Source organism: Crinia signifera, chromosome 4 (genome assembly GCF_055691185.1).
Source record: "Crinia signifera chromosome 4, ASM5569118v1, whole genome shotgun sequence".
In the NCBI taxonomy this organism is placed as follows: Eukaryota; Metazoa; Chordata; class Amphibia; order Anura; family Myobatrachidae; genus Crinia; species Crinia signifera.
Genome location: NC_139220.1, coordinates 296,075,830 through 296,202,149, shown reverse-complemented (window position 1 = coordinate 296,202,149; position 126,320 = coordinate 296,075,830). Strand labels below are relative to the sequence as shown.

General features: G+C 46.8%; 1 protein-coding gene and 1 long non-coding RNA gene across 2 annotated transcripts in view; both read right to left on the bottom strand.

The window, feature by feature from the left end:
• Positions 1–7,718: 7,718 nt before the first annotated feature.
• LOC146075653 (intercellular adhesion molecule 5-like) lies at positions 7,719–67,821 on the bottom strand. The gene is made up of 7 exons (XM_083185083.1): positions 67,665–67,821; positions 61,037–61,256; positions 47,774–48,043; positions 25,471–25,704; positions 15,897–16,154; positions 14,226–14,483; positions 7,719–8,923 (listed from the first exon to the last, which is right to left on the bottom strand). Exons 2-7 carry the CDS (start codon positions 61,098–61,100, stop codon positions 8,835–8,837), a joined length of 1,173 nt encoding a protein of 390 aa, XP_083041209.1. The 5' UTR covers positions 61,101–61,256; positions 67,665–67,821; the 3' UTR covers positions 7,719–8,834.
• A 54,441-nt stretch (positions 67,822–122,262) lies between these two features.
• The window catches only part of LOC146075652 (uncharacterized), a 10,472-nt gene continuing 6,414 nt past the window's right edge, over positions 122,263–126,320 (bottom strand). The window contains exon 3 of the long non-coding RNA XR_014473608.1: positions 122,263–125,725. This is a non-coding gene — a long non-coding RNA (uncharacterized LOC146075652). The remainder of the gene's footprint in view (positions 125,726–126,320) is intronic.

The window sequence follows — 126,320 nt, the reverse complement described above, 5'->3', positions numbered from 1 at the left end:
TTGATACACTTAATTCAGCAAGTTTTCGCTCTACTTTTATGTGCAGATCAAAGGCAGAAGCAGAATGTTTGGCAGCACGTTGCTTGTTATTTTTCCATTAAGGCTTAGCATACTTTCTTTTTTTAATATCTCCTCCCCTTTATTTGTTACTGTTTTGTAACATCACATACTGTGGGTACTCTTGGACACAGAGCTATTTGAGGATTTTTAGCAACATCTACTTACACTAGTTACAAAGTGCACGTGATTTATCACATGTAAAACATGGCACATCAAGCTCGCAAATCGTATGTCGCCGTCCCGGGAAGCTGCCAGAGAAATAGATGGGAAATCAGATCCAACTTGTGCCTCCAACAAATCAGACCTGCGTATGGGGGACATAAGGCACCATGACACCTTATTGCAGTGGCACATCAGCCACCATAGGGTACCTTACTCCCAGCCACACCTGTACATCCTGTTTGTGATTTTTTCCAGCACATTCTATTTCCCACCAGCCCACTCTTTCTACACATTGCCATCCTGACTGTGAACCTAATTGCTAGCCTCCTTGTCTTCTTCCACCGTTCATTTATAAGACATTATGGGGTCACACATAACCCCTGAACTGGGCTGACTCCGTTCTATCATAGACCCTATCGACACTCATCTCCCAATGGCAGCCTCCTCTGCTGTCCCAATTCTGGCTGAAAGGGACCAGTAATATGTCTCTGCCATTGTTTGGGAATGGGTGTGAACTGCCTTTGTGACCTAACACTTCCATCCCTGCGCTGTATCAGCAGACCCAATCTCTCTTGGCACAGACATACAGAGATGTGTTCTTTCCAAGGTTCCTCTAGGCACACGTCTTACATCCTGTTATTGCAATGGGTAAATCCAGCGCCAGCCGTTACTCCCGCGTTCTGTTTTGGATACCTTTTAATAACAGGTGAAACCGCTCTTCACATTGCTGTGGATCACTGCACACCAGGCTACTAGAACCCACACACACAACAGATCACCAATCTTTATTGCCCTGGAAAAGGACAATGTAGAAGCCAACTTCAGCTAAGGGGGTCACTCGAATGGGTACGGAGGCTGCTATTGCAAACGTGAAATAATCGCGGCTGCAGAGGCGGCTGCACTTTACACCTGCATGAATTCACCTTGTAGCCCCATAGAGCTCTGAGTAATGTTGTGTGAACTAGGGCTGATTTCAGCCTACGCATGGTGCAAGTCCAGGTGCCGTTGAACCTTTCATGGCTAGATTTATAAAAACAAAAATAGTTTGTGATGGTGTGAATTAATGTACCATGTGCCTAACACTTGTCACTCTGGGGTAAACTGGATATTTGTACGCAAACTTGTTGGTTTATGTACAAATCTGGTGATTGGTGATCTGCACATGTGCGGAATGATTATTCTCTCTTTGCCTGACAGCCACAGCCTGATTGGCAAGCTGTGGATGTTTAAGTTGAAAGGGGCGTGGCACTTGCCAACCAGAGGTGTACATCTGGAAGGCAATGGAGTCATCTGACGCTGGGCTCCTGCTTCCAAGAGGGCACCTCTCCTCCCTTGCGAGTTTGAATCAGTTAATTCAGGGGTCCTCAAACTATTTTGCTCTGGGACCCCATCAGAGAATAAAAACAATGACAGGACCCCAGCAAGTTACTGCAGAAGGCCATCACATCACATCATGTAATCAGCAGACAGCACAGACATGACAGAATTGTGGAGACAGAGTGATGGGAGGAGACTAAAATAACAGACAATTCAACAGATCTTTCAGACTCTTTGAATCACTGACTGAGATTAGAAAAGTAATCAGCCTGATGGTCAGTAACATGGACTTATGACCCATTGCTGAGAAGGTCGGGACCCACTTGTGGTCAGTTTGAGAGCCACTGAGTTAATTTGAAGCCATCAATATCGCTTCTGTGGCTGACTCCCCTTCCTAACAGCATTTTTGAAAGTGTCACAACCTGTATCAGAACCCATGACTTGTCTTATTGGAGACAGACACCTTACTGACTGAGCCATTTTGGGGGCACCAATATTTATCTTGCCTCCGGGCAACTGGGAAGAACTTATGCCACTGCTGCCGACATTCCATAAAACATGGATATGTTTTTCTGGGAGTGCTGAGGTCACGGTCTGTATCTTCTAGTGCAGATTTCCTGGCCTAGTATATGGAGCTGTGATGGTCAATGTGACTAACCTGATGGACACTCAGATGGCTGATGGTGCCGCAGAGTGATCCAATGCTGCATCCTCTGACACAGCAGCGGATCACACGTGCATGAAGGAGGTGTCTATTTACACCAAATGCCTCCTGTGGCATTACTATATCTTGGCATCGCTGCTGTATCCTTGGATGCAGCAGCGATGCTAACAGGATCCACATCTGCATAAGACCAATAGACATGCACTGCAGAATGCATATAATGATGTGCACAGTGACGCTTCCCTGCAAAGTCTTCTTCTGCCATGTTTGTAGCTCTGTGATTTTCTGTCACTGTATTCTGCATGTTTTTCCCATCAGTAAGTAAGGGAAAGAGGAACATGGACTCTGGCCAGAGAGGACATTCCAACGCGAGGAGTCACTGCTCCTGCCCAGTAATGTTTCTGCACATTGTGAGTACCAAGCCCAGACCTGGGAGCACCCTCATCTGAAATGATTCCAGACTTCTCAGTACAGAGAGCAACTTGTGGAAAATGATTTGTAGTTTGTAGGAAAGATTCACTTTCAGGTTTCTACGCTCCCAGTTGAGGTCTTATGTCCTTTGTGGCCAATGGCTATGCAACATCATTCCAGATGATTTGCCACTTAATCGGGAGTTTCATCAGCTGCCGTATCATCGATGGCAAGAAACCCCCATCAATGGTAAAAGTAGTCATCATTGGTCAAGGATTTTAAGTCATCAATGGTCAATAGCCATCCCTTGCCTCATGCAATACATGTTGCCCATACAGTGGGTAGTTACTGAAGGGCAAACCTTTTTTTCCCTTGCATCTCAATAGGTTGCAAACAAAAATGTTTTTTCCCTTTTGGGGTGGGTTATCTAACATGGGATATCCTGGGCAGATAACTCAGGTTAGAGGAACACTCAAGGATCTAACGTAACTCTGCAGGTTAGTAAAGCATCACAGAATACCCTGTATGTGCTATACAGATAATGGTGGTTTCACACCGCAAAACCTGCTTAGAGCCGGTATTTAAAACATTTCTTAAAATGGGTCAGAGCAAGTTAAAACCCCTTTCACACCGCACGTAAATACCGGGTCTCAAGCAGGTTTGCAATGTGAAAGCAGCTGGAGAACAGGACACACAGTAGCTATGAGACAGGCTGCTGGCGTTACCACGGTCAGGCTGAGAGGAGCGCCATAGAATACAGCAGACCGGAAGCAGCATCCCTGGCATGGCTACTGGCAGGTGGTAAGTATCCTGCTCCGTGCATATGTAATGATATCGGCAAAACACAGCTTAATAGCTGCGGTGTGAATGGGGTATAACTGGTAATCCTATATAATGAAAGGCTAATGATACGCCTCACCTTTATGGGAGGAATTAAAGTGTTTTGTGTGCTGGCAGCCACTAGTTGTCACCCGATGGAGCAATTGAAGTGTTGCTTGGTTCGTCTGCACCAGAGCTTACATTACTGTTTATGTTGTTCCATCATTTTGACAGGCTGGAAATAATTGAATTTCTCCTATTACAGTACTGAGAATCCTTCACAATACCAGCTACAGATGAAAGGTGGCAGTGCTTAGTCACGCACTCCTGCTAAATATCAAAGCAATCAAAACTGTGTTGTTAAGGCCCCCATCCACTACTGCAACTTCTCCGAAGGGAGTAGTCGCAGCTGGACGCCGGATCTTTTGGCATGCGATATATCGCATGTGATCCCATTGCTTGCTGTGGGATCTGATAGATCCTTTGTGCAGCAGTGACGATCCCCGGCTTTGATCCGATGCGAAGGGGACAGCGCATTGGATTGAAATCAAAAATTAAACACATGGGATTTGTGCCCTTTCCATCCGATACCTTGGCCCGATGCCTCGAAATTGGATGAAAAGGGCCCAAATTGCACTAGTAGATGGGGGCCGTTACTCTATAAATATGAGTAAACCCAAAAAACCGCCTCTTGAGTGTGGGATTATTTTTTACCCCAATCCTGACAATGAAGGTATCTGCTCTTTTAGTAAGGGAAAAAAAGTTAGTAGAGGTGCCTACTCCATTTTACATAATTTACAGAAAGTTCATGAACTTTATTTTACAAATTTATAATAATTTGAAATGAACACAATCACAATCAGTCTCCTCATTAGTGATATGAGGCAATCCTCCCAAATAATTGGTTTGTGGGGCATCAAACAAACCAAGCACATCAGCCATAGAAGTGGAGTCCTTGACGCTGAAGTCAGAAATGATTATCAATCACTGCGTCTGGGGTGAAAGTATACATTTATTTTTATTTAGATTTAGTCGTCTGTTGATCAAAACAAAGACAAACTGCCAAGTACAATAGGTTAAATGTCACAATACAAACACAAAAGGTAACAATGTGAATAGTTTAGCTCTGTAGTGCAACAATATATCAGGGCCCAGATGTTCTTTTAAAAATAATTTTGCAATTAAATAAAATAGTTAAAATAAAATAAACCAGTATTGTATAAACAACAATTCTTGAGGGAGTCCGCAGGGTATATAATATAATTTGACAGTTTACACTGGTGTCCCGGTGTTAGATAGCTGTCACCTAATTTTTGTATAGTTGGGTTAGTTCACAGGAATATGTGCTGTTAGTTCTATTGTTATCCCTTTTTTAAACTCTGTGAGAGTAAGGGCAGGATGCACTATCACAAAAATGCAGGGTTTTTACCTCATTTTTACATGTAGGTAAATCCGCCGCTGCCCTGCGCGAACCCTGTGGCTCCCCCCTCACCAGGGTCTGGGCAGCCTCCTGCTGTGCTGCCCAGACCAGTGACCTTCTCCTCCCTAGCCCTGTACTTCCCTTTCTGGGTGCACGGAGAAGGGACCCACTCAGCCCCCACCGGCTGCTTCGCTGTATCGCTGTGGTAGCCGGCGGGAGGTGGCAGTAAGGGGTGGCGGATGATAGTGCACCCCGTCCTAAGTGCTGACATAAAGTTAGGGGTCCCGTATGTACAGTACCTTGGGGGGCGCATTGGTACAGGGCATCAGGGGGTCAATGTTGGGCAGCAGGGGTCACAATAAGAAGCCCATAGGCTTCTATGGGGTATCGCTAGGTTTTGCTGGCCCCCATCGCAGTAACCCAGCGATCGGGTTTTAGTGCATTTTTGCTTTAGTGCATCCCACCCTAAGGCAAATAGGGGGAAAGCGATGGTCAGCAAACATGGCAGAGCTGGGATGAAGGTAACTGTGGCACAGTAGGAGCTTTGGGACAATGCGCTTAGTCCCTTTAGCAGTGGGACTTTTTCAAGACGCACATTCTGCTCTCCAACCACTTGCCTAGCTCCAGTTCATCTGCCTCCTCACACACAGACAGCAACGCCGAGTGAAGCACCCACTGAGCCAAACTGCGTCTGTGTACCTTCTCTAATAACCACAGCCATGTCTGGAGATCAGGCTGCACGCCACCCCAGAGATACACATCTCCTCACTGAAGTGATGAAAAAAAAAATAGAACTAACAGCACATATACCTGTGAACTAACCCATCTTTACAAAAATTAGGTGACAGCTAAATAACACCGGGACGCCAGTGTAAACTGTCAAATTATTTTATATTCCCTTTGGACTCCATTAATATTTGTTGTTTATACAATACTGGTTTATTTTATTTTACCTGTTCTATTTTTTTGCTAAATTCTTTTTAAAATAACATCTGGGCCCTGATATGGAGCTAAACTATTTACATTGTTACTTTTTGTGTGCATATTGTGACATTCTTGGATTAAATAACCGATTGTACTTGAAAGTTTCTCTTTGTTTGGATCGACTACCCCAGACGCAGTGACTATCCTTCCTGTTTTCTTGTACCAGGGACCAGACTCTTTAATCACTAGTAGCAGGGGTAATTACATTTGAATTCAGAGTGCAGGCATACCAACCAACCTATACATTTTTCTATTCTCTAGTGCCAGGTGAGGCGGTGCAAGTACACCACCAGAATTCTTTTTGTTTGGTTTGTTAAAATATTTTTATGACTATTTTGCAGCAACGGAAAAGAGAAAAGGCCATAAAAGAATAAAATAATTGTCAACCATTGATACCAATGCCCCATTTATAAATACATTTTTAGACATCAAACAATTAAATTAACTAATAAAGCAATCTTTCCTTTGTTTACCTGCCTTCTATTCATGAAATCAAACATTCTTGGTTATGTTCTATGGGGTCTTATAGTTTATTAAGTTGCCATCCTGTCTATTATTGCAGTGCCACTCTGTTTCCTAGATGTTCCATGTTTGACGTTGAACTACCATGGGTGAAATTTAATAGGATGAGAGATTCAGAAAGTGAGAGATTTGGTAAGAAATCGCCAGTTTTTTAAAAGCGGCAATCATTCACACTTCAAAATCAAACTGGTTTTGCAGTGTGAATGATTGCCGCTTTAAAAAATCTGGAGATTTTTTACCAAATCTCTCACTTTCTAAACCTCTCACCCTATTAAATTTCCCCCCATGTGCCGCCCAATGCAGTCTCTTGGTTTACTCAGCCACCTAGCTCAGTGCAACAGTATTGCAAGTTGTGAGATGGTACGAATTGAACTGAAATAGATGAAAATATGGTGTTTGAGGTCAATAATACTGTAGGAACAAAAACAGGACAAAATGACATCATTTTAGCAGTTTTTATTATTTTTGAATAAAAAAAATACAAATAAAAAACCATACCCAAAATACACGAGGCCAGTTTGATCAAATTAGAGCCAAAACCAAAACACGAGGGTCAACACATATCTATAAAACTTTGGAAACCAGCCTCTATTATTGTTTTGTCATATACTTTTTATTTATTTTCTAATTACATTTTTTTTTGTTAAATGGAAAACACAAAACAATGTATTTTTCATGTGCCTTACTTATGTGCAATACTTTAATTCAAAATGTACAAACTTCTGTCCCTCAATTCCTCATCCCCCATCACCGGGGGAGGATTCTAAATCATCCATTTCCACATAAAGAGATTACATAAAATGTTTGGATGAGACTCCCTTATTTATTGGAGAAGATGTCGTAAATTGGGTCGCTATATTCAAATTCGGTGGAAGGTGCCCCAAGATCACAAGATAGCGGCTTTCTGGGATGAGATTGCAGATCTTATTAGTAAAGTCATATAACCATTACTATGTATCCATGGGGCTAATGCTCAAGGCTCTAGACAGTGTTGCTGATAGCCTGTCAGTTTATATATTCCGCTCATCCTGATGTTTGAATGGTTCCCATTAGAATCATCCATATGCCCCTTTCCTAAAGTTGATTTAAGGTAAAGTTTGGTACCACAGTGCCATAGAAAGTCCCATTCTACCTCCACAACAGGTACCACAAATTTACTCAGACGTGGGGCCAAATGTAAAAGGGTGAGAGTTTCAGAAAGTGAGATTTTTTGGGAGAGTTTTCCCATGTTTTTTAAAGCAGCAATCATTTACATGGCAAAATCAACCTGGTTTTGCCATGTAAATGATTGCTGCTTTAAAAAACATGGGAAAACTCTCCCAAAATCTCTCACTTTCTGAAACTCTCACCCTATTACATTTGGCCCATGGTGTCTATGGTTCAACTATAAACCCCCCCCCCCCCACATCCTGTTCTCTTTTGCTCTAATATAACTGTTTCCTGGCTTGCTACCAATTGAATTGTGTCACTGCATTAACTTTCTTTTGGACATGAGGGGTGAAATTTAAGAGGGTGTGATTTTTAGGCATGTTTCAAAATCGCACAAAATCGCACTTTTTAAAATCGCACTTTTTAAAATCGCATTTTTGTCCCTATTTTCACATATTTAATTAGATGCAAATTCACGGCAAAAACGTGCACAAAATGGCACTTTTCGCACCCTATTAAGTATGCGAATTCGCACAAAAATGTGAAAACGCAATTTTCTTGTCTCAAAATCGCAAAATTCGCATCCCATTACGAATACGAATTGCCGTATTTTCGGGATAGTAAATGTCAAAAATAAGTATATTTCTGGATACAAATACACCTATTTTTTTACAAATTTCCTTTAGTAAATTTCCCCCTAAATGTCACCCGAGGAGTCTCTCATTATTATTTAGCTGCTTCATAAATCATCCCCAAAATGGTCTTTCCTTGTTCCACATTACAGATTAGTCTTCTTACTTTATGTAATTCACACCTTAGAGTGTACGCTCCACTTTGTTTATTTTGTACCAATGTTTTGTCTTTGTGTATTTTGACCTCAGCCGTCTATACTGCCTGCTGTGGTGTTGTATCTCTGTTTACCTGCATTTGGTGATGTACTGTATAAAAAAGAAACTATAGACTAAGAGGGTATTGCTAATTGCCGACTGAAAACCCCAAGGCATGGGAAAAGGATATTCAATTTAATAGTCTTTTTACTGCTCTTAAAAATTGGGATATCATGAGCGGAAACCCAATGATTCTGTATAAACTATGGAATTAATGGGATTTTCCCGCATGTGAAACTATGACTTTTAAGTGGACTTTTTAACTTTCTGCTCATGGAGCTGTACAGTTCTATCCGAAATTGGGCATTCACATGCGGGGTCATCCCCACTGTCTGGATTGTTTCGGCATGGCAATTAGCTGTGAGCCTAAGGCTAATTGAAAACAATAACCTAAAGGAAACGTTCTAGTCTCTTGGAATGTGTGATACTGATACTGATATTAACACCATTGGGAAATCAAACTCATTGATGTCAGAACGGCCAATGTCATCACTGCGAGTTCTGTCCGTTCTCCTCTGCTGTTGTCTTCTGGAACAGAAAATGATAACAATAAAGATTATGGTTATTGAAATCTATATATGATATATTATATGTTCTCTAACCCTATTCATAGTCTAACGCCACCGCCATGGACCTGTGAATACTAGGAAACATAAAAATGTCACTTTGAAGTCTCATTATTGTTGAAGCCACCATACATTGATTGCAACCTTTACATTTCACCCCTCATTTATTTGTATGTGTCCTACATCTGTAGATCCTGAGCAAAGCAGCTATGAGGACTAAGTTCAGCCAAAATGAAACATACTGTTTTAGAAGGGATAAAGAGTTACCAACAATATAATGAGTATCAGCTGTCCTACTTTGTGGGACAAATCTAATCTCTCTACCGCATGTAGTGGTTATGTTTTGGTTATCAGAGTCCCTGCCAACCTGTCCCTATGGAAAGGTTCATTCCATCTCCATACCTTCACTGTTTATCTTAACTTCATGAAAGCATCTCTTTACTCTATGGGAGAAATGTAGAAGACCTTCTAAAAAGTGGAGAAGTTCAGTTGCCTTTAGCAGATTTGATACATCTTCCCCAATATCTCTTTTCAACTACTGTCCCATTTCTTTCAACCTTTCTACTTCCAGTATGTGAGTGACTGGTACACAATGACCCACTGTTTCACCACTCACAATTTTTCTTGACATTATGCAACTGGGAATACGCTCCACCAAATTGACTCATGGTTAAGCTAAAGGGTCAATTCTCTCTACTGATGCTCCTTGAATTCTCTTCTGCTTTCAATGTAGTCAACCACCATCTACTTAGTCCCGACAACCTACACTCATTTGGCCTCACAGCGCTGTTCTCCCTTAGTTCGCCTCCTACCTTTCAGGACACCCCTTCCCCTTCTCTACTTCTGAGTCATATTCTTCTTCACTGCCACCTTTTATTGCATTCTGTTCTTGGCCCTCAGCTTGTCTCATTTCATGCCTCTTCTCTCTGTGAACTTGTACACTCCATTACCTTCCACTACTACCTCTATGCTGATGTACCAGAAATCTACCTCTTCTGCCTTAACCTCTCTTCTTCTGTCCTATTCAATGTATCCAATGGATTCTCTGCCATCTCTGGAGCAAGCGAAGTAAAGTTCTAGATGCACCAAGTCTTCACAATATTTATTTTTAGTATTGAGTGGAATTAGTTTTTAAAGAACAGTAACAATTTTATGAAAACAAAGATGGTATAATGGGTACAGATATACATATATTATATTAATGAAAAATATTTTAGATGTATTAAATATCTCGGGTATTATTCCACATTGAACTGCCCCCATTGACACCATATTTTGCTGCACAGCATAGAATACTACCAAGGAACTTAGAATTACTATGGTACAGATCAAGTTGGGAACTGTAAATAGTGATGACAGGTGTGGTGACATCACAATCTTGCTACAGTACATCACATGATCTCTTCATGCAACAGTTTAATTAAAAATCCAGAAGTGAGTAGCTAATGCTCCCTGCTGCTCTGCAGTCCCTCCTCTATCAGCCTAGGTACACTGTCAAGAGATGGCTTGGGAAGAGCATACTTGCTGAGTCTCCATGAATGTCAGGGAGATTCCCTCATGTAGTGGTGATCTCCCAGACTCCCTGAAGAGTCTAGCAATCTATCTGAGGCCATGCTGGGTGGCTGCAACACAATGATGATGTCATCATTCATCCCCCACCACGGAGGAAACACTGGGGAGGAAAATAATGAGGATGTGTGCTACAAGAAAATGGATGTATGATTCATTATAGGAAATTGCGAGCAGCTGGTGGAAGGGATAGATGTGGGTGGAGCGTTTAATATGCAAGAGACAATAGCAGAATGCAACATGTTTTTATTACACAGTCAAGCCTTTGGGAAAACATCTCTCATAATGGAGTTTATTGGTTACAGAGCAGACTTAAAGGTTCTTTCTGTGACCATTACAGATAGTATGGGCACCATCTACAGCAGTGGCAGATGGGGGGGTTTCTTTCTCTGACTATTACAGATGCTATGGGCACCATCTTCAGCAGCGGCAGATGCAGAGAGGGGGGGGGGGGGCAACTGCCAGTGAGTTCCTGTTGGTAAATTTTGCCAGCGATTGGGTGAGGGGGCAGTTGCTGGCTCCACTATTTGAATTTTGGACTGTGCCACTACTGCTCTTCGTTGCCGCACAAATACTGTAGGTGTTGCTTACATCTCCCAGAACTGCCTTTTCAAAAGTAGGCAGCATGTTATTATGCCTCCGTCCCCCTCCCCCACCCCTGCTGTTGGACCGCTTGTTGTCCACTGATTGTGTTCTTCTGTGATCACTTCCTGCTGAAACAGTCACCGGCCTTTGCACAATAACCCGTATCCTTGCCAGCATCTTCACAAATCCATTTTTCTTATCAAGCATTTCCAGAATAGCAGGAGCGATATAATTCCTGCTCTCTATGTTTTCATTACTTTTTGTTTCCTATTCTTTTCTAAGCTCTCAGTAAAAGCAGCATTAGTGCTGGAGTATGTCAGATTCCGAATGCCGACATGGTGCTGGAGTATGTCAGATTCCGAATGCCGACATGTTGCTGGAGTATGTCAGATCCAGAATGCCGACATGTTGCTGGAGTAAGTCAGATCCAGAATGCGGACCATAACATTTTCTGCAGGAGTGAGGCAGGGAATGTGTTTATGTTATATAATTACAATCCAGTTCTGTAACTGATGTGTCTGTGTTTACTTCTAATGTCTTCGCTTAGGTCTAATGGACCATTGTGCCAACATTAACATGTAATCCCATTATAGAGGGAACACTGAGCTGTATAAAGGGGATCTCACATCGCTCATGTCCCTGCAATATTGGGGTATGGATCATTAGGTCACCAGCATTATGGTAGAAAAGCATTAGGTCGACACCATTAGGTTGACATGCATTTAGGACGACATGAGTTAAGGTCGACATGCAGGAAGGTAGACATGACATTAGGTCGACAGTGTCATTAGGTCAACATGGGTAAGGTCAAAATTTAAAAAGTCGACATGTTTTTTTGTTTTTTAACGGAATGTCAACACAGTCAACATAAACACTAAAGCGTAGCACCGCGTCCCCTCGCATGGCTCGCTGCCCTCGCTACGTGCTGGTGACCCAATGACCGAATCCCCTATATTGATACTGAGCACAGGCTGGGTAGCTCTGCAGTTAGCAAGGAGTAGCACTGAGTCTGTGACTACTAGTAATTGTGTGGAAATAGCGGGAGTTCCACCCTAATAACCAGCCTATTGTTCACAGCCGACATCTGCAGCACAGCTATAACCAAAAGCAAACACCAAAGCCTCTTATTCTCATTGTTTTACAGCAGCCTCTAAAGTGGGTGATTTCCCCAGGAAATCAGGCAGTGACTGACAATACAAGAGGAGAGATAAGGGGCATAACCAGCTATTACGTAGGAAGATCTATACAGTGAATCCACGTATCCAGTGGTGAATTTCCCATAAGGCACGTGAGCAGTGCCAGATTAAGCCTTGGGGGGGCCCGGGACACTTTAGACAGGGGGGCCTTGCACTTGTCATTACTGGCCGCAAACTGCATGGGAGAATATTACACTGTCAAAACACAGTGTAAACTTAGTCAATGGGTAACATATATATATATATATATATATATATATATATATATATATATATATATATATATATATATATATATATATAGGTTTGTAACCTGATGAAAATTTAGTATATAAATTGAAACGTTGTTACATATGGCGACTTTCTTGCTTTATTGAACCTTGGCTAAGAGTTGCTGCACCACCATGTTGCTGAATTGTGTTCCTGTGAAGGCACCGGCCCCTTGCTTTCTGTTACAGGGAGTGCATAACCATTGCTATCTCTATATATATATTGATATAACCACATGAAAAGCCTGTGTTTGTCCCTCTGCACCTTACTCTGTAGGAGACCTCACAGTCCCAGTGCTGCCTCTGATTACAAACCCTACCATGACTAGGCTGCTGCTGCTGCTGTTCTCCATGGGCATGAGAAGCATGTAATGAGCTCCAGCAATCAGAGCTCAGCACAAACGTCTCAGCCTCTACCCTCTGGTGCAAAGTATCATGGGACAACTATCAACTCCCAGTAATGCACTGCACACTTGTGCAATCAGTGTGCCTTGGCTCCCGATGCTCAGCACCATTAATCATTGTCACATTGGCAGATAGGTGAAGCTGCAGCACTACCCCACTCCCATGCACAAAACCTTTAGCTATAAAAAGGGGGCCCCTAGCTAGAGGGGGGCCCAGGGGTACTGACACCTTGTGCTCCCATTATAATCCGGCCCTGCACGTGAGGGATGTAACAAGGGGCGGCACTTGTTTGGGGGCCGGCACATGTGGATGCTTGTGTTGGTACTGTCAGTCAGAAATGTACCATATGCCATCTTACATGGAGTGTAAACGGGTAAAACAGTCACATACTGTCCCTGTAAACCAGGGGTGTCCAAACGTTTTGCGACGAGGGCCAGATTTGGTGTGGTGAAAATGTGTGGGGGCCGACCATTCAGCCTGACATTCTATGAATCATTAATCACATCAGAATGGTCCCCCAGCCTGCCCCCATTCACTGTATGTCCCCTAGCCTGCCCCTTCACTGTATTTCCCCCAGCCTGCCCCCTTCACATTATATTCCCTTGCCTGACCATCCATCTCTGTATGTCCCCCAGCCTGCCCCTCCTTCACTGTATGCCTCCCATTCACTGTATGTTCCCCACTTTGCACCCATTCACTCTGAATGTCCAGGGGTTGGACGCACACTCACCCGAAAGCTGCCAAACACATCTCACTGTGGCGGCCGGCACCTCCTCACTGCTGCAGACAGCAAGGTAAAGGCACGCTCACCGGGACCCCACCTTTAGTGTCATGTGCTGTGCATCCTGCATCTGATGCTCCACCCACTTCTGGCTGGAGGCTGCGGGCCACTTGAAATGATGGCACGGGCCGCAATTGGCCCCCGGGCCGGACTTTGGACATGCCTGCTGTAAACTGTCCTGCTTACTTAGTTAATATGTGCACATAATATAACAAATAAATACATTTCTGTATTTTTTTCCAATGTCGACTTTTTAACCCTGTCGACCTACTGCATGTTGGCCTTTTGGGGTAGATCTTTTGACTGTCTATCTAGACACTGTAGATCTAATCACACCAAATAATTTTAGTCAAGGGGCGGCCATTACTGTTGTGCCCTCACCCCTTAATCTGCCCCTGCATGTATCTCTTCTGCAATAACTATTACGTTATAAGAATTGATTAAGAGGCATCACGTTACCTTCTACAGTGATCCTTCGCGCCATTGCATCCGACCCGTGCTTATTTGTAGCCGTGCAGGTATAACTCCCATCATGCTCCTTGTCTGCCTTCGGGATAGTAATGTTACGCTTATCCTTGGACAACACCACATTGGGAGTCGGCATGTGCCAGCTGTAGGTGGGAGGGGGGAATCCTGCGGCCTCGCAGGTCAGCGTCACATTCTGTCCTTGTAGCACTCTGGATGGCTTGACTGTAATGTTTGATATACTTGGCTTGGCTAAAAAAACAACAACAACAACAAAACACTTAATAACACAAAACCCGTCACGCTGGAAATAGACTGTCTTAGATTACATGTATGCTCATTGGGATAACCCTAAGGTTCTGATGGGAAGTATACTTCAAATCAACACCCATCTAATGTCTGATCTATTTACTAAGCAGCCAAATTCGCTACCCCGTCCGATGTTTGGGGTTTGCGCATGTATGAATATGGGCATGTGCCTGTTTGGCGTGGCGTTGTTCACCTGTTTGCTAGGCAGCAAGTTTACGCTTCCTAGCAAACCGCTCTGAATCAGGCCCGTTGCCTGGCTTCCATGTTCTTTTCATAGGGGAAGTCTACCATTATCTGACAACGCCTATTTCGTTCCAGACTTCTTGGGGGGTAAAAAAAAAGTGTAAAAGAAAATAAAACCGCTACAATACAACAGTTTGGCACACAAAGGAAGCGAGGCGTGGCTTTACTGGGCTCAGCAAATGTTATTGTACATGAAATGGGTGATACAGTTTCCTGCTTCAAGTTGTGGCCTAGCCTCCAGTCTCTCACCTGTGGTTTAGTATCCTAGCGCCACCCCCTGTGAGGAAGAAGTACTGTAGTCCAGTGGTGAGAGGTACATACTACTGTCCAGTGACTAGCTGGAGAAACTGAGGTTTATTTACCAAGTTGAGAGTTCTGTTGAGAATGGGATGTTGCTTTGGGCAACCAATTCGATTCTATCTATTATCTTTTAGAAGGTGCTAAATAAGAAGTAGATTCTGATTGGTTGCTCATCAAAACATCCCATCTTTAACTGAACCCTGATTAAATCAATGGCCACATCCGTCCCAGAGGCATCCATCACAGGCTCAGGTGAGACAAATGGCAGCGTCTTCATGAATCATAATAGCAGCACATAAGTACAGCGGGATGCAGTCAAAATCCTGATGGTCATAATACGGACAAGGACAAAATCCCGACATTGAAAATACCGACAAGGTCAAAATACCGACATATAGAATATACAGGTGAAACTGTCAACATGACTTTGGGTCAACAGGTCGCGAGGTCGACATGGGTATTTTCACTGTGTCCATATAGTGTGGCAAACTCCATGCCGACGTGGATAGTGGGGGTATGAACAGGTCGGGAGGACGCGTACCGCGTCCGCACACCACGCTTCGGGCTGACTTGGATAGTGCAAGGATGGAATAGCATGCAAATCGTCAGGAAATCGCAGAAAATCAGCCGCGAATCGGCCGCAAAATCGTATACGATATCGTATACGAATTAGCTAAAATCGGGCGCCGTGATAATACACAAGTACTGAAATTTTTACATATGACCCCCAAAGGATTTTTTCCCCATACAAACGGGCCTTGGCACAAAAAAGGTTCCCCACCCCTGCCGTAAAGAGGAAGATAAATCATGTACCTTCTAGTGCTAGGTCCCCTTTCACAGTCGCTGTCCCATGCTCGTTCTGCGCTGTGCAGGTGTATTTTCCAAGGTGGCTCTTTCTCATGTTCCTGACAGTAATCATTTTATTGTCAGGAGAGAATATTACATTGGGTGATGGGGTGGTCCAGCTGTATGTTGGAGGGGGGATACCATCTGCCTCGCAACTAATCGTCACATTGTCACCTTCCTGATGCAAAGTAGGGTCTATGACAATTTTTACTTTTCCAGGCTTGTCTGAAATAAATTCATAGAAAATGTTTATAAAATGTACAGTCCTGTTATGGTGACAATAATTATCCAACATCACACATGTGTACGATGACTGCACACTGCGCAATCACTGTCACTGTCCTCACCACTATCCAACATCCCGCATTCATACACTTCACAGTCACTGTTACTGTCCTCATCATGACCCAGCATTCCACATTCCTATACTGCAAAGTCACTTCTACTACCCCCTCATTACCAAACATCTCGCATACATACACTGCACAGTCACTGTCCCCACCACTATCCAACATACAGCATTTGTACACTTCACAGTCACTGTTACTGTCCCCATCATTACCCAACAGTGACTTCACACATACAGATACATACACTGCACAGTCACTGTCCCCACCACTATCCAACATACAGCATTCATAAACTTGACAGTCACTGTTACTGTCCCCATCATTACTCAACAGTGACTTCACACATACAGATACATACACTGCACAGTCAATGCTACTGCCCCCATCCCTACCCAATATCCCGCATACATACACTGCACAGTCACTGCTACTGCCCCCATCCTTACCCAACATCCCGCAAACATACACTGCATAGTCACTGCTACTGCCCCCATCATTACCCATCATCCCGCATACATACACTGCACAGTCACTGCTACTGCCCCCTCATTACCCAACATCCAGCATAGATACACTGCAGTGGCGTAAGTTCGCTCCAGTTGCCAGGAGGCAAGATATATATTGGTGTCCCCCCCCCCACACACACACACACACACAACCCTATATAACCTTATATAAAATACATATTTCTGTTCAGAAATATAGAAATATAGAAAGATAGATAGATAGAACACATATATTTCAGAACTCAGCCACAGAAGCAATATCGTTGGCTTTTAAATAATTGATTTAAACTTCCAGGGGCAGGAGAGGTGCCCCCTTGGGAGCAGGAGCCCGGCGGCAGATGACTCCATTGCCTCCCAGAGTTCTGCCTCTGATACACTGCATAGTCACTGCAACTGCCCCCATCATTACCCAACAGTGACTTTACACATACAGATCCTTACATTGCAGTCACTGCTACTGCCGCCTCATTACTCAACATACAGCATTCATACACTTCACAGTCACTGTTACTGTCCCCATCATTACCCAACAGTGACTTCACACATACAGATACATACACTGCACAGTCAATGCTACTGCCCCCATCCTTACCCAACATCCTGCATACATACACTGCACAGTCACTGCTACTGCCCCCATCCTTACCCAACATCCCGCATACATACACTGCACAGTCACTGCTACTGCCCCCATCCTTACCCAACATCCCGCAAACATACACTGCATAGTCACTGCTACTGCCCCCATCATTACCCATCATCCCGCATACATACACTGCACAGTCACTGCTACTGCCCCCATCATTACCCAACATCCCGCATACATACACTGCACAGTCACTGCTACTGCCCCCTCATTACCCAACATCCAGCATAGATACACTCACTGCATAGTCACTGCAACTGCCCCCATCCTTACCCAACAGTGACTTTACACATACAGATCCTTACATTGCAGTCACTGCTACTGCCGCCTCATTACTCAACATCCCACATTCATACACTGCACAGTCACTGCTACTGTCCCCATCATTACCCAACATCCCGCATATACACACTGCACAGTCACTGCTGCTGCCCCCATCATTACCCATCATCCCGCATACATACACTGCTCCTGTCCCCATCATTAGCCAACATCCCTCCCATAGATACTGACAGTGCATACTAGGGATGTGCACCGGCCACTTTTCGTGTTTGTGTTGTGGGTTTTGGGTTCTGATAACCTTCAGGTTTTGGGTTCTACTGGGTTTTGCCAAAACACCCACTAAACGTTTTGTGTTTGGATTTTTGGGTTTTGGATTCTGATTTTTTTTTTAAAAAGCATAAAAACGGCTAAAATCGCAGAATTTGGGTTTTCTTTTGCTCCTACGCTATTATTATCCTCAATAACATTCATTTCCACTCATTTCCAGACTATTCTGAACACCTCACACCTCACAATATTGTTTTTAGGGCAAAAGGTTGCACCGAGGTAGCTGGATAACTATGCACAAGACAGGTAGATACGTCAGCAATACTAGTATACAGTATGTGCACCAGCAGAATTTATAATAATTAATTTTATTATTAGGTACTGCTTGGCAGTGGCACTCAGTGGCACATGTCAGTGCACCAGCAGCATGGAATTATTTTTTACAGTCCCACGCAGCACAGGTATTATTTTTTAATTAAATTATATATAGCAGCCTAGTATGTACTAGGTAGGTACACTTAGGCAGTAGCACTGCCAGTGGCAACAGTGGACTGAGTAAATAATACTGGCAGATTCAGTGCAGGCAGCACCAGTGGACTATAATATATAATATAATTAATTATTAATATAATATATATAATATTACAGCACAGCACCAGACATAGGCGCCAGCACAGAGGAGACAGTAGGACTACAAGTACACACAGTTAGACTGTCCTCCTTGCTAGGGTGATTCCACCCAAAGCAGAGAGTAGAACAGCATACACAGCAGCACTGAGGGAGACAGCCCCAGCGAATAAAATAATTACAGCACAGCACACCAGAGGTAGACCGCACAGAGGAGACAGTAGTACTACAAGTACACAGTTAGACTGTCCTCCTTGCTAGGGTGATCCCACCCTAATAGAGAGGAGAACAGAGTACACAGCAGCACTGAGAGAGACAGCCCCAGCGAATAAAATATTGTGTTCAAGGTCAAGCTCAAGTTTAAGCCCCAGAAGCAGCACCAACACACCCTCTCCCAACCCACTACTAGCCTGGAGTGAAGATGGCGGGCGCGGCATCTGCTATTTAAAGCCTCACGAAATCCGAAAAAAACGGACGGACCCGAGTCAGGCGGGAATCTCAGAGCGCTGCTCGGAACCGGGCTCGGAATGATGACGTCCGTGGGGACTCGGATCTCTGGAATCCGAGTCTGCACATCTCTAGTGCATAGTCATTGCTACTGCCCCCATCATCCCGCATACATTCACTGCACAGTCACTGCTGCTGTCCCCATCATTACCCAACATCCCGGATACATACACTGCACAGTCACTGCTACTGCCCCCATCATTACCTGACATCCCACATACATACACTGCACAGTCACTGCTCATGTCCCCATCATTAGCCAGCATCCCTCCCATGGGGACATGAGCAGTGACTGTGCAGTGTATGTATGTGGGATGTCAGGTAATGATGGGGGCAGTAGCAGTGACTGTGCAGTGTATGTATCCGGGATGTTGGGTAATGATGGGGACACTGACAGTGCATAGTCACTGCTACTGTCCCCATCATTACCCATCATCCCGCAGACATACATTGCACAGCCACGGCTACTGTCCCCATCATTACCCAACATCCCGCATACATAGACTGCACAGTCACTGCTACTCTCCCCATCATTAGACAACATCCCCCCCATAGATACTGATAGTGCATAGTCTCTGCTACTGCCCCCATCATTACCCATTATCACGCATACATACACTGCGCAGTCACTGGTACTGTCCCCATCATTACCCATCATCCTGCATACATTCACTGCACAGTCACTGCTGCTGTCCCCATAATCACCCAACATCCCGCAAACATACACTGCATAGTCACTGCTACTGCCCCCATCATTACCCATCATCCCGCATACATACACTGCACAGTCACTGCTACTGCCCCCATCATTACTCATCATCCCCCCCATAGATACTGACAATGAATAGTCACTGCTATAGCCCCCATCATTACCCATCATCCCGCATACATTCATTGCACAGTCACTGCTACTGCCCCCATCATTACCCATCATCTCGCATACATACACTGCACAGTCACTGCTACTGCCCCCATTATCCCGCATACATACACTGCACAGTCCAGGCTACTGTCTGTTACAGTTAGGCAAGGTTTACACCTGGGGCATGGCTACTCACCTGTTCAGGCTCATTGGTGCCTGCATCTGATTGATGTATGGCTTATGAGGTCCAGCAGGAGGGCCGGTGTCGCAGGTACTGGTTTGTTTTCCAGCAGGTCCAGCAGGGAATTCTCTGCCAGCTCCTGGTAACAGATGTAGCCATCTTAGTTTGGTCACATGATGCTCCATGACCAGGGCGACTTCTAACCTCCTGTCCAATGACAACCCTCCCAGGGGTATAGGATCCTTTGACTGGATTTCCTCCTCGCTGGAACACCTACCTCCTTAGAATGCCATAGGAGTCTGCTGTACATCTACTGCCCAGTTGCCACCCACCACCCAGTGTTTTTTGCTGTCCAGTCTCTATCGGTATGTAGCCGCTATCCTGTATCCGGTGGCACTTGCCATCTAGCCGCTATCAGCTACCCAGTCGCTATCCAGTATCTGGTGACATTTGCCATCCTGTTGCTATGGCTATCCAGTTTCTATTCAGTGGTAACAGCCATTCAGTCACTATCCAGTGACAACTATCAAGTCACAGCTTGCCAGTGTATTCCCGCGTCCCTGGATCCAGTTATCTTCGCCAAGCCAGGCTTGTTTAAGTTTCTCTGGTGTCCCCAGTTCCAGTTACCTGCGAAGAAGGCATTCCTTAGTATTCCGGTGTTCTAGACTCTGCAATTGCCAATAAGGTGAATCTGATTATTCTGTCATCCCCGACCGATTCACAATCCAGTAGTATTTTGGTGCTCCCGGATCCAGATACACCAGTTACATCAGCAATCCTGTATTATCCCGGCATCCCCGGATTCAGTTCCTGTCAGATCCTCATCTAACAGTACGACTGCCATACTCCTGTCTACAGCTGGCTACTCCCAGCAGGGACCGCAACCTGCCGGCCAGACGCAGCTAAGTCCAAAGCTACTTGCGTGGTTCCCTGGTGAATTCCACTGGGCAGCTACACTCCGTGCCCCTGCTAGGGAGTTTTGTCATCTCCCACATTAGCAGTTTATCCATAGCCATTATATTCATCCAGCTAAGTGCTCTGTATCATAGACCCAAGTTCATTACCAGAGGTAGATCCAGAAGAATCACCTAGAACCCATCATTACCCAACATCACACATAAAGATATATACACCACACAATCTCTGTTACTGCTCCCATCATTACCCAACATCACACATAAAGATATATACACCACACAATCTCTGTTACTGCCCCCATCATTACCCAACATCACACATAAAGATATATACACCACACAATCTCTGTTACTGCCCTCATCATTACCCAACATCACACATAAAGATATATACACCACACAATCTCTGTTACTGCCCCCATCATTACCCAACATCACACATAAAGATATATACACCACACAATCTCTGTTACTGCTCCCATCATTACCCAACATCACACATAAAGATATATACACCACACAATCTCTGTTACTGCTCCCATCATTACCCAACATCGCACATAAAGATATACACACCACACAATCTCTGTTACTGCCCCCATCCTTACCCAACATCGCACATAAAGATATATACACCACACAATCTCTGTTACTGCCCCCATCATTACCCAACATCGCACATAAAGATATATACACCACACAATCTCTGTTACTGCCCCCATCCTTACCCAACATCGCACATAAAGATATATACACCACACAATCTCTGTTACTGCCCCCATCATTACCCAACATCGCACATAAAGATATATACACCACACAATCTCTGTTACTGCCCCCATCATTACCCAACATCGCACATAAAGATATATACACCACACAATCTCTGTTACAGTCCCCATCATTACCCAACATCGCACATAAAGATATATACACCACACAATCTCTGTTACTGCCCACATCATTACCAAACATCGCACATAAAGATATATACACCACACAATCTCTGTTACTGCCCCCATCATTACCCAACATCGCACATAAAGATATATACACCACACAATCTCTGTTACTGCCCACATCATTACCCAACATCGCACATAAAGATATATACACTACACAATCTCTGTTACTGCCCCCATCATTACCCAACATCGCACATAAAGATATATACACCACACAATCTCTGTTACTGCCCCCATCATTAACCAACTTCCATACAGGTACTTCCACTGCACAGTCACTTCGACTGCCCCCCATCATTAACAACATCCCCCATACAGACACTTACACTGCACAGTCACTGCTACTGCCCCATCATTAACAACATCCCCCATACAGACACTTACACTGCACAGTCACTGCTACTGCCCCATCATTAACAACATCCCCCATACAGATATTTACACTGCACAGTCACTGCTACTGCCCCCATCATTACCCAACATCACCCATACAGATAATTCCACTGCACAGTCACTGCTACTGCCCCATCATTACCCATCTTCCATAGAGGTACTTACACTGCACAGTCACTGCTACTGCCCCATCATTAACAACATCCCCTATACAGATATTTACACTGCACAGTCACTGCTACTGCCCCCATCATTACCCAACATCCCCCATACAGATAATTCCACTGCACAGTCACTACTACTGCCCCATCATTACCCATCTTCCATACAGGTACTTACACTGCACAGTCACTCTGACTGCCCCCATCAGTACCCAACATCCCCCATACAGACTCTTACACTGCAAAGTCACTGCTACTGTCCCCATCATTACCCAACATGCCCCATACAGGTACTTACACTGCACAGTCACTGCTACTGTCCCCATCATTACCCAACATCCCCCATACAGGTACTTACACTGCACAGTCACTGCTACTGGTACCATGATTACCCAACATCCCCCATACAGATATTTACACTGCACAGTCACTGCTACTTCCCCCATCATTACCCAACATCCCCCATACAGATAATTCCACTGCACAGTCACTGCTACTGCCCCATCATTACCCATTTTCCATACAGGTACTTACACTGCACAGTCACTCCGACTGCCCCATCAGTACCCAACATCCCCCATACAGGTACTTACCACAGTCACTGCTACTGCCCCATCATTACCCAACATCCCCCATACAGGTACTTACACTGCACAGTCACTGCTACTGTCCCCATCCCTACCGAACATCCCCATACAGGAACTTACACTGCACAGTCACTGCTACTGTCCCCATCATTACCCAACATCCCCCCATACAGACCCTTACACTGCACAGTCTCTGCTGCTGCCCCTATAATTACCCAACATCCCACCTAGAGATACATACACCGCACAGTCACTGCTACCGTCTGCCTCCCATCATTACCCAACATCCCACCTAGAGATACTTACACTGCACAGTCACTGCTACTGCCCCATCCCTACCCAACATCCCCTATACAGGTACTTACACTGCACAGTCACTGCTACTGTCCCCATCATTACCCAACATCCCCCCATACAGACCCTTACACTGCACAGTCTCTGCTGCTGCCCCTATAATTACCCAACATCCCACCTAGAGATACATACACCGCACAGTCACTGCTACCGTCTGCCTACCATCATTACCCAACATCCCACCTAGAGATACTTACACTGCACAGTCACTGCTACTGCCCCCATCCCTACCCAACATCCCCCATACAGGTACTTACACTGCACAGTCACTGCTACTGTCCCCATCATTACCCAACATCCCCCATACAGGTACTTACACTGCGCAGTCACTGCTACTGTCCCCATCATTACCCAACATCCCCCATACAGGTACTTACACTGCACAGTCACTGCTACTGGTACCATGATTACCCAACATCCCCCATACAGATATTTACACTGCACAGTCACTGCTACTTCCCCCATCATTACCCAACATCCCCCATACAGATAATTCCACTGCACAGTCACTGCTACTGCCCCATCATTACCCATTTTCCATACAGGTACTTACACTGCTCAGTCATTCCGACTGCCCCATCAGTACCCAACATCCCCCATACAGACTCTTACACTGCACAGTCACTGCTACTGTCCCCATCATTACCCAACATCCCCCATACAGACTCTTACACTGTACAGTCACTGCTACTGTCCTCATCATTACACAACATCCCCCCATACAGGTACTTACACTGCACAGTCACTGCTACTGTCCCCATCATTACCCAACATCCCCCATACAGGTACTTACCACAGTCACTGCTACTGCCCCATCATTACCCAACATCCCCCATACAGGTACTTACACTGCACAGTCACTGCTACTGTCCCCATCCCTACCCAACATCCCCATACAGGTACTTACACTGCACAGTCACTGCTACTGTCCCCATCATTACCCAACATCCCCCCATACAGACCCTTACACTGCACAGTCTCTGCTGCTGCCCCTATAATTACCCAACATCCCACCTAGAGATACATACACCGCACAGTCACTGCTACCGTCTGCCTCCCATCATTACCCAACATCCCACCTAGAGATACTTACACTGCACAGTCACTGCTACTGCCCCCATCCCTACCCAACATCCCCCATACAGGTACTTACACTGCACAGTCACTGCTACTGTCCCCATCATTACCCAACATCCCCCCATACAGACCCTTACACTGCACAGTCTCTGCTGCTGCCCCTATAATTACCCAACATCCCACCTAGAGATACATACACCGCACAGTCACTGCTACCGTCTGCCTCCCATCATTACCCAACATCCCACCTAGAGATACTTACACTGCACAGTCACTGCTACTGCCCCCATCCCTACCCAACATCCCCCATACAGGTACTTACACTGCACAGTCACTGCTACTGTCCCCATCATTACCCAACATCCCCCATACAGGTACTTACACTGCGCAGTCACTGCTACTGTCCCCATCATTACCCAACATCCCCCATACAGGTACTTACACTGCGCAGTCACTGCTACTGTCCCCATCATTACCCAACATCCCCGATACAGGTACTTACACTGCACAGTCACTGCTACTGTCCCCATCATTACCCAACATCCCCCCATACAGGTACTTACACTGCACAGTCACTGCTACTGTCCCCATCATTACCCAACATCCCCCATACAGGTACTTACACTGCACAGTCACTGCTACTGCCCCATCATTACCCAACATCCCCCATACGGGTACTTACACTGCACAGTCACTGCTACTGTCCCCATCATTACCCAACATCCCCCATACAGGTACTTACACTGCACAGTCATTGCTACTGCCCCATCATTACCCAACATCCCCATACAGGTACTTACACTGCACAGTCACTGCTACTGCCCCATCATTACCCAACATCCCCCATACAGGTACTTACACTGCACAGTCACTGTTACAGTCCTTGAAGTCTTATCAAAATTTTCTGCTCTGCAGATGTAATTTCCAGCCATATTTTTGGATGCTGTGAATTTCTGCCATGCTTTATACTTGGTATCCTGTTTACTGCAGGTCACTGTGGGTAGTGGGTATCCTGTAGCATTACAGTGGAAACTGCTTATCTGTCCCTCAATCCAAATCTGGTTATTAGGACATTCTGTGAAGGACGGCTCAGCTGCAGAAAAGGGAAAAGAAATGAAGTAAGTAAATAGGAAGAGAGTAAATCATACTTGCCTACACTCTCGGAATGGCCCCCCGAAAAGGAGGGAAAGTCTTTCGCATCACCGTCGATGCCCTCGTTCCCCTTTCCCCGCTGTATAAAATACTGAATTTTGTGGGTCCGCAGGCTAAAATTACACAAATCGCTCCATTTGACCCCTTTCCCCAATCCATAGGCCCGCAAACTAATGCGGCAGAGTGTCATGGGGGTGGGGCTTAATGACATCATCCTAGCCCTGCCCCCGACACGTAGCCTTGTCCTGCCCCCCTTTAACTCCTCTCCGGGCTTCTCCTGGAGATTAAGCAAAGCTGCGAACCAATTAAACGCCACCTGCCTGCACGAATGCCCACCCCCCCTCGCAAGGCGAATATCTCCACATGCATGCGAATATATGTTTTGCATAAACATACATTCGCAGCCTTGTGTACAATGGGTAAAATCATTCGATGGTCGCTGTACTATACCAGGCTATTGAGGACGAAGGGGCATTCCGAATATACAAAGAAAAACAAAGCTTTTTAAAGGGAAATCAGATTAGCTAAAAGGGAAAACTAAAAGAAAATAGCCTTAGAACAAATCCCAAAAATGTTTCAAAATACATCAACAGTAAAAGGTTAAAAAAAATAACGTAGGCCTCATAACAAATGTTAACGGTGAAAGCATTACTGAGGAACCGGCTAAGGCAGAAGCATTAACCCCTTCCCGCCGCAGCCTGTTTTTGCCTTCCTGACAGAGCCCTTTTTTTCAAATCTGACATGTATCACTTAAGTGGGGATAACTTTTTTTTGCTTTTACTTATCCCAGTGATTTTGAGATTGTTTTCTCGTGACACATTGTACTTCAAGTTAGTGGTAAATTTGGGTCGATACAGTCTGTGTTTTTTTGTGAAAAATACCAAAATGTCGTAAAAAAATGGAAAATTTAGAAATTTTCAAAATGTTAAATTTTCTGCTTGTGAGACAAATAATCATACCACTCAAAATAGTTAATAACTAACAAAGACCATATGTCTACTTTATGTTGCCATCATTATTTCAACCTCCTTTTAATTTTTTTGGACACTAGGAGGCTTAAAATATGAATAGCAAATTCTCAAATTTTCAAGAAAATTTCAAACACTGATTTTTTTAGGGACCAGTTCAGTTCTGATGTGACTTTGAGGGACTTGTATGTGAGACACCCCCATAAATGATGCCATTTCAAAAACTGCACCCCTCACAGTATTCAAAACAGCATTTTGGAAGTTTGTTAACCCTTTAGGTGTTTCACAGGAATTAAAACAAAGTGTAGGTGAAATTTCAAAATTTCATTTTTTTTGCAGATTTTCAATTTTAATACATTTTTCTAAGGAACACAGTAGATTTTACTAGAGAAATGTGACTAAAAATTGATTCCCCCAATTCTTTTGGCCCTAGTGTGCACGTTGACCAAACCACAGGCTTCATAATAGAAGGAGCACCTACTTGATTTTGGAGCCTCCTTTTTATGAGATTATTTTTTAGGCACCATGTAGGTTTCTAGGCACCATAAGATGCTAAAAGTTAGGAACCCCCCCACAAGTGACCCCATTTTGCAAACTACACCCCTCAGGGAATTCATCTAGGGGTATAGTGTACATTTCAAACCCCCAGGGGTTTCACCAATTGTGGTACAACTGGGCTATGAAAATGAAAAATTACATTTTTTACACAAAAATGCAGTTCTGGCTCAAAATTTTTCATTTTCACAAGGAATGAAGGAGACAAAGCACCCCAAAATCTGTGCCCCAATTTCTCCCGAGTACGGCAATGCCTCACATGTGACCAAAAAATACCATTTGGGTGCATGGCAGGACTCAGAAGGGAAGGAGTGATATTTGGATTTTGCAGCACAGATTCTGGTGGAATGTTGGTGGGTGCTATGTCGCATTAGCAAGACCCCCGAAGCACCAATACAGTGGAACCCCCCACAAGTGACCCCATTTTGCAAACTACACCCCTCAGGGAATTCAACTAGGGGTATAGTGTACATTTCAAACCCCCAGGGGTTTCACCAATTGTGGTACAACTGGGCAGTGAAAATGAAAAATTAAATTTTTTACACAAAATGCAGTTCTGGCTCAAAATTTTTCATTTTCACAAGGAATGAAGGAGACAAAGCACCCCAAAATCTGTGCCCCAATTTCTCCCGAGTACGGCAATGCCTCACATGTGACCAAAAAATACCATTTGGGTGCATGGCAGGACTCAGAAGGGAAGGAGTGATATTTGGATTTTGCAGCACAGATTCTGGTGGAATGTTGGTGGGTGCTATGTCGCATTAGCAAGACCCCCGAAGCACCAATACAGTGGAACCCCCCCACAAGTGACCCCATTTTGCAAACTACAATTCAACTAGGGGTATAGTGTACATTTCAAACCCCCAGGGGTTTCACCAATTGTGGTACAACTGGGCAGTGAAAATGAAAAATTAAATTTTTTACACAAAAATGCAGTTCTGGCTCAAAATTTTTCATTTTCACAAGGAATGAAGGAGACAAAGCACCCCAAAATCTGTGCCCCAATTTCTCCCGAGTACGGCAATGCCTCACATGTGACCAAAAAATACCATTTGGGTGCATGGCAGGACTCAGAAGGGAAGGAGTGATATTTGGATTTTGCAGCACAGATTCTGGTGGAATGTTGGTGGGTGCTATGTCGCATTAGCAAGACCCCCGAAGCACCAATACAGTGGAACCCCCCACAAGTGACCCCATTTTGCAAACTACACCCCTCAGGGAATTCAACTAGGGGTATAGTGTACATTTCAAACCCCCAGGGGTTTCACCAATTGTGGTACAACTGGGCAGTGAAAATGAAAAATTAAATTTTTTACACAAAAATGCAGTTCTGGCTCAAAATGTTTCATTTTCACAAGGAATGAAGGAGACAAAGCACCCCAAAATCTGTGCCCCAATTTCTCCCGAGTACGGCAATGCCTCACATGTGACCAAAAAATACCATTTGGGTGCATGGCAGGACTCAGAAGGGAAGGAGTGATATTTGGATTTTGCAGCACAGATTCTGGTGGAATGTTGGTGGGTGCTATGTCGCATTAGCAAGACCCCCGAAGCACCAATACAGTGGAACCCCCCCACAAGTGACCCAATTTTGCAAACTACACCCCTCAGGGAATTCAACTAGGGGTATAGTGTACATTTCAAACCCCCAGGGGTTTCACCAATTGTGGTACAACTGGGCAGTGAAAATGAAAAATTACATTTTTTACACAAAAATGCAGTTCTGGCTCAAAATTTTTCATTTTCACAAGGAATGAAGGAGACAAAGCACCCCAAAATCTGTGCCCCAATTTCTCCCGAGTACGGCAATGCCTCACATGTGACCAAAAAATACCATTTGGGTGCATGGCAGGACTCAGAAGGGAAGGAGTGATATTTGGATTTTGCAGCACAGATTCTGGTGGAATGTTGGTGGGTGCTATGTCGCATTAGCAAGACCCCCGAAGCACCAATACAGTGGAACCCCCCCACAAGTGACCCCATTTTGCAAACTACAATTCAACTAGGGGTATAGTGTACATTTCAAACCCCCAGGGGTTTCACCAATTGTGGTACAACTGGGCAGTGAAAATGAAAAATTAAATTTTTTACACAAAAATGCAGTTCTGGCTCAAAATTTTTCATTTTCACAAGGAATGAAGGAGACAAAGCACCCCAAAATCTGTGCCCCAATTTCTCCCGAGTACGGCAATGCCTCACATGTGACCAAAAAATACCATTTGGGTGCATGGCAGGACTCAGAAGGGAAGGAGTGATATTTGGATTTTGCAGCACAGATTCTGGTGGAATGTTGGTGGGTGCTATGTCGCATTAGCAAGACCCCCGAAGCACCAATACAGTGGAACCCCCCACAAGTGACCCCATTTTGCAAACTACACCCCTCAGGGAATTCAACTAGGGGTATAGTGTACATTTCAAACCCCCAGGGGTTTCACCAATTGTGGTACAACTGGGCAGTGAAAATGAAAAATTAAATTTTTTACACAAAAATGCAGTTCTGGCTCAAAATTTTTCATTTTCACAAGGAATGAAGGAGACAAAGCACCCCAAAATCTGTGCCCCAATTTCTCCCGAGTACGGCAATGCCTCACATGTGACCAAAAAATACCATTTGGGTGCATGGCAGGACTCAGAAGGGAAGGAGTGATATTTGGATTTTGCAGCACAGATTCTGGTGGAATGTTGGTGGGTGCTATGTCGCATTAGCAAGACCCCCGAAGCACCAATACAGTGGAACCCCCCACAAGTGACCCCATTTTGCAAACTACACCCCTCAGGGAATTCAACTAGGGGTATAGTGTACATTTCAAACCCCCAGGGGTTTCACCAATTGTGGTACAACTGGGCAGTGAAAATGAAAAATTAAATTTTTTACACAAAAATGCAGTTCTGGCTCAAAATGTTTCATTTTCACAAGGAATGAAGGAGACAAAGCACCCCAAAATCTGTGCCCCAATTTCTCCCGAGTACGGCAATGCCTCACATGTGACCAAAAAATACCATTTGGGTGCATGGCAGGACTCAGAAGGGAAGGAGTGATATTTGGATTTTGCAGCACAGATTCTGGTGGAATGTTGGTGGGTGCTATGTCGCATTAGCAAGACCCCCGAAGCACCAATACAGTGGAACCCCCCCACAAGTGACCCCATTTTGCAAACTACACCCCTCAGGGAATTCAACTAGGGGTATAGTGTACATTTCAAACCCCCAGGGGTTTCACCAATTGTGGTACAACTGGGCAGTGAAAATGAAAAATTAAATTTTTTACACAAAAATGCAGTTCTGGCTCAAAATTTTTCATTTTCACAAGGAATGAAGGAGACAAAGCACCCCAAAATCTGTGCCCCAATTTCTCCCGAGTACGGCAATGCCTCACATGTGACCAAAAAATACCATTTGGGTGCATGGCAGGACTCAGAAGGGAAGGAGTGATATTTGGATTTTGCAGCACAGATTCTGGTGGAATGTTGGTGGGTGCTATGTCGCATTAGCAAGACCCCCGAAGCACCAATACAGTGGAACCCCCCCACAAGTGACCCCATTTTGCAAACTACAATTCAACTAGGGGTATACTGTACATTTCAAACTCCCAGGGGTTTCACCAATTGTGGTACAACTGGGCAGTGAAAATGAAAAATTAAATTTTTTACACAAAAATGCAGTTCTGGCTCAAAATTTTTCATTTTCACAAGGAACGAAGGAGACAAAGCACCCCAAAATCTGTGCCCCAATTTCTCCAGAGTACGGCAATGCCTCACATGTGACCAAAAAATACCATTTGGGTGCATGGCAGGACTCAGAAGGGAAGGAGTGATATTTGGATTTTGCAGCACAGATTCTGGTGGAATGTTGGTGGGTGCTATGTCGCATTAGCAAGACCCCCGAAGCACCAATACAGTGGAACCCCCCCACAAGTGACCCCATTTTGCAAACTACAATTCAACTAGGGGTATAGTGTACATTTCAAACCCCCAGGGGTTTCACCAATTGTGGTACAACTGGGCAGTGAAAATGAAAAATTAAATTTTTTACACAAAAATGCAGTTCTGGCTCAAAATTTTTCATTTTCACAAGGAATGAAGGAGACAAAGCACCCCAAAATCTGTGCCCCAATTTCTCCCGAGTACGGCAATGCCTCACATGTGACCAAAAAATACCATTTGGGTGCATGGCAGGACTCAGAAGGGAAGGAGTGATATTTGGATTTTGCAGCACAGATTCTGGTGGAATGTTGGTGGGTGCTATGTCGCATTAGCAAGACCCCCGAAGCACCAATACAGTGGAACCCCCCACAAGTGACCCCATTTTGCAAACTACACCCCTCAGGGAATTCAACTAGGGGTATAGTGTACATTTCAAACCCCCAGGGGTTTCACCAATTGTGGTACAACTGGGCAGTGAAAATGAAAAATTAAATTTTTTACACAAAAATGCAGTTCTGGCTCAAAATTTTTCATTTTCACAAGGAATGAAGGAGACAAAGCACCCCAAAATCTGTGCCCCAATTTCTCCCGAGTACGGCAATGCCTCACATGTGACCAAAAAATACCATTTGGGTGCATGGCAGGACTCAGAAGGGAAGGAGTGATATTTGGATTTTGCAGCACAGATTCTGGTGGAATGTTGGTGGGTGCTATGTCGCATTAGCAAGACCCCCGAAGCACCAATACAGTGGAACCCCCCACAAGTGACCCCATTTTGCAAACTACACCCCTCAGGGAATTCAACTAGGGGTATAGTGTACATTTCAAACCCCCAGGGGTTTCACCAATTGTGGTACAACTGGGCAGTGAAAATGAAAAATTAAATTTTTTACACAAAAATGCAGTTCTGGCTCAAAATGTTTCATTTTCACAAGGAATGAAGGAGACAAAGCACCCCAAAATCTGTGCCCCAATTTCTCCCGAGTACGGCAATGCCTCACATGTGACCAAAAAATACCATTTGGGTGCATGGCAGGACTCAGAAGGGAAGGAGTGATATTTGGATTTTGCAGCACAGATTCTGGTGGAATGTTGGTGGGTGCTATGTCGCATTAGCAAGACCCCCGAAGCACCAATACAGTGGAACCCCCCCACAAGTGACCCCATTTTGCAAACTACACCCCTCAGGGAATTCAACTAGGGGTATAGTGTACATTTCAAACCCCCAGGGGTTTCACCAATTGTGGTACAACTGGGCAGTGAAAATGAAAAATTAAATTTTTTACACAAAAATGCAGTTCTGGCTCAAAATTTTTCATTTTCACAAGGAATGAAGGAGACAAAGCACCCCAAAATCTGTGCCCCAATTTCTCCCGAGTACGGCAATGCCTCACATGTGACCAAAAAATACCATTTGGGTGCATGGCAGGACTCAGAAGGGAAGGAGTGATATTTGGATTTTGCAGCACAGATTCTGGTGGAATGTTGGTGGGTGCTATGTCGCATTAGCAAGACCCCCGAAGCACCAATACAGTGGAACCCCCCCACAAGTGACCCCATTTTGCAAACTACAATTCAACTAGGGGTATAGTGTACATTTCAAACTCCCAGGGGTTTCACCAATTGTGGTACAACTGGGCAGTGAAAATGAAAAATTAAATTTTTTACACAAAAATGCAGTTCTGGCTCAAAATTTTTCATTTTCACAAGGAATGAAGGAGACAAAGCACCCCAAAATCTGTGCCCCAATTTCTCCAGAGTACGGCAATGCCTCACATGTGACCAAAAAATACCATTTGGGTGCATGGCAGGACTCAGAAGGGAAGGAGTGATATTTGGATTTTGCAGCACAGATTCTGGTGGAATGTTGGTGGGTGCTATGTCGCATTAGCAAGACCCCCGAAGCACCAATACAGTGGAACCCCCCACAAGTGACCCCATTTTGCAAACTACACCCCTCAGGGAATTCAACTAGGGGTATAGTGTACATTTCAAACCCCCAGGGGTTTCACCAATTGTGGTACAACTGGGCAGTGAAAATGAAAAATTAAATTTTTTACACAAAAATGCAGTTCTGGCTCAAAATGTTTCATTTTCACAAGGAATGAAGGAGACAAAGCACCCCAAAATCTGTGCCCCAATTTCTCCCGAGTACGGCAATGCCTCACATGTGACCAAAAAATACCATTTGGGTGCATGGCAGGACTCAGAAGGGATGGAGTGATATTTGGATTTTGCAGCACAGATTCTGGTGGAATGTTGGTGGGTGCTATGTCGCATTAGCAAGACCCCCGAAGCACCAATACAGTGGAACCCCCCCCACAAGTGACCCCATTTTGCAAACTACACCCCTCAGGGAATTCAACTAGGGGTATAGTGTACATTTCAAACCCCCAGGGGTTTCACCAATTGTGGTACAACTGGGCAGTGAAAATGAAAAATTAAATTTTTTACACAAAAATGCAGTTCTGGCTCAAAATTTTTCATTTTCACAAGGAATGAAGGAGACAAAGCACCCCAAAATCTGTGCCCCAATTTCTCCCGAGTACGGCAATGCCTCATGTGTGTCCAAAAAATGGCAAGACTCAGAAGGGAAGGAGTGATATTTGGATTTTGCAGCACAGATTCTGGTGGAATGTTGGTGGGTGCTATGTCGCCTTAGCAAGACCCCCAAAGCACCAATACAGTGGAACCCCCCCACAAGTGACCCCATTTTGCAAACTACACCCCTCAGGGAATTCATCTAGGGGTATAGTGTACATTTCAAACCCCTAGGGGTTTCACCAATTTTCATACAACTGGGCTGTGCAAATGAAAAATTACATTTTTTTACACAAAAATGCAGTTCTGGCTCAAAATTTTTCATTTTCATAAGGTATGAAGGAGAAAAAGCACCCCAAAATCTGTGCCCCAATTTCTTCCGAGTATGGCAATGCCTCATATGTGACCAAAAAATACCAGTTGGGTGCATGGCAGGACTCAGAAGGGAAGGAGAGATTTTTGGATTTTGCAGCTCAGATTCTGGTGGAATGAATGGTGGGTGCTATGTGGCATTAGCAAGACCCCCGAAGCACGGTGAAATGATGAACCTAATAATCCATAGATGTGTGGTATATTTTAAAACACTCCTTTATACATAGGCCGGGTTTGTCGGGGCAAGTTTCACAGTGGAAAATAGTATCCTTTCTTATTCCCTTTTTATAGCAAACTTTGCACCTTTTTTGTGTCCTGCCCTTTTTTATAGTGGAGAGGATTTCGTTAGGAAAATGCTGCCCTGGTACAATACGGGGGCCAGTACTAGAAGTACTGGGGCCCTCTGCCTGCTGGTTCCCAAATATTAGGCCCTTTATGACTTCCTCCTGAAAGTGCATAAATGTCCCCCTCTGGCTGGTAGAACGGAATAGCACGTAAGCGTTATACAGTGCCATCTGGATGATATACACGGCCAGCTTCTTGTACCAGATTTTTGTTTTCCGCAGGGCACTGTACGGCTTCAGTACCTGATCTGAAAGATCCACTCCGCCCATGTACTTATTGTAATCTAGGATACAATTAGGTTTTGAGGTGTGGGTACTGGTACCTCGTACAGGGACGGAGGTGGTACTGCCTCCATGAATTGTTGTCAGTATAAGGACATCCCTCTTGTCCTTATATTTGACCAACAACATATTTTCGGTGCATATTCCCCTGCTTTCACCCCTTCTCAGTAATTGGGCAACGTGCGTTTTTGGGAGGCCTCTTTGGTTCTTGCGCACAGTACCGCAAGCTGCTGTACCTCTTGAACCAAGGGCCTTAAACAGGGGGATGCTAGTGTAAAAGTTATCCACATAGAGGTGATAACCTTTATCCAGGAAGGGGTGCACTAAATCCCAGACAATTTTTCCACTAACACCTACGAGGGAGGGGGGCATTCTGGCGGTTCAATTCTTGAATCCTTCCCTTCATATACCCTAAACCTGTGGGTGTACCCTGAGGTGCTTTCACACAGTTTATACATTTTTATGCCATACCTTGCCCTCTTACTGGGAAGGTACTGGCGGAATTTAACCCTTCCTTTAAAATGTATAAGGGACTCGTCGATACAAATAAATTTTTCAGGGATGTACATCTCTGCAAATTTGGCACTGAAATGATCAATGACCGGCCTGACTTTGAATAGCCGGTCAAAGGTGGGATCATCTCTGGGTGGGCACTGTGCATTATCGGTGTAATGTAAAAATTTAAGGATTGTCTCAAAACGAGTCCGAGCCATGGCCATACGGTAAAGTGGGGTGCTGTACAGAACATCTGTACTCCAATATTGCCTAATTTCTGGCTTTTTTACTATGCCCATATGTAACACCAGACCCCAAAACGTCATCATCTCTACTGCATCTACAGGGGTCCACCTAGCAAATGATGACGTGGGGTTTTGAGCAATAAACTGCTGGGCATATAAATTACTTTGGTCCACCATTAAATTTATAAAATCATCAGAGAAAAATAATTTGAAAAAGTCAATTTCTCTGAGACCTGTTGAATCAAATTGGATTCCTGGGATGGCCAAAAACTCAGGAACCTGGGGCTCAAAATTGTCTGGTGGTGGGGTCCATACGGGATCAATCATTTGGGGGGAGGGTCTCAGCTGCTCTACGGGGGCGTCTTTGAGGGGGTCCCTGATCACTAGAGGAGGAAGATGAGGTTAAGACGAATCCTTCAAATTCCCCGCTTGCATCACTGGCTGTGTCAGAGTCAGAGGCAAGCATGGCATATGCCTCCTCCACTGAATACATTCTTATGGATGACTGGGATGACATTTGGGATGACATTTGGGATGCCATTTTTATTTTTGTGTTTCTGTAAGTAATGTTTCAACACGTGTATAGTGTAGGGGGGGTACAAACTTTATTTCAACACGGGGGTATGTAGTGTGTAGTGTGTATGTAGTGCAGAAAAAAAAATACTTTATACAGGAATTTGATCCCAATAAAAAAAAAAAATGATATCAACCCTGTGCCAAAAATGCTGTTCAGTGATGTACGTCACTGATCAGCGCTCAGCGGCCACAGGACACCCACAAAAGCAACGTGGGTGTAAAAACAATTTAAAAAAAAATAAACCACAGCACTCTCCAAAAAAAAACAATTTAAAAAAACTGCTGAAAAAAAATTATATCAACCCTGTGCCAAAATGCTGTTCAGTGATGTACGTCACTGATCAGCGCTCAGCGGCCACAGGACATCCACAAAAGCAACGTGGGTGTAAAAACAATTTAAAAAAAATAAACCACAGCACTCTCTAAAAAAAAAAACAATTTAAAAAAACTGCAGAAAAAAAATTATATCAACCCTGTGCCAAAAATGCTGTTCAGTGATGTACATCACTGATCAGCGCTCAGCGGCCACAGGACACCCACAAAAGCAACGTGGGTGTAAAAACAATTTAAAAAAAATAAACCACAGCACTCTCCAAAAAAAAAAAACAATTTAAAAAAACTGCAGAAAAAAAATAATATCAACCCTGTGCCAAAAATGCTGTTCAGTGATGTACGTCACTGATCAGCGCTCAGCGGCCACAGGACACCCACAAAAGCAACGTGGGTGTAAAAACAAAACCCCACTGCACTCTCCAAAAAAAACAACTGCAGATCAGTGATGCAGTGATGCAACACTGATTAGCAGTGAGGGGCAGCAGGCACACAACTGTGGGTGCAACCTGACAGGGTATATAAAAAAAAAACCTGCACCCCCAAAAAGTTGCTGATCAGTTAATTTATACTGATCAGCACAAAAGGGGGGGCAGCAGGGGGGCAGCAGTCAGTTGCACAGGCAGCACAACCTTTGGTGCAACTGACAGGTATATATAAAAAAAAACCCTGCACCCCCAAAAAGTTGCTGATCAGCACAGATATACTGATCAGCACAAAAGGGGGGGCAGCAGACACAAAATATAGCACTCTCTATCACTATCTCTCACTATCTCTCACTATCTCTCACTATCTCTCACTATCTCTCACTCTATGACACTGCAGCAGCAGCACACAGAAAGTCACAAGATCGAGGAAGCATCCAGCTGCTGGCAGCACGCTACCAGCGGTGATCAGGTAAGTATCAGGCAAGGATCAGGTCAGTATATCACGACAGATTGGCACGGTGACCGCTCTGCACGCAATTCCAGACCGGAATGGCGTCTGCAGCGCAGTCACCGTTAGTTTAAATCACGCGCCATGGCTGTGATTGGTCCGTCGGTCCGACGGACCAATCACAGCCTTGGGCGCAGGTGGGGTGAGGTGGGGTGAGGTGTGGTCATCACCGGTGACCCCCTCACGCCACCTCACACCCGGCGGTGATTGATCCCTGTGTTACTGAGCGTCTGATTCGCCGGTAACACAGGAAAACGCTGCGATTGGCTGTTCACAGTGAACAGCCAATCGCAGCGATCGCCGACGGGGGGAGGCATCGCCGCCCCCCCCGGGCATGCTGGGACATGTCTGCTGTCAGGGACAGCAGACATCGTCCCTCTGTCACCGCGTCCCTAGACGCGGTGACAGTTTAAAGTCATGACGTATATATACGTCATGTGTCGGGAAGTACATCCCGGCCATGACGTATATATACGTCAAATGTCGGGAAGGGGTTAAACACCTTTTTTTTCATCAGTTTTTACTAGAGAGGAGCAAACGGGACCATCAGTCTCCGGTAAATTTGAGAAAGACTAATTAGTAAATATAGAATTTATTGCAGATGATTTCCGTTAGTGACTGCAAAATAAAAATAAATAAATTACCAGGACCAGATTGGATTCATCCTAGGGTTCTGATAGAGGGAGGAGTTATCAAATTATTTGTATTCAATTTGTGATAAGTACATTTCACAGAAAGAGAAATGAACCAGCAAATTATAGACCTAAGGCCTAACATCGGTTAGAAAGGAAATTATTTGAGGGTATCCAAGATTATTTAGTGGTCAATAAGAAAATGAGTGCAACCGGTTTGTAGAGGACAGTTTGTGCCAAACTAATTTTATTAGTTTCTACAAGGAAGTTAGCTAGATAAAGGTGATGCAGTTGACGTGGTCTACCTCACTTTTGCAAAGGCCTTTGACACCATGCCCCATAAGAGGTTGATCAATAAATTAATTTGGCCGCGGCAGGGGAAGGCATGATGTAGTTAGCAATCTCATCTCAGACGGATAACTACATCTTCATTAAGGACTCAGCTTAGTGAAAAGCGCCAAGCCAGTAGCGCACGCAGGGGGGGTTTCTGATTTTAAAAAACGGCCCTGGGGAACCGGAGATATCTGACTTCAAAGCAGTGGTCCCCATCCAAGCCTGTTAATTACTCTCCCCAGTCAGATATTTCAGTTTCTTTCTAATTTAGAGTTTTTCTGAGGGTATATTCCAAAAGCTGGGACTCTCCCCCTTTGATGGACACTAGTAGCTTGTCTCTACTGTGCCCAGAACCAGAGATATCAGCCTTCAAGCAGCTGGTTACTGCTCCAGCTCCACACACCTGGCATGTAGTTTTATATACTCGTTGGCGGATTGCTCTGCCTCCTGAAATCTGATCCCCTAGTCCCCAGTACCATTTGGTAGGTGCGATTCTCTAGTTTTTATATCCATTAAATCTATTTCCGGGAACTGGAGATATCTGCAGTCAAGCAAGCTGTCCTCCCACCAGAAAATTATGAATAATAAGCCCACTCCACTATACACCCCTCCTCTGCGTATTAAACATCCTCTACCACCCTGGAAGTTATGTATCAGGGCCCCTTCATTCAGCCCAATGCCCCCTTCTCCCACCTCATCTCCCACCATCTGTGCAGTAAAGGGGTAATTAGTGGAAATTACTGAACCCTACCTGCTGAGCGGTTGATATAATACCCCCTACCACCCACAGGACATCAAAGCTTCCGCTCATAACACCCCCCCACCCCTACCGCTGGAGGATAGGTAGGGGCCCCAATACATTGCTATGCCCAGGGGTCTACACTGCTGTTATGTACATATATTTATATATATAGATATATTTATTATTAATATACATTTGGTCTATCTATAATACGTTAACTGACCCGGCATATACTGGGTCACCTAAGTGTCCATCTCCATGCTTTGCTCCGCCCCTCTGGAAACCCTTTCCTGAAAATCTTGCGTTTGCCCTGTCCTGTGTGTACACCCTTTAAAAGAAGTGCATTCACAGGAGGTGAAAGATACCAGTGGAGTACCCCAGGGATCAGTACTTGGACCAGTGCTTTTCAATATCTTTATTGCTGACATTGCAAATGGTATTGAAGGGAAAGTATACCTTTTTGCAGATGACACAAAGGTATGCAACAGGGTAGACACACCAGGAGGGGTAAAACATATGGTTGATGACCTAGGTAGAATAGAGGAATGGTCAAGAGCATGGCAACTACAATGCCCAAATCATGCACTTGGGTCTCAAAACTCCAAAGGCTAAATATAGTATTAATGCCACTATATTGGAAACTACTGAGGAGGAAATGGATATAGGAGTTACTAATTCAGGTGACTTTAAGGCAGGTAGGCAATGTAACAAAGCAATGAGGAAGGCAAGTCAGATGTTTGGTTGTATAGGGAGAGGAATCAAAAGCAGAAAGAAAGAAGTAATAATACCACTGTATAGGTCAATAGTTCAACCTCATATAGATTACACAGTTCTGGCTATATATCCAGAATTATATAAATACAAAGAAGGTGCAACTAAAATGGTGCATGGCCTACATCACAAAAAGACATACAAACAAATGTCAATATGTATAGTTTGTATCAGAGAAGGTAAATGGGGGCCATGATAGAATCTTTCAAATATATCAAGGGTTTTAACAAGGTACAGTTCAGGAGGGTGACATTCTTAAAATGGAGTATTAGAAAACAAGGACATGCACTGACGCTGGGGGAGGAAAAATGTGAGGAAAAAATTACTTCACACAAAGAGTAGTGGACAAGAGGAATAGCCTCCCATCAGAGGTGGCAGAGGCTAAGATCATAGAACAATTTAAACATGCATAAGATAGACATAAGGATATCCTTACAAACAAATAAGGATCAAATAAGGTTTGGGGTAACAATATGGTTGAAAAAGGGGCAGACTGGATGGGCCCAATGGATCTGCCATCATATTCTATGAGTCTGGAGTCTATTTACTAAGCCCTTGAGAAAAATAACGTATGTAGAGATAAACTACCAACCAAAAAGTTTCTAACTGCCATTATTCAAACAATGGGGCAGATGTATTAAGCCTGGTAAAGTGATAAAGTGGTGATAAAGTGGAAGGAGATAACGCACCAGCCAATCAGCTGTTCACCTTCCACTTTATGATCACTTGATCACCACTTATTCACTTTACCAGGCTTAATACATCTGTCCCAGTGCCTGCAACATAACAGCTGGAAGCTGATTGGTTGGAACTTTTACTCTCTTCATTTTACCTCTGTCTAAGTAAATAGACACCATTAGAGATGATTGACTGGCACGTTGTCACTCTTCGCTTTATCACTTCATTCAAGGCTTAGTACATCTTTCCCTAATAGTGCCTAAAAAGCTTAATAATCATAATTATTCTTAGCTGCTGGTTTCCTCCCACATTCCAAAAATATACTGGAAGGTTAAATGGTTCCTGACATAAATGAACACTGATGTTATACCCATTCACACCAGATGCAAATTACTGGCTTAAAGCTTTTCAACCCGTGAATTTACTGAAAAACCCGTGTTTTTCTTTGGTGTGAATGGGTCAACCCGGGTCTGCTGGTGTTTTCAGTAAAAATTATTTTTAAACACAATTTGATTTCTTAAAACGTACTTTTTCTTAAATTTTCTGATTTTAGATATTTCACCTTTAATTGAGGTTTCCTAAGTTCTAAATGTTTTAAATTTAAAATAAGAAAGATGCATTAAAAATGTAAAATATGCACAAAGAACAACATCACATAATGATCTCAGTAGATCATCACTTTGTGTTCTTTGTGTGTACTTCTTCCAAGTAAAATAATGTTATTTGCAATTCCCAAGAGAATACTGTGTGTTTATTTCATTTTATGACTGCAATAAATAAGGAAAAATAAAAAATAACAGCATATAAAGGCCGCCATACATTAGGGTGACTTCTCCCCTTGGAGAAGTCGCCAGCAAACCCCCCTTGAGCCACCCAGGAAGGTCCCAAGTGGCAGGGTCACAACTGATATATTGTATATATCGCTCTCTCCGCTCTGCACAAGATCTGTGTCTCTGTTCTGCACGGATCACTAGCTCCCACTCACTGGCCCTTATTCTGATTGAGTCGGACGGCCTATGTACTGTGTTTGCGCATGTGTAGAGGCGTTTCTGCGCATGTGCGAATGCCTCGCACGTCCGAACACGGCGTGAATTACGTGCAGGCAAGGATCGTACAGATCCATCCGAGCAGGGGGTGGAGAGGGGCGTGAAGGGCTGTTTGGGCTCATTACCATATGCGTACGCCCCGTGTTTCATGGGCGTTCCCTTTAAAACGCTGGGCGTACGTATGGTAATCCAGCCGTGACGCACGGGTGGGGGGCGGACAGCTGACATAGTTGGATGTCAGCTGCCCGCCCATATCCCTGCTTTCATACGAAAAAATGTCCGAGTGGTCTGGAGCACTTGGGGCTGCCTGAATGCTCGGTTCATCATTCGATGGTTGGTGACCATCGGAGGATGGGGGAGGTTCCCACAGATGGGGGAGGTGTTCACATGAAACATCCACTCACGGTCTGTCCGCTCATCATCTTACCGCATTTGGACAGTGTGAGCGATCCGTACGGTAGGCGGGGCTAAGAACACTCGGTGGCCGTCCGAAATACGCATCCGTCCGAGTCAACTAGAATAAGGGCCACTATTACAGGACTTTCATGGGCCGCTCCCACCCTATGGAATGCCCTTCCACGCACAATAAGACTCTCCGCTAGCCTCCAAACTTTCAAGCGTTCCCTAAAAACTCACCTCTTCAGGCAAGCCTATCATATTTAAGTTCCATATGCATAACCCTCTGAGGCACTTATGTATTATATAGCTTCCCTTCTGGACTTGTAACTTGGTGGGACTGCTATGCTATTACTGGTACCTGTCCTTGTTTTTCCCTCCTATGTCCCTATAGATTGTAAGCTTGCAGCAGGGCTCTCCTACCTCTATGTCTGTCTGATTTACCTAGTTTGTTCTTTCAGTGTTATCAGCATTTGTATAGTGTAACCATGGGCGCCGGAACGGGGGGGGGGGGGGGGGGGCGAGGGGGCAGCTTGCCCCCCCCTAAAATTACTGAGGCGCTAAAGTACCGTTGTCTGGGGGCGCTGTCAGGGCCGGCGACAGGGGGGGGTCAAGGGGGACATGTGTGACGGGCCCCGGCGATCTGAAGGGCCCCAGAGCCCGGCCGGGGCCCGTCTGTGTCTTGATGTATGTGTGAGGTCTTTTCTACACTCACATATCCTGCAGTGCTATGCGCGCTGGCGCCGCTGCGCCGGGTCTCTCCATCCGTCCTCCCTGTCAGACTCAGTCCCCTCCCTGCCGGCCGCCCTGCCCAGCGGTGTTTGATTGACACTTACAGTGTCCGACGCCGCGGCCGCCCGCCCCCTGCTGCTTCAGCGATGAGCGTCGCATGGGCATGGCATCCAGCATCCAGGTCCCCAGCGCGCTCCAACCCCATCCTGCTGCGGCCAGCGTGTCTGCCCTGCTGTGTATGGGAGGGATCCAGGCAGCAAAACAAAAAAAAGTAAGTTGAGGAGATCTCTAAACTTGCTCACAATTTGAGTTAATGTACATTGGGGATGTATTAAGTTATGGGGAGTGTGTGAACAATTGATGTTCTGGGCATATGAGTGGTGTGGGGACATGTTCTGGGCAAATGAGGGTTATAGCATACCTCCCAACTTACCCCCCCGAAAAGGGGGCGTGGTGTATGCAAATGAGGGCGCGGCTTATGCTAATTAGCCGCAGCCTCATTTTCATACGAGAATAGACGCTGTGCGCATGCGCACAGCGTCTATTCTACTAGATTGGGGGGTCTCCCAACTGCCACCCCCCGCAGCGGGACAATGCCTGCCGCGGGTGGGACAGCGGGACAGGACCCGAAAATCGGGACTGTCCCTCTAAAATCGTGACAGTTGGGAGGTATGGTTATAGGGACATGTGCTGGACATATGAGGGATGTAGGGGCATGTGCTGGGCATATGAGGGATGTAGGGGCATGTGCTGGACATATGAGGGATGTGGGGGCATGTGCTGGACATATGAGGGTTATAGGAACATGTGCTGGACATATGAGGGATGTGGGGGCATGTGCTGGACATATGAGGGTTATAGGGACATGTGCTGGACATATGAGGGATGTGGGGACATGTGCTGGACAAATGTTATTTTGTTACTAATAAAACTATAGTGTTTTTCTGTTACTCTATTACTATTGATGAAAACATATTTCATTAACTATCAGGGGGTAACATATAGCAATTTAGGGGGCGCCAAAATGAGATTATATCTTGCCCCCCCCAACCTAAAAACGTTCCAGCGCCACTGAGTGTAACGGAATCTGCTGCGCTATATACGAAACTGTAAATACATAAATAAATAATTGTATGCGGTCCTTTTGCATGCAATAAATCACATGCGAAGCGTGCCCAACTGCAGAAGCAATCCAAGAGATTGCCTGTGCAGCTGGTGCGATTCGCGGGCTCCGGTGCGATACATATGTGACCACTCATCGCATCGGACCGTCTGTCATTCACCTGCTATTTGGGCAGTATTTTTGGGGGGATTGATTGCGGAAAAGACAGGAAAAGAGCCCAAATTTCAGGTACATTGCATAGTATATGTGGGCCTTAAGTACACAGCTGCCCATTTTAAAGTTCCACAAAACACTGCCAGTAGGGCACATACTGTACACAACTAGCAGATTACTTAACTGCATAGACCAGCAGTTCCCACACTAAGTACCACTGAGAAATTGCAGGGGTAACACGGGATGGTGGTTCAGGACCAAATGTAATTATTTATAGTTTATGCGATAGTGGCTGCCAGTCATACAGTATGTTCACAAACACAAGCAACACCAAGGACTTCGCTTCTTAATTTCTCGCTAAGAAACTTTTGGCCTAGTGGTGCCATGAAACAAAGATGTTGATACTATCTGGCACGTGATTCAAGAAAATGTCACTCTCTATGCACATGTTACATCTGGCCCACCTGCAGTGCAGCCTGGTTTTATCCATTTGCTAAAAAAATGTGCTTTGCAATATATTTTGAATTAGGCCTGTATACCCTGTACTTGTCCTACATTGGGCAGTATTCAATGAGAATACTGACGACGTGCAGCGAATCCTGTTTAGGATTTGCTGCACATTCGCCACTGCTCGCTGTGTTCCGGAGCCTCGCCGGCTCCAGTATTCAACGAGTCAGGGGCTCGCTGCCCCTGACAGGCGAATATGAGCTCCTGCGGCAAACGCCGCAGGGAGCCTGAGGACGGTGGCAGGCAGGGAGATGGAAGTCTCCCTGCCTGCCCCAGAACGTTTGTGAGGGGGAGGTGGGCTCCCTGGGTGCCAGGCAGCACAGGCTGCCCCCCGGGGGTGCCAGCAGGGGACCGGGTATATTCACTACACCCGATCATGCATATGTAATGATCGGGTGAAGTGAATATATGAATATGTAATGAGCGGCTCGGCTCCGGCCCCCTGCTGGCTGGTCTGTGTAAAAAAAAAATATATATATATTTTTTTAAATTAAAAATTACAGCACATGAATAAAAATAGCATGCCCCTCCTCAGAATAAAATTCCTGATTTTTTGACACCAAATGTAAAAAAACAAAACACTTTATTTTAAAAGTTCACATTCCACTTCACCATAAAAAGATAGCGATTGCTACTCGGTGAATCATGGCGAAAATAACCTTGAAAAGTATTCGCCATCTGGTCATTGAATAGGGTGATTCACCGTTTTAGTCAAAAATTCGCCTTACAGCACAAAATCGCCATAAAAACCTGGCGAATCAGCCTCATTGAATACCATCCATTAATGTAAGTCCCTATTTTTTTTGTTTTGCTCATTTGTTTATGTTACATAGTTACATAGTAGATAAGGCTGGATAAAGTGTCCATCTAGTTCAACCTAGGTATTATGATTCTTATTAGTACCCATGGTTGTTTCTAACCAATAAATGTTTATCCAACCTTATTTTAAACGTATTTATTGTGTCTGTCGACACCACTTCTGCAGGAAGAGAGTTCCAAAGTTTGACTGCTCTGACCGTAAATAATTTTTTTTCTTCTAAGGAAACAAAATCCCTCACAGGTGGAAAAGTAGAGAGTGCCTTTTCCACCTGTGTTAGCCTTGAGGCAGACCTATCTGCTCGAAACGTGTTGGCTACTGCAGTGTAATTTTGGACCCAGGCACCTTCCCAGCCTCTATCCTTTGGCGCCTAGAAGGGTGCATCCAGAGGCACTCTGCACTTTTCCACCTGTGGCTCCATCTTCTGGCTTGGGTAAGAGGCACCCCTGGTCCACCCACGCATTGACTATACTCTGTCATTTTATACATGTCATTTTCATATGTTTAATCCTCCACATGTTTTATTATCCTTTGTCTTTCATTGTCAGTTTAAATAAACTTGTCTTGTGATATTGCAAAGTGCCTGTGGTACCTACAGATGTAGCAGGCCTTGTTGTTGCTGGCGATCTGCCAGCAACACGGCGCCTCTATCTGACTGAGACGCACGCGCGTCTCAGTATCCGGGCGGCGGGCGGACGCAATACTGTCCGCCTCCCGCTCCAGGGGGCAGGGGGGGACCCGAGGAGGCTGCGGGGGGGGGGGGGGGGGGGTGTGCGGTTGCCCTGTGTGGGCACCGAGCGACCGAGGGCAGCACCGTCGGAAGGGGACGCGCGCGCACCTCGTGCGCGCGCGTCCTCTTCCGGCATACAGATGGCGGTGGGGCCGGGGATGGCGACGCCATCGCCATCACCTGCAAAGATGAATCCCGCTACATCTGTACCACCTATCCCTCCTCATTCAGATGCAATCCACCACGGCAAAAAAGATTGCGCCTGACCGAGAAGTCCGCCCAAATCCCTCCTTCCTACACCAGTCCTTATGTGCTTTGTTAGGTGCTGTGAAAGCGTTGTGGAGCCATATAAATAAAAGTTCATAGTAATAATAATAATACTAAATGCATGTGATAAAAATCCTCATAGTGCTACAATCTTTTCAATGTAATAATAATAATAATAATAATAATAATGATATTTATATAGCACTTTTCTCCCAATAGGACTCAAAGTGCTTTACCATTGTCTTTACAGCTCGAAATACAAAACAAGGAATCAGCAGCTGCTGCAGGTACCTTGGACCCTGGTCATGTTGGGCCTTGAAAGTGAGTAAGCCAATCTTGAAAACGATTCGCCATTTTACAGGTAGCCAGTGAAGGGTGTAGAGAAGGGGAGTTATGTGGCTGGAGCGGGGCTGGTTAGTTAATAGTCTGGAGGCTGCATTTTGTACCAGCTGCAAGCGGTGCAATTCTTTTGGAAGACCCAGGTAGAGAGCATTGCAGTAGTCTAGTCGTGATGATATAAATGCATGTATGACTGTAGGCAATGTAAATGAAAAGCTAAGCTTGGTACAAACAAATTAATTTTTTTTAATATATATTAACCTACTATGGACTATATTTACGAAGCAGTTTATTGTCATTGCCTCCAAATTTTCAGCGGTTTTGCCTGTGGGATTTCCAATGGTAATAATATTGAAAGCAAAACAATTTCATTTAGTATTATTGTCATTATTAATCCTGCAGGAAAATCAACTGAAAATCTGTAGCTTTGAAAAGCTGCCCCCTAGAGATACAGCCCTATGGGGCCCATTTACTATAGGATCGCATATGCAATGCGATGTGGGCGGGATCTACCACCCAGGATTGCATTGTACTATCGCTTGTCCAGATGCAGGGGCAGGGACTCCGAAAGGAGCTCATCCCTGCGATCTGTTTCGACGTGTGCCGGTGGCCTGCGCATGCATGGTTATCGATGACCTAGCTGACCACACTGCCCCGCTGGCGGTGTGGCAAGTAGTCCAAAGGCTACTATGGGCTACGGCGATCTCAAGTAGCATTACAAGCCCCCTATAAACCTATGAGAGATGTGGCTAGCAGGCAGTCAGGATATTCCTGCTGCAGTCCCTCTGTGATACATGCGGTGGGTTTTGAATATTTACCGCAAATATTCATTAGTAAGTGGGCGGCTATGTCTCATAGGCAGTGGTGTCAGAAGGGTGGTGCGGGCCGCACCCAAGTGTCAGCCTCATAGGGGGAAACACAAGATGCCGGCTGCTCCACAGTGACAGGAGCCAAGTGCTGCAATATGACATTATCCTGCAGCACTCAGCTCCTGTCCTGGGCTGCCCCGGAGTGATGTCATCGACTCTCCTTTAACTTTGGCCACACCCTCTTTTTGGCCTGCTTGAGCCAGAGGAGCACAAGGGGGATACAGAGTACACATTGGGTGTCCCCAGACCCAGTAACGCCTCTGCTCACAATGAACTACTGGCTGTTGTAATATTGCACTTATACTTACTTTGTATATACATCTTTTGTGGCTGGCTTTGGGTTTTAAACAGCGCTTCACATGTAAACTCCATCTCATGCATGTCCTTAGTGACCTCCAGAATGCATGACACCTTAGAGTAGTTTCCCTTAATTGTCGCACATTTTGTGAATTTTACATTGCCCTTTATTTCCAGATGCACGTCCATATGGGCCGTATATGGTAAGGTGCACGTGATGTTGGTGTCATCTTCCTCAATTATCTTGTTCTCAAAATGCAGCGTGGGAATTGGCAGAAAAGCTGGGGAGAGGCAGATCAGCATTAAAAAACCTGAGATAGGATTCAATCATTTATCACTGGATTTCAGTGCATGTCATTGTATCACTGCATCTCTGCCTCACTGTGACTTCCGCAATATCTTTGCCATTGCCAAACCTCATACAGAGGCCGAGGTATTAAGCATTGAAAAGTTGAATAATGGTTAAACCAGTCTGAGGCACTTTCTCTATCAGGAAGTATACATTGTCTTTAAATGCCTGTGTATAATGCATTTTATAGTGTATATGAGCAAAGCATCATTGTAATAGTATTTCTCTATCAGTAATACAGCATACCTCCCAACTGTCCCGATTCCGTCGGGACAGTCCCGATTTTCGGGTCCTGTCCCGACGTCCCACCCGCGGCAGGCATTGTCCCGCTGCGGGGGGTGGCAGTTGGGAGACCCCCCAATCTAGTAGAATAGACGCTGTGCGCATGCGCACAGCGTCTATTCTCGTATGAAAATGAGGTCGCGGCAAATTAGCATAAGCCGCGCCCTCATTTGCATACGCCCCGCCCCCTTTTCGGACGCTCGCGCGGCTTCGCCGCGCGAGTGTCCCTTTTTCTTACGGCCAGAAGTTGGGAGGTATGATACAGTTCCCCTCCACACTGCTCCCTGTAGGGGGTTGGTATGATCATTGTGATATAGCTCACAGACAATGTCTAGGACAGTCAATAATATTCACAGAGCAGCAGGTGACAGGGGGGTCTCCAACTGCCCCTACCCCGCACAGGACACTGCCAGTCCCGGGTGGGATGTGGGACAGTCCCCACAAAATGGGACTGTACCACAAAAATTGGGACTGTTCGGAGGTATGAGCATATCAATGCATGCATCCATAACACTGCATGCATTACATAGCAATGTATGCATACCATATCTCTACATACATATCATAACACTACATGCATACCATAACACTACATGCATACCATATCATTACATGCATACTATAACACTACATGCATACCATATCATTACGTGCATACTATAACACTACATGCATACCATAACACTACATGCATACCATAACACTACATGCATACCATATCACTACGTGCATACCATAACACTACATGCATACCATAACACTACATGCATACCATAACACTACATGCATATCATATCATTACATGCATACCATATCTCTACGTACATACCATAACACTACATGCATATCATATCATTACATGCATACCATATCTCTGCGTACATATATGGCTAGTACCAGAGCCAGATATGCACACAATATATGAACCCAAGTGTTTATGTGGACATTAAACAAAGGTGCAACAGTACTACTGGAAATATAGTGGTTTCAGATCAGAAATGTGCATTAAACCAAGGCGGGAGGGCACTGCCTCACCTGTCATGGACTTTTACACCAGAGATTTGACTATAAAAATGGTTAGAATAAAACAAATAAGATATTTGCAGTACAATGGCCCTTATTCAGATCTGATTGCAGTACAAAATTGTTTGGAAAATGGGCAAAACCATGTGCACTGCAGGTGGGGCAGATGTAAGATGTATAGAGAGAGTTACATTTGGGTGAGTTATTTTGTTTCTGTGCAGGGCAAATACTGTCGATGTGGTACACCGGAAAAGACGGCCAGTAACCCTTTACCTTGACCTTGGGAGTCTTGAGCGCGACGTGTCCTTTCGGCCTGAGCCTCAGCCAAGACAGAAATGAGACTAAAATAGCGGTTCAAAGGTATTTATTAACAACAACGATAATACCTGAGTGGATAACCAGCGGGTTCACCCACAATAGTAATCAGAGTGGCAAAGTACAATTTTTGTCAGAGGCGAGGTTATAGAACCAGGCACAAATAACGATCTAATCAGTTCCCTAGTCAATTAACACATCTAAGGCAGGTAATGCTAGATCAATACATTACTGTGACGGCAAAATATGACAATAACAGGTTATAACAAATTACTGCAGCACATCAATCAAAATAACATTTAGGATTACACATTAAGACTATACTGTAAACACGGTCACGTGACTGGGTACCCAGATACTTATACTGAACTGTCTTGGCGACAGCACCTATGCATAGGGGTTTAAGGTCCGTTGGAGGCCTCGGGTAATCCTGTGCAAGGTTTAAGACACGTGAGGTAACAGTCCTTCAAGGGGGCGAAGGGGACAACCTTAAAGGGGCAGAATTCCGGAACAGAGGGAATAATTCCTATGGCAAGGCAGTTCCTAGTTGTGCCACAAGATGGCGCTGTAAGCTTAATAGTCTCCTGAGCTGGAACCACAACCAACTTTCTAGCAAGTTTACTCCACAGTGCAGGGGCTGTCAACAAAGGTGCATTGGGGTCTCACTGTAGGGTCGGCTTGTCCACAAGTTTATCAAGAGAGTCTCTCCTGGTACCCCAATGGACTATGGGGATACGCTCAGTGAGTTCTTTGCATAAGGCTGTGACCTGAAGGGAGCAATCCTTTGCCTCCTGGGGCTTTTACTATCTCGGGGTTCCCAAGGGCCTGGTAGAGGGGGTCCTTTGGGGGGCCCTCAGTGGAGTGCTGGCTGCAGGGGAGGGTCAGGATGCAGGTGTATGGCACTTACAATTCTGGTGCGGCGCCTGCCGTTCCCGATCACTGCTGGGCTCTTGTGGGTGAAAGGGGGTTCCCCCTGGGGCCTCCTGCACAATCGGTGCTGCTGTACAGGGCCCCGGGGCGTCCCGCCAGTTACTGCAGCTGCTGCGGTGGGATCAGCGCCGGGCCTCGGGTGACTGTGCGGCTGGGCTTGGGCGGCAGTGACTCTCTCCTTCGGCGGCTGCTGGTGCTCTGTGCCGGGTCTCCCTGTCTCTCCCCGCTGGCTGGTCTCCGTCGGCGGTGCAGGAGACGCTGCCTGATGACGCGGCGGGTGCTGCTGCGGCTGGTCACTAGTGCTGCTGCCGCTCACCTCGCCGGGGATCTTCTCCTTCACGCGCCTGGTCTCTCTCGCTGCGACGCTGGGATCCTTCTCAGTTGGGGTCTTCTTCCACGCCACACGCTGCTGGATCTCCTTCCGTCCCAGGTACCAGCCGCGCAACGCTCTCTCCTCCGTTGCCAGCCTACACTCCTCCTCCCTCTCTTCGCGCTCAAAACGTTCCACCAATCACAGGGCATCTCTGTTCGCGCTCTCCTCGCCCTGCAGGGTTAACCCCTTCCAGGTCCAGTTTCACGTGGGCTGCACAGCTTGGTTGCCTAGCAACCCTTTGGTGGGGCATGGTATGTTTACTGGGCAAATGGGAAATGGCACCCTCAGTCCTGGTACTAGCAGGGGCACCCTCCAGAGTCTGGGGTGTCACATGTCCCCCTGCTGGAATGATGCCAGTCCCCGGGCATCAATTTACGGATAAGCAGAAGTCCTGAATAAAGTCCCGAACTTAAATACAAGAAGATGAGGCCCTGAAATGTCCTTTCAAAGGGCCACAGTAACTATCAAATGTTGGACAAATCTTAACACTCTACGCAATTTTTATATACATATGTACAAAAGAGATTTGGTAATACAGTGCTGTTTACATTCGGTAGCGGAGTGGTAACACTCCTTTTGTGCACCGCTCAGATCTTCGGACTTCCCTGACGGGAGTACGGTGGACAACAGGGATATCGGCAGGATCCGCTTGATCTTCAGTTACTGGCCGTGTAGGGCTCTCGTGGCGTACCGTCTGTACTGGTGATCTCGGCATAGGCCCGCTCATGAATAGCAACAGTTCCATTGGGTCATGGAGAGGAATGGGTTCAGCGAGTTCGATGAGTTCTTGGTCAGAGGAGTCTTCTTCTGATGGGGGTCCCTCGATGCACAACTTTAGTTGATTTCTCGATACGGTGAGGACAGGCCCACCAAGGTTGCGTTGGATTTGGTAAGTGTAGACGTCACCATCCGGGATGCGGAGCACGGTGTATGGGGCGGTCTCCCACATTGTATCGAGTTTGCTTGACCGATGGTGCTTCCTCTTCCAGACCCTGTCGCCTATCTGGAGTGGCGTGGGACGAGCATTAGCGTTGTAGTCGGTCTCTTGTCTGACGTGCGCTGCTTCCATCCTCTTCTCTACGATCTCCCGAGCATTCTCCATTCTTTGCTGGTGTTATTGCACCCAACTTTGTTGTAAGCGGGGCTGGTTGTCTAGGCCGGGTGACAGCTCCAGGTCCTTTGGCAGCTTTCCCCGTCGGCCAAACAGGAGGTAGTAGGGGGTAAACCCCGTGGAGCAATGTTCCACATTGTTGTATACGTAGGTAAGCTCGGGGAGTAGGGTCGGCCAGCGATTGCGTTGTTCGGTGGATAGGCTCCGAAGCATACCCAAGATGGTCCTATTGGCCCGCTCGCACTGTCCGTTGCCCTGGGGTGGTATGCCGTGGTCTGGACCTTCTTACAGCCGTAGGTGGAGCACAACTCATGGAACAGCTGAGAGTTGAAAGCGGGCCCTTGGTCGGTCAACACTCTGTCTGGATACCCGTACGGCTTCACAAAGTGCTTCCAGAACAGTTCGGCCGTTGTCTTGGCTGTCAGGTCGCGAACTGGTACCACCACCAGGAATTTGGTATAGTGATCAGTCATTGTCAAGGCATAAGTGTGTCCACTTGAGCTGGGCTCCAGTTTTATGTGGTCAAGGGCCACCAATTCGAGGGGATAGGTGCTCTTGATGGGGTGTAAGGGGTCCTTTTCGCTGGCCTCTGGATGTCGTTTGAGACTACAAGGCACACACTTCTGGCACCACCGCTCGATGTCTTCCCGCATGCCGATCCAGAAGAACCTGGTCCTTAAGACTGCTTCGGTCTTTTGCGTGCCGAAGTGGCCGGAGGCATCGTGGTATGCTTTGAGTAATCTACTGGCCTGTTGCCGTGGGACGATCACTTGCGTGGTGGTCTGGTGAGTTCCTGGGTGGAGACTAACTCGTACAAGTAGGCCCTGCCGTTTCTGTAGCCGGCCTCGGTGTCTTAATAGCTTCACCAGTTCAGGGTCTGCTGCCTGTCTCTGTTCTTTAGTCAGGCCACAGCGTCGTCGAAGGAGACGGGAGAGGTCTTGAAGCACCGGGCTCTTCTGCTGAACTTCAACCCAGTCTACCTCAGGCGTCCCAAAGGTGGGGGCGGTATCGGTTTGATTGGCGGCAACCAGCAAGGGTTCGGAATAGACCATAGTTCTCCTCTCGGCCTGGAAGAGCGGAGCTTCCAGTTCTTCGGCAACTTCTCCACTCTCTTCGGCTACGTCTTCCACAGGGAGGCGGGATAGGGCGTCTGCGTTCCCGTTTTCTTTGCCACTTCGGTAGGACACTGTATATCGAAAGTTGGCGAGGCGTGAGACCCAGCGTTGCTCCATGGCCCCTAGCTGAGCGGTGGTCAGATGAGCCAGAGGGTTATTGTCCGTCATGATGACGAAGGGTGTTGCGGCGAGGTAATTCTTAAACTTTTCAGTGACGGCCCAGATCAGGGCAAGCAACTCGAGTCTGAAGGTGCTGTAATTCTCGCAGTTGCGCTCGGTCTTGCGGAGTCCCCTGCTGGCATACGCGATCACCCTTTCCTTCCCGTCCTGTATCTGGGACAGGACCGCTCCCAGTCCTCTGTGGCTCGCGTCTGTGTATACTTGAAAAGGCTTCTCGTAGTCGGGATAAGCCAACAAAGGGGTATTCGTCAACGAGGCTTTTAACTGCTCAAATGCCTGCTGTTGCTCGGGCCCCCAATCGACCGGGGCAGACCCCTTTCTCTCTTGCCCAGACTTTCCTCTCAACAGTTCGTGGAGTGGAGCGGAGATGCCGGCGAAGCCCTCTACGAATCGGCGGTAGTAGCCGGCGAAGCCGAGGAAGCTCCTCACCTCCCTCACTGAGCGGGGTACTGGCCAGTCTTGGACGACCTGGATCTTATCGGGGTCTGGTCTCACGCCCTCTGCACCGACGATATGTCCCAGGTAGGCTACTTCAGGCTTGAGAAGGTGACACTTTGCGGGTTTTAGCTTCAACCCAGACTTGGCTAGCAGCCGGAATACCTCTTCTAGGTGCTGGAGATGCTCTTCGTAGGTCCTTGAGAATATGATAAAATCGTCTAGGTACAACAATATCATTTCGAAGTTGTGGTGGCCCAGACAATGCTCCATCAGCCGTTGGAACGTGGCGGGCGCATTGCACAATCCGAAGGGCATCCTCTCGAATTCGAAGAGTCCCATCGGCGTCGTGAACGCGGTCTTCTGCATATCTTCGGGGGCCATCGGGACTACCAGTACCCACTCATGAGGTCCAACGTGGAGAAGAAGGCCGCGGTCTTCAACGCTGTTAGCGACTACTCTATGCGGGGCAGTGGATAGGCGTCTTTATGGGTCACCGCGTTGAGCTTGCGATAGTCAACGCAAAACCGTAGACTGCCGTCTTTCTTTTTCACGATGACTATCGGAGAGGCCCACGGGCTATGGCTTTCTCTTACGACTCCCGCTTCCTTCATCTCGTCAATCATCTTCCTCACCGGCTGGTACATTGCGGGAGGGATAGGCCGATGCCTCTCCTTGATGGGAGGGTTGGTCCCTGTCGAGATGTAGTGGCACACATCCTTCGCTCTTCCAAAATTGGACGGGCTTTGGCTAAACGCCACCGCATTCCTCCTGACGATCTCGAGGACGCCTTGGCGTTCTGGGTCGGTGGTGTCGGGGCCTCCTATTTTGATGTCTTCCCACCACACTTCCTCACCACACCCAGCTGGTGGGCTCTCCTCGTTTCCCTCGCCGTCCGTCACAGAGGTCACGTTATGCCCAACCACGTCCTGGAAGTCGACCTGGAAGATTCGGGCGACTGGGCAATGTTGATGGAGCTTGATCGGGTAATTGTGAGGATTGACAATTCGGACCGGTACCCTACCGTCCTGGACTCGAGCCAACGTTCTGGCCACAGCAAACGGTGGGTGGCCGTCATGTTCATAAGGTTCCAGGATGGCATCGTATGCTCCTCCTCCTGGGCCAATCCTGGCCTTACACCAGATGATGTGTTCCGAATTAGGCAGGAGCAGGATCGGTCGTCGGTCTGCGACCCGAGCTTTGCCGACTTCGCCTCGGTCGTCTGTGAACCTCCGTTGTCCTTCAAGAACCCGCATCGTCCGCTGCATCGTCTTCTTCTCTCTAGGGCCAGCTGTCCTCATCCCTTTCTTCAGGGCCTCGACCATCTCTTCTGGACAGTGTTTGAGGATATTCATCCCCAGGATCATCGGGGGCAGGTGTCCACAATGGGCGGTCGTGACTAGGCAGCCTTGTCTCTGTAGGGTGGTTTTGCCTATCTTGACATCTGTCTCCCAGTAGCCTTGATAGTCGATGGGTTGACCATTACTTGCCAACAGGTGGAGCCACGTGGTGGGGGGTGCGACAATGTTCTCTCTGGGCCAGTGGCGGTCAAATTCCTCCAGCTTGATAGTTGAAACTTGAGAGCCAGTGTCCAGTAGCGCCTCCATTGTCACCCCATCGATCTCAACACTGATGTGGGGGCACTTCCCTACGAAGCGAGGCCACCAGTCTTCTTTCGGGGGACCTAGTAGCGGGTCTCCTCCCGAGGGTCGGTCCTCCTCCTCGGGGTCTCCCCGTTTAAATCGCCCTGAGGGCAGTTTCTCTCAACGTGGCCGCTTTGGTTACATCTCCGGCAGATTGGTCTGCCTTCGTCGTCGAACCGGTCGGTCGATCGTCTTCCCGATTCTCTGGGCGTACTCCACCGCGGTCTTCCTCCTCCTCTTTCTCTTCGCGGGCGCCACTCATTTTGTCTAGCTTCGCTCTGCTCCAGCCTTTGCCCCATTCTGGCCATGTTTAGAGTCAATTCTGTGAGCTTGCTATTTATAGCGGACAATGGATCTGGGCCTGCCGGCGATTGTGCTTCCTGAAGTACTGTTCTCTTCTTCGCACTACCAGGTCCCTGGTGTCTGGCTTCCCAGTGGTCCTCCGCCTCTTCTTCTCCCCCCGTAGCTCCTTCTTCCGGCTCTTCATTCTGGTTTTTTTCTAACACCTGTAGTGCTGATTCTTTGAGTTCCTCGAAGGTGCAGCCTTGTTCTTGTCGCTTTATCATTCGGAGTTGGGCGCGGGTGGTCTCTTCTCTCGCCCCTTCTACGAAGAGGTCTATCAGCATTTCGTCCGCCAGTTGCACTTCTCTTGGGTCTGCGGCTTGGACTGCCTTCATGGCTTCGTATAATGCCAGTGCGAAATCACGCAGTGATTCTCCTTGTTTCTGCTTCCTGGCATATAACCTGCTCTTCAGCATTGGCACGGTTTTGGCATCGAAGATCTTTGCCAGTTTTTTCAAGATCTTGTCCGCCGTCTCTCTGTCGCCTTTTGACCATGATTTTACTTCTCTCAGGGCGGACCCTCTCAGTTGTGCCATCAGTATCTCTTTGCTTTGTTCTTCGTTCAGTTGGTATAGGTTGAACGTCGAGTTCATGCGGTCCTTGAATGCCTTGAAAGTGCTTGTGCCTTTCGTCCGCGTGTCTCCCGAGAATGTGAGGAGCCACGTGGCCCCGAAGTAGTAGGGCATCATGATCTGTGCCGCCGCTGCTTTTGGCGGTTCTTTGTCTTCCGGTAGTGGTGGGAGACGTCTGCGGGGTGATGGTATTGGGGTTCCGTCTTCCGACATTTTCCGGTCCTGTTCGTGGACGCCAAACTTAGATGTGGTACACCGGAAAAGACGGCCAGTAACCCTTTACCTTGACCTTGGGAGTCTTGAGCGCGACGTGTCCTTTCGGCCTGAGCCTCAGCCAAGACAGAAATGAGACTAAAATAGCGGTTCAAAGGTATTTATTAACAACAACGATAATACCTGAGTGGATAACCAGCGGGTTCACCCACAATAGTAATCAGAGTGGCAAAGTACAATTTTTGTCAGAGGCGAGGTTATAGAACCAGGCACAAATAACGATCTAATCAGTTCCCTAGTCAATTAACACATCTAAGGCAGGTAATGCTAGATCAATACATTACTGTGATGGCAAAATATGACAATAACAGGTTATAACAAATTACTGCAGCACATCAATCAAAATAACATTTAGGATTACACATTAAGACTATACTGTAAACACGGTCACGTGACTGGGTACCCAGATACTTATACTAAACTGTCTTGGCGACAGCACCTATGCATAGGGGTTTAAGGTCCGTTGGAGGCCTCGGGTAATCCTGTGCAAGGTTTAAGACACGTGAGGTAACAGTCCTTCAAGGGGGCGAAGGGGACAACCTTAAAGGGGCAGAATTCCGGAACAGAGGGAATAATTCCTATGGCAAGGCAGTTCCTAGTTGTGCCACAAGATGGCGCTGTAAGCTTAATAGTCTCCTGAGCTGGAACCACAACCAACTTTCTAGCAAGTTTACTCCACAGTGCAGGGGCTGTCAACAAAGGTGCATTGGGGTCTCACTGTAGGGTCGGCTTGTCCACAAGTTTATCAAGAGAGTCTCTCCTGGTACCCCAATGGACTATGGGGATACGCTCAGTGAGCTCTTTGCATAAGGCTGTGACCTGAAGGGAGCAATCCTTTGCCTCCTGGGGCTTTTACTATCTCGGGGTTCCCAAGGGCCTGGTAGAGGGGGTCCTTTGGGGGGCCCTCAGTGGAGTGCTGGCTGCAGGGGAGGGTCAGGATGCAGGTGTATGGCACTTACAATTCTGGTGCGGCGCCTGCCGTTCCCGATCACTGCTGGGCTCTTGTGGGTGCAAGGGGGTTCCCCCTGGGGCCTCCTGCACAATCGGTGCTGCTGTACAGGGCCCCGGGGCGTCCCGCCAGTTACTGCAGCTGCTGCGGTGGGATCAGCGCCGGGCCTCGGGTGACTGTGCGGCTGGGCTTGGGCGGCAGTGACTCTCTCCTTCGGCGGCTGCTGGTGCTCTGTGCCGGGTCTCCCTGTCTCTCCCCGCTGGCTGGTCTCCGTCGGCGGTGCAGGAGACGCTGCCTGATGACGCGGCGGGTGCTGCTGCGGCTGGTCACTAGTGCTGCTGCCGCTCACCTCGCCGGGGATCTTCTCCTTCACGCGCCTGGTCTCTCTCGCTGCGACGCTGGGATCCTTCTCAGTTGGGGTCTTCTTCCACGCCACACGCTGCTGGATCTCCTTCCGTCCCAGGTACCAGCCGCGCAACGCTCTCTCCTCCGTTGCCAGCCTACACTCCTCCTCCCTCTCTTCGCGCTCAAAACGTTCCACCAATCACAGGGCATCTCTGTTCGCGCTCTCCTCGCCCTGCAGGGTTAACCCCTTCCAGGTCCAGTTTCACGTGGGCTGCACAGCTTGGTTGCCTAGCAACCCTTTGGTGGGGCATGGTATGTTTACTGGGCAAATGGGAAATGGCACCCTCAGTCCTGGTACTAGCAGGGGCACCCTCCAGAGTCTGGGGTGTCACATCTGCATTATTTTTACACTGCAATTTAGATTTCAGTTTCAACACACCCCACCCAAATGTTACTCTCTCTGCACATGTCACATCTGCCACACCTGCAGTGCACATGGTTTTGCCCATTTTCCAAACAAATTTGTACTGCAATCAGATCTGAATAAGGGCCAATATCTTCTTTGTACTTTTCATATAATATTTGTTATCAAAACTCTGTTTTATACTAGAGTATGACAGAAAAGGCTCTGCCTCACCTCACTGCACATCACTGTGGCTGCTGTGGCACCTCCATGTTGCACTTTGTCAGATAATTCATGTGGTGTGTGTTGTTTTTCAAACTGCAACTCATGAGATGAACGGGCCATCTGGCAAAAGGGCCGATAACTGGATGGGCCAGTCTGACCACACATAGAGGCAATGTTGGCAGATCATCGCAAGATTCTGACTCTCCTCTCGGCTGCCCACCTGCCCTCTCTTCATCCAACCCACGCGCAATATACAGGTCATACCATGAGGCAAGATTCCCTAGACTCGTGGCACACCTGCATTCTCCCCTTGTTGTGCAGGCACCAGTGGTGGAACTTGTACATACGTACATATCATAACACTACATGCATACCATATCACTACGTGCATACCATATCACTACGTGCATACCATATCACTACGTGCATACCATAACACTACATGCATACCATATCACTACGTGCATACCATAACACTACATGCATACCATATAACTACGTGCATACCATAACACTACATGCATACCATATAACTACATGCATACCATAACACTACATGCATATCATATCATTACATGCATACCATATCTCTACGTGCATATCATAACACTACATGCATACCATATCACTACATGCATACCATATCACTACATGCATACCACAACACTACATGCATACCATATCACTACGTGCATACCATAACACTACATGCATACCATATCTCTACGTGCATTCCATAACACTACATGCATACCATATAACTACATGCATACCATATCACTATATGCATACCATAACACTACATGCATACCATATCACTACGTGCATACCATATCACTACGTGCATACCATAACACTACATGCATACCATATAACTACGTACATATCATAACACTACATGCATACCATATCACTACGTGCATACCATATCACTACGTGCATACCATATCACTACGTGCATACCATAACACTACATGCATACCATATCACTACGTGCATACCATATCACTACGTGCATACCATAACACTACATGCATACCATATCACTACGTGCATACCATAACACTACATGCATACCATATAACTACGTGCATACCATAACACTACATGCATACCATATAACTACATGCATACCATAACACTACATGCATATCATATCATTACATGCATACCATATCTCTACGTGCATATCATAACACTACATGCATACCATATCACTACATGCATACTATATCACTACATGCATACCACAACACTACATGCATACCATATCACTACGTGCATACCATAACACTACATGCATACCATATCACTACGTGCATTCCATAACACTACATGCATACCATATAACTACATGCATACCATAACACTGCATGCATATCATATCATTACATGCATACCATATCTCTATGTCCATATCATAACACTACATGCATACCATATGAGGCGTACCTACATATTCATGGGCCCCATAGCAAAAGTTTGTATGGGCCCCCTATTTAGTAGCTGATGGTGATAAATGTATGTAAAACATATTACTTAGACTGCAAAGATGGGCCCCCTTCAGCTCTGGGCCCCATAGCAGCTGCACCCGTCCCCTTGCACCTATGGTAGTTACGCCCTTGCATATCACCACGTGCATACCATAACACTACATGCATATCATATCATTTCATGCATACCATATCTCTACGTGCATATCATGACACTACATGCATACCATATCTCTACGTGCATATCATGACACTACATGCATACGTTAATACTACATGCATACCATATAGCTACGTGCATATCATAACACTACATGCATACCATAACACTACATGCATACGGTAACACTACATGCATACGGTAACTTATCACTACGTGCATATACTAACACTACATGCATACCATAACACTACATGCATACCATAACACTACATGCATACCATAACACTACATGCATACCCTAACACTACATATATACCTTATCACGACATGCATATCCTAACAATACATGCATACCATATCACTATGTGCATAACATATGACTAGCTACAGTACATCCATGCCTTATCAATACATGCATACCATAACAATACATGCATACATACCATAACAATACATGCATAACAAAACACTACATACTTATGCAGAAATGGAACAGTACTCACTGAATAGTATACTGTAGTCAGCAGTAAGTCATAATAATGCATATGTCGCAGTACTTCAGTGTTGAAGAACACACGTTATCATGTTAATGCTTTTTTAACAAATGTATTTTTTACACTGAAACATAACGTATCCCACAGAACTGCCTTCCTTGCCCTGTCTAGTTACGGCAGCACACAAGATAATCATTTTCCACTTTCACACTGGAATCTGTTATTAAAAACAAAGCTATCACATTAAAATTACACTTACCGTGAACTTTAAAAGCCTGTAATATACAAACGCCAATGGCAGCCCAGAGAACGAAGAACTCCATTGGAGAGCAGCTACATATATATCAGTGCAGCTAGATGGTTGTCAAATAAAGTGTGAAGCTCTCTCTTATTGCAAACTTTGTCCAAACAATAGCGGGAAGGAAGTCGGTGGGTAGAAGATGCACTTTTTTTTCCCTGAGAGTTATCAGATTCGTTCACTGCAGGACAGGATGGGAGACAGACTTAGCAACGTAAAAAGCTACTTAATAATATGACATAAGTCAAGTGCTGGGATTTTTAAGTGCAACACTTTCACTGAAGGAGGAGGTAGTTGGAGGTGTTATGGTATATTAAGCAGTTATAGAAATAATTCTGAAAAGTTGCATTTAATGATGCATGCACATAGGTTTATTTCACATTTCTTTGTGGGGAGGGATCAAATCGGATCCCTCCCAGCATCCTTCAAAGAGGGTGCTTCACTAGACTTATGCGCAGTTAGGACCATGGGTCATACACCCAGAAGATTCACAGTGGATATGGTGTCTTTCGGTTTCAAATTTTCATATATGGATAATGGCAGTAATATTTCCACACAGCTGGTACCATATAGCATTGGCGAACACAGGGAGGAGCATCCAGTTGCCCAGAAACCTCCCTCTTCTCAAGCTCTGCATGGGCTTAATCATGAAAAAATAGCAGTAGATGCAATATATGGCCCAAAACAGATTTTGGGCATACCAATTTCAGTCAGTTCCTACTGTCATCTAATGGGTCACACAGGGCCTTATTCTATTTCACTCTTTCTGACAAAATCCTTCTTAAGGAGCCCATACACGGTCCGTTGTGTATGGCTCCGTTCTGTACTATGCGATGCGCGCTCCCGCGCATCACATAGTACGGTACAAAGAGTATGTGCTGCACATACTTTTTGTACTAGGTACACATCGGATCTGATCGCAGTGCATGCACATTGCATGCACTAGGGATGCGATCAGATCCGATGTGTACTTTTAAAGTACAGAACGGACCGAAAAAACGGACCGTGTATGGGGGGCATTAGATGGACTAAACAATGTGCACTGCAGGGGGGCAGATGTAAAATGTGCAGAGATAATTAGATTTAGGTGAGTTATTTTGTTTCTGTGCAGGGAAAATACTGACTGCTTTATTTTTACACTGCAATATAGATCTCACTTTGAAGTAAAACCCCACCCAAATCTAATTCTCTCTGCACAAGTAACATCTGCCCCACCTGCAGTGCACATGGTTTTGTCCATCTAAGAAGGATTTTGTCAGAAAGAGTGAACTAAAATAACCCCCTGTGAGCCCAAATGAGTTCCTCCACCTCTCCAGGACCACTATAAGATTCTCGGGTTCCGTTTAATCCGGAGTTACTCAGTTCTCAAAGCAGGATCTTATTGGCTATCCAAAACATGTGATAGCCGATAGCCAATAAGATCCCGCTTTGAGAATCGGGTAAAACTGAACCCGCACATCTCTACTTTAAGCACTGATTACATGTCATTTTTGGGGTGAAAAAATGCTTTGTAATTAAATCACATTTTGTAAGTTTTCTACATTATATAACTTAAAAAAAAAATACTAAAATCATATATTTGACACCTTTGAAAAGGTACTTTCCTTATACTCACTAACCGCCTTCTATATGATTCTGCTAACGAAGATGTCCCTTTTTGGGGTCTAGGAAGATCACTTTCCCAGTTCATTTTTTAGACAAAATTTGCAAGAGTAGTGCAAATTGTAATTCAAAGTTTAACTCCTTTTGCAAACTCTAACTTAATTGAATTCCCTTATTAGTGTGCACATTGGCTACTTGATACAATAACGGTCTCCACTAGAATTAATTTATGAGTTAATTCACTGTATAATGCAAAAGTAAGATAGATCTCGGTGAGTTTCTCGATTTCCTGAAATCACCATGAATTTACTTCAATTTGAGAGTGCATTTTTAGGGGAGTTGCCTGTTGTGCAGGGGGGTGCACCCCTTAAAATTTGCACCAGCTCCAAGCTGTTTAGCTGTCTGTCTGAGAGGGCTTTCATTATATCAGTAATTGGCGCCATTTTGTGCCTGTAAGGGACATGTGATGAGGAAAATGGCTAGAGAGGCACTGACTAGTACCAGAGCCAGATATACACACAATATATGTACCCAAGTGTTTATGTGGACATTAAACAAAGGTGCAGCAGTACTACTGGAAATTTGGTGGTTTCAGATCAGAAATGTGCATTAAACCAAGGCGGGAGGGCACTGCCTCACCTGTCATGGACTTTTACGCCAGAGATTTGACTATAAAAATGGCTAGTATAAAACAAATAAGATATTTACAGTACAATATCTTCTTTGTACTTTTCATATAATATTTGTAATCAAAACTCTGTTTTATACTAGAGTATGACAGGAAAGGCTCTGCCTCACCTCACCGCACATTAGTGTGGCAGCTCTATGTTGCACTTTGTCAGATAATTCATGTGGTGTGTGTTGCTTTTCAAACTGCAACTCATGAGATGTTGAGTTGCTGAACGGGGCCGTCTGGGCCGATAACTGGATGGGCCAGTCTGACACAGATAGGCAATGTTGGCTGAGAGGAGATTCTGACTCTCCTCTCGGCCGCCCACCTGCCCTCTCTTTATCCAACCCACCAATATAGAGGTCATACCGTGAGACAAGGTTCCCTAGACTCGTGGCAAACCTGCATTCTCCCCTTGTTGTGCAGGCACCAGTGGTGGAACTTGTGAGTGGTTGGCCCAGGTGCAAAAATATAATTTGGGCCCCCTCCTCCATTCCAACCCAAGTTTAGAATATGCATTGGGCCCCTTAGTTCTCAGGGGCCCTAGTGCAACGCACCTGCTGCACCAATAGTAGTTCAGACTCTGGAAGGCACAGTGAGATGCCAGGGACCAGTCCGTCCCTGGAGTAAGTTGCAAATATATTCCATGTAACATTCACATTTCTTGTTTTCTTATTGCTTACAGACTCCTCTGCTGTATTTGGTAGCACAATGTTTATTACACCATTGATAATTAGTTACATCTGGCTATTTAAAAAAATAAAATAAAATACTTATTAAAAGAAGTGATGCAGGAAGTTGCTTAGTGTAGCAGGCGGTTGCTGACCTGCTTTAAGGAGTCAGCGATGGGTGAGTTGCCACTCAAAGGCGCCATGGGAGATGGCAGGAGCTGGATGCTGCAGCAGCTTCTCTGTACTCGGCCACCCCCATAGCTATGTAGGTAGGACTCTGTCTATCAATGATAATTGGCATGGCAGCGGTGTATCTATGTACTCAGAACCCCTCCTCCTGTGTGCACCTCAGATCGTAGACCCATTAGACGTGCAAATGTGCCATCCTCCACTTCACAAGTGTTAAGAGGTATTGTAAATGTATTGTGACCCCTTTGCATTATAGCACGGTTATATAGAGTAATAGAAGGAGACATAGGGAGAGGGTATATGGGGTAATAGGAGGAGATATAGGGAGAGGGTATATGGGGTAATAGGAGGAGATATAGGGAGAGGGTATATGGGGTAATAGGAGGAGATATAGGGGGAGGGTATATGGGGTAATAGGAGGAGATATAGGGGGAGGGTATATGGGGTAATAGGAGGAGATATAGGGAGAGGGTATATGGGGTAATAGGAGGAGATATAGGGAGAGGGTATATGGGGTAATAGGAGGAGATATAGGGAGATGGGGTAATAGGAGGAGATATAGGGAGAGGGTATATGGGGTAATAGGAGGAGATATAGGGAGAGGGTATGTGGGGTAATAGGAGGAGATATAGGGAGAGAGTATATGGGGTAATAGGAGGAGATATAGGGAGATGGGGTAATAGGAGGAGATATAGGGAGAGGGTATATGGGGTAATAGGAGGAGATATAGGGAGAGGGTATGTGGGGTAATAGGAGGAGATATAAGGAGAGGGTATATGGGGTAATAGGAGATATAGGGAGAGGGTATATGGGGTAATAGGAGGAGATATAGGGAGAGGGTATATGGGGTAATAGGAGGAGATATAGGGAGAGGGTATATGGGGTAATAGGAGGAGATATAGGGAGAGGGTATATGGGGTAATAGGATGAGATATAGGGAGAGAGTATATGGGGTAATAGGAGGAGATATAGGGAGAGGGTATATGGGGTAATAGGAGGAGATATAGGGAGAGGGTATATGGGGTAATAGGAGGAGATATAGGGAGAGGGTATATGGGGTAATAGGAGGAGATATAGGGAGAGGGTATATGGGGTAATAGGAGGAGATATAGGGAGATGGGGTAATAGGAGGAGATATAGGGAGAGGGTATATGGGGTAATAGGAGGAGATATAGGGAGAGGGTATGTGGGGTAATAGGAGGAGATATAAGGAGAGGGTATATGGGGTAATAGGAGATATAGGGAGAGGGTATATGGGGTAATAGGAGGAGATATAGGGAGAGGGTATATGGGGTAATAGGAGGAGATATAGGGAGAGGGTATATGGGGTAATAGGAGGAGATATAGGGAGAGGGTATATGGGGTAATAGGATGAGATATAGGGAGAGAGTATATGGGGTAATAGGAGGAGATATAGGGAGAGGGTATATGGGGTAATAGGAGGAGATATAGGGAGAGGGTATATGGGGTAATAGGAGGAGATATAGGGAGAGGGTATATGGGGTAATAGGAGGAGATATAGGGAGAGGGTATATGGGGTAATAGGAGGAGATATAGGGAGAAGGTATATGGGGTAATAGGAGGAGATATAGGGGGAGGGTATATGGGGTAATAGGAGGAGATATAGGGAAAGGGTATATGGGGTAATAGGAGGAGATATAGGGAGAGGGTATAAGGGGTAATAGGAGGAGATATAGGCAGAGGGTATATGGGGTAATAGGAGGAGATATAGGGGGAGGTATGTGGGGTAATAGGAGGAGATATAGGGAGAGGGTATATGGGGTAATAGGAGGAGATATAGGGAGAGGTTATATGGGGTAATAGGAGGAGGTATATGCAGAGGGTATATGGGGTAATAGGAGGAGATATAGGGAGAGGGTATATGGGGTAATAGGAGGAGATATAGGGAGAGGGTATATGGGGTCAGTGGCGAAAATACAGAGGGCAGAGCTGCTATGGGGCCAGCAGCTGTGGGGGCCTTTAACTTGGGAGCCGCCCATGGCCGCCGTCATTGCTTAGGAAGGGGGGGGGGGGATGCCGAGGCACAGTGCCGGGCAGGTGGGGGGAAGCTGTATGTCGATGATGCGAATGGAGCATTCCTGCTTGGATTAGAGGAGCAGCCAGCCTTGCCACCCCATAGTGGCTGACTGCTGTGAAGACAGTGACAGTGAGGGTCTGCGTGGTAGTAGACAGTCCTGCTGGCTGCTTCTCTCTGGTTAGCTGTGCTACATGTTACAGCAGCAGCAATATTATTATTCTGAAATAACAAGTTTAAAATGTTTTGTTTACTGTAGCTTTCTTTTAAAATATGTGCTTCTCTGTATGAACTATACAAACGTAAGGTTTACTACAATGCTGCTTGCTGCGCCAGGCTGTGGCTATTCACAGGTGATGATCACACATTCCTGCTCAATATGCCGCATCACAGCAAACATTAACACAGCTACATTCACTGGCCTAACGTTAGTCCTGCAGACCCCACAGCGGCTTGGGGTAGCCAGCACCGGCAGGGTCTGCGAGAAGCACTGCTGTCAGGATGATGCTGCACCACATGCAGTCTGTCTTAGCAGCAGACACATAACTGGGGCTTGCTGGGCCATGCGAGTCCGCCCCATGGCATCGGCGTTCTGTGAGCAGTCAGAATGCTGGCATTGTTTTTCTGAACTCCAACATACTGACAGCCAGGATGCTGACTGTATCACGGATTCAGTATTGAATCCCGGCGGTCGGGATCCCGGCGTTCAGAATCCCGACGCCGGAATCCCGACAGCCGAAATGCCGACAAGGGGGGGACGTGGATCGCTCCCCTTGCGGGCTCGCTGCGCTCGCCACGCAGCGGGCCCGGTGCCTCGCTACGCTCGGCACGCTATTTTATTCTCCCTCCAGGGGTGTCGTGGACACCCCAGGAGGGAGAAAGTGTCAGCATTTCGGCGGTCGGGATTCCGGCGTCGGGATTCTGAACGCCGGGATCCCGACCGCCGGGATCCCGACCACCGGGATCTTAACTGCATCCCCTGTATCCCATATATAACAGGCATTATGTTGTGCGTGGCACATTGTGTAATGGGCATTGCTTCATGTGGTATAATTTGCAAGGGGCATTATGGTATGTCGCATAATGTGTAATGGGCATTATGGTATGTTGCATAATGTGTAATGGGCATTGCAGTGTGTCGCATAATTTGTATTGGGCATTGCGGGGTGGGGGTGGGGGCATTATAAATTTTGCAATGGGGCCCACAAAGTTCTAGTTACCCCCCTGTATGGGGTAAGGGGGGGAGATATAGGGAGAGGCTATATGGAGTAATAGGAGGAGATACTGTATAGCGAGAGGAAATAAGAAGTAAGAGTTCTAGTAACGGGACATACAAGAAGTAATGGTACGAACTCTATGGAGAATTGGAAGGAAGCAGAGTGTAAGAAGCTGAGCCCTGTGTGTATAGGACAGGAATGTTACCTTGAAGCAGGAACACATTACATGCAGCAGTTTCCTCCTCTCCATGTCTCCTGTAATCGCAGCATGGAATACTTGCTAGTTGTTGTTTTCCGCCCAGCATCCAGCGTTCCCAGCAGTGGGTTATTTTCAAACACTCCCCATGTGAACCTTTTAAAGTGGAATCATTTTTATCTGCTCCTCAGATGACCGAATAAAATCAGTATTTATTCCACGCTGTATATAGAAGTGAATTCACCTCCCAGACTCTCCTGCAATGATGGATTTTGTCGGCAAAATAAAGTATGTAGAATAAGAGTTACACTCTCCTATAGTGCCATGCACCAGTGCAGATTAGGTGCAGCTTTCAATACAAACCCATGAAAATGCAAAAGTTGATCGTAGACAAAATGAACAAGGTTATGGCCCCATACGGGTGCGGATCGTATTGTCGACCCGACTAAGGTCGACAGTCATTAGGTCAACACCGTTGGGTCGACAGGGTTCTAGGTCGACATGTGTGAAGGTCGACAGATGTCTAGGTCGACATGGGTTAGGTCGACAGGTCGCGAGGTCGACGGGTTTTTTCACAGTTTTTTTACCCGAATGTCGACAAAGTCGACATGGACACAGTTGGAAGGCAACCGCAGCCCCTCGCATCGCTCGCTTCACTCGCCATGCTTCGGGCACACTATTTTATTCTCCCACCACGCCCTAGTGGATGGTAGGGCATAAAATATCGCCTGTTGACACATGTCGGCTCAAAAAACAGTGAAAAAACCCATGTCGACCTCGTAACCTATCAACCTAACACATGTTGACCGAATGCATTTGACGACCTAAAACCATGTCGACCTTGTCCCATGTCGACCTAGACACCTGTAGACCTTCATCCATGTCGACCTAGAACCCTGTCGACCTTGTTGACTGTCGACCCAGCAGTGTCGACCTAATGACCATCGACCTAAGTTGGGTCGACAATACAACCGTATACCCCCCATACATACCTCCCACCTTTCAAATAATGCTTTGCAGGGGCGATTGCGCGTGCCAGAAATTTGGGAACATGACCTGGTGGGAAGGGGGCATGGCCAATGAACTATGCCACTCTTGCGAGGTCACGCCCCCATTTTGTCCCTATGGGGGCATGGCCAGAGGTTCTGTGAGCCCCTCTGCCTGGGGGAATAGACGTTGTGTGGGACACGGGAATGTCCCCAAAATCAGGACAGTTAGAAGGTATGTCCATACACTGGTCCGACTGGCCATCTTGCACTTCTGGCAAATGCCAGAGGGACCGATTTCTTTCCGTCTCCTGATCGGCGCACAGAGAGAGCCGCTGGACTCGCGACCAAAACGCAGTCCAGACCTCCCAAGATTCCAATCTTCCCACAGTTTGGAATTCCGATTTTAAATCCAAATTTTTAGTTTTGGATTTAGATTTGTATGATTTTAGCCGTTTTTTTTTATCGATCTCTATCTATTTTTTGGCAATAATTGCTTTTATTAATGATTTTTAATAGAACCAAATACCAAATCCATATCAAAACACTTGAGGGTAGTTTTGCCCAAACCAAAACATGATGGTGAATTAGAACCAAAACACTGGGTCCGTGGGGGGTAGAGATGCTACTGGGTATTAACAGCATTATAGGCCCCGGGTAAAGCAATGCAATTGGGGCCCCTCCCCACCTATTCACGTGAAAAATGTAAAAAAATAAAAATAAATCAAAATGCCCCTCCTGTGGTCCCATGCCATCTCTTCACTTTCTTCCATACAGTAAATGGCTGTCAGCACCCTTATGCTGTCAGCACCCTTATTGGTGGATACTCCAGCCATCCACCAATCAGCATGCTGATAGCCATTCACTGTTTGCTGATTGGTTGCTTTGTTTGTGTGTGATTCACAGTCATGTGACAAGGCAGCATCCTCTACTGCCTCCCAAGAAGCTCAGGAGGCAGGTGCCCATAACCCAATTGAGGGCCTTTGGTTAGCTGCCCATGGAGCCCATGCATTAAGATGGCCCTGGGTATGCGCAGTCGCTTTCAAGATCTGATCAAAAATAATCACCTCCTGCACAATCAGACCAATCACAGTAGGGTTTTCAGAGTAATGAGACAACTGTCAGCATTTTATGACCAAACCCCCTCTAACTGGCCAGATTCCCACTTACTCATCCACATATGGTAAATATTTCTCCTCTAGAAATATATAAAGTAGTAATCAAATTCATTTAAAAACTTAATATGAACGGTTGATAATAGCCGAGTGTGAATACTTGACTTTCTGTCAGAGAATTCTTTTCTTTGTCATCTCGACCTTTTACCTATAAGAATGTTTTATGTACTTTTAGCATATGAACCAAATTAATATTTGCAGTTTATTTATTTTTTTAACTATTGTGAGTGCAAACATCTGTGCTTTCTCCCTGACGGAGCCTGGATGGTGTGGTACTAATTAGTGTGGTATTATATCTTCCAGGAAAGGGTCACCTCTAATGTATACACGGGGACAGATTGGTACTTGTGTATTATCACGGCGCCCACTAAGCAATTTGTTTAGTGGGCTATTCTGCGTAGGAAAATCGCAATCACATCGCATCACATTGCATGTGCGTGATACAATCGCGTGTGATGCGATTTTCCTATATAATTTATTCACTGCTCTCTGCCTGCTGGTGCGATGCAATGCAATTGCATGCGATCACACAGTGTGCAAAATCGCATGCGATTTTATTGCTTGAGATACCATTTACTTTACTATACACTTCTATGTGATGCAATGGGATTTTGCACACCCCCCCCCTCCTCACTATCCACGGCACCCTGAAGCGTGGCGAGCGCAGTGGAATGCGTCCTTCTGGCCTTTTTCATACCCCCACTATCTACGTTGGCGTGGAGTTGATTTTATATAGTGTGGCGAGCGCAGCGAGTCACCGAGCCCGAAGAATGGCGAGCGGACATGGAATACATATAACGTAGTCCACGGAGCTCGCTGCGCTCATCACGCTTCGGGCTCGGTGACTCGCTGCTCTTGCCACATTATATAAATATAAATAAATATTATATCAATTCCACGCCGACGTGGATAGTGGGGGTATGAAATGGTCGGGAGGACACGTTCTGCGCTCGCCACGCTTTGGGGTGGCGTGGATACTGGGGGAGGTGGTAAATCCCATTGCATCACATAGAAGTGTATAGTAAAGTAAATGGCATTGCACCTGCGGGCAGAGAGCAGTGAATAAATTACATAGGAAAATCGCAGCGCATGCAATCGCATCACATGCAAAAAAACGCATGCGATGCGATTTTCTTACGGTGCCGTACGTATGCAAATTTTGCGCCGTTCTAATACACAAGTACCGACAGATTAATTGTGCTCGCCACGCTTCGGGGTGGCATGGATAGTGGGGGTTTGGGGGGGTGGTAAATCCCATTGCATCACATAGAAGTGTATAGTAAAGTAAATGGCATCTCAAGCTATAAAATCGCATGCGATCGCATGTGATTTTGCGCACGGTGCGATCGCATGCAATTGTAACGCATCGTGCAGAGAGGAGTGAATAAATTACATAGATGCGATGCAATTTTACTTTGCTGTACTTATGCAAATTGGGCGCCGTGCTAATACACCAGTACCGTCAGATTAAATGCATTATATAGTCATATATAGGGTGGCCAATCCCGGGATCGGTGGGATCCTGGGATTTAGCCCCAAAATGGCTGGGATTTCAATCCCGGCATTGGAGTTTCCAATTCCGGGATTTTGGGATTAGACTGTGCATGCGCAGTCTAATGCCGAGCAGCCTCTGAGTGAGTGCTCAGAAGCTGCTCGGCTTCTCCCGTCCTCGTCCACACGGTTCTGCGCAGCGTGACTTGGTCAGAGGTCACACTGCACAGACCACACAGCCGCTCAGACGGTCTACCAGCCTGCAGCCGCACCGGCGCCCACCCGTACTGCTCTCCCGGCCCAGCTCCCATCCGCCCGCCCGGCTAATCGCCTCACACATGCCTGGATCCTGGCCGCACCTCCGCCCATCAAGGTAAATGTGGGGCAGCCGGGGCATTTTTTTTAATAGGGAAGCCAATCTCAGAAATCCCGGGATTAAGCATTTTTCAATCCCTAATTCTCTGATTGAAAAAATGCCCCATAATTGGCTTCCCTAGTCATATGCTCCCACACAGTACAAGATTTTTGTTCCCATCATACAGATTGGACAGATAAATCTGTAGGTGTGTACCCAGCATTAGAAGTGGAGGGTTGAGACCAATGCCATGTAAAACCATATATAGATATGTTCAGTCTCCTTTATGATTTCCCTTACAGAACCAACAATACAGTGTATACACACTGAACAATTTAACAAACGACAAAGATAACTATATATATTTTGCTTGACCAGTGACCATCTTGTTTTATAAAAATATCGTTATCGTTCATTATTTTTCATACTTCGCACACACTAAACGATATCCACCTACTCATGTATGTTCTGATGACAGGGGGTGTCATTAATGACGCGCGGGAGCACGTATCATTATCGATAAAATTAACAATAGTTCTGCCACTGAGCAGTGTGATTACGGAAGCCAATCCCGGGGTAATTTTTCAATCCCGGGGTTACGGGATTGAAAAATAATCAATCCCGGGATTCTCGGGATACCGGGATTGGCATTTAAACAAAAAAAAAAACAACACCTCGTCCACCCCACAGATTTACTTGCAGGGGCGGGTGTGCGGCTGCCTGGAGCGGGGCAGAGAGCAGCTCTGTTGAGGTGCCTGGTGCCGTCCCGCAGATTTACTTACGCTGACAGGTGGCGGCCTGGGCGGGGAAGAGAGCAGCACTGCGGGGGTGCCTGCCCATTGGCAGATTCAGGGGGGGGCACCCGAGCACGTGCCCCCCCTGTCATTTCAGACATAGCTAATTTTGTGGCTGAGGACCAGGGCTTTCCAATGAGTCCAGCCTTGTGTCGCTAGCCCCCCGGGAACCGGAGATACCAATGTTTTCCCCATAGGATAACATGGGACCCCCTAATTCCGTCCCCCATCCGGTTCAGACGGCTGCCAGTTCTCCCGCTGGCATCACAGATATTCGTGGTTGATCTCTTTCGAATCCAAATTGCTGGTCCATATGGGTCAATTGGTTCTGGAGATATTGCGGGTAAATCGATTGTTTTATTTCTAAAATGTAATTTCATGGCTGTTCATGTTCTTTGAGGGCAGATTACTCTGGAACCAAACTGACCAGTTTCACGGGACCAAGATCATTCAAAGGCCACTCAAAAGTTCTTCAATATAACACTGTCTCATGTAAATGGGTCATTTGGTTCCGAAGATATAGCCGGTTAAACAATATAGCCGGTTAAAGGGGCAGGGGAGAGGGGGGTGGTTTTCTCTCCCCTTCACACCAGATAATGCAGGGACCAGGCTGGTGTGAAAGGGGCCAACCCAGGAATGATCCTGGGACCATATTCCCAGGTAAATCCCTGCATTTCTGGTGTGAAAGGGGTATTATTTCAAATAGCCGGGACCTGCAGTGCTCTGAATACAGCTGGGCAGCCTCCCGAACTCTGCCCGGCTGTCAATGGCTGTCACTTCTGCCTGGCGGTGGCTGTCCCCCAGTAACCATGAGCATGTATTCCCCCTTGGCAATGAGCATGTAATCCCACATGGCAACAAGCATGGAACCCATGGCAAGGAGCATGGAACCCTTGGCAATGAGCATGTAGGTAAGTATCACTTATGTAGCATCATTTTTAATAGGCATTATGGTGTTTGGCATAATATGTAATGGACATTATGATGTGTGACTTAACAAGTAATGGGCATTATGGTGTAAATTTTTAATGCGCGCCTTGTCCCTGTTTATGAAGCATATTGTGAATTTTGGCTTAATCTGTGTGGCATTATGTGAATTTTGGCTCTATCTGTTTAGCATTATGTTAATTTTGGCACAATCTTTGTGGCATTATGTGAAGTTTTGCAAAATCCGTGTGGCATTATATGAATTTTGCAGAGACACTGCATCTGGCTTCACTCACGATCGTTTCCCCGGAAGAGGCTTTCTCAAGGTGTGCGTCGCAGTCCAGATGCAGTCTCTCGGCATCCTTCGCAGCGGGATTCCGGTGAAAGCCTCAGGCTCCGTCCGTGCTCTTCTCCTCCCTGCTCTCTCCCCCCAGCTGCTGTTTGCCTCTCCTTTAAGGACAGGCACCAACCCCAACCTGCATACTCCACTGTCCCTGTCCTCCTTCACAGCCGGGCTGCTGGCCGTGTGCTGCTCATCCCCCACTACTGCGACATTGTTGTATGTGGAGGACAGCAGCGCACATTTGACCACCAAAAGGGCTTAACCTGCACTATTTAAGCTTTGCTATTTGGAAACACTCATCCACCCTGATCTGTGCAAACCTACCCTGCACTGGAGAATCCTCTATTCAGGGGGGGCAGCCAGACCAGAGGTGACAGCAGTTTTTCATACCTTTCCTCCTAATAATTCCCCCTGCAAATAGAGCACACTCACCAACAATACCTATAAGAGCCCACCAAATTATTTTGATGGCAGCTGACAAATCGTGGGACTTGCATGATAATTGAGAAGTGTGACCTCTCTAAAATGGAATGCTAATCCCCTACTTTTTGTTACAGGTATATATATAATCGGGCAGTAGGAGCTCTATCAGGGAAGAACAGGAGTTTTTCCCTTTCATATCCCCCCAAATCCTAAATAAAATGTGTTTTCCCACAATACCAGTAGCCCACTGATTGACAGTGGAAACCAGCAAGTATTATTAAGGGTATTTGACTAAAGAAACAGGCAAGGGGACTTCCCTCTAATACATCAAATAACCCTTCTTGCCATAGGTACAGTATATAAAGTAGGATAGAAAACACACATCCAGGACCAACAGGGATATTTCAACCTATACTTTATCTCTCTCCCATACTATCTCTCTCCCACTCTCTCTTTTCTTCTCCTATTTCTCTCTCTGGCCTCCTTTTTCTCTTTTTTCTTTTCCGTCTTGAGGGTAGGAGGAAGAGCAACCCTTACTTTATAATTTCAGAATTATTCAAGTTTTATATACCTGTACCTGCACCAAGATTCTTTAAAAATGGTTTTCATATAAATTATTTGATTATCCTCTGCTGCGGAACAAAACAATGGCATATTTTAAGAGCCATAGACATTAATTTATAACTGTCTCACTTGAACTAAACGTGGTCAACTGTAGATATCGCTTCATATAGGGTTAAAGTATACTTTGTGCTTAATTATTGTTTTAATAAACACATCTAAATAATATAATTTCTTTGCCTCATTAAATTCAAACAACAGGCTGGAGTTTTATCTCTCATCAGACACAGTGTTTCTTCACAATAAACTCTGTGGTAGCCACTGTTTGATACATTTGTTATTCATACCTTGTGGAAAACTGATTTGTTGTTACATTTGTTACATTCCTCTAAGCTGAACCAGACACCTATGAGAAAAAACTTTCTCTCTCTAGCTAGTAACTTAATATTAGCATAGAGATTGGAGGCAGAACCACTTAAGGCCCATACACACTGGGCGACTTTGAGCTGAAAGTTGCTCAAAACAGCAAGTTTGAGCGGCTTTCAGCTCAAAGCCGCCCAGTGTGTATGCCCCAGCGATGAGCGGTGAGCGCTGCTGCGCGCTCCCGCAACATCGCCGGGAAAGCCGTTCATCTGCTGGTTATACCAGCGGATGAGCGGCTTTCAGTACAGCTTTGCAAAGCGCTCCACTATGCAATGCCGTCCTCCCCCCTCCGACAGCGTCGGGCAAGGGGGAAGCCACTCAGTGTGTATGCACTGAGTGGCTTTCCCCCCCAGCGATGAATGCGAACATTGCTGTCCATACACGCTGGGCATAGTCGCCCAGTATGTATGGACCTTTAGAACCCTATATTTGCGGCATACCAACGTAACAAGTGTTTTGGATTTATATTTAACTTTTGTGTGTTTAATATATATCAGGGTTGCCGACCCTCCCGGAATTTGCGGGAGTCTCCCGAAAATCGGGTCCTTCCTCCCGCCCCCCGGAAGGGTGGGCAACCCTCCCGGAATCAGGGGGACCCCCATTGAGCCCCCCGATCGCGGCATTTATATGCCGCAATCCGCGGGTCTCAGGGGAGGGGGCGGAGCTAAAACGGCACAATCGTGTCATTTTAGCCCCGCCCCCTCCATGGATATCACTTCTTTCGGCTATTTGCGGTAATGAGGGTGGGACTTAATGACGTCACAGCTAAGCCCCGCCCCCAAATCTCGTAATTTCAAGATTCCTCTCCGGGCTTCTCCCGGAGAGGATTTGTTGAAAGTCGGCAACCCTGATATATATGTCTGTCTAGTACCTATTTTAGAGATAATAAAAGTTAATTCTTAATACACATCACTCTTATCCTAACACATACCCATTATCTTATGTTGTGATACTAGCATTGACTGCTGAATCAGGGACATTGACAGATTGAGTCTTTCAGGTTGCCCTACCTACCTCATAAATTAGAAATTACATTACATAATTTCCATCTAAGAGTGCCCCAACAAAAAAGAGTATTTTTCTTCTTTCTTTGCAAGTATAATGGGGTCTAGTATTTTGTTGCATAATGTGTAGAAGTTGTATATGGTGTGGAACACTACACTCAAGGGCACACCCCCTTTTGAGTGGCCGCACTCCTTTTCCTGAGCGCACTTTTGGTGCGCGCATAACTACATCCTTCACTTTTGTCGCCAAGGTGGGCCTGTGTACTTTAAACACCAGGGCCTATTTTTAATCCCATTACCGCCCTCTCTCTGCTCTCCTCTCTCTCGTTGCTCTCTTAGCATGTACACTGGCACCACTAACACCCTCCCCCTCCCAAACCCTCTCCTATCATGGTGCCCCCCTGTAATTTTCTCCTGGAACCGCCCCTGTGCCTGCCTGGTGCCTCTTGGTGGGTAGTGGCAGCATCAGCTGGGCGGAGGGGAGGCCTGGATCCAGCACACCACCATCAGGTCCTTCATATAGTAAGAATTTAATGGCAAGCATGAGGCATCTAAGGAGCTAGCATGGTGACATATTTATAACTGTACAGTGTCTCTGCTGTTTGTGTATATGGTCAATGTATGAATCCTGCTCACACTGATTTCTTTCATCTCTTTCTGAGCTTTTCCTATCTCTTTCCTGTCTCTCATTCTGTTACAATGTATAATTATAAATGAAGATCTCTAACATCTTAATCATGTGTTATATAATGTTTATTACATGCAGATAGAAAGCGAGATACTGTAGTGCTTCCTAAGATGATCCTGCATCTAAAACATTCCCCTCCCAACAGTTGAAAATTCCATGGCGTACTTGATGACTTTTTAAAACCATATGGGTGGTAATGGTCAGAGGGGCACTGCAATCACGTCACTGCATTTTAAGATAAGGGATCACAATGACAAGATTCACAATGACATGTTTCAGTAAAAATCGCGTGATAAAAACATGGGCTGCTCACTTCCCTCAGAAAAAGCCCTGAAAATCATGACACTCCTGGACATTCCAGCAGCGATGGCAAACATGGCCAACACACACAGAGAGATTTATCAAGCTTTCTAAAAAGCAAACGTAGAGATGTTGCCCAAGCATTCTGATTCCTATTGCTTACATAGATCGTAACAGATACATGAAAGCTTGAATTTGATTGGCTGCTACTGCCACTTGTCCATTTTAAAAACTTTATTATACACCCTCCAAATCAGACAAAATAGCCCTATCCTACCCTGTCCAGATACCATCCCAATCAGACAATAATGTAGCTTTTTTACAAATACAGTAGCTCTGACCCCTTTGCATCCCAAAACATTGGTACTGTTCCTGAAAAGAAGGTAATAGTAATTCTTGTCCTTACCAGAAGACCGCCTGATGGCCCCGGACCGCCACTTGAGCAGATGCAAGGATGTCTCTCATGTACTGTATGGGGACCATGTTCTCCAGCAAGATATGTAAGTAGAGATAAATGCAAAGTGTATAATTAATTGAGAGTTGACTAATAGATCTTTACTTATAATTATAAATGAGCGGCTTTCAGTACAGCTTTGCAAAGCGCTCCACTATGCAATGCCGTCCTCCCCCCTCCGACAGCGTCGGGCAAGGGGGAAGCCACTCAGTGTGTATGCACTGAGTGGCTTTCCCCCCCAGCGATGAATGCGAACATTGCTGTCCATACACGCTGGGCATAGTCGCCCAGTATGTATGGACCTTTAGAACCCTATATTTGCGGCATACCAACGTAACAAGTGTTTTGGATTTATATTTAACTTTTGTGTGTTTAATATATATCAGGGTTGCCGACCCTCCCGGAATTTGCGGGAGTCTCCCGAAAATCGGGTCCTTCCTCCCGCCCCCCGGAAGGGTGGGCAACCCTCCCGGAATCAGGGGGACCCCCATTGAGCCCCCCGATCGCGGCATTTATATGCCGCAATCCGCGGGTCTCAGGGGAGGGGGCGGAGCTAAAACGGCACAATCGTGTCATTTTAGCCCCGCCCCCTCCATGGATATCACTTCTTTCGGCTATTTGCGGTAATGAGGGTGGGACTTAATGACGTCACAGCTAAGCCCCGCCCCCAAATCTCGTAATTTCAAGATTCCTCTCCGGGCTTCTCCCGGAGAGGATTTGTTGAAAGTCGGCAACCCTGATATATATGTCTGTCTAGTACCTATTTTAGAGATAATAAAAGTTAATTCTTAATACACATCACTCTTATCCTAACACATACCCATTATCTTATGTTGTGATACTAGCATTGACTGCTGAATCAGGGACATTGACAGATTGAGTCTTTCAGGTTGCCCTACCTACCTCATAAATTAGAAATTACATTACATAATTTCCATCTAAGAGTGCCCCAACAAAAAAGAGTATTTTTCTTCTTTCTTTGCAAGTATAATGGGGTCTAGTATTTTGTTGCATAATGTGTAGAAGTTGTATATGGTGTGGAACACTACACTCAAGGGCACACCCCCTTTTGAGTGGCCGCACTCCTTTTCCTGAGCGCACTTTTGGTGCGCGCATAACTACATCCTTCACTTTTGTCGCCAAGGTGGGCCTGTGTACTTTAAACACCAGGGCCTATTTTTAATCCCATTACCGCCCTCTCTCTGCTCTCCTCTCTCTCGTTGCTCTCTTAGCATGTACACTGGCACCACTAACACCCTCCCCCTCCCAAACCCTCTCCTATCATGGTGCCCCCCTGTAATTTTCTCCTGGAACCGCCCCTGTGCCTGCCTGGTGCCTCTTGGTGGGTAGTGGCAGCATCAGCTGGGCGGAGGGGAGGCCTGGATCCAGCACACCACCATCAGGTCCTTCATATAGTAAGAATTTAATGGCAAGCATGAGGCATCTAAGGAGCTAGCATGGTGACATATTTATAACTGTACAGTGTCTCTGCTGTTTGTGTATATGGTCAATGTATGAATCCTGCTCACACTGATTTCTTTCATCTCTTTCTGAGCTTTTCCTATCTCTTTCCTGTCTCTCATTCTGTTACAATGTATAATTATAAATGAAGATCTCTAACATCTTAATCATGTGTTATATAATGTTTATTACATGCAGATAGAAAGCGAGATACTGTAGTGCTTCCTAAGATGATCCTGCATCTAAAACATTCCCCTCCCAACAGTTGAAAATTCCATGGCGTACTTGATGACTTTTTAAAACCATATGGGTGGTAATGGTCAGAGGGGCACTGCAATCACGTCACTGCATTTTAAGATAAGGGATCACAATGACAAGATTCACAATGACATGTTTCAGTAAAAATCGCGTGATAAAAACATGGGCTGCTCACTTCCCTCAGAAAAAGCCCTGAAAATCATGACACTCCTGGACATTCCAGCAGCGATGGCAAACATGGCCAACACACACAGAGAGATTTATCAAGCTTTCTAAAAAGCAAACGTAGAGATGTTGCCCAAGCATTCTGATTCCTATTGCTTACATAGATCGTAACAGATACATGAAAGCTTGAATTTGATTGGCTGCTACTGCCACTTGTCCATTTTAAAAACATTATTATACACCCTCCAAATCAGACAAAATAGCCCTATCCTACCCTGTCCAGATACCATCCCAATCAGACAATAATGTAGCTTTTTTACAAATACAGTAGCTCTGACCCCTTTGCATCCCAAAACATTGGTACTGTTCCTGAAAAGAAGGTAATAGTAATTCTTGTCCTTACCAGAAGACCGCCTGATGGCCCCGGACCGCCACTTGAGCAGATGCAAGGATGTCTCTCATGTACTGTATGGGGACCATGTTCTCCAGCAAGATATGTAAGTAGAGATAAATGCAAAGTGTATAATTAATTGAGAGTTGACTAATAGATCTTTACTTATAATTATAAACTAACAATTTTTTTTTTTAAAGTTAACACAAAACGAAATATTTGGAGACCAGCGATGGTGGCCGGGAAGCGTTGGACGGTGGCGGGGAGCTCCATTTACACGGGGGGTGTGAGTGTCTCATGCGTGTGCACCCCTGGTGATTTCTGGCGATAGAATTGCCAGCCCCTGCAAAGATGGAACTATGCTACTGTCCATTCTCCACCTCGTTAGATTGTATAGCAGCGTTCTGTAGGAAACATGGTCTGTTGTCCTTTGAATATTTCATTATTGCCAACCACCTGTGCTTTATGCATGTGATTATGTAATACTGTATATTTGCTCCTAGCGGTGCCTAGGAGAAGCCTGTTACAGCACATTCTGCATCAGTTGTGTGAGCCAGATAACAGCCTCATCCATAACTTGTGTTACCTCTCCCCCACTGCAGCCCAGTACAGCGTGGGACCTCCCCTGGCTTCCTGAGCTGCAGAAATATCATCTGTGTCAGCTTTAATGAAATACATAAAGGGAGAACATTTTTAATATGTGCAGGTCAAGGAGAGGAGTCAGAATGTGCAGACTGTTGCCAAGGAATTTGTACAAAAAAAAGTTATCTGATCCAACCCTATCTGCGTAATCCCCCTGTGCCCTATTTATCCATATTTGCACAACAATCTGTAGAATGATATTATTTTAATATTAAATGGTTTCCATGGACATTCTACTGAAAGGCAGGGAAATAAGTTTTCCACAAATATGTGTGGCGGCGTCACAAGGACTCGGTAAGCTGCGAAGCACCCCCAAAGTCTCAATCAACCAGCTGCTATAGGCCCCCATACACTTGTCTGATTTCCCTTGAGCTCCCCAACAGCTCCCCGGGAAGCTCACATACGATTTTGCGCTTAATGTTCCATTTTTCTACATACGATAAATTGCATGTGATTTCTCACATGTAAAAGGACTCCCGGGGAGCTGCTGGGGTAGTTCCAGGGAATAAGATGCAATGGGTCTGATTCTGATTCATCCTATGTTCAGCCGGTCCTCGACAAGGGAGCACGCATTGGATCTGATCAGACGTCTGCGATTTGGACACTTTCATATGATTTGTCGGCCTGATCCATCAAAATCGGATGAAACCAGACCATATCCCACAGCTTTTACATGGAAGCTAGGAGCTGGTTGATCGGTACTTTACCTCTCTCCACAGCTTAGTACATCTCTCCCATAGGTCCAATCTGGTTTCATGATAAGGATGAGATAAGGATGATCTGGCCAGTATTAGAGGATAAAATAAGTAAATAATACATTTTATTTAATAGAAGGGGTAATCTTAAGTGATAAAAGGTTGGATTGCAGCTGCATAACTATTAATTATACGCCCCCCTGCCAAAAATGTTGCCAGCGTGCCCCCCCCCCCCAGTAGGGTTAACTGAACCCCCCACCATAGGGTTAACAACCAAGCCCCCCCCCCCCTCCCCCCCCCCCATAGGTAGACTATGTCACTGAATTTGAGAAAGTAAAATCCGATTGAAATGAACTTGGCATATCCCGTTCAAGGGGTGGGGTAAGAGAGGAGAGGGCCTGTATGGAACCTTCCTCTCTTGTGGTTTTGTGCCAGAGTCTGCTGTGCACACTCCAGGAACATGGCCCCCATGATCATCATGAAAGGCATACCGGGGAATGCAGTGATAGGGGCCCTTATTTAGGGTGTGGACAGCTGGCACAGAGCTTTGGCTAAACCTTAGAGTGCAATATCAATGTATATATAGTAAACTAGGTGATTCATCGCGCCCTACGGGCGCTCTTCACACCGGCGTAAGGGGCTACGCCCCTTAATTTGTGAACGTTTGTATTGTGAGAAATATGGTTAGAATTGTATGAAAGATGCCCTGTATTGCAGCTTCTGGCAGTGGGTGAGGGTCCAGCGTGGCAGCACAGGAGTACCGGACGGTGGCCCTGAGTCAGTGTCTCCTCCTACTGGGTGGGAGTTAGGGTGCATGAGAGCAGGAGGCTGGGATATGAGGCATGATAGGGGTATGTGGGCAACACAGCGTCAGCGATTACCCAGTGGTGGAAGTTACGGTTCAGGAGAGCAGGAAGCTGGGTAGTGATAGGGGTGTGTGGGCATACGGGGGACTAAAGAGGGTGGTGGACACTGTGCAGCTTCTGCCAGTGGGTGAGGGTCCAGCGTGGCAGCACAGAAATACAGGAGTCAGTGTCTCCTCCGACTGGGTGGGAGTTAGGGTGCATGAGAGCAGGAGGCTGGGTGGTAAAGCATGATAGGGGAATGTGGGCAACACAGGGTGAGCGGGTCTCCACTGGCGGAAGTTACGGGGCAGGAGAACAGGAGGCAGGGCAGTGTCCTCCCACATTGATGGCAAAAGTATTCAACATCGGCCATAAACCATCGATTATTTGAAAATCATTGATGGTCAATGGGCATCCCTAGAACTGGAGGAGGGTGGGGGACAGTATGCAGCTCCCGGCAGTGGGTGAGCGTCTCCTCCCACTGGGAGGGAGTGAGCGTGCATGAGAGCAGGAGGCTGTATAATAGTGGTATGTGGGCAAGACATTGATAAAAGTTGTGGCGCTGGTGCAGAGGGCAGTGGGGAAACCTGCAGTGCGGCAGCCAGGGCCGGATTTCCCACCTAGGGGCGGTACCTGCTTGTGGTGGTACAGGATCCCCCATTGTCACGGGGGTACGTGAAATGCGGGAGCGGGGGCCGCGGTGGTCCGCTGGGGGGTGGAATTGCCTGAAGGGGGTCTGGGGGGTCTGCAAATTGCGGGAGGGGGGGTGGTGTGTGGAGATCCGCGGTTAGCGGGAGGGGGCAGGGGTCCGCAAATCGTGGGCGGGGGCGCGGGGGGGCTTGAATCGTGGGAAGGGGGGTCTGCAAATTGCGGGAGGGGGGTTGTCGGGGTTAGTGAATTGCGGGAGGGGGGGTTGCGGAGGTCCGTGAATTGCGGGAGGGGCGCGTGGGGTGCCGTGAGTCAAGGGGGGGTGGTGCGGGGGTCCGTGAATCACGGGAGGGGTCATGAATCGCAGGAGGCGGGGGTCGTGGGGGGGCTGTGAATCGCAGGAGGGGGGGTGTGGGGGGTTGCCGTGAATTGCATGAGGGGGGCGTGAATCAAGGGAGGGTGGGCGCAGGGGGGTGGTGCGGGGGTCCGTGAATTGCGGGAGGGGGCATGAATCGCGGGAGGGGGGGTCGTGGGGGGTTCCGAATCGCAGGAAGGGTGGTATGGGAGGTGCCGTGAATTGCGTGAGGGGGGCATGAATCGCGGGAGGGGGGGTCCCCGAATGTGTGAATTACGGGGCGGTCGCAAATCGCGAGAGGTGCCGAGGGGGCCCGCAAATCGCGGGAGGGGGGCGCTACGGGGGGTTTCGTGAATCGCGGGAGGGGGGGTCGTAAGGGGTTGCGAATCGCAGGAAGGGGGGTGTGGGGGGTGCCGTGAATTGCGTGAGGGGGGCATGAATCGCGGGAGGTGGGGTCCCCGAATGTGTGAATTAGGGGGCGGTCGCAAATCGCGAGAAGTGCCGAGGGGGCCCGCAAATCGCGGGAGGGGGGGCGCTACGGGGGGTTCCGTGAATCGCGGGAGGGGGCGGCGCGAATTGCGGGAGGGGGGTCGCAAATCATAGTAGGGGGGGGGTGCCGTGAATCGCGGGAGGGGGGGTCGCGGGGGGCCCTTTTAATGCCGGGAGGGGGGGTCGCAGGGGTCCCGCGAATCGCGGGAGGGGAGGAAGCAGGGGTCCTGCGAATCGCGGGAGGGGGCTCGCGGGAGGGAGGGGTCGCTGGGGTCCCGCGATTTGCGGGAGGGTCGCGGGGGTCCCGCGTTTCGCGGGAGGGGGTGGTCGCGGAGGTCCAGCGAATCGCGGGAGGGGGTGGTCGGGTCTGGGACGGATATTAGACAGCACTTACATCGACAGCCATTACATCGACACCATTAGTTCGACAGCTCAATAGGTCGACATGGTTTTAGGTCGACATACCATTATGTCGACATGTCATTATGTCGACAGCTCATTAGGTCGACATGTTTTTAGGTCGACACTGCCACTGCCATTAGGTCGACAGAGTCTATGTCGACAGTCAAAAGGTCGACATGGGTTTTTTCACTGTTTTTTGGCCGAAATGTCGACACAGTCGACATGGACACAGTTTGAAGTGTACCGCTATGCTTCGGGCACGGTGCCTCGCTGCGCTCGGCACACTATTTTATTCTCCCACCACACCCTAGTGGATAGTAGGGCATGAAATACCGCCTGTCTGCACATGTCGGCTCAATAAACAGTGAAAAAACCCATGTCGACCTTTTGACTGTCGACATAGATACTGTCGACCTAATGGCAGTGTCGACCTAAAAACATGTCGACCTAATGAGCTGTCGACCTAATGAGCTGTCGACATAATGACATGTCGACCTAAAACCATGTCGACCTATTGAGGTGTCGAACTAATGGTGTCGATGTAATGGCTGTCGATGTAAGTGCTGTCTAACAATAGTCCGGATACCGTGGTGGTCGCGGGGGTCCCGCGTGAATCGCGGGAGAGGGGTCGCGGGGGTCCCGCGAATCACGGGAGGGGGGGTGGAAAGCGGGGGTCCCGCGAATCGCGGGAGGGGGGGTGCGGGGTCCTGCGAATGGCGGGAGGGGGGGTCACGGGGGTTCCGCAAATCGCGGGAGGGGGGGTCGCGGGGGTCCCGCGAATCGCGGGAGGGGGGTCGCGGGGGTCCCGCGATTCGCGGGAGGGGGGGGGGTCGCGGGGGTCCCGCGATTCGCGGGAGGGGGGGTCAGGGGGGGTCCCGCGAATCGCGGGAGGGGGGGTCGCGGGGGGGTCCCGCAAATCGCGGGAGGGGGGGTCGCGGGGGGTCCCGCGAATCGCGGGAGGGGGGTCGCGGGGGTCCTGGCAGAGGGTAGGGATGTGCAGGAGTAATGGTGGATGGTGGCTGTGGAGTAATGGTGGATGGTGGGCGTGTACTGTAGCCCTGGCTGGGCGGGGGGAGGTGATGTCAAGGGGGTGGAACGTCAGACACATGAAAGTGAAACTGTTCTACACAGGAACGTTCTCCACAGGGGTTGAGTGACAGATCTGGCTAAATATATAAGAGATACCATACATCCCAACATTTGTCCCCCTAGAAGCGGGACCTGCTGCGCCACAGGCGCAGCCAGCCCAAAAGACAGCAGGGCTACAGGTGAATGAGTGGGCTTCAGTCAGTAGGGGCGGGGCCTAATGCCTCAATGCCTGTTTTTTGTCACTTTGGGGGCATGGCCAGTGCTTCACGAGCAGCTGGGAAGCCCTGGCTGTCTCCCTGCAGTGCAGACATGCACATGGCATCTCTTCAGTGATCACCAGCTGCTCTGCAGAAGCAGAGCAGCTGAGATCTCCATCTCCACCCACTGCCCCCCACCCGCGGGACACTGCGACCCATGTGAGGGACAGTGGGACAGTCTCCAAACATTGAGACTGTCCCGCTATAATCGGGACAGTTGGGAGGTATTAAATAGTACTAGTACATGCATAATAATGTACCGGATTAAAAATGGCAATGCACTGTAGAAAATGCACCATAGCCCAAAGAGGAGGTAGGCTGTGGTTCCCACTGGGGTTTTCCCCTGTGGGACAGTCCAACCCTGTCCGCTATATGCTTTCAGAAAGTTCACTACTATGTGTATCGTCGAGGAAATGGACCGTGCTCCATTTTCCTGGTGATATCTGCCTGCAGCCCCAGCCACGGAGACATACATATATTTTTATATGGGTGCAGGGAGTATGATGTTGGCCCCCTGGATGCAGAGGCCCTGGGGCATAACACACCGTTCTAGACACAAAGTGATCTAATGCTGAGAACAAGATGTCTGGAAGTAATGTATTTTGATTTAATAAACAAATGATTGCTTTCTGTCACAACAAAATGATTTAATCAGAGTTGAGCCATAATTAAGGGTGTGTGAGTCATGCCACCAATGCATGGCGAGAGGCCTGCTAGGCAGACATGAAATATAACATATTTGTGATGAGCAAGGGAGGGCTTGAGCCCTTCAGCCACAGGCAAATCGATCAGTGTGGTCGCTCCCCACACAGGCCTCACTGCACCCCAGCACAGAGTACTGTGTCTGCTGGGCTGAGGAGAAGGGGCGCTGAGCCATTTCCCATCCTTGGGCAAGGTGCAGCACTATCACCGAGTTCCACCACCTCTCCCTTTAAGCCCTGATTTTAAGGTTAGTGTTAGGAGGAGGGTTATGTAGAGGATGCTTAGGGTTACCTTTCCTATTACACAGGTTCTTTTATTCTGACAGAGAGGTGAAGGCAGCCTCGGATCGGTCCAGAAGAATGCACTGGTAGGCCCTGGTGATTTTTTGACCCCACCCACTTTTTAGGTGTGCAGGGCCTATTTTTAATGTCACTGGGTCAGTCAATAGCTGATCACTGCCTGGCAGCCCCAAATCGGCCCCAATCGGATGTGTTTGACATCCCCTCCAACCCGATGTGCGTATCTGGTCGGAACCCTGAGATTGTACCTCCTACACATAATATCTTTCTGATCGGACCCATCAGCGGCATATCACGGGTGCTTTTTAGCACCCATGACAAACTGACAAATTAATTTAATTTGTAAATATATGAATTTGAATGCACTGCCAATGTTTCTAATAAATTCAGCAATAGCCCCTATGCTATAGACTTGAGGTGTTTATAGCAATGGGGTGTCACCAGGGCCAGATTAAGAGGGGGGCACAGGGGGTGGCCTCCCTCTATCTAGGGGCCACCTGTGGTTGGCATGTAAATGTATTTATTTATTTTAGCTAATGGTTTTGTGCATGGGAGTGGGGTAGTGCTGCAGCTTCACCTATCTGCCAATGTGACAATGATTAATGGTGCTGAGCATCGGGAGCCAAGGCACACTGACTGCACAAGTGTGCAGTGCATTACTGGGAGTTGACTGAGTCTCATGAGACTTTGCACAAGAGGTCAGAGGCTGAGAGGATTGTGCTGAGATCTGCTTGGTGGAGCTCATAATATGCTTATCAGACCCAAGGAAGACAGTAGCAGCGGCCTCATCATGGGAGGGTTTTTTATTAGAGGCAGTGCTGAGCCTGTCAGGGGTCCTACAGATTAAGGTACAGAGAGACAAAAACAGTCTTTTCATGTGGTTACCTATTGACCAAGTTTATACTGCTTTTACTCTGTGTTTTGACAGTGTAATATTCTCCCATGCAGTTTGCAGCCAGTAATGACAAGCAGGAGGCCCCGCCCCCCTGTCTAAAGTGCCCCGGGCCCCCCAAAGGCTTAATCCTGCCCTGGTTGTCACTATCACTTTTACTAATGCACCCCCATTCTGGTGCCGCTATCCAGGCTCCAGTCCACACTCTTTGTGTTTGTCCTGCTCTGCCAAAGTGGATAGACAGTCACCACTGCAGGGACAGAACAGGGAAGTAGATACACAAGAGAAAAAAAGTATGTCGTGGTGTGGTGCACCAAAGGAAATACAAAATAAAATATAACCTTTATTTATACATTATTTAAGACTGCGAAATATTAAAAAACATTTAGATGACAAACAAAGTGAGAATTGTGCATGTTTAAAAACAGCACGTGCGGGGGCTGTTTGTGTGTTGTCAAGGTGTCTCTATGCAGTTCTAATGTGGCGTTTCTGAATGAGCAACAGTAATTGTTAAAGGTCTGTGACCTATGGTTACCTCTTGGCTACCTTAATTATTCTGGTGGCCAGAGTGTTGCTGAATAATTAACACCTCCTTTCTTTTACATCAGGGAATGCTTAGGTATGGTGGACCGTAATGCAATGTTTGTGGGGTATATATCAATCTCCGTATAATTCTTACTGCCACCAACACATAACTCCCCAAAGAGATTTACTGGTGAAATGCCTGATACTGAATGCGGTGCCTGCTATAATTAAGAATGCCCGTTGTTCAGGTACACTATACACTTGTTCAGTCCTGCTCCGCCGAAGTGGATAGACAGTCACCACTGCAGGGACAGAACAGGGAAGGGCAGATGGGAGGGCACTGCATTGTGCGTTTTGGTGCGTCGCGTTATGTCACTATAGTCCTTATTATGGGTAGCTGAAGAGGTGACCAGATCCAGTAGGGTTACCGGATTGAGGTGGCCAGGTGACTGTTTGCTGCCTTTATAAACCATTGCTAGGCACTGCATTGCTGTAGCCAAGCTTACAGGCCCTGATAACCTCAGAAGCTTAGGGCCCTTCAAAAGGCCGGGGCCCATTACAGGTGTCCTGCACTGTCTCCTGGAGAAGGTGAGACTTTCACATATAGCACATATTAGCCCAGGGCCACTACCATGGGGGTTGCTGTGGGCACAGCTGTCTCAGTCTGATAGAGAGGGAAGGGCGTGGGCCACTACCCACCACACCCCCAGACTGCCTCCGCTGAGCTGGCCCTGCTAAAGCCCACTGCTTCTGGAGCACAGGCTTCTCCTTCACCTCTGGACACTGGCTGCCATTTAAAATGTGGCACCGTCTGGTGAGTGAGCCAATCAGTGCTTGTGTACCGGCAGCCACTCTGATTGGCTACCATGCCACGAGCCCCGATTGGCTAACAAGTCAGCGCCATATTATAAATGGCGTCCGGAATTGGAGGAGAAGCCTGCGCTCTGGGAGATGTATCCGCATGCAGCATTGCCTTGATTGGGAGGTTCTGCCACTGTGTTTCTCTTGGCCGCGGCCTGTGTATTGGTGCAGACAGAGGTGTTGGGGACATTCCCTGCTGAGAGATCACCATGTATGCGTATGAGGCGCTGACATTGAAGGTGTCCTGAAACAGGCCAGGCCATAGTAGCAGATCAGATCTGGTGGATACTAGCTGGGCAAGATGGTAATGTACCAGCATTCACCCGTGTCCCTGTCCTTTACACCTCTAGCTGTGGGGGCATCTCTCCACGATGGATGGCACCTCTCTCTGCAATGGATGGTGTTTCTCTCCGGTACACTGCTGCCCTACCTTGACTTGAAATCAGTCCTGGGCCCCACAATTTCTTGTGGCAGCCCTGTACTTGCAAGCCAAATGTAGGTACCATGGGGGAACAATGTTAGCGCCCCCTAGGGCCTATGCTGTAAGCAGCAGCACAGCTCGTCCAGCCCTACATACAGCCCACACATACATACACACTGAAGGCTACAGACTGGCCGCAAATACCACATCTTCTCTCTGCTGTCAGCAAGAAGGTGTGCTACTGTTATACCAGGGCTGCATGAAGCCACATTGTTCCGGCAATTCACTCAGCTTCCTGAGGGTTCTGCCATGGCATGGTGCCCAGATCTGTGATAGCGCACATAAGCAGCCATCACGCCAACACATTCTGCACAATACTACTTAGTTCCAGGAAATGTTTTCTTATGTTAGGTGGTTGCTGTTATTATTATTATTATCATAAAATAATCTTACTTACTTTCCTCCTGAGAATGTTTGAAAAGATTTTTAGTGATGTTATTACTTGCCGAATGTAGTCCTTGAAGCCACATTCAACCATCAACATTTACATATAATTGTGAACTTTCTGTAAATGGAGTCGCTTCAAGCATCCCGTCGTCTGATCATCTCCATGTGCCAAACACCAGCAATCAGACAACAATAACTGTGCAGTGCGGATAATAATAAATGTATGGTTAACATAGATACTGTAGGTGTCCATCACCGCCTACTGGGCATCAATGCAAACTAAATAAAAAGTGACTTATTTATGTATATGCACTTCAGAATTAATCATTTCCCCACACACACTAGAAACAGGGACAGTGCGCGCTAAAGGTGCACTGCAAAAATCACACTGTAATGCCCATTACACATAATGCCACCCACTATAATGCCCATTACACATAATGCCACACACTGTAATGCCTGTTACACATAATGCCACACACTGTAATGCCGGTTACACATAATGCCACACACTGTAATGGGCATTAATCCCTTCGGTGGTATGCCCAGAAATTTCTCGGGCTGAGGTGCACTGCAGGAGCGGGCTCTCCTGAGAAATGCCACTGTAAGAAAGGGTTCACCAGTGGTGCCTCCAGCAGTGAACCACTGGTGTACCACCATCCCCCCATCCCTCCTTCCATTGCGGATCCTCCCTGTCACCGCCCCCATTGCAAATCCTTTCCGTTGCCACTTGGGGAGGATCGGAGCCACTCAGGGAGGATCAGGGCCACTCGGGAGGATCAGGGCCACTTAAGGAGGTTCAGCTGCGCTCAGCCATTCATGTGTTCAGGCATCCAAACAAAGGAATGCCGAACAGATGAACGGCTGAGCACCCGAACACCCGATCGCTCCTGATGCCCCCCCAAGCGACTCCGAACTTCTCCAAGTGCCTGCAAACAGCCAAAGTCAGCAGCTGCCCTTTCTGTGGTGAGTATTTCTGGGGCAGGACAACCCTGCCCTGGTAGGTTTGTCCTGCCCCAGGTAAACCCACCACTCAAGGGGTTAAACATTTTGCCAGGGCTTGACAAATTTTTGTAAAACAGGGACAATATGGACAGTGCACGATAATTTACAGCGTTATGCCTATTGCGCATCACACAGCCATTACATAGTATACCACATGCCATAATGCCCATTACACATTACAGTATGTCACAAACGGTAATGCCTATTACATTTTATACAACATGCCATAATGCCTAATACATATTATGCCACACACCGTAATGCCTATTACATATTATGGCACACAACTGCGGCTTACCTACATGCTCGTTGTTAGGAATTACATGCTTGATGCCAGAGATTTCTTGCTCATCCCAGGGGTTACATGCAGGTTGCCAGGGTGTCACACGTAGCAGCGACGGAGCGCGGCGGGTACAGTACTCACCCGTCCGCGCCCGCCGCCGGCTAGCGTGTGCAGGCTCCGGTCTGTGGTGTGCGGGTAGCGGCAGCTCTGGGTAGGGATGGCAGCAGGGGAGCGTCGGGTAGCGGTGTCTTTGCAGATAGTGGTGCTGGGAGGCCGGCGTCGCCATCTTGGTTGAGGGCAGGAGACAGATTGGCCCAGAGTGGAGGTTCCCTCCTCATCCTGCGCTGACAGCCAATGGCAGCCGTCCCCTGGGGATATAAGGGATCTGCCTAGGCTGTTCAGTGTCAGTGCAATGAGTCTTTGGAGTCATTCACAACTCCTAGCTGATTCCCAGATCCTGGCTCTTTCTCTCCTGACTCTGGTGCCTTGCTCCCTGCATCTTGCTACAAGGAAGTTTTCTCCTGACACCAATGCTGCAAGTCCTACCTAGTGCTTGTTCCTGCTTGTGTCCTAGAATTACCCTGCACAGCATTCCGCTGCCCTCCTTCATACAACTCATTCATTCCATCATCTTTCAGTCATCCGGATCCATTTCTTCTGTCATCAAATCAACCTCTTTCCGGATCTTCCTCTATGTACTCTGGCTCATCAAGTACACGTTTCCAGATTTACCTGCTCGTTATTAATATTGTGCTGGACTCTATTTAATTTATCCCAACTGTCACTTAAAGAAGTATTTGAGTGAAGTTTATCATTTATGAAATCTGTTATTAAACCTGCACGTTTCAATCCTACTCCTCCTGGTCCGTCTCCGGCTTCTGTGCACCACACGACTCCATCCAGCCCTTTAACCGTGACAGTTTGCACTGACCCGATGGAATCGGGTGAAGCACAGGCCTCCATGACGGATGTTCTTCAAGGCATCATGGCTCGCTTGGAACAGGTAGAGGCTACCCAGCGTCAAGTGGCTCAATTTCTCCAGACCTTGTCACCACCTCAGGCGGCTCCCCCAGTTTCGGCAGCACCAACCTCCGGAGCTTCGACCTCTGCTGCTCCTCCTGGGCCAGCTGCTCCTCACCATCTACAGCTATCAACCCCCAGTAAATATGACGGGTCCCCGAGGGGGTGTCGAGGATTCCTGAATCAATGTGACGTCCATTTTACCCTCCAGCCTTCCAATTTTTCCTCTCCCAAGACTCGGGTGGCTTACATCGTGTCCCTACTGGCGGGTCCAGCCCTGGAGTGGGTGTCCCCCCTTTGGGAGCGTGCGGATCCCATCCTCAACAACTATGAAGAATTTGTGGCCTCCTTCCGTCGCATCTTCAACGAGCCTGGCAGAGTGTCCTCCGCAGCCACGGAGATCCTAAGGATTCGTCAGGGCAGTCGCCCAGTGGGACAATATGTCGTACAATTTCAAACCCTGGCTTCCGAACTCAGATGGAACGAAGAGGCTCTCGTTTCTGCCTTCTGGAACGGCCTAGCCGGGCGCATCAAGGACGAGTTAGCAACTCGCGATTCTCCTTCCACCCTGGCTGAACTCATTTCATTATGTAACAAGGTCGATCTGCGACTCCAAGAACGCCAACTTGAGAGGAATCGCTCTGATCGCCTTCGCCCTTGATTCCCTTCCAATGTCGCACCAGCTTCCAAACCAACCCCGCCTCCTGCGGTGTCAACAGATGAGCCCATGCAAATCAACCGCTCCCGTCTTTCTCTCGAAGAGAAGTCCCGAAGACGGCGAGAGAATCTGTGCATGTACTGTGGTTCCTCAGCTCACTTATTGGCTTCCTGCCCGCTGCGGCCGGGAAACGACCGCTCCTAATCTCCCCGAGGGAGGTCCGATTAGGAGTCTTGCTTCCATCTCCCTCTTCTTCTGATTCCACCATTCCGGTTACCCTTGTGTGTCCCCAAGGGAGAAAAAGAGTTCAGGCCCTATTGGACTCTGGAGCAGCGGGAAACTTCCTTTCTTCCTCATTTGTCACCCAACATGCCCTGCCTGTACAACCCCTGGATCACTTGCTGGTCCTCACTGCAGTGGATGGGAGTCGAATTCGTAGTGGACAAATCACCCATCAGACCACCCCGGTGACACTGCTCATAGGAGCTCTACATCAAGAGACCCTCGAATTCTTCATTCTTCCACAGTCCTCACACCAAATGGTCCTGGGCCTTCCCTGGCTCTCCAAACATAACCCACACATCGATTGGACCAATATGGAGGTCAAGGCCTGGGGAACAGATTGCCAGTCTACTTGCATTCCTCAGATCCTTCCGGTCTACCAGATCCATCCACAAAGTGAGGGTAACTGTCCTTCATCCTCTTCAGTTCCACCCTTGTCGATACCCGCACCATATCGTTCATTTACAGATGTCTTCAGTAAAGGTGGTGCCGACACCCTGCCTCCTCACCGTCCTTGGGACTGCCCGATAGAGCTGGTGGCCGGGAAATTCCCTCCTCGTGGCCGCATCTATCCCCTGTCGCTACCCGAGACTGAGGCCATGTCCTCGTACATTCAAGAGAACTTAAACAAAGGTTTCATTCGACCATCTACTTCTCTGGCCGGGGCCGGGTTTTTCTTTGTGAAAAAGAAGGATGGCGGTCTTCGGCCATGTATCGACTATAGGGGCCTGAACGACATCACCATTAAAAACCGCTATCCCTTACCCCTTATCGCAGAACTATTCGACAAGATCAGAGGGGCAGTAATCTTTACTAAATTGGACCTGCGAGGGGCCTACAATTTGATCCGGATCCGTCCAGGTGACGAGTGGAAGACGGCTTTTAATACGCGCGACGGTCACTATGAATACCTGGTGATGCCCTTCGGCCTTTGTAACGCCCCCGCCGTCTTCCAACAGTTTGTAAATGATATCTTTCGGGACTTGCTGTACCACTCCATCGTAGTCTATCTAGACGATATACTCATCTTCTCTCCAAATCTTCAACTTCACAGACAGACAGTGTCCGAAGTCCTACGACGTCTTCGCCAAAATCAACTGTTCTGCAAGTTGGAGAAGTGCGTTTTTGAGGTCACGTCCATTCCATTCTTGGGTCACATTCTCTCCGCCACTGGGATAGAGATGGACCCAGAGAAGGTGAGAGCCATCCAAGACTGGGCAGCCCCCACAACACTCAAAGGAATTCAGAGATTCCTAGGGTTCTCAAACTATTACCGGCGATTTATCCGGAACTTCTCTACTATCGCTGCTCCCCTCACTGCTCTCACTTGCAAGGGAGCTGATCCAAGCCGATGGTCGCCAGAAGCATCCTCTGCCTTCCAGCAGTTAAAGAGAGCATTCATGACAGCACCAATCCTCCTCCAACCAGACCTCGACAAGCCCTTCATTCTCGAGGTGGACGCATCCTCGGAAGGGATCGGGGCCATCTTGTCACAAAAAGGTGAGGATCAAGAATTACACCCTTGTGCCTTCCTCTCCAAAAAATTCCTCCTGGCAGAGAGGAATTACCCCATCGGGGAACAGGAGTTGCTTGCAGTCAAAACTGCGTTAGAGGAGTGGCGCTACCTTCTGGAGGGGGCGCGGCATAAGATCACCGTGTATTCAGACCACAAAAATCTATCCTTTCTCAAACAAGCTCAGTGCCTTACTGCCCGCCAAGCCCGTTGGGCCATGTTCTTTGAACGCTTTGATTTCCAAATTAAATTCCGACCTGGAACCACGAATACTAAGGCGGACGCTCTATCCCGCTCCTTTGAGACGACCTCTGACCTAGAGACACCTCCTCGTCCAATCCTCGATCCGGTGGTCTTCGCCCAAGTAACCGTACAGCCATCTCCTCCTCCAGGTAAAACGTTCGTTCCCCCCGAACTCCGCAAGAAAATATTGTCATGGGCACACTCTTCCCGCTTCGCAGGGCACGCAGGAGCACAAAAGACCTTGATGTTCCTGTCACGTTCTTATTGGTGGCCAACCATCCGCCACGACGTAACCAACTTCGTCGCCTCTTGTGTAAAATGTGCTCAGCATAAGGTGCCCAGAACAACTCCCGCTGGTCCTCTCCGCCCTCTAACCATTCCCACAGAACCATGGACCCATCTGTCAATGGACTTCATTTGCGAACTACCTCCCTCAAAAGGTCATACTGCAATCTGGGTAGTGGTTGACCGATTCTCTAAAATGGTCCATTTCGTCCCACTAAAAGGTCTCCCCTCTGCTCCAGTACTGGCTCAGCTATTTAACTCAACCATTTTTAAACTTCACGGACTGCCCAAAGAGATTGTATCCGACCGCGGAGTACAGTTCGTTGCAAAGTTCTGGAGAGCTCTCTGTGCCGCGGTATAGGTCAAACTCAAGTTTTCCACTGCCTTTCATCCCCAGACCAACGGCCAGACAGAACGGGTGAATCAAGACTTGGAGGCCTTTATCCGACTGTTTGTCTCGTCTTCCCAAGATGACTGGGTGGATCTTCTCCCGTGGGCAGAATATATGCATAACAATTCCTATCACTCTTCCTCCGGAACCACCCCCTTCTTTACAGTATTCAGCAAACATCCACGATCTCCAGATTTCTCAGAATTATCCTCTTCCGAAGTTCCTGCAGCAACCACTTCATTACAACGCTTTGCTAAAATCTGGTCGGATGTCCACACCGCTCTCCTTAAATCTTCCGCCCGATACAAGAGGATGGCAGACAGGAAAAGAAGGGCAGCGCCCAGATTGAAAGTCGGAGACCGGGTATGGCTGTCTACCCGCCATATACGCCTCCGTCTGCCCTCTATGAAGCTGGCTCCCCGGTTCATTGGACCATACCCTATCACCCAAGTCATTAATCCGGTCGCTTATAGACTTCAACTTCCTCCTTCCCTAAGGATTTCCAATTCCTTCCATGTGTCCCTCCTCAAGCCTTTAAGGTTGAACTCTTATCAAAAGAAGATTCCCAAACCGCCCAAGATTAACTCTGAAAGTGGGGCTGAATTCGAGGTAAGACGCATTATAGACTCTCGGGTACTCTTTACTTAGAAGGGCGCCCATCTCGGCCATCTCGGGCATTGAATGCACTAAAAAATTAGGTGCGATGCGACAGACGAGATGCCCGAGATTTCCCATAGGGAACAATGTTAAATGTCTCAATTGACCCGATTTTCCTGTTCAATGCCTCAATTGACCCGATTTTTCCATAGGAAACAATGTTAAATGGGCCACAGAGGCCAAATAGGCACCCTGAAGTGAATAATGGCCACCCGAATTGTTAACGCCACCCCACGATCAACGTCAACCCGAAGCGTGGCGAGCGCAGCGAGCCCGCGAGGGGCGGCGGTACGCGTCCTACGACCTTTTCATACCCCCACTATCCACGTCGGCGTGGAGTTGAGAATAGAAAGTGTGGCGAGCGCAGCGAGCCACCGAGCCCGAAGCGTGGCGAGCGCAGCGAGCCCCGCGAGGGGACGCGGATACCTTCACAGGTATCCGCGTCCCCTCGCGGGCTTCACAGCTGTCCGCGTGCGCTCGCCACGCTTCGGGCTCGCCACACTTTCTATTCTCAACTCCACGCCGACGTGGATAGTGGGGGTATGAAAAGGTCGTAGGACGAGTACCGCCGCCCCTCGCGGGCTCGCTGCGCTCACCACGCATCGGGTTGACGTTGATCGTGGGGTGGCGTTAACAATTCGGGTGGCCATTATACACTTCAGGGTGCCTATTTGGCCTCTGTGGCCCATTTAACATTGTTTCCTATGGAAAAATCGGGTCAATTGAGGCATTGAACAGGAAAATTGGGTCAATTGAGACATTTAACATTGTTCCCTATGGGAAATCTCGGGCATCTCGTCGGTTGATCGCACCCGATTTTTTAGTGCATTCAATGCCCGAGATTTTTTACTAACGATGCCCACGATCAAAATCGTGGGCGCCCTTCTAAGTAAAGAGTACCGACTCTCGTTGCCGCAATTCTCGTACCCAGTATCTGGTGGAATGGGTTGGGTTTGGTCCCGAAGAGAACTCTTGGGTGGATTCCATTGATTTGCACGCTCCGAAACTGATAAAGCAATTTCTCCAGAGAAATCCTCACAAGGCCCATAGGCGCCCTGGGGTCACCCTGAAAAGGGGGGGTACTGTCACACGTAGCCGCGACGGAGCGCGGCAGGTACAGTACTCACCCGTCCGCGCCCGCCGCCGGCTAGCGTGTGCAGGCTCCGGTCTGCGGTGTGCGGGTAGCGGCAGCTCTGGGTAGGGATGGCAGCAGGGGAGCGTCGGGTAGCGGTGTCTTTGCAGATAGTGGTGCTGGGAGGCCGGCGTCGCCATCTTGGTTGAGGGCAGGAGACAGATTGGCCCAGAGTGGAGGTTCCCTCCTCATCCTGCGCTGACAGCCAATGGCAGCCGTCCCCTGGGGATATAAGTGTGGCACCCCACTGCAGGTTGGTTGCAAGAGCTGCCCAGTAAAACCCCTTCCCTGTAATCAGGGCTGCAAGGGGTTAAACTAACCTGGCCAGCACTAGGACCCTGCTGGCTGCTCTGATCATGTCCTGCAGAGAGAAGCCTGCTGGGATGCAGGAAGGAGAGGTGAGAGGACAGCCAGGCAGGCAGCAGCACGTGTAGGAGAGAGAGAGAGAAGCAGCAGCATGGTGTGACAGAGAGCCCATGTGAGATACTGGAAGTATCACAGAAGCCAGGACTGGTGATGCATGTGGGGTCAGTGTTGAGACATCCCCAGACAGGGTGCTGATAGCAGTGTCACTGCAGCCATCTGCTTACAGCCCTAAAGAAGCATGGAAAGCTATTCGGGAGAAACCCCTGTCACGGCGTGTATCTAACAGCCAGTGCAGAGTGGGAAGTCCTGTTCACAGAGAGGAATCCTGCAGCCGGACACAGTTTTGTGTGGGAGACTGAGTGAGTACTATCAATAGATGTCTGTGATCCCTGATCAAGCAATTTAAAGGGAGTGTTTGGGCCAGCTACCAACCTATCTCAAACTAAAAGAACACTTGCACAAGTTTGTGGAGGGGAGATTGCCATTCAGAGAGAAAAGTGTGTGACTATTGCCCAAGATTCTAAATGACATTGTTTATTTCTACACGTGACCTTAAACTTTGGATGCATATATATATATATTTCTTCAGCCACTTTCACCAATGTGTGTAGAAAGTGGCTGAAGAAATATATATATATATGCATCCAAAGTTTAAGGTCACGTGTAGAAATAAACAATGTCATTTAGAATCTTGGGCAATAGTCACACACTTTTCTCTCTGAATGGCAATCTCCCCTCCACAAACTTGTGCAAGTGTTCTTTTAGTTTGAGATAGGTTGGTAGCTGGCCCAAACACTCCCTTTAAATGGCTTGATCAGGGATCACAGACATCTATTGATAGTACTCACTCAGTCTCCCACACAACACTGTGTCCGGCTGCAGGATTCCTCTCTGTGAACAGGACTTCCCACTCTGCACTGGCTGTTAGATACACGCCGTGACAGGGGTTTCTCCTGAATAGCTTTCCATGCTTCTTTAGGGCTGTAAGCAGATGGCTGCAGTGACACTGCTATCAGCACCCTGTCTGGGGATGTCTCAACACTGACCCCACATGCATCACCAGTCCTGGCTTCTGTGATACTTCCAGTATCTCACATGGGCTCTCTGTCACACCATGCTGCTGCTTCTCTCTCTCTCTCCTACACGTGCTGCTGCCTGCCTGGCTGACCTCTCACCTCTCCTTCCTGCATCCCAGCTGGCTTCTCTCTGCAGGACATGATCAGAGCAGCCAGCAGGGTCCTAGTGCTGGCCAGGTTAGTTTAACCCCTTGCAGCCCTGATTACAGGGAAGGGGTTTTACTGGGCAGCTCTTGCAACCAACCTGCAGTGGGGTGCCACATAAGGGATCTGCCTAGGCTGTTCAGTGTCAGTGCAATGAGTCTTTGGAGTCATTCACAACTCCTAGCTGATTCCCGGATCCTGGCTCTTTCTCTCCTGACTCTGGTGCCTTGCTCCCTGCATCTTGCTACAAGGAAGTTTTCTCCTGACACCAATGCTGCAAGTCCTACCTAGTGCTTGTTCCTGCTTGTGTCCGAGAATTACCCTGCACAGCATTCCGCTGCCCTCCTTCATACAACTCATTCATTCCATCATCTTTCAGTCATCCGGATCCATTTCTTCTGTCATCAAATCAACCTCTTTCCGGATCTTCCTCTATGTACTCTGGCTCATCAAGTACACGTTTCCAGATTTACCTGCTCGTTATTAATATTGTGCTGGACTCTATTTATTTATCCCAACTGTCACTTAAAGAAGTATTTGAGTGAAGTTTATCATTTATGAAATCTGTTATTAAACCTGCACGTTTCAATCCTACTCCTCCTGGTCCGTCTCCGGCTTCTGTGCACCACACGACTCCATCCAGCCCTTTAGCCGTGACACAGGGGTTGCATCATGTTGCCTGGGGGCTACACGCTCCTTGCCACGGGTTTCATGCTGGTTGCCATGGATTTTATGATCCCTGGGAGGGGGTGGTTAAATGCTCATTGACAGGGGGAGTTTCAGGCTTATTGCTGAGGGTGCGCACTGCACACTTGCGCTCCCAGAATCCACATTTCTGTGTAGCTCTGTGCAGTCCTCTTGTCTTGTCTGATGCCTGCCGGAGCCGCAACCTCCTTCCCTTTTGAGCCACATCCCTGCCCGCCAGTGCCGCAGCCGACCATCCTATTTGAGCCGCTGGCCAGATGCTGCCTGCCACACACTGAAGCTACTTTACTTGTCAGTGGTGGGGCAGCATCCGGCCAGTGGCTCAAATAGGATGGAGACTGCGGTATTTCAGGTACAAAGGCCCGGGACACTTGTACCACTAGTACCCCTCCCTATGGTCAGTCCTGGCTGTATGCCTATGTTAACATACCTCCTACATAGCCCTCTATTCAGACATTGTCAAACTGTCCTGGGGCTACCATGATGCTCGGGGAACACTGGGCACTCCACCAAAATGATGAAAATGGGGTTAGTTTTGTGAGGTCATGTCCTCCTATCCAAGGCCACACCTGATCTATTCAAGGCTACACCCCTTTTATGCATTCACATCATCATTAAAATTATTATTCATTATTATTGTTCCTACTAGTGTGTTGCCCTTACTAACAGTGTGCTGAGGACGCAGATGTGCTGTGATACTATTGACCCAAATCGCAATGCGATATTGAATACATTCCATGGATGTATCAATTATTGCAGGGACAGAACTTGCGATTAATCTCTGTTCCTGTGATGGTCTCCGCAGCACAGTTGGTGTATTTTTTATGACGCCAGCACCCCGCTCCCCGTTGCAATGACCCCCCTTCACTGTGACCCCCAACTGCTGATTCATAATCACCAACCCCTGGGGATCATCTTTGCAGTGCTGCCAGTCTTCGGGTTTCCATTGACCCCTGGTGCAGTAAAGTGAACTGCCACATTACTGCACTGGGGTCACAGCGCAGCAGGATGCCCTGGAGACTGGCATCTATCACTGGAGCAGCAATCCCTAACCCCTGAGTATGTTTTTGTTATTTATTTTTTTACACTGGCCCTGGCCTGGTTCCTGCAGAGCTTTCTCTGCCTAGAGGTAGAGAAAGCTGTGCAGAACTCACAAATCAGCTTTAAAAAAAAAAAAAAAAAAAAACACAGGAAAAAGTCGCTCTGAGAGTGGCGAAACGCATTAAAAAGCACTGGTGTGCTACAAAGACCCTGACCGCCACTCTGCCACTGTGCACCTGAAGCTCTCCAACCAGCCATATCAGCCACCGCGGCATGAGTGGAATCATCTCTGACAGCCAGCATAGGTGTCATGTAGCAGCTGCTCCAGCTAATACATCAGCAGCCAGCCAGCCCTTGGCAGTCTTCAGAGCACTGGTACTATGGCCAGATGCCCTAAGCTTCAAAAGTGATAAAATCGAGAGTGATAAACTCTCAGCCAATCAGCTCCTGCCTGACATTTTTCAAACACAGTCTGTGACATGGCAGGCAGGAGCTGATTGGCTGGCTGTTTATCACTCTCCATTTTATCACTTTTGAAGCTTAGTGCATCTGGCCCAGTAGCTGCTGATATACATTCCTTGTGACTACTATTCACCCTAGCACCCTAGACACTTTTAGCGATTTTTCCTTGTTTGTGGGTGGTAACCTGCCATTTTCTGGGTGTGTCAGAACAATACAGGCATGCCCAGGCGTTAATGGGGAGGGTCTGTGATGTCAGCCATGACCAGTCTGCCTCAGTCACAGATTAGTGGAGGCTTCAGAGTTGCTCACAATTGCACAGACGCAAAATCCTTTTGATGGTTGCATATGGATTTGCGAGTGGATAGTGATTAGTGATCCATTCGCAATTCTCTTGCAAGTTTCCAAGGGGCGTCTTCGCTATCTGTCCTGGCAGCAGCCTTTTTCCTGTGATTCTTTGTTCGTATTACATTTGCCGTGAGCTTGCGTCGGTGTGTAATTTGCTTAGAGTCGTTCCTCAGTGGTAATGTTTTATGGCGCGTATTCTGCCTCACTGAAACAAACTTTCCACAGAATAGATAAATTTATTTCCACCACACCCGGCTGTGACTAATCTTGGTGGTAACGGCTTTACCACAGCTGATTCGCTAAAACCTGACCAACATTTAGGGGCCGATTTATCAATATTATTTTTACTAAAATAACGTGATAACGGGTGTTTTCGCACCCTTTTCGCATTATTTAAACACTTGGTTTGATTAAAAGAACAATACATGGAAAAGGACAACCCCACCTTTATGATTAAAAATCAATTAGGATGGTCCACATGCAAAATAAATGGGTGAACCCTAATAAGGGATATGGTCATTGGGTCACCAGTAAGTTGTTAGGTCGACACCATTAGGTCGACATGCATTTAGGTTGACATGTGTCTAGGTCCACATGAGTCTAGGTCGACAGTCAAATGGTCGACATGGGTTTTTCACTGTTTTTGAGCCAACATGTGCTGACAGGCAGTTTTTCATGCCCCACCATCCACTAGTCCAGGGGTGGGGAACCTTTTTTGTGCCAAGGACCGTTTGTATGGGGAAAAAATCCTTCGGGGGCCATATGTAAAAATTCCTTGTACAAATTGTCCTGCTGCAGCCGTCCCACGCTCCGGCGGCTGCCACTGAATAGGGCTGACAGTCTCCGGCTGCTGTTGATTAAGTGGAATCTCGCAAGAACTACCGACCTCTCATGAGAATTCCCCTGTACTTGACTCCCGGCAAAGTCACATAGGCACATGTCAACCTAAATGCATGTCGACCTTATGGTGTTGACCTAATGACTGATCCACACCCCCTAGTATTAATTAGAGCACACATTGCACGGCTGACTCTCAGATGCAGGTAACAGTGGGATGGGTTATACTAGGTCAGGGGCAGCCAACTCCAGTCCTCGAGAGCTACCAACAGTTAATGTTTTCCATGTCTCCTCACAGAATCACAAGTGTTTAGCTCCACCTGTGGATGTTTTAAAATGTCAGTGAGTAGTGAGTAGTGAGTGTACCTGTGAGGTGAGCTGGAAAACGTGCACTGTTGGTAGCTCGCGAGGCCTGGAGTTGGCTTCCCCTGTACTAGGTGACCTAGGGTCTGATTCAGATGGTAGTAGTTTAGCGAGGATTTGATCAGGTATGAATCGGACCCATATTTGCTGCATGAACTCTGCACAGATCCTGCCAGACATAGACAGAACTCCAATTACGTTTTACGCTTTATTGTGACTCTGGGTCTAATTCACTAATGATATCAAAGAAAAAGGGTGTAAGGGGTCTGTGCGCACTATTTAACCTGATTTTAGTGTAGCAGCCTCCGGGTGGCCAGAAAAGAGTACACACCCACTCTTCAAAGTCAATACAATGAAAAAAGAGGTGGTCACCCTGAATGGCGCTTACACTATATCAGTGGATATGTATTGTTTTCTGAACCCAAATAAGGGAATAATATGTAATGTAAACCAGAAAAATTTATTAAACATTTAAAACTTCAAAAAACTTCAAAAAACAAAGATCACTTTATATAAAGTGCAAATGCAATGGGTTGTTAAATATAGTTATACAACCATAATGTGACGGGGGAAATACAGGCTCAACCTCACCATTCCAGGGAGGTGCGGTGGGCTGTGGTGCTATGGATGGTATGTCTCGGGATATAGCATATGGTGCGCACCACCGCACAGGCTTGGATGGAGACCCAGATCTTTACAAATTGTCCTCCCGTCAGCGTGTTGGCATCCTCATAACATGTTTCGGATCTAACGTCCTTCTTCAGATGTAGATCCACATCTGAAGAAGGACGTTAGATCCGAAACATGTTATGAGGATGCCAACACGCTGACGGGAGGACAATTTGTAAAGATCTGGGTCTCCATCCAAGCCTGTGCGGTGGTGCGCACCATATGCTATATCCCGAGACATACCATCCATAGCACCACAGCCCACCGCACCTCCCTGGAATGGTGAGATTGAGCCTGTATTTCCCCCGTCACATTATGGTTGTATAACTATATTTAACAACCCATTGCATTTGCACTTTATATAAAGTGATCTTTGTTTTTTGAAGTTTTTTGAAGTTTTAAATGTTTAATAAATTTTTCTGGTTTACATTACATATTATTCCCTTATTTGGGTTCAGAAAACAATACATATCCACTGATATAGTGTAAGCGCCATTCAGGGTGACCACCTCTTTTTTCATTGTAATGATATCAAAGCACAATCTTTCTCTAATCAGCAAAACCATGCTGCATTGCAGATGCGGCAAAGGGGCAGAATAGATGGGCCAAGTGGTTCTTATCTGCTGTCAAATTTTATGGCAAGCCCTTGCGTCTGAGTATCAATGCACGCCATGTGTCAATAAAGTTTTATTTGCATTGACAATAAAGCATTGTCCCCATCCATTATGTTACTCCATCTCTGCAGTACGATAGCTCTGCCATCCAGTGATTCCACTGTGGGACTCTGGGTGGATAAAGGTAATATTTAGGTGCACTCATCATTATAGAAACCTTTATAGTTAGAGTTGACGATTGATCATTCATGGTCTTCTGGTGATGTTCCTTGGTGTTATCGTCGATGGAGAAGGCGATGATGTACATGTGGTTGGCACATATGCGGGCACAAAACATTGATTCCTGGTGATGGTTAGATGCAATACATTTTTCAATCTTTGATGGAGAACCCAACAAAGTATCATCATCATCATCATCATTGTGTATTAACAGAGGTAAAATAAACTACAAGCGTAAACTGTGTGGGAGCTTCTGCAGGCCTCTATCCCAACCCACATCAGCATTAACATCCCTACTGTACACTGCCCATGTCAGGCCACCCGTTTTGATGGTCGCTCACCATTGAATGAGCCAAGACTTACTTTTCATATGGCCACTTTCTGCCAATTTGGAGGTGGGCACCAACGTCATGACATCAGCCGCCCACCCCGAGCAGGCATGTGCACGTGCACACCCATAAAACGCCGGGTGGTCCCCTGCGATCTCCACCTGCCCACACATCATTATGCGAATGCCCCGGCGAGTGTATAACTTACTGAAGGTGTTCGCTCTTGGGGTTGCGCAAGCGCGACTATGTGCAAGCGCAGACCCCCACCATCGGGAATGGATCTGAACCGGCCCCTTTTTATAGCAGCAGCAGAATCAGAACTGAAAGATTGGCTCGGCGGATCTCCTCTATTGGCCTGTGCTTCTGGAAATCTTGATTTATATTGAATAAACTTTTACGTCTATTTCCATGGATTGATGTTGGAAACAAGCTACAGCGCTGAAATAAAAAATAGATATTGGACTCGATCCAGCATATTTCATACAAACCCAAACAAGGCAACAAGTATTTTTATCTGGGCGCTGTGTTCTGTTTCACTGGCTGCAGCCTGGAATGCTACCAGATTCTCTGTGTTATTTGGAAACTTTTATTCTGCGGGTGACTCATCTTCATGTCATGTAAACATTTCTCACTCTATCTGGCTCCCAAGATTTACAGAACCGCCGTATTTTACACAGCAGAAGCAGGTACGGGATTACCCCGTCATTGGAGGACTGGGGCCTAGAGGCCCTGGGAGAAAATCTGTAAGAACCCACCATAGAGGGGAAAAAACATGATGTTTTATGCACCTTACATACAGAAACATCCACATACTGTACATCAAGCCTGCCTGCGCATTAAACAGCCCTTCTAGTTGCATCACGCCATGCCGTGTCTCAGTTGTACCAAGCATCTTTGTGTTTGACTGTTTCCAATAAAATGCATCTTATTCACAAAGTGATGGAAATACTGTGCACAAGCATCTTATGCTGATTAAAATTATATTATAATTATATTATTATGGTAATTACTATCAAGTGTTATCGCACAAGTACAATTTTATTAATATTATCATTCAGCATCCTGGAGGTGGGGATGCCAGCGTGTACAATACCAACACTGGCATTCGGACTACCGCCAGGAGACACCATAATCCCAGCATCAATGACTACCGGAATGCCAAACATAAGTATGGGACAGGGGGGATATTCAGGCTTAAGCACCAAGGGGACTATGGGTTAGGCTACAATGGGGAAGAGGTTAGGGTTAGGCTGTGGGGAGGGATTGTTTGGCTGTGGGGTATGGGGTTAGGTTTAGGTAGTGGGGTAAGGGGGTTAGGGATAAGCACTATCGGGGAAAGTTAGGGTTATGCTGTGGGCGGTAGGGTTAGGCACTAGTGGAGAGAGTTAGGTTGCAGGGGTGTTAGGGGGGTCAGGAAAATGTAAGGCAGTGGGAAATAAGCAGGGTAAAGATGGTCAAAGAATGAGGCGGGGGTGGGGGAGTTACCGCAACACTGGTTATGTGTTGGAAGAATATGCATTTATGAACAGGAGCGATGTTGCGTAACTAGAATAGACAGGATTGAGCTATTAATTGAACAGGGGGGGAACAGAGGAGGAGTTAAGGCAATGGAGTTCGAGAGATGAGCATGTTGTAAACTGTGATACAGATATTGGGGGTTGGAGACTCTGGATAGGGGGAAGATGATTAGCTCAGTTTTGTCCATGTTGAGCTTTAGCGAGTGCTCATCCAAGAGAAGAGGGCAGAAAGGTTGCTGGATATTTGAGAAAGGACAGAGGGGAGAAGTCAGGAGACGAGACATATAGTTGCATATCGTCGGTGGTATGGAGCTTACGAGTTAATCCAGGGAAGAAGTGTACAGGGAGAAAAAGCCAAGGAAAGAGCCCTAGGGGAAGCCAACGGGAAGTTTGAAAGGAGGTGAGGTAGAGCCAGGACATACACAAAGAAGGAATGGTTCGTAATGTGAACCAGGCAAGGAAGGTGCTAGAGAGGCTAATAGTCTTGAGGGTGCAGAGGAGGAGAAGATGAATCATCATGTCAAAGGTAGTGGAGAGGTTCAGGAGGATGAACATAAAAAGTGACCCCTAGATTTAGCCAAAAGCAGGTCATTGGTGACATTGACCAGGACAGTGCCAGCGGAGTAAAGTGGGCTAAAGCCAGATTGGAGAAGATCATATTGTCAGAGAGGTAGCTGGTGTCATGGATTTAGATGCAAAAGGAAGTGGAGAGATGGGGCGGTAGCTACTGGGTTAGGAGAGGTCAAGGTTGAGGTTTTTAAGAATAGGTAAGACAAGAGCATTTTTGGATGGTGAGGGAAATGCATTTTAATTTAAAGGAGCAGAGAAGGCAGGAGGTAAGGAGGTCCAGGGGGCAAGTGGAAGGGGGAGAGGATACAATGATGGAGTGGACTTTGTTGCCAGTGGAGGTGGGGAAGAAGCACAAGAATGGAAGGATAAATATGGAGGATGACGCAGGGCTGGAGAGGGGAGAAAGTAGCATTTTTGGTGTCAGATTGCCTACATTTTGGAGAATGGGAGCAGAGGGGGGGGGGTAGCAAAGGTGGGTGCTAAAAGTATTGTAAAGGTGGTGGGGATTGGAGGACTGAGATGAGTGATTGGGAAATTGATTGCCTGATGTGGGAGGGGGCAGACTTAAATCGGAGGAAGTATGCCAGAGAGCGAGATTACTTCCAGACAAAACATTTCAGCCAGACTAAACATCTTTATGTCGTCTTGTTTTGTCTGACTGATTATTCACTTTTTCTTTGTCCCTCAGTTTTCCTCATTCTCCAACCCATCAACTCATGACCTGCCCTCTCAGGTCCAAGCGGTTTGACCAGACATACCATGTACAGCTTCCTCAGCCAATGGGTATTCTCCTGCGAGCAATCAGCACTGTGGCAGCCATTCAAATTTCAGCGATCTTCTACAGCAGAAATGCATGGGGGCATTTACTGTATCTACCTGTATCTAGCATGCAGTGTATAAGGGGCAGATGTACAGTATGACCTAGACACTCTGCTGGTCTACTCAACAACCCGATCAAATTGTTTCCCAACTAAAGAATTCAGATAGTACAGAACGCCCGGATTGTGCACCATGGCCCTTATTCAGATCTGATTGCAGTACAAATTTGTTTGGAAAATGGGCAAAACCATGTGCACTGCAGGTGGGGCAGATGTCACATGTGCAGAGAGAGTTACATTTGGGTGGGGTGTGTTGAAACTGAAATCTAAATTGCAGTGTAAAAATAATGCAGACAGTATTTACCCTGCACAGAAACAAAATAACTCACCCAAATGTAACTCTCTCTATACATCTTACATCTGCCCCACCTGCAGTGCACATGGTTTTGCCCATTTTCCAAACAAATTTGTACTGCAATCAGATCTGAATAAGGGCCCATGTCCCACCTCCCCAATATGTCCAAATGATTATACCATCTCCCCCCAGATTCATTATATATAATCCCATTATACACAGTTTTCACCTGGATGTAGTCTGCGCCAAGCAATTGCCGTAATAGTTATTATATCATAGATACAAACTGATATACGAGGCGATAATCACTGTGTAGGCAGATGGTTTGGTATTTGCCCAGGATGTATACAGTGGATGCTGGCACTTGCAGGATAGATGGTATCCAGTCGGCATGTCTAGGTCGGCAAGCACCAGGAAGACCACTAATGGTCAACAGTGAGTTGGCCAACACCTAAGAATGGTCAACAGGCAATTGGACGAAAGTGTTAAAGTTTTCGCTAAGCTGCGAACGACTGCTGCTTAGAGAGCCAACCTGAATTAGGCCCATAGTGTCTTGTTCGCACTCCAGCTGGCTCAGTGGTAGTAAGTAGCGCTGTAAAGCCAATGACTCTGTATCCCCTCCTTCTGGCACTATCGCTGAGAGCATCTATCAGTGGAGGAAAGACTGTATCCTGCTTATACAGACAGCTCTTTCCTGTCCACATTCCTGCAGGTCCACAGGTTCCATCCCTGCTAGTGTGAGATTGGGAGTAATAAAGCATTACCGTCCCCTAGAGGATAGGGACTTTGGTCTATCAGAAGTTTACATACTGGGCGGAGCGGGCAGGGAAGTTACTATAGAGGGGCGGGGTCATAGTGGGATATTGATCTAACCCTCTGTGTTTTACATGCCCCTGGCTGCTCTGTGTTTCTTCTACTCTCTATTACATCTGTCAGCAGCTAGTGTGACATATCCACCACAGCTCTGTACTAGTGCTTGCTGCAGAGATATAATGAATGTACCGTGCGGGATTCCATGCTAGAGTGCAACGTGCCCGTAGCATGCCGAGTGAAGCGAGCCACCCGAGGGGAAGCAGGGACTGACCCCTGTTCTCACTGCAGGCAAATTCCCGAGTCTAGCATGTCGACTCGGTGATTTGCCTTTTAACACAGGTTTTTATGCAGTGAGAATGGATCAACCCATGTCTACATACCCGGATCTGAAACACGGGTAAAAAGAAGGGTTTTACCCGTGTATGAGATCCGGGTATGCGACCTGTTCACACTGCAGAAAAACCTGTTTTAAAGAATCATAATAAACTCTGTCATCTTATACCCTGTTCTCACTGCCGCAAAAACCCGGGTTTTATCTGGGGCATGCGGAAAATTCCCGTGTCGCGTCTCAGTGTGAAAGTGTATTTTCGAAATTTCCGGGTGTTATGCCCCGGGAATTGGTCACAGCTTTTTTGCAGAGTTTTTCCAGGGTAATACACGGGTGTACGGCAGTGTGAAAGGCACAGACCCGTGTTTTTCTCACATGCTGCCAAAAACAAAGCTCATTGGGGGATGTAATCATGTGATATGTGACGCCCATGTGACGTCCATTAAATGCTACGCAGAAGAGGGGAGAAATGGCGCACTGGAGGGATGATGAAGTGCTGGAGCTGCTGGCTGTGAGAGGAGAGGAGGAGATTAAGAAGCAAGTGACCGGCACAGTGAAGGACTCCACAGTGTATTACAATATCGCGAAAATCCTGTCTGCCCGTGGCATCATCAAAACGCAGCAGCAGGTAGTAAACAAACTGAAAGCCCTGCGGAAGCAGTACAGTAAGGTCCATGACCGAAATAGGAGGAAAAGTGGTGGGGCCCGCATTGACTGGGCATTTTATGACCAGTGCAATGTCATATTGCCCATAGAATTTCTGGTACTCTATACCTAGCACGGCGCCCACGATGTCCATCGCGGTCATCGGGTGTAAAAAATCGCGGGCATCGCGGACATCGCATGCACTACAGTAACGGGTGCGACGCGACCGACGCGATGCCCGCGATTTCCCATAGGGATCAATGTTAAATTTTCAATGGACACGATTTTTCAGTTCAATGCCTCAATGCCCGCGATTTTTCCATAGGAAACAATGTTAAATGGGCCACAGAGCCCAAATAGCCACACTTATCAGTGAAATGTCCCCCACAATTTTTAACGACCCCCCACGATCCACGCGAACCCGAAGCGTGGCGAGCGCAGCGAGCCCGCGAGGGGCGGCGGTACGCGTCCTCCGACCTTTTCATACCCCCACTATCCATGTCGGCGTGGAGTTGAGAATAGAATAGTGTGGCGAGCGCAGCGAGCCACCGAGCCCGAAGCGTGGCGAGCGCAGCGTGCCCCGCGAGGGGACGTGGATACCTTCACAGGTAAACGCGGCCCTACGCGGGCTTCACAGGTATCCGCGTCCCCTCGCGGGGCTCGCTGCGCTCGCCACGCTTCGGGCTCGGTGGCTCGCTGCGCTCGACACACTATTCTATTCTCTACTCCACGCCGACGTGGATAGTGGGGGTATGTAAAGGTCGGAGGACGCGTACCGCCGCCCCCTCGCGGGCTCGCTGAGCTCGCCACGCTTCGGGTTCGCGTGGATCGTGGGGGGTCGGTAGAAATTGTGGGGGACATTTCACTGCTAAGGGTGCCTATTTGGGCTCTGTGGCCCATTTAACATTGTTTCCTATGGCTAAATCGCGGGCATTGAGGCATTGAACTGAAAAATCGTGTCCATTGAAAAATGAAACATTGATCCCTATGGGAAATCGCGGGCATCGCGTCGGTCGCGTCACACCCGTTACTTTAGTGCATACGATGGACGCGATGCCCGCGATGGGCGCCGTCCTAGGTAAAGAGTACCGAATTTCTTGTGATTGATGTGGTACATGAGACGTATGCTCTGTGTCAGTCTAATAGTGTGCTTGTGTAGCGGAAATTCTTGTTATAATTTGTCATCATTAATATATACTGTATGTGAGGCCTTTTCTGAGAGCTGTACAAAGGACGCTATGTCTACACATCCATCCCTATGCCAGTGGAGCTTGCAGTCAGTTGTGTTTTTTTCTCCCACAAAGTCCCTGATTCTGATCTGCTCGTTGAGATTCGAAGCTCGCCGCTTACTGAGCAGTTGTTGCGCTGCCATGCCGAATCGCCAATCCTTGCTATCGTATCCCCTGGCAACCATGCGAGGGGTTGTGTTATGAAAACACATCCCCTCATATGTGTCAACTGCTGGAGAAGTCATTCAATGCTCACCAAATTATATTTTGAGGGCTCACAAATATAAGTCAGTGGAGACTGATTTATATTTGCAGGCTCTGGACCAAAGACAGGGGGGCCGGCTGATGTCATGTGACGTCAGCCGCCAGTCAGTTAAATAACTGGGATGGTCATCAATAGTTAAAAATCGACATCTATGGCAACAATCAATGGTGAAAGCTCTTTCTCACACAATAGCCTCATCTCATGATGCTCTCCATGTTCCACTTAGTTTGAGGCTGGGAAGCCTGTCATGGTAGAAGTGGTGGTGAGGCCATACATGGAAAAAGAACCCTCTTCCGGCACTCTGTCCTTCTCTATGACCACTTCGTCCCTGCGCACCTCCCAGCCCAGCCACTGCTGCTCAGGGTTGCCGACTTTTTAAATCTCCTCTCCGGGAGAAGCCCGGAGAGGAGACATTCAGCAGGAGTTCGTGGGGGCGGGGCTTGAACGTGACCTCATTAAGCCCCGCCCCATGCTTGAAAAGAATCCGTTTTGCACATCTCCGTGGAGGGGGCGGGGCTAAAATGACGCGATTATGACACTTTAGCCCCCGCCCCCTCATCGGAGATAAGTATATCGGGTTATTTAAATGGTGCGGCGGGGGAGTTTTAGCCGCGATCAGGGGGGGGGAGCGGGGGTCCCCCAGAAACCGGGAGGTTTGCCCACCTTTCCGGGGGACCGGGAGGGGGACCCGATTTTCGGGACCCTCCCGGCCATTCCGGGAGGGTAGGCAACCCTGCTGCTGCTGCAGTATAAATAATAATACAAAAACAACTTCTAACCAACAAGTGTGGCAAGTGCCTTGTTGCTCCCTCCAATCCGCCACTGTAGACAGTCAATATTTAGGTCAACCCAAGATGGTCAGCATGCAATAAGTCAACATAGTGAACAGGCCGACAGTTAAATGGTAATCATGGACTTACATCGACATTGGGGCAGTGTGGATGGTGTAATGGTTAGCGTTACTGCCTCACAGCACTGAGGTCATGGGTTCGATCCCCACCATGGCTCTAACTGTGTGGAGTTTGTATATTCTCCCCGTACTTGTGTGGGTTTCCTTGCTCCCACAATCCAAAAATATACTGGTGGTAGGGAATATAGATTGTAAGCTCCACTGGGGCAGGGGCTGATGTAAATGTTCAACTATAATCTGTACAGCGCTGCGGAATATGCGTGCGCTATGTAAGAAACTGTTAATAAATAACAACATGGATAAAAGTTTGGCACCCAAATGATCAACACAAAAAAGTTAATCACAAGGATTTTTAGGTTTAGGGGTTAGGGCTAGGCTGCCGGAGGGGATGGTTAGTGTTAGCACTAGGAGGAGGGATAAGGCTAGGCACCAGTTGGATGGTTAGGATTATGGTTTAAATATCAACAAAAAATGTGTTGACTGTGTCCACCATTTGTGAATGTGTCATACTTTTGACCCTGTCCACCTTCTGGCACTGGGGTTGAAATATTGACTTTCTTTCTATAACCCATTCTCATGTAAGTATTTCTATAAATCTACTTTGAATAACAATTAGTAGTGTTTAGTGAGGATATTATACCATGTGTTGATTAAACAGTAATATGCGACATAGAGGACTATATTTATCTGTCTGCATAATTCACATTAAAGTGCTTTATGTACAATTGTGGCTTTATTATGTCATTACTGGGTACAAGGTACAATCACGTGACCTAACCACTGCTCCTTGGAGTGAGCACATATTGTGCAAACCTCTGTGTACTGGTTTTGGTTCTATTTCATCACGTTTAGATTAGCTTTTGGCAAAACCAGCCTCAATTAAAGACAACAGCTAAAATCATGTCATTTTTATTTATTACCAGTTTCTCATATAGCGCACACATATTCCGCAGCGCTGTACAGAGAATGTGAGAAAGTCACATCAGTCCCTGCCCCAGTGGAGCTTACAATCTATATTCCCTACCAGGGGCGTAATTAGCACTTCATGGGCCCCATAGCAAAATCCCCCCCCCCCCCCCCTACATGTCACTAAAATTCCAATAGAAAGCTTTTGGAGAGACAAAACGGGTTTTGAGAAAGAAAGCAAAAAAGAGGAGTGAGAGAGGGGGCTTCACAAAAAAAGAGGGAATAAGAAAGAGAGGAGTGCAAGTGAGAAAGGGAGTGCAAGCAGGCATTAGAGATAATGGGGTTATTCTAGTCCATTCTTTCTGACAAAATCCTTCTTTGATGGACAAAACCATGTGCACTGTGGGTGGGGCAGATGTAACTTGTGCAGAGAGAATTAGATTTGGGTGGGGTTTTTCTTCAAAGTGAGATTTATATTGAAGTGTAAAATCATGCAGTCAGTATTTTCCCTGCACAGAAACAAAATAACTCACCCAAATCTAATTCTCTCTGCACATGTTACATCTGCCCCCCTGCAGTGCACATGGTTTTGTCCATCTAAGAAGGATTTTGTCAGAAAGAATGAACTAGAATAAACCCCAATGTCAGGGAGGAAGGGAGAGAGAAAGAGGGGAGCTAGAGAATGGTCGTGTCGGAGAGAAAGGAGAGATGGGGTGGGAAGAGGGAGAGTCTGTTAAAGGGGATGCATAGGGGAAAAAGTGGGGAGGAGAGAGTAAAAATAGAGTAGGTAAAAAATAGACTAGGGGCAGAGAGAGATAAAGAGAGGTGAAATGGAGGTGGAGTGAGAGAGTGTTGAGATAAGAGGGGGCAGGTAGAAGAGAGAGAGGGGGGAGAGACAAAGAGGACCGACAGCAGGGGAGAGAGGGGATAAAGGGCCCATTGAGCAAGGATCGCATATACAATGCGATTTCAGTGGAATCTTAGCACCCAGGATTGCATTGTAATATGCGATCCTATCAGCGGGATGTATGTCCGTGCACCCTATCAGCGGGATGTATGTCCATGCACCCTATCAGTGGGATGTATATTCCATGCAGACGCAGGGACAGGAGGTCCAAAAGGATCCCTTCCTTGCAATGCGCTCAGCTGGTTGGCCTGCGCATGTGGGTTATCACTGACCCCCTGCTGACTGCAGTGCTATCCGGGCGGTGCGGTATGTAGCCCATGGGTTGCAAAGGAGGGATCACAGCAGGTATCTGAGATATCTCCTGCTATCCCTTCTACATACATGCCGGTGGTCGTAATATTTGAGGTTAACATCCGATAATGTGTGTTTTCTGGGAATTAGCTGCAAATATTACATGATAAATGGGAAAGGAGAGAGATGGGGTGATGGAGTTAGGGTAGGTTGGGAGTGAGGGGTGGGAGGAGGGAGAGCAGGTCCTAATACCCCCCTTCCCAATACAGTTGACAATATGTACCTCCTCCTGACCCCCTCACCCCAGTGCAAGCAGTGCTGTGTAGGCAGAGTAAAGGGTAGGGCTCAGAGGAGGTAGAAAAGGGGTTTGACATAATTATATTTGTGCCGCGGCCACCTGCCACACCAGCCCCACTCCTCCCCCTCCTCCAGTACAATCACCAGGACCCAGTTCATTTCACTGGCGTCAGCTCTAGGTCAGCGGCTCAGAGCACCGGGTCTCCTGCTCAGCCTCGGCGCCTCCACTGTCCTGGTCTCCCGTTCTGTGAAGCTACTGGGTCTCCCATTCGGCGCAGCAGTCTCCCACTCGGCGGAGCCACTGGCAAGGGCTCGCTCTCTGCGTAGTCTCCTGCTCGGTGGAGCCAATGGCAGGTTTTACGCTCGGCACTTCCACTAGCCAGGTCTCCTGCCCCATGGAGACACTGGCTGGGTCTAGCTCGGCGCTGCCCAGGTCTCTGCCATTTGGCGCCGTCGCCACTGCCCGGGTCACCTACTCAGCGCAGGCACTCTCTGGGTAGCAGTATTTGAAAATATAAAATCAAGAGGGTGCAGGGGATTGCTTTGGGGCCCCCCAAGCCTCCGGGCCCCATAGCAGTTGCATCCCCTGCACCCTCTGTAGTTACACCACTGTTCCCTACCACATGTACACACACACACACACAGACATTCTAGGGTTAATATGTTGGGAGCCAATTAGTCTGCCAGTATATTTTTGGTTTGTGGGAGGAAACCGGAGTACCTGGAGGAAACCCACGCAAGCACGGGGAGAATATACAAACTCTGCACAGTTAGAGCCATGGTGGGTATTGATCCCATGACCTCAGTGCTGTGAGGCAGTAATGATAACCATTACACCGGCCATGCTGCCCATAGTTAGGGTTCGTCTGTGGGGAGAACCGTCTGTGCTATGCAAAGTCCAACTTTCAAACTGCGGGAAGATCAGAACCGGTGCTAAGGGCCTGATTCAGACGTGTTTGCGATTCAGTGTGTAATCACAGTCTGGCGAACAGGTAAACGCCGCCCACCCAAACACCCGCTCCCCCATCCCGACTCCCGATTCTGCTCACTAGCATGCCAGGGGATGTGTATGTGAGCACATCCCCTGGCATGCTAGTGAGCGGATTCTATATGTTTTATGTACACGGGGAAGGTAGGGTAACTGCGACAGGGGTGGGAGGGTGGGGTGCCCAGTTGTAGCTATGTGTGCAGGGACACGAGTGGCAAATACATTTATTTATTAACAGATTCTTATATAACGCAGCAGATTCCATTGCGCTTTACAATAGGAGACAGTGATACAACAAACAGGGTATTTACAGACAATAACAGGTAGGAGGGCCCTGCTCGCAAGCTTACAATCTATAGACATGCAGTGCTTGCTTTCTCTGTCCCTCCGTGCAATTATGGATCAACCTGTGTGATGCAATCAATTATCGCATTGTGGATCGGGCTGATTTATTCACATCACATCTGCATCCTCAGATGCTGATGGTGATAATAAACCATCCCCTATATATACTGTAGAAACAGAGCTCTGTGATATGAGCAATACTTGCTGCAGTACTGATATTATACCACAAGAGGTCCTGCAAGTCATAAACTGCACAGACATAAACCGAAATAGAATTCTCCTCCCTTTAAGAATCATATGAGTTTACATGTTTAGTCCAGAGTAATACTAAAGGCCCATACAGACACTACGATGATTCCTTAATGATGATGAACGACCCCATTATAAATCACCTCCTGAACGACTCAGAACGACTTCGTTCAGGGTCGTTCAGGAGGTGAATCTTTCAACATCGTCTAGTGTTTATGCTGTGAATGATGGACGACTACAAACGATGCGCGTACCCGCGGGTCGTTAAAGACCATAGCTATCGTCAATGCATGCAGGTCAATTTGGCTATGGTCGTTAACATTGTTTGTTTTTTCAATAGAAAAAGGACCTGCATCGTTTGTGGTCGTTTCTCATCCGTCGTGCACCAGCGATCACTGCATTGCTGAGGTCTTTCATTTTCACTTCAAGGGTGAAAATGAACGATGGTAGTTAAGATGTGACACATCGTAGTGTCTGTATGGGCCTTTAGAGCTCTGTTATACTGGGGGCTGTGTATGTTCAGCTTGAAACAGGTTATTAGAAATTGATGCAGCAATTGGCGCCTGGTTGATGGTGGGTACCCCCCCTAGCATTTCATTACAGGCCATCTTTTTTAATGGGCATAACGGGCAATTGCCCAAGGGCCCCAGGATTGTAAGGGCCCATGTGCGGGATGTTCTAACATCCGCTGCCCATTTTCGCCCCCCCTTCGCCGGCCAATTCAAAGTCATGTCCCTTTTGTCAAAGACGCACCCTTTTTTGGGTGTTCCAATTGGGACGCTGTGGATCGTGGGAGGTATGGTTTACATACATACAACATATGTATACATACAGTCACACATATACACATATGGGCACTTATTCTGATTCACTCTCAGAGGCAAATTCCTTCTCAAATGGACAAAACCATGTGCACTGCAGGGGGGCAGATGTAACATGTGCTGAGAGAATTAGATTTGGGGGAGTTATTTTGTTTCTGTGCAGGGTAAATACTGGCTGCTTTATTTTTACACTACAATATAGATCTCACTTTGAAGTAAAACCCCACCCAAATCTTAAGCTGTGTACACACGGGGGGCGATTTCAGCACATATCGCTGGCAATATGGTTGCTGAGCAACCATATTGCCAGTGATTTCATGTGCGGTGGGAGATAAATTGCCGGGAGTGTGCTCCTGCTGCCAGCCCTTCATGGTCGCTGGTCGCAGGAGCATGCTCCTCCGATTATAGCTAAAAATTGCTGGTCGCTAGTGCACAATGCAATACACCAGAGACAAGCAATTCCTAGTCGATGAAAACAGTACACTAAGAAATATATTGCTGAGCGTTTTTAAGCCGAAATCGATCAGCGACCAAATCAAACCGTGTGTACACAGCTTAACTTTCTCTGCACATGTTACATCTGCCCCACCTACAGTGCACATGGTTTTGTCCATTTGAGAAGGAATTTGCCTCTGAGAGTGAACTAGAATAAGCTCCTTAGTCATGCACATATATATATATTTAATTATTACACCAACAATAGTGTTATCAGCGCCCCAGAATGATTTAACAAGTAACTTTACAATTCACAACAACTACAACAAATACAATTCACAACAACAATGTTTTTTTAAACATTTCTTTAAAATACAATAATAAAAAAGCACGTATGATGGCTCTTTTGCAGTTGAAGTGATTTTCTCAATTGTTTAGATTCATAGATGTAACAAATAACCAACCAATCATCTCTGAAAGAATTCATATATATTTTTTCTAAATGTTGTGCCTGAATTATCCCATCAATTTCTGATAGAGAGCAACTGCCATAGAATTTTCAGTATATTATATCAAGGCTCTATTCATTCAGGCCGATACGGCCAAAAATACTATGGAGATATATATACCTTCCTTTCCAAATTGTGTTAAAAATACAAAAAAATTGTATGGCATACATCTTTTGGAATAATGGGGCAGATGTATGACCGGGCGATATGGGGGAGAAGGGGTATCAGCGAGCATTATGTGCACTGATACCGCTTCTCCCCCATGTATGACGGAGCCAGAGTGCGGTAAAGGACAGGGGCGCCCCTGTCCATATCGGCGCTGCTATCTAAATGATGACCGTTCCGCCCGATGCCGGTTTTGGCTTCGCTAGCAGCAGGTTTGGGAAGCCCTATCTAAACAGCAGGGACAGATCTGTCCCTGCTGTTAGCTCTGGGCTGCGCTGGGGATCTCGCGTGAGCAGCGAGATCCCTCGCATGCCCAGTGCAGCCGGCTGGGGGATAGGAGACAGCGCATCAGTGTAAACTAATGCGCTATCTCCAGGAGGGGACATCGCCGGAGGGGGGTGTTAGCGCTCCCTCGCTTCGGCAGACAAGGCAAAGCAGGAAGTATTATGGCGGCGCGATAAGCATATAATATAGTACATCTGCCCCATTGTCATGTACCTATGGAATAAGGCCATGTACCTATTGAATAAGGCCATGTACCTATGGAATAAGGCCATGTACAGTACCTATGGAATAAGGCCATGTACCTATGGAATGATGCCATGTAACTATGGAATGATGCCATGTTACTATGGAATGATGCCATGTAACTATGGAATGATGCCATGTAACTATGGAATGATGCCATGTAACTATGGAATGATGCCTTGTAACTATGGAATGATGCCATGTAACTATGGAATGATGCCATGTAACTATGGAATGAGGCCATGTAACTATGGAATGAGGCCATGTAACTATGGAATGATGCCTTGTAACTATGGAATGATGCCATGTAACTATGGAATGATGCCATGTAACTATGGAATGATGCCATGTAACTATGGAATGATGCCTTGTAACTATGGAATGATGCCATGTAACTATGGAATGATGCCATGTAACTATGGAATGATGCCATGTAACTATGGAATGAGGCCATGTAACTATGGAATGAGGCCATGTAACTATGGAATGATGCCTTGTAACTATGGAATGATGCCTTGTAACTATGGAATGATGCCATGTAACTATGGAATGATGCCTTGTAACTATGGAATGATGCCATGTAACTATGGAATGATGCCATGTAACTATGGAATGATGCCATGTAACTATGGAATGATGCCATGTAACTATGGAATGAGGCCATGTAACTATGGAATGAGGCCATGTAACTATGGAATGAGGCCATGTAACTATGGAATGATGCCTTGTAACTATGGAATGATGCCATGTAACTATGGAATGATGCCATGTAACTATGGAATGATGCCTTGTAACTATGGAATGATGCCATGTAACTATGGAATGATGCCATGTAACTATGGAATGATGCCATGTAACTATGGAATGAGGCCATGTAACTATGGAATGAGGCCATGTAACTATGGAATGATGCCTTGTAACTATGGAATGATGCCTTGTAACTATGGAATGATGCCATGTAACTATGGAATGATGCCTTGTAACTATGGAATGATGCCTTGTAACTATGGAATGATGCCTTGTAACTATGGAATGATGCCATGTAACAATGGAATGATGCCATGTAACAATGGAATGATGCCATGTAACTATGGAATAATGCCATGTAACTATGGAATGATGCCATGTACCTATGAAATCACTTCCGTCTGTTCTCTTCATCGGTTCATTTGTTCTTTCGTTCTTTTAAACAATGTATTGTATAAGTACAACTAAGAAAATACTGGTTAAAGTCATGTCATTATATGGTGTTTACCAGTTTGTTCTACATTTGTAGATTAAAAAAGATTAAGTCCCTTTCAGAGACGAAACGCGTTGGGTATTTGTTACATCTTGAATCTAACTACAAAAGAGCCATTATAAGTGATTTTTTATTATTGTATTTTAAATAAATGTTTTAGAAAAACATTTTTAAATTGTTGTGAATTGTAAAGTTACATTTCATATCATTCTAAGGGCACTGATAACACTATTGTTGGTGATAATAAGTATGATGTGCTCCTACTAGTAGGGAACCAAGTGTTACTAGCAACCACTATTGTATCTAAGTAGAACAATTTTGTGAGATTGTGTTTTTATATACTGTAAATACAGTGTCCTCTCCCTACATCCCTCTTACCTTATAGGTTGACTGCTGGGGATATTCCTTATCACTCTGGGACTGTGAGCTGCTTCTCATGCTCCTCCGACCAGCGACATCCCCTGCCTCTTCACCCAGCAGTGTTTAAATTTTCATCTGCGACCATCTCTGGTCGCAGATGAAAACGGGACATGGGGCAATATGATTGCTGAGCAATATATTGCCAGCGATCATATTGCCCCGTGTGTACGCACCTTAACTCTTGTTGTTCAGGTAATGTAATGTTACACAGAGTCTCAGTAGCCCAGACTGCTGCTTTCATGACTGGTAATAACTGATCTTTACCTTACTGATTGGTCTGACCCACTAACTTTAGTCTCTGATAAACAGAAAATGAATCCTTCTTTCATACAGAGAACTAAAGAGCAAGAAAGCCACTAATGGGGAAATGTAATGGAGTGAGAAGGCTGAATTGCTGGTGAGAAGGTAAGTTCACAGAAATCCATGAAGTAAAAATTTCAGTTGATGTTGTGAGTTTTATTTATCACACACTAGAATGTACTGTAATAAGTCGCACATTAAATTACACCAGAAAAAAACACTGCAGTAGTGAAGTGGTAGTGACAGAGTAACCTATCAGGAGCTGTCTTTCATTGTGAAAAAATGAAAAACTGCTCTCGATTGGCTTCCTATCTATAAAGAAGGAGGGCTTAACAATCTTAATTTATTTGCATATGGAAATATCTACAAAGCAGTATGGTCAGTCGTTCACGGTTAATGTTCATGGGGGCGTGGCTTGGCTGTATATGGAGTAGGCAGCATACTCCTGCTGGTGGCGAAATCTACCGTTTGTGTGCACCTCATCTCCCGGTGGACCCCCCTGTGACATCCCTGTGCCAGAGACCTGCGGCGGCAGAGTGTGGATAGGTGTCCTCCTGCGTGAGGCCTGTGGTCTGCTGTACCTCCGCTAGGCCCTTCGGTGGTGTCGCGTCTCCAGAGCTCTCCTGCTGTGTCCCCTGTTTCTCCGGTCCTGTCCTGCATACTCCGCTGGTGGATGTTATTGGCGCCGCTGCTCCCGCTGGCGGGGCGCTGTGTAAAGATCCTGTGACCCTTAATGCTTCTATATCTGTGCATACTATGGACATTCATTTTCCTGTGGATTCGTCCATATTAGTTATTTTTTGCTGCTCCAAACTTGAATCCTTTAATGATGATGAGATTCCTGTGAAGACCTCTTCTCTCTCCGCCTGATAAGGATGCTGCTACTCAGGCCTTTAGCGGAACTTCTGCCATGCCTATATCTTTGAAAGACTTCGACAATTGGCCGGATTAAGGATAATGATGTGCAGCGTTTCTGTTTATGGGCTGCCCTGCCTATTTCCAGTTTTATGTTTTTGAGATATATTTGTATATCCTGATACTACATTTATATGTGTTTATTGTACTTGGAACTTGTTCGGTCTCATACGCACCACTCCTGTGTTTATTTTGCCATTATTATTATTTTTTTTTTTTTGTATAATATCTCAAACTTAGATTACGCTCCTGTTCTTTATTGAGATGGTTAGGCTTGTTTTATTGAAAATTACAAGTCCATTGCCCCAGTCTGTCCATACTGATATTATCCTTCAAGTTGGGTAGGGGGGTTAGAAGGGTTAACTAGGTTGGTATAGATTAGCTACGATATTGGTATTTATATCCTGATAGGTTTGCGGCTATCCTATTGCTCTAGCTAAAGACCACTGGTTATTACCTTCTGTTTTTGGGAGGGAGGGGATTTCTAGATTAGTGTAATTTAGATATATTATAGTTTATAGGGTAAGGGTTATTGGTTCCGGGGCTCCAGGTATGTTTAGGTTGGGGATAGGTTATACAGGGTGTGGGGTTTTGAGGTAGGGTTGCTTTGGGATTTATTTTTGATTTTACTCTAGGCGGTTGGGCGTAAGTTATTTTCTTTTAAATTAACCTGACTACTGCAAACATTACTTCCAGTGTTTCCTATCAAATGGGAATTTACTTTTTATCTTAGTATACAAGTACCATTACCCTGAACTACATATTATATTACTCCTGTCTGGTCTTCACCGAATGGCGCCTTCGGGGACCACAATACTTTACTTGATACTTAAGGAGCCCATACATGCTCCGTTGTGTATGGCTCCGTTCTGTTCTATGCGATGCGCGCACCCGCGCATCACATAGTACGGTACAAAAAGTATGTGCTGCACATACTTTTTGTACTAGGTACACATCGGATCGGATCGCAGTGCATGCACACTGCATGCACTAGGGATGCGATCCGACACGATGTGTGCGGTTTCAGCACAGAACGGATCCGTTAAACGGACCGTGTATGGGGGCTTTATAGATACTTTATGCTTATTTGTTATAAATACTGTACCCTGCTCATTTTTACTTGACTATTTATATCGGTTTAATTTGCTTGTGTCTGTTTGCAATTACACCTTGTTGCCTTAACTGCCCTTTATATGTTTGGGGTGTTGTTATTTTGATTTTGTGCGCAAAAACTTCAATAAAAATGATTGAATTTAAAAAAGGTTAATGTTCATATTCCTATTGCCTTTTTCTATGTCAGATCAAGAAAGATGACCAAAAAAGCTAAGCATAGCAGAAGCTACACCACAACACGTACTGGGTGCAAAGAATAATTATTCACCTAAAAAGGTGGGAAAGTGGACACGACGACACTTAAAATACATAAAGGGACCATATTGTTAAATGATTATATAAAGGCAGTGCATAATATTAAATAAGTACAATATTAGGAGGAACATATTATGTAACAAGGCTTAGATTTATAGTAATTGTAGTACTGATGGGGCTGATTGGCCTTGATTCGCTGCTCCATGTGGGAAACCAATATGTATCTTTTTTTCTCTTTCTCTAATTCCCATGATAAATGTCCATTCCTAATAAGCTCAGAAACATAAACTTTATTTTAAAAATGTAACAAAAGGGCAAAGCTCCTAATCTTAAATCTCCCCATCATCATCGTCATTCCTACTCAGTAAATAACGTATACAGGTTTTGATACTTGTGTATTATCATGGCGCCCACTTCACATACGTACGGCACCATAGTGAAATCGCATCTTATATTCACTTACAAAGGCATACAGAGATACGTTATTTGCGTATTCAGTATTCCTGCTCCCTGTCAGAATCGCTCTGAGGTGAATCTGTGACAGGATAGCAGCATCACTCAGAGCTCCAGGAGATAATTATTAAATGATGGGAGAATCAGCTGTGCCTAATATGTTCACCCTCCCTAACACGGAGGAGGAGGCTATCCGGTTCCTTCAGGAGCATCGTCTTCTGCCGCAGAAGCGGAATTGCAAAAACGGCCACCCCATGCATTTGGCACTGAAAGAATCTATGTGCCATATTAAAGTGTGCTGAAATAAGGTTAGCCTAAGAGAGGGGACCTTTTTTTCATGCTGCCGTCTCCCATTTCTCACTGTGGTGAGATTCATCTATTTTTGGGCACAAGAGCTCACATCTATAAATTTTTGTGAACATGAGCTGCACATGTCAAATAAGTTGTGAAGTACAATGGATGGATGCGGCAGGCCTGTACCGCAGCGCCGCATTGTTGGACCTGGACAAATCGTCGAGGTTGACAAGACCCTTTACGTCAGGCATGTCCAAACTATGGCCCTCCAGCTGTTGTGAAACTACACATCCCAGCATGCCTTGCAATAGTTTTAGCATTCCCTAAAAGCAAAACTGTGGCAAGGCATGATGGGACTTGTAGTTTCACAACAGCTGGAGGGACATAGTTTGGACATGCCTGCTTTATGTGAAAAGGAAATATAATGTTGGGCGTGTTTTGCCCCAGCAATGGGTTTTTGGAGTGATCTCCAGAGAAACTGGCCTCTGTTTCTTTGTCCAAGTGCCAAAACGTGATGCCAGTACGCTGATGTCTGTCATTAATGACAATATAGAGCCGGGCACAACAATATACTTGGATTGTTGGCGAGGATACAGTTCTGAACAATTGGAGCAGGCAGGGTAAACGCACGCCCGCGTAAATCATAGATACCACTTCATAGACCCCGATACAGGTGTCCACACTCAGACAATCGAACGGCTTTGGGGTGCCTGCAAATGGTGGAACAAGCGCCAACGGGGGACTGCATGGCACCATTTGCAGTCTTACTTGGAGGAGTTCCTGTGGCGGAAGTGTTTGTCAGGAGAGAAGCCATTTTACTGGATCCTGAATGCACTCACACTGCTGTAATTGGCAGATTGACTGTTTTCATTAATGTCTTCTTTTTACAAGTTTATAATTGTTCTTGTTCTTCTTAATTAATTTGTAATCATTCAAAATATTTGTTCTGAGTATTGTCATGATTTCTTTCATTATTACCATTCTTCATTTTTCATCATTATTATTCTTCTTACAAGTTTTTAATTGTATTGTCATTATTTCTTCCATTATAGTGTGGCGAGCGCAGCGAGCCCCGTGGATTACTTTACATGTATTCCACGTCCCCTCACGGGGGTCGCTACACTCACCACGCTTTGGGCTCGGTGGCTCGCTCCGCTCGCCACACTATATAAAATCAACTCCACGCTGACGTGGATAGAGGGGGTATGAAAAGGTCGGAGGACGCGTTCCGCCACCCTCTCGGGGCTCGCTGCACTTGCCATGCTTTGGGCAGACGTGAATACTGGGGGTGACGCAAAACAATGGCAGAGGTGCTTGCATCACATGTCATAATAAGCACCCATCACATCTCATAGCGTGGGTGCTTATACAATGAAATATCGCATCGCATTTGGGGAGTTATTCAGGTTTTCGCAAGGCTGCAAATTCGCAGCCTTGCGAGTCCACCAAACCCCGCCCGGCGAACACACGCCCCCCGCCGCCCCAGCAAAGTGCGGCTTCGCCCGCACAGCAGCGAATGGATGTTTTGCATAAACATCCATTGGCTTTGCTGGGGTGTTCGCCCACATCATTCGATGGTCACCGACCATCGAATGATGTTTAGCGTGCACGCTTATATAAGTGACTATTGAGTTACTTACATTTGCGTGCACGCTGGCGTGATATGGGCGGGCAGCTGACATCCGGTGATGTCAGCTACCCGGCCAACACACCCGCGTCACTGCCTCATTACCATGAGAACGCCCAGCGTTCTCATGGGAACGCCCATGGAACGCTGGGCGTTCCCATATGGTGATGGGGCAGCCCGGCGACCCCCGCCCATCTCCGCCCCCCCCTCGCTGCCATGGGTGCACGCACCATATACCTGCACATGCGCAGATACCCATCTGCGAATGCACGCAGATCTGAATAAGGCCCTTGGTGCCATGCGATCCTATGCGATATTTCCTTGTATAAGCACTCCTGTGACATTAACATGGATATCGCAACGCATCGCATCGCACGCATTGCACAGCAATGTGATTTTCCTATGCAGAATAGCCCACTAAGCTGTTTGCTTAGTGGGCGCCATGATAATACACAGGTACCCAGGTTTTTTCTATTATGAAATTCAAAATTTTATAAACTTTCCAGTATTGTATCTAAACTTGTGATATGGTCAGGATCTTGAAGGTAAGTAATGGCCTTGGGGATAGGAGGGTCAGGATGCGGGGCTGGGGGGGGTTAGGGTTAGGCTACAGGGTGGTAGGGTTAGGCTGTGGGTAGTGACAGTTAGGGTTAGGTTACAGGAGTGCTGGTTATGGGTAGGATTAGAGATTAGAGAAAAAAAAATATCCATCAGGATTCCGCTGCCTGTATTCTGACTGCTGAGATACAGACTTTTGGGGTTTATTACCTAACTTTTAAACATCAATGGGTCATTTTCCAAATGTAGGAACCAAGTGGAGTCCTTGATGATTGGCTGCAGGTAGAAGGAACATTCAGGAGATGTAACCACACAGCGGTTTCTCACACATCCTCACAGTTGGCAGAATTTTTGGCAGTGCACTGTATGATATTTTAATCATTGGAAGATCGCTCTCCCTTTTCTATTCTATTACTCTTTTATGATTTTTTTTTCTTTCTTTTTTTGGGGGAGGGGGGAGGGAGTCAGTGATCTATGCAGTGCAATACTAATACATAATATATAGCAAAAATGCAAATATCAACAAAAGCATGATGTTGGTGTGATCAGGATCCTTCTTATATCCCCGGTTGGGTCCTGGTGAGTCAGGTTCAGGTTCTGGAAATAGATGATCAAGAGTCAGATTCTGCATAAGAAATGTTTGACGTAAAAATCATGGTGACAATAATACTATCTATCTATCTATCTATCTATCTATCTATCTATCTATCTATCTATCTATCTATCTATCTATCCTGTTTGATCATTGTCTTATATTTTCGAATTCATTATTTACTGCTTTCACTGCATACTTGCCTACCCCCATGTTAGCTGCAGGAGGCTCACGTTTTTTGGCAAAGTCCCCAACAGCCCCAGAAGAGTAGGCAGCTCTCCTGCATCCTGCCCGCTTGCTAGTGAAGGAGGCAGGATGGTGTGATATGTATTAGAAATCATGGGGGTCGTGAAGGGGTGGGATGAAATTATAAATTGTGTCCTTTGGCTCCGCTTCCCCATGGTGGACCTGTAAATCACAGGTGTTTCTCTGTGTTGGGGGTGAGGCCTAGAGACAAGACAGTTTGGCCTCACCCCCCAAGACTGGTTTGAACTGTCTCATCTCGGGACTTCTCCCAGAGAGGACACTAAGGACATAGGCAAGTACAAGTAACAAGGATGGTGGTTTGTAGTAGGATAAAAGAAGAACAGGTTCCTTTAT

What these genes read in the sequence shown, in the direction of transcription:
- LOC146075653 (XM_083185083.1), bottom strand. Translation starts at nt 61,100, where the DNA reads ATGGAGTTCTTCGTTCTCTGGGCTGCCATTGGCGTTTGTATATTACAG. An exon ending in ACAGGCTTTTAAAGTTCACG is followed by an intron (nt 48,044 to 61,036) that starts GTAAGTGTAATT and finishes GCCTCTCCCCAG; the next exon opens with CTTTTCTGCCAATTCCCACG. An exon ending in ACAAAAGATGTATATACAAA is followed by an intron (nt 25,705 to 47,773) that starts GTAAGTATAAGT and finishes CCTTTTCTGCAG; the next exon opens with CTGAGCCGTCCTTCACAGAA.